This window comes from Orcinus orca, chromosome 11 (genome assembly GCF_937001465.1).
Source record: "Orcinus orca chromosome 11, mOrcOrc1.1, whole genome shotgun sequence".
NCBI lineage: Eukaryota > Metazoa > Chordata > Mammalia > Artiodactyla > Delphinidae > Orcinus > Orcinus orca.
In genome coordinates, this window is record NC_064569.1 from 97,869,847 (window position 1) to 98,011,380 (window position 141,534).

Here is a 141,534-nt window from a genome sequence, read left to right on the forward strand (position 1 = left end):
CGATGTTTTGTTAGTTTCTGCTGTACAGCAAAGTAAATCAGCTATACATATACATATATTCCCTCTTTTCTGGATTTCTTTCCCATTTAGGTCACCACAGAGCATTGAGTAGAGTTCCTTGTGCTATACAGTAGGTTCTCATTAGTTATCTATTTTATATATAGTAGTGTAAATATGTCCATCCCAATCTCCCAATTCATCCCACGTCCCCCTTTCCCCCTTGGTATCCATACGTTTGTTCTCTACGTCTGTGTCTCTATTTCTCCTTCGCAAATAAGTTCATGTATACCATTTTTCTACATGATTCCACATATATGCGTTCATATACGCTACCCTGAGATACGACCCACTGCAGATAGGAGCCCGGATGCTTCGTTTTGTGGTCGCTTCCTTGCCTGTGTGGAGTGAAGACGGTAATCCCGGCAGGACCCCTTGGCCCGGTCACGGTGTGGAGGCAGGTGGCCCCTGCTTTCTGCAGACCTTTCTCTCTGGGGGGAACTAGTGCTTGTCCAGTGAGAGCCATGGGCTGTGCTTTCTTCCTGTGGAAGCTCCAGTTGGCTGTATCCCGTGGCTCAGGAGCTGAGGAGGGGAGGAAGGATGTAAAGGGAAGCTGTGGAGGTCCTTGAACAAGCAGGGTGGGAGCCAGCCATGCTCAGCTCATCCGCCGCTGCTGACGGCCACCAGCTTACGAAGTCCTGCCCAGAAGTGCATCCTTTCCACGCTCAGATGCTGCTGTTCCACGGGTGGTGTCTCTCCTTTGCCCCCAGCCTGCCCATGGCTCCCCACTGCCCATACGCTCAAGTCTGAGACATTCGGCTGGGTGCCCAAGACCCTGAGGCATCTGGAGCCCTTCTCATGTTGTCACTCCTGCCAGCTGGGGCCAGAAATGACCCTGCTCTAGGGTAAGGGACAACTGGGAGAGAGAAGGCAGCTTTCTAGCACAATCTTTACTCAGAAGGTTATCCTGTCCGCTCCCCAGTGCCAAGGCAGGGAGGTGTGTAAGTGTGTGTATGTGTGTGTGTGCATGTGGCTGTGTCCTGGCCCGGTCCTCCTTGCCTGGAAACGGGGTCATGGAAGACCTCCACGGGGCTCTCCAAAAAGCCTCAACGTGCCCCCAGAACGTGCCCGCAACAAAGCAGTGGTGTCAACCCTGGCCTCTTCCCGGTCCTTTTCCTCTGCTCCAGCCATGAGGCTGGTGGTGTTGGCCGGGAGGAGGGTGTGTGCCGAGAGTCTGCGCCATCCCATGGGACGCAAGTCCATTGGGGTGGCAGGAAGAGTTGACTAGCACTTAAGACAGAAATTCTGAACTGAGCTGGGCCCGGAGGGACACTGCTCTGGTCTAATTGGGAATGAGGTTGAGGAGGGGGTGGAGAGGCTCCAACGTGGCCCCCTTGGGCGACAGTTGTTGGAGGTGCAAAACCCCTATTTGCCCAATAAGTGTGTCTGTCCCTGCTGGAGCAGGGGGTCTAGTCTTCCTCCGTGGACCCACCGGCTGGAGGTGGACTCAGCCACTGGGGGCTGTCTTCTGAGCCAGGCTGGAAACACACTGACCCACAGAGCTGCTCTCACGCTGCCCCAGCCTCGGGCGCAGGGGAAGGGGGTGCTGCTGGGGGTGGGGGTTGCGAGGGGACGGCGCTGCATCCCCAGCAATCGTCGCTGATGGCCCGCAGCTTGCAGCCCCTCCTGCCGCCCTCCAGTGCCCCTTTGGAGGCTCTGTCTCCTTTCCGACCTCAATCTTGCCCTCTGGGAGGTGGTGTCCATCAGGCCTCCCCGTCTGCCCTTGGGCTGGACCCTCTGAGGCTTCCCGGAGGGACCCACGTGATCAGCTGCCCCTAACAGCACCCCAGCAGCTTCTTAGCTGAGACCCCAGGCCCTGACCCTCCACCCTCCCGACAGAGTGACCACAATTGTGAACGCGGCTTCCCCCGAGCACGTTTTTGAAACATTAAAGCAAATTTTAATACAGGGAAGAGTTGACGTGACACTCCTTTATTAAAACCTAAGGACATCTTTATAAAAACTACTGTGTATAAAGACAAAAGCAGTGCAACAGCGGTCCGTGTAAAACACATCATTATTATCATTATTATTACATTATATTCTTATTAGGAATATTATTGGTTTTTGGTTTTCCCTGTTATCAGCTCTCAGAGAGACCCCACGCCTGCTCACGTGAAGTAGGGGTTTGCAGGAGAGAGACAAGTCTGTCCCATGGTGTCTGCGCCCTTGTCCGGCTGATCCTGGGGAGGACACACTGACCTTGGGTGGGGGGGTCCTACCTTGTCAGGGTGACAAAGCCCCCCACTCTCGCAGTCCCCACTTAGTTATTGCCCATCACCCAGACCCTGACTGTTTGGTTATTTGACAGTGACGTATCCCACTAGCTTTAACCTAGAAGATGGGGAAGAGACAGGAAGGAACCGAGGTGAGAACTTGAGGTGAGTTTCCAAGAAGAGATTCTCTTGGGGACACCAGTTTGGCTCCAGTTGTGACCACACTGGATGCCCACAGAGGCCGTGTAATCTGTAAGTTTTGGTCATGTGCACGGTGACCCTTCCTGGGGTTCGCTGACTTTGATGGGATCCTGCACATTTCGGAGAGCAGTTTAGGGCAATTCACAGGGCGCCTTACTGCACTATCCCTGGGGTCACTGTTCACAGCACAGTCTATAGAAACGGTGCCCTCTGGAGGTGGGCACTGCAGCAGCCCTGAATTTCAGTCCGTCAAGGGCAAACAGGTCAGGGCTTTGACGTGAAGATAGGAGTTTTAGGTAGAGTGTAACTAATAGTAAAAGCTGCTTACTCATCAAGCATCTATCTAGCACCAACTGTCTGGCAGCATCTTGGACTGAAAACTTGGGGGTGGGGAGAGGGGGGAGACAATGCCACCTCCAAGGTCACTTATTCTCTTTATGAATTTGAACATTCCTAACCGTTAGGCACAACAAGTCATTTCACAGGTGATCCCAGCCTCTCCCTCAGACACTGCATGTTCCCTGACATCTCCGTCTACAGCAGGAATAGCTCCCAGAGGGGCACTGGGTAAATATTTGTTGAATAGATGAATGAATGCATGCATGAACAAATGGAATCTCTAGAATCTTCTACCTCACCTGACTGCTCAACTCAACATTCAAGTTTTCAGGCCACGGGCTCCAAAGCTGCATACATTCACTTAATCACCATCTGGTGCTGCATTTGTGCTGTAAGGAGGGGCTGGGGAGCCTGGCGTGGCATCGGTCAGACGGAGGGTGTGCCGTGTTTGTTTTCTGGAGGGGACAGGACATCACCCCAGCCTGGTGGTGAGTTCTGGGGCTGCAGGTGGCAGTGGCCAGAGTGTCACCCACTCACTGGGTGGGTGGCTGCCCCGCTGACCCTTCAGATGGCCAGTGGGGACAGGTAGACACTGTCTATGCTCGCCAGGTGAGCGGTAAGATAAGAATCCCCCAAGGTTGCCGCAGAGGGGGGCCACCCAGACGTGTCTGCGGTGACGTGGCTGCCCCTCCACATGGGCAAGAAGTGCCCCCAGCGACTCCTCTCGGGGCTGTCCTGTCAACTCGGCCCGCTGCGGAATCTGTAAACTCACCTCTGAGGGCCACCTAAGGCATGGCTCCTGCCGTCGGTGGGGACCAATCAGCAAAGCTGAAAAAATGAAAATCAATCAACAACTTTCAAAAAGTCTGTGACTCTGGGAAACTAATCTTCTTTTACGGCACGACCTCTAGGAGACACAGTAAATGGGGTGTCAGAGGAGCCAGGAGCCAGGGCCTGGGCAGGGACCGTGGTCCGGAGGGACAGCAGAGGGCTGGGACACCGGCCTGGTGTGGACAGGGGTCTGGGGGTCTGCTGGGCGCATGGGAGATGGTGCCAGGCTCGATGTGATGGGAATGGCCTAAAGGGAGCTTTTGATCTGACGGTGAGCTGAGAAGCATCTCTTGGTAGAAGCCTGTTAACCCCATTCCTGGCTGTGTTTCCCCTGACGCCCCCAAGCCCTCCTTTCTAGCCCTGGGGATGAATTTGCCGGAAGGGTTTTTTGGATGAAGAGGAGAAAGGCCCCCACTCCAGGAATGCTAGCTGCCTACCTGCTCTTCCTCTAAAGCATCAGAGACGGGCTCATCAGAGAGACGGGATCTACCTGCAGAATCACACGTGTGCATGTGTGCATGTGTGTGTGTGCGTGTGCGTGTGCTTTCAGTTAAGGCCTGTTTCCTATAGGTCCCGGTCAGCGTCAGATGTCGGGCTGGCAGCTGGCGGTCCCAGGCCCTTCTGAGCTAGCGGGCTGCTCCTTGAGGTGCAGGGGGATCTCAGAGGTTCAGGTGGGGGCAGAGAGGCCCATGGGTGCTACCAGGTATTGGTTCTGCGTAGAGATTCCCAAACGCACAATTACGCTATACACAGATGAGAAGGAAAGCATAAAACTGCTCGTTATAACACACAGTTCCCAGTGGGAAAAAGTCCTTACAAATACAGGGAGTCAAAGACAAGCTCCTCAGCGGATATATTGCCATCTTCTCTCTCTTCTTTTTGTTTTGCTTTTCGTAGTATTATTATTATTTTTACAAATTATGTGGTTATAGCCAGAAGCTCACAGTAAAAAGTAAAACTAGGCAGCTCGAAAAATCAGGTTAGGGAGTCACTAAAAAACACTAACTCTGTAAATCTCTACTTGAACCTGTCACTACCCTGCATCTTATTCTCAGGGACACTCTACTCATTGGCGCGTCTGCCTGCCATGGTAGGATGGGGCAGGTTTTTGTCAGGATGGCCCGTGTCCCAGGGGCTTTGAGGAGCCCTTGACATTAAGAGGGAATGAACCGCACACGTGTGCCTTTCAGATGGGCATTCACACCCACGCACGCTGCCCTCTCCCCTCAGCCACTCCGTCCCACGCCAACACCCCACACACTTGACAGGTGAGGCTCAGAGAGGTGAAGCGATTTGCCCAACACCACCCAGCGGGGAAGGGGCAGCGAGTGCTGTGGGTCCCTGCACTCCACCCCCTGCATCCCAGGCTGCCCTGTGTCCGTTTGCTAAGTCTGTGGTGTCTGCTGAGCTTCACGATGAGGGGCCGCCTGCACACAACAGAGGGTTCTGATCCCCAGCCCGGCTGCAACAGTAAACCTCCACGGGGTCATCATTCGTTCCTGGAAAGACCTCTGGTGGAGTCGGGAGCAGCGCCTTGCAAGTTCTCAAGCCCAGGGTTGCAGATCAGGGGAACCCTAGCCCTTGCTGGTCTCTGTGACAGTGACCTCTGGCTCTAGTGTTCGCGGCAGAGAGGCAAGGCCAGCTCCTTCTTGGAGGGGAAGCATCTCCGTATGAACAGACGCACGAGCAGCCCCAGAACCGCAGGAAGCCAGAGAAGCAAGCCCCCTAAAAGTCCCTGCAGAGCTGACGTCGGCTCTGTGGACAGATGTTACGAGCATCCAAGTTTTCGTGGAAGTCCCGCCTTAAGTGGGAAGGGCTTCGACAGCCCTTTCTTTTAGTCAAGGCAGAGAAGGCACAGAACTTGCCTGGGGTCACACTGCGCTCAGCGCAGAGCTGACGTCAGAATCTGGGTCTGCGCCCACACCGCTCTCCCCAAGGCTCAGGTCTCTCTGATTCCTGAGGCCATGCACATGGGATGCAGGTGTTTGCTGATCCAGCTGGGCTGAATGACTACTGAGCTCCCCTCCATGGCGACTACTGCTCCGCATGGACAAGGCCCAGGGGCAGGTCCTGGCATGTCTCAGCGTCCAGGGTAAAGGAAACCACGCCTATCCCTAATCAAGACCCCAAGCGGAGGTTCTCTGACATTGCCTCTGCCAAAGCTGTACACCCGGGCCCTGGCGGCACCGTCTGGAGAAGGCGGGACTCAAGCCACAGGTCTGGGTCTTCCTTAGCTTGCCTGTGTGACCTTGGGCAAGCCACCTGACCCATCTGAGGCTCAGCATTGCAGTCCACGAAATGGGGAGAGTCCCTTCTTTATGGGCTTTGAGAGGACGAAAAGCCAGGCTGGATGGAAAACGCTTGACACCCTGGAAACTTCTTTCTGCTTTATCAAAGGACAGGTGTTATGTTTTTCCAGGCTAAGGTGACTCACAGCGGACCACGGCATCTGGGCTCTCACCCACCTCTCTTTCCACCCTTCCTCTGTGTCCCAGCCAACCTGGATTTCTTTTGGTTCCTTGAAAGCATCAGGCTAGTTGCTGCCTCAGGGCCTTTGCACTAGCTGTTCCTTCTGCCTGGAATATCTTTAATGTCCATGGCTGGCTCTTGCTTATCATTCAGAGCTGGGCTTAGCCCGCTCAGAAAGCCCTTCCCAGACCACCCAAGCTCAAGAGGACCCCCGTGAACATTGTTTTGACCAAATTCTCAGCTTAGGGCTCACTGCTATTGCTACCTTCCTTATTCACTGCTTATTTCTTCCCTGTCCGCTCCCCCAGCTAGGACACCAGCACCACGAGCAGGGGCCTGCCTGCTCACTGCCACGTCTGATGGGCAGAGGGTCTGTGGAAGACACTGGGTCCTGCTAGGTAAGGGTACGCGAGCAGAGGAGCCGGGCCCACCCAGCTGGGCGCTGGGGGAGATTTTGGCTTCACTGACACCAGGGGAATGAGGGTGTCTACACTGCCACCCTGGCCCTCGGGGATTTATGTGATCGTTTCCTAGGTCAGGCCCTTCCGTGTGTGTGCCCCCGGGCTGGCGGGGTGGGTGGTGGCAGTGGTGAGCTCTGTGGACAGATGTTATGGGCATCCAAGTTTTTGTGGAAGTCCCTCCTTAAATGGGAAGGGCTTCTAGAACCTTCCCCTCTGCATTTCCACAGTGCTCATCACTCTGTCCAGCAAAGATCTGTGTGTCTGTCTCTCCCACCAGATGCGGCTCCTCCAGGGCAGGGACGAGGCCAGCCTGACTCATCTCCCTTCCCGATCGCTGCCCAGCAGAGGGCTGGCAGACAGTAGGTGTTTAACCAGAATGTGCTGTGTGTAGGAGGGTCCTGCGGAAGCGACGGTGGAGAGCTTGGGTGATGGCCCATCCACTGAGAAGCCATTGGGGGGATGCTCCAGGGACTGTGTTGGGGGTACCCTGGGCTGGGGAGCTTGGACTTCGGGTTCTTATACCTCTGAGGTCAAACCGAGGACTGGTCTCCTCCTGGCTGTGAGACATGGGCCATTTCTGCAGGGAGTTCATCCCACCCACCTCCCAGGTGATGAGAGAGGGCGTACGTGAAGATAATCTAGTGCCTGCCCCGAGGATGGCCTGAGACGTGTCTCTCATTATCACTGTCATTATGGGAACAAATTCCATAAGAACGAAACCCCGCCGGCATTTTGCATCCCCAACACCCCCTGAGACAAAGCGTGGCTGTGCCCTGTGCTTGCCAACTCCATCTGGCTCACAGCTGCAGCAAGAAGCTGGAGCCCGGACGCTGGGCCAGACCCCCAGCACAAGGTGACTCAGGCCCGTCAGAGAACTTGGGGGGACCCCAATAAAACCAATCAAACAAACAAAAAGGATACCCCTGATCACACGCACACGCACGCACACACACTCACATTCAATATTCTGACACAGAGAGGCCCACAGGCCACTACTGGAGGGAGCAGAGGCAAGGGAACCACGCACGGGTACGACACATGGCCTGAATCCTCCCGGCTTCACTTGGCCGGAGCAGCTGTGTCGGTCATCCTGAGTCCACCATGGCGCCATCTCTCAGAAACCACTGGCCCAAAATGGGACTATTGCTTGCGGACGGGTAGCTCAGAAGCCCCCCCCTGCACCCGGCCCCCACCCCTGAGTTTGCTCGTAGTGTTAGAAGTCCGAGGAAGGGTTCGGGCACAGGCGGCGTTTTCTCCTCTGCCGCCACCGCGGCCGTCTTGGCTCTCCCTGGCGTCTTGAAGTGGTACTTCTCGGAGGCTGAGCCAGGTGCTTTGGGTCTCACCTCCCCCATCCTGAGGCACGGCAAAAGGGTTTTCTAGGGAAGCAGAAAGGAACAAAGTATCACATGGTGTCTCCTCCATGGTGATGCACTGGGGACATTTCTCTCTGGCCTCAGTTCCAGGAGAACCCAGGTTTTTCTCTGAGCACATGACATGTTTTTGTCTTCTAGTTATTGAGACCTGTTTGACTTTAAAGCTGGAAGCAAGACAAGCAGGTCTGCTATCACTATGGTTTCATACAGCACTAGTGCCCCTGGCCCAAGCAATAAGACAAGAAAAGAGCATAGAGTGTCAGGAGTGGGCTAGAAGAACCCTAATTACCATTATTGGCAGATCACATAATAGAAAACCCAAGAGAATCAACAGGCTAATTATTAGAACAGAGAGTGCAGATACAAAGATACAATTTTCAATCTGTAAGACAAAACCAGATCAACTTATAAAACCTATTACTCAGCCATAAAAAGAAACGAAATTGAGCTATTTGTAATGAGGTGGATAGACCTAGAGTCTGCCATACAGAGTGAAGCAAGTCAGAAAGAGAAAGACAAATACCGTATGCTAACACATATATATGGAATTTAAGGGAAAAAATGTCATGAAGAACCTAGGGAGAAGACAGGAATAAAGACACAGACCTCCTGGGGAACAGACTTGAGGATATTGGGAGCGGGAAGGGTGAGCTGTGACAGGGTGAGAGAGAGGCACGGACATATATACACTACCAAACGTAAGGTAGATAGCTAGTGGGAAGAAGCCGCATGGCACAGGGATATAAGCTCGGTGCTTTGTGACCGCCTGGAGGGGTGGGATAGGGAGGGTGGGAGGGAGGGAGACGCAAGAGGGAGGAGATATGGGGATATATGTATATGTATAACTGATTCACTTTGTTATAAAGCAGAAACTAATACAGCATTGTAAAGAAATTATACCCCAATAAAGATGTTAAAAAAAAAACAAAAAAACTTATAAAACCAACAGTGTTTTTTTACCTCAACGGTTACCAGGGTGATTATATGTCTTAGCTTAGGATAGTCCCAGTTAATACTTATTGTTCTGACAAAATTTTTAATATTGTTCCCTTTTCAGCCTCAAAAGTATTCGACTTTGGATGATAAACCAGATGGTCACCCTTGTTATAACAAACTAGAAAATATTAAGAACAGACACAGATAACACTCATAATAATAAAAAGAACCATTGTAAACCTTGGTGGTACACCAGTGGATAGGACCATATCGTACAAAGCCATGGAGAGGAAACCAGGACACTCCGGGCACATGGACAGGTCACAAGATCACTGGGATAAGGTCAAGAGTGTAAACGCCAGCCCACGGGGCACTTACAGCTTTGATTGGCAGAGTTGAGTTGCCTTTGTTCTTTCTCCTCTTGAGATCACCTCCAAACAAGGATAATGAGGAACAGAAATACAAACTCCATCTCTGGCAGACACAGTGAATCCCCTGTCCTATAGCCATTTATAGGGGTAATTACCCAGTCACAAATATTCACCTTCCCATACTCCCTTGCAGACCGGAGTGGTCACATACCCACTCTGGCCAATGCTATGCAAGTGGAAGTCTACTGGGAAGGGGACATGGATCCAGAGGAAGAGCATGAGAACAAAGGACATTCACTAATGTGGCTGGAGTGGGAAGCAGGGAGAAACCTGGTTCTGGTGGCAGCCCCAGATTGCCCACCTCCACACCATTGTAGTTGGGTTTCTGCAACTTGTATCTGATTACAGCTACCAGCAGATAAACCATCTTCCACCAAACTCCAGTGTGTCCCAGGGGCAAGGGGGGAAGATAATGGAGGGGTTAAGCCAACAAAGTCCATCTTTCCAGAGGGCTTGATACTCCAAATGGCAGAGTCAACACCCCATTCTGCATCACTGCACTCTGGGTGACAGATTCTGTGGTTCCCCATCACCTGCTTTATCATTCTCCATCTAGTACACCAAATATTTTACTTACTGGTCTAGCATTTTTTTTTTTTTTTTGCAGTACACGGGCCTCTCACTGTTGTGGCCTCTCCTGTTGTGGAGCACAGGCTCTGGACGTGCAGGCACAGCGGCCATGGCTCACGGGCCTAGCCACTCCGCAGCATGTGGGATCTTCCCGACCGGGGCACGAACCTGCATCCCTTGCATCGGCAGGCGGATTCTCAACCACTGCGCCACAAGGGAAGTCCTGGTCTAGCTTATTGTTTGTCTCTCCCAACTAGAAAATTAGCTACATGAGGGTCAAGGTATTTGTGTGTTGTGTTCATTTTTGCATTGCAGGGTCTGGAGCAGTAACTGGTACACATAATAAGTCTTTGTTGAATGAATGAATGAAGCAAGAATTTGAAGCCCAGATGAACCCGATTTTAAGTATAAAGTCAACAGAAAAACTTCTAAAAACACATTTTTGAATTATAGCTCCCATGAGCCCTTCTTGCATAAATTAACAGAGGATACATAGAGGATAATAAAGGATAACATCCTATACCTTAGGATAACAAAGGGTAAATAGAGCAACTCTGGCAAGAGTACTAGCAATGAGAATCTATTTAACTGTAGGTCTATGTCTGAAACTAATGTATTGTGACTGTTACAGAAAAGAACAAAAAAGGAAACAGAGAACCAATATAAACTATAGTAGGGAAGGTGGAGGTCAGAAAGAGGGAGGTAACATATGCAAACTATGTCTTATTTGCTTATAGTTGGGAGTCCAAAAGGATCAGTTAGAGATGGAAATAACATTAGAGGTGCAAAGGTAAATGGAAAAATTAATATAATATAATCAACTAAAATCATTTGATGGAAGTGAGAGAAGGGGAGGGAGAGTAGATATGTTCTAATTTGGGCATCATTCATAGTAGGGAGAAAATAAACAGTGTCTAAAGAAATAGAGGATTAAGTGTATCATATGACAGTATAATTATGAAGATAACTATGGGATGAAAAACACAGCTTTCCAAATTGTCAGAAGATATATAAACAAAAAAGAAAACAAAGAAAACAGAGGCCATATGGTGAAAATTGACAACCCCCACAAAAGCTATAAAAGCATAAAGCATGTCATAAACTATGATGACAGAACTAAGACTAAATGTAGCTGCCGTATTAGTAAATGTTAATGAGACACACACACTTGCTGAAAAAAAAAAAAAAAGACTCAGAATGGTTTACAAGCAAAATCCACTGAAGGTAGAATAATTCAGAAAGGTTTCATATAATAAGATGAGTAGTTGATGAAAAAGTTTTGGAGATGGACGGTAGTGATGGTTGTACAACAGTGTGAATGTACTTAATGCCACTGAACGGTACAGTGGTTAAAATGCTAAATTTTGTTATGTGTTTTGCCACAATTACACAAGAAAGAATGGGCAGAAACAAAACAAGTGCAAACCAAGAGAAAGCAGGGGTCTTGATCTGAATGTTAGACAGAGCTGAAGTCAGGGCAAGAAATAGAGAATGAGAAAAAGACAGCATTGTGTGGGGATCAAGGATGAGAGTCACCATGAGGACTTAAAGTAATGAGTGTCTTTGTACCAAGTAACATAGCCTCAACGTTCATAGAGCAAGAAATCTGAAAATGTAGGAAGAAAAAGACAGAGTATGTTAATATTGGTGCATTTTAATTCACCTCTCTCAGTCCCTCACAGATTAAGTTGACAAAAACATAAATAAGGTATAGAGAGCCAAATAACCTAATTAATAACATAGTATGTGTGGTTTTTTAAAATTAATTAATTTATTTATTTTTGGCTGCATTGGGTCTTCATTGCTGTGCATGGGCTTTCTCTAGTTGTGGCAAGCAGAGGCTACTCTTCGTTGCAGTGCGTGGGCTTCTCATTGCGGTGGCTTCTCTTTGTTGTGGAGCACGGGCTGTAGGCACATGGGCTTCAGTAGTTGTGGCATGTGGGTTCAGTAGTTGTGGCTTGTGGGCTCTAGAGTGCAGGCCCAATAGTTGTGGCACATGGGCTTGGTTGCTCTGCGGCATGTGGGATCTTCCCGGACCAGGGCTTGAACCTGTGTCCTTTGCATTGGCAGGCAGATTCTTAACCACTGCACCACCAGGGAAGCCCTATGTGTGTGTATTAAACAGAATCTTCCTTCTGTTCAAATGCTCTTGAAAATGCACACACAAAAAGCAATTATCAGGCCACAAAGAAATTAAATTCCAAAAAGTAGATGTAAGGCAACATTCTCTGATCACAATACACTAGAATTTGAAAATGTTAATAAAAAAACCACAAAACAAAACCCAAGAAGTTTTAAAATGCTTTAAAATAACTCTTGTGTCAAAGATAGAGCAAAAATTCAAAGTTGCAGAATATCTAGACAATAATGAAAATAAAAAGATTACATTTCAGAACTTGTGAGATGCAGCCAAGACAATGCTCAGAGGAAAATTTATAGCTTTACATATTTATATTAATAAATAAGAGAACATGAATTAGCTATCCAGCTCAAAAATTAGAAAAAAAGGCAAAATACTGAAGGAAGGCATAGGAAAGCACTTGATAAATTAAAACTGAGATGAAGTTAAACACATAAAAGGAAGAAATGAATAAATAAATACAATTTCTTACTCTTTTTGAAAAACAGGACACATTAACTGTTGGTGACTTTAATAAAGCAGAAGGAGAAAGTGACCACTTAAAAGTTATCTGTACTTTTCCTTTCCAATTCCGCTTCTCCACTATCTCTTAACCCCTCTAGATAGGCTTTTGACCCAACTATTCTGCAGGGTTTACACTTGTTAAGGTCACCAAAGACCTCCATGTTGCTAAATCCAGTGGTCAATTCTCGGTCCTCCTTTTACTTATCCCCTTGGCAGCACTGATACAGGTGATCACTTCTCCTGCTTCCAGGACACTCCAGGCCCGTCTCTTGGTTCTCCTCCTAATTTTCATGCTGCTTCTTCTCAGGCTCCCCCGTGGGTCCCTCCCCATCTTCTCGGTCTCCTCTTCTCCTTTCCATCTCTACTCACTCCTGAGGAAATCATCTCCTCTCAAGGAATTAACTACTCTACATACATTAATGTCTCTTTCAGCCTCAAGCTCACACCGTAGCTTCAAACTGTCTACTTGACATCACCAACTGTATATTTAATAGACATCTCAAACTTAATATGCTCAAAACTAAAATCCTGATCCTCTGCCCCAAATCAGCTTTCCCCACAATTTTCCTGACTTCAGTAAAAACAACTCCAACAGAGTCCCAGAGCATCTTTGGCCCCTCTCTTTCTCTCATCCCCAAATCCAGTCCACTAGTAAATCCTTCAGATGTATCCATGAACCTTGCCCTTCTGCCACCTCCATTGCTTCTACCTACCATGGCCTCCTCGCTTATCAAGCTCTTCTGTCTACTCTCCATACAGCAGCCAGAGGGATCCTGTGAAAATCCATGTCATGTCATGTCCCTCCTCTGCTCAAAACCCTCACTGGCTCCCGTCTCACTCAGAGTAGAAGCCAAAGACCTTCCTCTCCATCCTCTCTGGTCACATCCCTTATCTTCTCTCTTTTGCTCACTCCACTCCAGCCACGAAGGCTCATTTTACGTGTCAACTTGACTGGGCCACAGGGGTGGTGCCCGGATATTGGATCATACGTGGTCCTGGGTGTGTCTGTGAGGGTGTTTCTGGATGAGATCCGCCTTTGAATCTGTAGACTGAGTCAAGTGGATCACCTACCCAACGCAGGTAAGCCTTCTCCAGTCCACTGAGGGCCTGGATAGAAGAAACAGGCAGAGGAAGGGAGAATTCCCTCTCTGCCTTCCTGTCTTTGAGCTGGGTCATCAGTCTTTTCCTGCCTTCAGACTTGGATTTGGACTGAAATTTACACCATTGGCTCTCTTGGTTCTCAGGCCTTCAGACTTGGAGTGGTCCTGGGCCATCAGCCCTGCGAGATCTCCAGCTTGCCAAGTACAGATCTTGGGACTTCTCAGCCTTCAAATCTGCACGAGGCAGTTCCTTGGAATAAGTCTCTTTATATATATAGCTATCTCTATGTAGATTTCACATATTTTATCTGTATTATATATAGACATATATTTATATATAGATATCTATCTATAATCTAGATTTATATATAGATATCTACATCTGTGTCTATACTATATCTATATCTGTATCGATATCTATCCTACTGGTTGTGTTTCTCCAAGAACCTAGACCAAGACAGCACCTGCACCAGCATGCTTCCCTCTCTTTTCCCAGATAAACACGTGTCTATTCCCTTTCGTCCTTCAAGTCACCTCTTACTGAGACCTTCTCTGACCACCTTATTGAAAGTTGGACTCCATCATCAACTCCCTCCCTGCTCTCATAGTGTTTTTCTCGCTAGCACGTATCACCATCTAACAGTCCACATATTTTATTTTATTTGTTATTTGGCCGTGCCGCCCTGCAGGTGGGATCTTAGCTCCCTGACCAGGGATGGAATCCACATCCACTGCAGTGGAAGTGCAGAGTCTTAACCACTGGACCACCAGGGAATTCCACACGTATTTTAAATTGTCTGTAGCCTCCATATAAATGGGAGCTGGCCCACTACTCTACCCCCAGGACCAATAACGACACCTGGCACAGAGCTGGCGCTCAGGAAAGATCGGGGGAACACACAACCTACCCAGTCAACCCTGTGCAACAAAAATCAGAAACTTGGATGAGATGGGTGAATTTCCAAGACAATAGAAACCGCCCAGAGAATCCAGGAAAAGTGAATCTAAACAAAGCAATGCCAGAAAGAAACTGTCCAACGGCAAATCCAAAGGCTATAAAATAATAGAAACGCAAATGAAAGCCATAATGAGAAGGCGTTCCAGAGCACAGCGCAAAGGAAGCTTCTGCATTCCTCCACTCATCACGTCTGCAGAGATCAAAAAGGTTGAGCGCACCATGTGTTTGCTGGGTTTGGGGGGGAAACCTCTGCTTCGTGCTGGTGGGAGGGACGTCAGGTCACTCCTGGAAGGCAGCTTGGCGCGCACCCAAGTTATAGATGCGCGCGCCCTCTGACCCAGTAATTCCACTTAACCACTATCCTACAATACGCTCACAAGGGCAAAATTCTTACAAGCTCATTTATTGCAGGAATGTGGGTAAAGTGGAGGATTAGGATCAAAGAAATGTCCATCACTGGGGAACTGGTTCAGAAACAATGGCTCCCCACGCAGTGGAGACCAAAGCAGAATGATGCCTCTGGAAGCCCCTGCTGGTAGCATCTTCTGCCAGGCCTGGGCTGGGGGCTGAGACACAGACCTGGAAGGAGTGGGCCCATCCCTCCAGTGCTCTGAGCTGGGGGGAGCCACACTGGGACCCTAAAACGAGAGCGACAGATCCGCACTGTGTCAGTGCTGAGTGGCTGGGGGCGTGGCTTGGATGGGGGCGGGGACCCAGGGAAAACTCATGTCAAGAAGTGGGGGAAGGCACACCAGGAGGAGGGGGCAGCCTGAGCCCAGGCCAGTCAGAGGGTCACAGCAGGTGACGCAGGATCTTACTGGTGGGCTGAGGCTAGACAGGCAGCCACGGAGCACTTCAACTGCCAGGTGAAGGCCCTACACGAGATCCCAGGGCTCTGGGACGTAGACGTGGAAGATCCTTCCTAATCCCAAGAAAGGTCAGAGTTAGGGCTGCTGTGATGGGGTATCTCTTCTGGGCTGGGCACTGTCCAAGCACTTTCTTTTTTTTTTTTTTTGCAGTACGCGGGCCTCTCACTGTTGTGGCCTCTCCCGCTGCGGAGCACAGGCTCCGGACGCACAGGCTCAGCGGCCATGGCTCACAGGCCCAGCCGCTCCGCGGCATGTGGGATCCTCCCGGACCGGGGCACGAACCCGCGTCCCCTGCATCGGCGGGCGGACTCTCAACCACTGCGCCACCAGGGAAGCCTCAAGCTCTTTCTATGCCTAGTCTCACTTCGCTCTCCCAACAGCCGTAGCCCTATTTCCCCTATTTACAGGTGAGGAAACCGAGCCTCAGGAAGGTAGTGTGACTTGCGCAGAGTCACGTATCTGGCTAGCGGTGGAGCCAGGAGTCCAGCCTGTGCTGCCGGCCACTGGGCTGCACTGCTACCCCTCAGGTGCCGGGTGGTGGCCTGGCTAGGCTGGCTGTGGGGAGGCCAGTCGAGCAGCAGGCACCGCTGCCCTGGAGAGAGGATGCAGGGCTGGGACCCGGATGGGGCCCAGCAGGATAAGGAGGGTCTCCGGCTGGCTTCTGCAACCTAACTGGGGAGATAAGACAGAGCTCCTGGCAATTTGCATAACAATGGACGCTTCCAGAAGGCGGAGAATCTGTCACAGTCACTGCTCAGGATGAAAGCAGAGGCCTCACGAGGCACAGCGTGACTACATTGCCAGGTGAGCTGCAGATACTGTGCCCACGGCACTGATAAGAGCTCAGCCTGGATCTAGTGGGGACGATAAGCGGGGAGTGGGGACAGGAGCCTTCAGTTCAATTTCTATTGCGTCCTCACAGCAACCTGAGAGGTGGAGACGCTTTGACCACTCCTCACAAAGGGGCGAACAATGTGGGATCACCAGGGTGGTAGGAGGGCACTGCCACGGAGGGGAGAGCAGAGTCCCCCGGCACAGATGGTGGCCTCTTAGTGGCAGAAGGTGTGGTCATGGGGGGTGGCATGGAGGAGGTGTGCTCGGTAATGATGATAGAAAGTGAAACGTGAGCGTGGAGAAGATGCAACGTAAAACGACTACAGGGAGCTGCCCTACAAGCCCCCTGAAACAAAGGGCTAAGATGAGAAAGACTGGTGAGGTGGGGGAGGAACTCTCACCCACGACCTGGGGAGTGCACAATGGCTCACCTGCTTTGGGAAACTGGGGAGCTGCACGTGCTGAAGTTGAATATGCCTGTCCCCTGATGGTACACATACACCTGTGTGGGTAGAACCCAGGCCCTCAGAGAGGTCTCCATCCTCATCCCCAGATGTGAATGTGGCCTCACGTGGTGAAAGGGATTCTGCCGGTGTGAATGGGTCAAGGGCCTTGTGACGGGGAGACTGGTTACCGGGTGGGCCTGGGGTCATCACAAGGGTCCTTAAAGGAGGGGGGCAGGAGGGTCAGAGTCAGAGAAAGAGATGTGAGGATGGAAGCAGAGGTCGAAGTGATGCCATCGCAGGAAGGGCCCACACGCCATGGAACACAGGTCACCTCCAGAAACTGGCAAAGCCCAGGGAATAGATTCTCCCCGGAACCTCCAAGGAACCAGCTCTGCCAGCACCTGAATATTAGGGGTTCACAAGGCTCACGTTGAACTTCTGCCCATCAGCACTATAAGAGGATAATTTGTGCTGTTCTAAGCCACTGAGTTCGTGGTCACTGGTTGCAGCAGCCCCAGGACACTTGTACGACACCCAAGAGAAACGTGGTCACCCGTTCACCAGAGTACTTGGCTGTGAAGGTTCAGAGCAGCTTTACGGATAATAGAAACGACCCAAATGTCCTCAACAGGCAAAGGGATAAGCAGAGCGTGCTACATCCATACGATGGAGTACTACACAGCACTGAAAAAGAACAGGCTCTTGATATGCCCAACAACACGGAGGAATTCACCTCATAGATGAAATGTTGCGTGAGAGACACTGACCCCAGGCCCCACACCAGCCAATGCCAGCCTAGGAACAGCCCACGGTTGTGCAAAACCACTCAGGGGCTGGATGTCAGAGGAGTGGTGCCGAGGGGACGCGAGGAAGCCTTCTGGGTGTTGGGATGTTTCAATTTCGGATTGAAATTCACCAAGCTGTGGCATCGAGATGGGCACTTCCTGTGCTTCAACTCGGAAACCGTGAACAACCTCAGGAAATGAGCCTCTGGTCTCACCTTGCATGCCCCAGTGATGGGGAGCTCACTACCTAGTGAGGAAAGCTGCTGGGCTGTGAAGGGAGGCTTCCTGGCAGGAGGCTCTTCCTCTCCTGAGCCCGTAACCTGCTTCTGGCCTCCTCCTCCCCCTGCTGCCAGCTCGGCCTCGGGGTCCCTCACTCTAGTCCTGCAGACACGGTCAGGCTCCACGACCCTCAGAGCGATCAGGCTTCTCTGGATCAGGGCTTCCTTCCGTCCTCCCCTGCTTCAGGTGAGAGGTGCCTGGAGCGAGGCAGGGCCCAGGCCCCTGGGGTCCCCGCAGACATTCGGCCCGTGTCCTCGCTCACTGCCGTCACCCGCTGTCCGTCACCTACTCCGGGAGTTTGGGTTCACGCTCCTGCTAAGCGGGGACTTCGTGAGGCTCCCAGGAAGCAGAGCGTGTGACAGCCCCTCGCCCGCAGAAGGCGCTCAGGGCACGGATGTCCTGTGAAGTGGGCGGGGCAAGCATTTCACAAAGGGGACGTTAGAGACCCTCTAGGAAATTTTTATTTTGCCTTTAGCAAGACAGCTTGTTGGTCCTCTAGACGGATGAAGAGGGGCAGTGATCCCGGTGCAGAAGGAGGGGCTGAGCAAGGGAAGGTGCGTGCGTGTGTGTGTGTGTGTGTGTGTGTGTGCATGTGTGTGTGTATGTGTGTGTGGTGCATGTGTATGTGTGTGTATGTGTGGTGTGTGTGTGTGTGGTGTGTGTGTGTATGTGTGTGTGGTGTGTGTGTATGTGTGGGGTGTGTGTGTGTGTGTGTGTGTCGGTGTGGGATGTCTGGGTGTGTGATGTCAGCAGTGTCTCTGTGTGTGGCGCGTGTGTATGTGTGGTGTGTGTATGTGTGTGTATGTGTGGTGTGTGTGTATGTGTGTGTGGTGTGTGTGTATATGTGGTGTGTGTGTATGTGTGTGCGCGCATGTGTGTGTGCGTGTGTGTGTGTCGGTGTGGGATGTCTGGGTGTGTGATGTCAACAGTGTCTCTGTGTGTGGCGCGTGTGTATGTGTGGTGTGTGTGTATGTGTGTGTGTGCATGTGTGTGGCGCGTGTGTATGTGTGTGCGCTGGGGAGGCTTTGGGCTAACTGATTCCCCCTTGAGACCTGGCACCGTGGAGGTGCTCCCAGCAGAGTGTAAAGAACCCAACCGTGGAATCAGGTTGCTTCTCACTGGCTGCTTGACTTTGAATGTGCCAGTGACCTCTCAGAACCTTAGTTTCCACATCCGTAAAATGGCCAGAAGACACCTGTCCTGAGAGGCCGTGGTGCAGGTGAGACGGGCAGCGCTCTCCCAAGTGCCCCTCGCACCCCAGCTGTGGGTCACCGGGTCTCCAGGAGAAACGAGAGACCATCAAAACAAAGGTCTTGTTTGTGGACAAATTAGAATGATTTGGGGTCATAAGGCACTGCTTCATTTTAAAGAATCCAACGTGAAACCTCACTTTCTTCCTGAAGAGAGAAGCCAGCTGCGTAAAAGGCCAGGCGGATGGGAAGGAGAGATGATGCCTTTGGGAGTCAGACAAGCCGTCGCCTCCGTGTGTTTGCAGGAGCTGCTGACTGTGTTGCGGGACGGACACGGGCATCGTGGGAGCGGCGGGCAGAGGGCAGGGCATTCGGTCCTGGCATCTGAGGCCGACCCCGCCGCTCCAGGATCACCCCGTCTTCAGGCCTTCTGGGTTCCATCTGCCTCAGGGGCTGCTCCTACCCAGACTCCTTTGCCGGCGTCCCCTGGTCCCTTCCCACACACGTCATCCTCTCCCCAGGTGACTTCCTGGCCCCTGCACGACATGATTCTGTGACAAGCCCCCTTGGCCAAATCCAAGCTGGGATTCAACCCAGGTTTTCCTCCGAGCTCCTCCCCGACTTGTGTGCGGCACCAACATCACCCCATCCACGCTCACAGGCACCTCAGGCTGCAGACACTCCACAAGGCTGATCCCCAAAGCCACGCCTGCCCCTGGGTCCCCACCTTGGAAAAATCCCACCAGCATCTCCCCAGTGGCTCAGGCCAGAGTCCGGGACACGGTCTTTGGAGCCCCTCACCCCCACCCAATCCACCAGCTGGTCCTGTGGGCTGTCTGCTTCCTTCTCTGCTCCTGCCACAACCCAGCCTGCAAGACAGTGCCCGCCTCTGCTGGACGGCCAGCTCCCTTCCCCACTCATTGCCAGGGGGAGCTTTGAAAAAGGCACCTGTCCCTCCCCTGGAGGGCTTCCCTGGTCCCAGGATCAGGAAGCCCACCCCTCACCATGGCCCTGCACATCAGACACCCCCTGCAACTCCCATCCCTCCCCTCCTGTGCTCCCCTTTTCTCCCCACACTCCTGCACCTCGACTTTCCTTCTGGTGCATGAATGCACTGGCTCTCTCTGCCTCAGTGCCTTTGCACATGCCACTCCGGGGCCTGGAATGTTCCCCGATCCCACCTCAATCTCCTCCAACCTCGGCAGCTCACTCTTTTCCATCCTAAAGGTCTCAGCTGCCCAGAGAGGCAGGAGCAAAATACAGAGGGCCATGAATGCCGAGCCGAGGGCCTGTCCTTATCCTGCAGACCACGGGAGCCTCAGAAAGGCTTACGGCTGAGGAGGGCTGCCCAGGTGCCTCTGCAGATGCAGGGCTGAAGGCTGCTGTGGCGGGTGGCGGGAAATAGAGGAGGGGTCCGTGGGGAGCTGTGCCTGGCTCTGGGGGCATCATTGTTCAAGCCCAGCATGTACCCTTCCTGCCCGTACCCTTTACTCTTCTGCCTGGTGGCATTTCTCATGGAGCTCTGGGTCTTTAAACCTCTGCATCCTAAAGGTTAATCTTTAATGTTGCTTTGGTAAATATTTGACGCTGTTGCTTCCACAGGCGCTCTGCATTCTACATTAATGCCATAAGGTGCTCCAGAGTTTGTCCTTTTCATCTGCAGCTTCTGTCCATAACTCCCCCCTCCTCCTGCTCTACAGAAAGACTCTCTCTTTGCTTCCTGCTACGAACTTTTCAAAGCACTTTCCACATCCGTTCTTGTCCCCTATCGGCGTCTCCATCAGCCAGGTAGAAGGTCAGAAAGGTTCTAAGTTGAAAGGCACCATAGAAGCATTCTGTCCCTTCCCTCGACTTACACGAGGGGACAGTAAAGCTTGGGGAGGCACAAGGCTGCCCAAGGTTAAACAGCAAGCCAGTGGTAGAGAGGGTTGAACGAGCAGCTGTGACTCCCAGCCCAGGCTCTGCTCTGGGCCCTGGGATCCCCAGTAGGACTCAGATCGTCCTTGTTCTTGCTTGGTGCAGTGGGGACAGACGTGACAACAGACCACGTGGTCCTGGCTGTGATGGGAGCGTGGAGCAGGGGAAGAAATCCTCCAGAGGATGGAGGGAGGCGAGTGACCTGAGCAAGGCTTTGAGGGGTGAGTAGGAGCTCGTGGGGAGCTGGGGTAGGGAACCCAGTGAGGCCAGGCTTGCGTGAGCGTCTCATGGGCAGAGATGGAGTCTGATCCATTCTGTGTCCTCAGCCCTGGCCCGCGGCCCAGGCTTTGGTCCAAAATCTCTGGGAAATTAACGTGCCTCCTTGCTCTGGGGCGCTTGCACCTTGCCCGTGGCCATCCGTGGCTCCTGGTCCCCTGGCCCTGGCACCATCCATGCCTCTATGCTCCCTCAGTCTGGGCGCTGACCTGGCCCCCTTCCTACTTTACTGCACCCCTGGCGGCCTCAGGTGCCCTGGCCCCTCCCCGCCGCCCTTCCCGCTGCCCTAGGGTCAGGACAGAGGTGGCAGGAGGGGGCTGAGGCTCGGGCCAGGGCCACACCCAAGCATATGAACGTGCACACAACACACACATCCACACACACATGATACACACGTGCGCACACACTATGCCCAAACTACACACCTGCACTTCACACGCACACACACACCCTCAACACACACTATATGCTACACACGTACACTACACCCACACTGCGTCACAAGCCACACACGCAGACTGCACCCGCCTACCCACGTTGTACACACACACACCCCTGGTCTTGGCCTTTCCAGGCAGGCTTCACAGCCAGGGAGGAGGTCGTCTCTCAAGGGCAGCATGTCGTGAGTCCGCCAGCCCTCCTGGGGCCTCCCTCTGCCCACCTGGCTCACACCTGGCCCTCCTGGTGCCTGCATCTCTGCATCCCTCACGATGCATGTTCCCCCTTTACACGCCCCTCCCCCCCACAGCCCCCGCCCCGCCTCTCCTCTCGTGTGTCCTTCTGGGCTGTGGCCACACGCGTGTCACCCACGTCAGACCCCACAGTGGTCCTTGGCGCTCCCCCTCCCCCGCCTCCCCACATCCACTCACTCTGTAGGTCCCACCTAGTCCACCTCCAAGATACTTCCGAATCGGTCCATTGCTCTCCGTCACCACCCCCCAGCCTCTACCATCCTGGCCTCTTCCCTGGGGCACAGCGGCGGCCTACCCTCGGCCTCCCTGCCTCCACTCCCGCCTCCTACGGTAAGCCCTGCCCGGGCCACGGATGGGGGAGCTCCCACCAAACTCCCATCAGACCAAGTCGCCTAATGCTGAAAGCCCCGCCCACCCCACGTTTTCCTTAAACTCACAGACACGCTCCCTCCCGTCACGAGGCCGCCAGCTGTGAGTCCCGTCATCAGCCGGAACAGTGGCTTTTCATGATGAAGTGGGCAAGTCTCCATCAATGCACACAGCCACGGGGGCACAGCTGGAGGCGAGAGACGTGACCCCTGGAGTCGTGTAAGTGATGGTGCCGGTCAGGGTCACAGGGACACAGTCACTGGGGTGCTATTGTAGCGACTGGTGTGTCCACACTTGGGGGCAGGGAAGGTCCAGAAAGGGGCGTCAAAGGCTCGGAGGAGGGTCACTCAGAGGTGCTGGACGGGAGAAGGGGGCCCATTTGCAGGGGGGCTGGGAGCCAAGTGACAGCCGAGGGGCCTGGATGCATAGAAGGCTCTGGCATTCCACCCGCTCCCCAGGACGTGTCTGCGGCATCTGCCGGCCTGGGGGCAGCGGTCGGGAAGGAGGGCTGGACACAGACGGCAAAGCTGAAGACAGATGGGGGCCCCGGGACGCCTCAGCAGCCGTGTCTCCCTGGCTCTGAGACCACCAGGGCCGGGGATGGCTGTCTCCAGCCTCCCAAATTTCAGACAACTCTAGCCGGCCTCACCAGGGAATGGGCTCTGGGGTGTGAAGACCCCAGGGTGACCAGGCCACAGCAGGACAAGCCAGCACCACATCCCCCTGTCTCGTCTGTTTGGACGAGTTGTGACGTAAACCCTCGGCAAACTCCAGCTGAGCAGGGGGCATTTGGCAGGGAGCTCTTTTCCCACCCACAAAGTGAGCAGAGACAAGGAAAGGGGGTACTTTGGGGGTCTTTCCTATGAGTGGGGTGCTGGATTAGGTCCTCTGCACACCCTCTCAGATTCCGTCTTCACTATCCACCCCCCGCCAGGTGGGGGTTATTTGCTCCCCCACCAATGTCTACGCTGCAGCTCAGAGAGGTAAAGCAATTTGCCCAAGGATGCACAGCTGGGCAGCCCAGAACCTGGTGCCAGCCCAGCCCAGGGGACTCCCGGGATGCAGCACCCAGAGATTCCCCAAGCCATGCTCCCAGAACCCAGGGCAGGATGGAACCACTCCCAGATCTCGCGGCCAAAGTGATCTGGCAGCGGGCTCTCCCCAGCACCCTGTGGGTGCCTTAGAAACAACCAGAAGACCATCCCGGAAGGCGCTGAGGAGGAGGGGGGAGGGGGTGCCCTCTTGGCCCACAGGCAAGTGCAGGCTTCCGTCGTTCCGACGGGGCTGGAATACTCACATCGGGAGACATTTGCTGCACCAACGAGCATCTATTCTCGGAAGCAAATATTTTAGCAGCTAAAGCCAGAGTGTTAATGGCGGGGATGGGGGAGCAGGATAAAGAAGGAAAGCTTCCGTGGTCCCCCCCGACCCACATGGAGATAAATTCCTTCTTCCCCTGCCCTGATCTGGGAGCTGGGCCTGGGAAGAACCCTTGAAATAAAGGGTCTGGGGGAACATAACAGTCGTAAGCCCAAACCCGACTTCCCTCCCTGGTGACCCCGCTTTCTCTGGTTACACCTGCTGCAGCCCAGAGGGCGATTCTATGGGATTCCTGTCAGATTGCCATAAAGGAGCATCCTCCTTTCTTGGGTGTAATGATCCCCGAGATTCGCCCAGGCCTTCATGGAAACATCTCTTTGTTAATTGCTCAGGCGAGCTGGCATCTTTGTTTGCACAGTAGCTACCGCAGTTACTGGGTTACGGAATTTTAATTGATTTCAAACTTGGGAGCTGGGTGGGCCGTGTGGGTCTCCTCCAGGCTGGGTGGCCAGGTGCAAGGGCAGGATCGCAGGAGCCCCTCCCAGGGTTTGAGCGGCCGCCTGGCAGTGTGCCCCCGGGAGTGGGAGCGCCACGGGGCTGATCTCCTGCTCTGTGCCAGGCTCCTAGTGGGCACCATCTCCGTCCTCCTGATGCCCCCGTTTTCACAGACAAGCAAACAGGCTTGGCAGGAGCGAGTGACTGGCCCAAGGTCACAGGGCCTGTGGATCTGGTTGGCTGGACCCAAGGCCCTCACTCCCCACCTCCCCACCCCTGCCCTGGCTGAGCTGCATCCTGGGCCCAGAGACAGTGGGTCTAGTTCGTTCTGGAAATGCCTTTTCGGTGATTTTCCCAAAACCTTCCCTGAGGTCTATTCTCCCTGTGGCTGAATACCTTGATTTTCCAGGCAAGCCAGTGGAGGGCCACGATCGATTTCTTGCCCATCGCCGGCCAGCGCTCCTCGCGGGCAGCGCTGATCCTGTCTCACCTTTCTACCCCCAGCACTTAGCACAGCCGTGACCTAGTGCCGACCTCGGATAAAGTACCGGTTGAATAAATGAGGGAGGTAAGTGTGCCCGGGCTGCAGCTGCACAGCAATGCGGACTGTTTCAGGGAAGGAGGAGCTGGAGGGTTTGCAAAGGGACGTCCGAGCTGTTTCCTCGGGGTCTGAGACCCAGACGTGTGACAGGGAGGGCTGACCAGGCCCTCTGCCTTCTCACGCCCCCTGCTTTCTCCGTGCCCAGAAGAACCAGGACCTGGAAAGGGTGGATGCATCTCCCTCCAGCTTGCTTCTTGTCCCAGCTACTGCTGCCCGGGACGCCTGCCTACGGGTGTCCCAGGGAATGCCGGGACCCTGCTTTCACAAGCACCTAAGAACATGTTTGCTTCTCCACAGTACGGGGCAGACCACTGGGGCAGGCAGATCTGAGCCATGTATAGCGATGAGCTGGTGAACATTTAATGACCTGTTCTCCAGCGGGGAGCCCTGATTTGTAGCATTTGCTGCCCATGTCCATGGTGTAAATACTGCCAATATGACGTAGCTGACTGCAGAGCTGGGGAGAGATGGGTGGTAGCCACCATCATGCGCGTTTGCATCACACAGATACAACAGACCTCAAACCTCAAGAGCATAGAAAGTAGCCGATGTAGCCATGCAATTAGGAAGTGAAGAGTTTCAAGTATCTGTTACCTTTGTGTTTAATAAAATTTATTTAATTGGAAGTTTATAACAGTGAATTTTTATAGTGGTTTAACTACGAGCTCTGAAAATTTCTCAGAATTTAACTATCAGTGCTGCTGCGGCGGCCCCAGCAACCCTTGGATACGTTTACGGATTTGTTTTATGTGTATTAGGAAAAATGTAACTTGTTTTTAAATGGAAGTATAGTTGATTTACAATGTTGTGTTAATTTCTGCTGTACAGCAAAGTGATTCAGTTATACATATATATTCTTTTTCATATTCTTTTCCATCATGGTTTATCACAGGATATTGGATAGAGTTCCCTGTGCTCTACAGTAGGACCTTACTGTTTATTTTATATATAGTAGTGGTATCTGCTAATCCCAGACTCCTAACTTACCCCTCCCCACCCCTTTCCCTTTTGGTAACCAGAAGTTTGTTTTCTATGTCTGTGAGTCTGTTTCTGTTTCATAAATAAGTCCATTTGTGTTGTATTTTAGATTCCACATATAAGTGATATCATATGGTATTTGTCTTTCTCTTTCTGACTTACTACACTTAGTGTGATAATCTCTAGGTCCAACCATGTTGCTGCAAATGGCATTATTTCATTCTTTTTTATGGCTGAGTAGTATTGCATTGCATACATATACCACATCTTCTTTATCCATTCCTCTGACTGTGGACACTTAGGTGGCTTCCATGTCTTGGCTGTTGTAATTAGTGTTGCCATGAACATTGGGGTGCATGTATTTTTTGAATTAGAGTTTTAGTCTTTTCCGGGTATATGCCCAGGAGTGGGATTGCTGGATCGTATGGTAGGTCTATTTTTAGTTTTCTAAGGAACCTCTATACTGTTCTCCATAGTGGCTGCACCAATTTACATTCCCACCAATAGTGTAGGAGGGTTCCCCGGAAATATGTAAAGATATGATTGTTTAGAGCAAGTCTGAGTTTTCTAACAAAAAAAAATGGCTTGATTTAAGATCAATTAAAAATGTGGTAAGTAAATAGTACAGGGAGAGAGATGCACAGTCAAGACGAACACCTAGCAGCTGAAGTTTGGGAAAGAAATGTTGTTGATGGAAATGGCTTCAATTATCACCTGTCTTGGGGGCACAGTAAAATAAGTGGGCAACCCACAGGAGAGGAAATACAACTAATTAACAGATGAAAGGAAAGGTGTTCAACCTCACTAATAATCAAAGAAAATGCAAACCCCTGTGCTGGAGAGGGGGCTGTGAAATGAGCAACCTCAGAAGATGCTGGTGGGTGACAGTCCCTTTGGGAGTGAGGCTGGCACCTATATAAAGAACCGTAACACTGTCACATCCTTAGACTCAATAATTTGCTGGCCTGGAATCTATCCAGAGGAAATAATTCAGAAAAGGGAAAACCATAAACACTTAAAGGTGTTTGTTGCCACCCCTGATTTTCTAGAGTATGTGCCTCCCCTGCAATGTTTTTTGTCACAGTAAAAAAAACTGTAAGCTGTATAAATGCCTTGTTGTAGGGGAATGGCTAAATTAACGCCAGCATATGGAACCTGGACTACTTGGGAGCTGCTAAAACGATATTTAGAAAAATTAAGTCAAAACCACAGGACAATGGCTAATTTAATGTTAGGTGAATAAAATTAGAATGCAGAATGATGTGTACAGTCATTCCCCGGCCATAACCATGCGGGATACATCCCAAGACCCCCAGTGGGTACTTGAAACTTCAGAGAGAACCAAACCCTACGTATATTATGTTTTCTTCTATACGTACATACCTGTGATAAAGTTTAATTTAGAAATTAGGCACAGTAAGTATAATAAGGCACATTTAACAACAATGACTACTAATAAAATGGAACAATTATAACAATACACTGTAATAAAAGTTATGTGAGAGTGGTCTCTCTCTCTCTCTCTCTCTCAAAATACCTTACTGTACAAATTTAATGCCTTTTCCATCTTAATGAAGCACTTATGAGGCACTGTGGCCGTTACTTTTGCAGTTTGAGGTGTGACAGCAAAACTATCAAATTTCTTTTTCCTTTTTCACGGCGTCACGGGTAGAAGATTCGTTCTTGCCGTAGATCTTAGCAAGATCTTGGCTATTTTTCTTTCCACCCTGAGAACTTTCATCCTTTCACTTAAAGGATCCACTTTGTGGCTTCCCTTCGGCACAACTGACTTGTCAGCATCACTGCACTTGCTCCGAGAGGCCGTTATTAAGTAGATAAGGGTCACTTGAACACAAGCTCTGTGACACCACAACTGCCCATCTGATAACCAAGAGGGTTACTAAGTGACTGATGGACGGGACACCCTGGACGATGGGATGTTTCACATCTGGGGCAAGATGGATTGAGATTTCATCACGCTACTCAGAACGGTGTGCAATTTAAAACCTATGAATTCTTTATTTCTGGAATCTTCCATTTAATATTTTCAGATCGAGGTTGACCTCAGGCAACTGAAACCCGGTAAAGTGAAACTTTGGATAAGGGGGAAACACGGTACGTCATTATTGGAAGAGTGGAAAAGCACGTGCATAAGAAAGCAGAAAACGCAAAACACCTGTGCGTGTTGGGGGGTTCTGTGGCTTCTCTTGTCTACTTCTACTCTTTGCACTAATAACACACCAATAATTACGACGAGCATTGACGGAGGCCCCTATCACATGCCGGGCCCTGTTCTAATCCTCGCAGTCGCCCCGCAGGGTTGGTCTACTGGTCCATCTTACAGATGGGAAAACTGAGGCTCAGAGAAGTGAAATAATTTGCCTGAGGTTCCCCACTAGCAAGTGGAGGCACCCTCTGAACCCCAGGTCGATACTGCGTCCAGATCAGAGAGGGCTTGGTCTGCCGGTGCCTGGAGCCCCAGACCTCATGCTCTTTCGGAGGACCCTCAGGGTCCTGCCCCAGGGATGGGTAAGGCCTGACTTGCACAGAGAGCCTGTCCTCAGGTCCAGCATGGGGCTGGGTGCTTTGTGAGCACCATCTCAGGGTGTAGCTCTCACAGCAGGAGAATTACCGGGGGAGACCCTGCTTCCCGTTCCAAGAATGTGGGCTTCGGAGTCAGCTAGACCTGGGTGTGAATTCTGCCTCAGCAGCTGTGCAGCTCTGGGAAAGTTGCTGACTCTCGCCGAGGCTCCGTTTCCTCCTCCATGCACGGAGTTCAGGGTGGCCAAGCTAGGGACGTGAACTGTCTGCTGCAGCCGCTTAGCTCACCAGTTCCTCAGTAAATGGGAGCTCCTTTTATGAACAATAATGATGCAATCCACTCATCGGTCTGACATTTACTAGGTGCCTAATACGAGCCAGGCTCCGGGCAGAAGAAGATGCATTCACTCAACACTTATTTATTGAGCGCCTACTTCTAGGTGCTGGGGGCACGGCTGGGCACAAGACAGACCAATCCCAGCTCTCCCGGGATTCCTTACAGCAGAGGAGACAGCAGACAAGAAAGCAAACACAACAGAGGTGGTGAGCTCCATGTAGAAACCGAAAGAGAAATAGGGGGAGTAGAGGGGGATGGTGGGGTGGGAAAGCTGTTGCTATCATATAAACCTTGGCCAGGGAGGGCCTCTTGGAGGAGGTGACATCTGGGCAGGAACCTGGTGGAAGAGAGAGAGAGCAAGCCATGCAAATATCTGGGAGGAGAGCTTTTCAGGCAGGGGGAGTGGCAGGTGCAAAGGCCCTGAGGTAGGGGTGAGCTTGGCAAGCTCCGGGAGCCGCAGGGAGGCCAGTGTGGCTGATCACGTGGGGGAGAGGAGGACAGAGGGGCTGGGGAGGGGCGTCAGGTCAAGCTGTGAGCCAGTGAGAGAATTTTCTCCCGCAGTGAGAAAGGCATCGGTGGGTTCTGATTCACATTTGAAAGGGATCGTTCTGCTGCTGCATGTGGTTGGGGGGCGGGGGGGGGGGGGTTGGGAGGCAGAGGATAGAAGCAGGGAGAGAATTAGGAGGTGTTGTCTCGACCCTGGTGGGAAGATGGACTGGAATGGTTGGTCTTGGGAGAGGGGTGCGGAGGGAGGGTTCTGGGCTTGTTCAGGTATCGCTCACAGGACGTGTGAAACGGGAAAGAGAGGGTGGGGTCAGCTTGGCTCCGGCGGGAGGGGGCGGGGGTCCCAGGATGTGCTGGTCTGTTGGCCGTGTCTACTGAACATCCGGGTGAGTCTGGAGTCGGGGGAGACGTGGGTGGAGACAGACCCGGGGTCAGGTACAGGGGGAGAAGACTGTAACTGTGGGCTGGGTGGGGTTCCCGGGGCGGGGGGGTGGAGATGGGAAAAAGAGGCTCAAGGAAGGGCCCTCCAGTGTCTAAGGCTGCAGACACGAGGAGGGAGCAGTGAAGAGGACTGAGGTGGGGCCAGTGAGAGGCCGGGAGCTATGATGGGGTAGTGCCCAGGACCCGGGGCTCCCCAGGGCTCCTCACTTTTCCTCAGCCTTTTCCCTCCTCTGGGACGTTGCCAAGCTGCTCTCTCTGCCCTTTCTCCACTTCCAGAAAACTCCTACTCATCCAGTGAAACCCTTCCTTGTGTTGATCGCTGTCTGGTACTCAGCCGAAAGGGCTGTGGACCCTGGGGACAGCCGACTGCCATCTTCAACACTGCAGAAAGCCTGCCACACCTCGATGTGATGCCGGGGAGAGATGAAAAGCATTTGTACAGCAGTTTCTATATGTCAGGCTCTTCCCACGTCTCATTTAGCCAGACAGCACCTTGTGAGGCTGATTTAATCACCCTGCTTTCCAGGTGAGGGCAGTTCGGCTAAATCATGTGCTGGAGGTCCTCTGGCCACCAAGAAACAGGGGAGCAAGATTTGAACCCAGGTCTGCCAGCCTCCAAGAGCCTCTGCCCCTCACCACTCTGCTTCCTGCCTGTAAAGAAATAGAGTTTCGTAGCAGGTGGAGTTGTTCAGACACAGGCAGCTGGCTTCGGAGGAGTGAGCCCTCCATCACTGGGTAGCACACGCCTGGGCAGGGATGGGCAGGGGGTTTCAGCGCCAACACCAGAAACCCTCTCGTCCTGGAGGCCGAGGGACCGGGGCACGAGAAGAGCGATGCTCTGAGAGGTGGGAGGTCAGAAGCTCCCAGGTAGCCAGAGACAAGGAAGTGGGTCATGGAGTGACGGACCACCTCTCAAGGCACAATGAATGCAGCCATTAAAGCACTGCTCATGAAAAGTTCTCAATAACGCGGGCAGCTCGCCATGACATAATGTTGAATTAAAAACCCAAGACACACAATTTTCTGGGCAAAGGCAACAGCTATAAAGCGAAATGATGTGCTGACGACAAGAGAGGGCTGGAGGGGAGAAGGGGCCGCGTTTGGTGGTGTGGCCATTTGGTCCCTTGCTCGCGTGCTCTCCACTGAGCATGGGCAATTTTATGGTGGAAAATTTGGCATGAAAAGAAAGGAAACTGTCACGGCTACTTGGTGGAGGGCTGAGGTGGAGGAAATAATAATCAAGACCAGAGATAAGGGGCCCCGTGCTCTGGCTCCAGGCGGCCCTGCCTCTCCACGCATCTCATCATCCCTTCCCAAAGAAGACCCTAAGCCTTGAGAGACAGGGAGGGGGCAGGGAGGGGGCGAGATGTTGCAGGAATTGCCCAGGTCACATGACTCAGGAGGGCAGCCGTGGGATTTGAACTCAGGACTGCCCCTCCAACCTGCTTCATCCACCCCCTTCCCTTCTGCTCCAATATCACAATTTACTCCTTGGTATGAGTGGGAAAATCCACCAGCATAGCCCCAGGTCCCTTTGAACGTGGACTGTTTGGTTCTTTTTTCTGGACCCTGGAGGCTGGCGCTTTCGAGGGCTGGGTTGGGGTCTCTGTTGGGGTTTCTCGCCCTCGAGGAAGGGAGAGAGCAGAAAAAGAGAAGGCCTTGAGCGCCGGAAGACTTTCTGGAGGGCGTTTCTGGCCTCTTGTGGAATATTATTAGCAAAGGGGGGTTCACTAGAAGAAGAATCTATCTGATAATTCTATCAGAGAAAAGAACCCTGAGTCGCACTCTGTTCCTGGACAGCTGCTCCCTTCGGAGACCTCGTGGGCCTGACCCCTCACCTGGGCCTTTGCACGTGCTGTTTTTCCTACCAGCAACACACTCCCGGCTTTTTCTTTTTTTTGCCTAACTCTTACTCATCCTTAAAGATCATTCCAGCCGCCACTTCCTCCAGGGAACTCTCCCTGATGCCCAGGATGGGCAGGTGTCTCCTCTGGGCTCCCTTTGATAGATCTGATCACTCATTTCCTCTGTCTGCACCTGAGTCAGTCTGACTGTGTGTCCAGTTGCCCAACTCAGAGACTGGCGCAGGATAGGAGTGGGGGAGATCGGCTCCCATCCCTGCCCCTCTCTGGACCAGAACTGGACGCTATACCCCGTCTTCCTCCTGGCCCCTCCCCCTGCCCTTGGCCCTGCCCTGGCTGGAGCCTGCAGCAGGGAGCTGCCCCCTCAGGGGCATGCAGAGGCCCTCAAGCTCTATCTCCTGACTCCTGCCTTCTCTCATCCGGCTCTCTGACCAAGGGCACCAGGCTGAAGACCCGGGCCTGACAGCCTGGGGTGGAGCACACTGCCTGGGTTCAAGTACTGAGTCTGCAGGTGACCAGCTGGGTGACCTTGGACCAGTAACCTAACCTCTCTCTGCCTTCGTTGTCTTGTCTGTAAAATGAGGATTTGTCAAATAAGTGTTGGGGAGCTGGGAGGGAGGCATTGAATCAAGCAAACGAAACCCTCATTCTTATGTTCTAGCGGGGCTGGGGCAGGAACATAGCACCCGATCCGAGTGCTGGAATGACACCGGCTGCACCCCTGCTCCAGGGTTGCTGTGATTTTAAATTCACTCCCCAGCACCAAACCCAAGCGCTCCCTCTTGGGCTAACTGCCCCGCCCCCGTATCCCCCATCCCGCTGCCGGCTCTTCTCCACTGAGAAGTCTGGCTTTCTGCCCTCTCCAGGGTAAGGAGGGACAGGCCAGCTGGTGAGGGGCGAGGGGACACTCCCCAGGAATAGCATCAACGCTCCCTGCAGCTCTACTGTGTGCTCAGCCCTGGGCTGGGCCTTTCTGTGTGCCCTCCTTCACCTCTCATCACCATTGTCCAGAGTAGATACTGAGACTCAGAGAGGGCCAGCGGCTCACCTGAGGACACACAGCACGTGAGGCCTCTGGTCTGGACTTTCTGTCACCCCTCATCCCTCATGGTACCCCCTGGTCGTGGAGCATCACTAATGAACAAACACGCTCCTGGGTTTTCACCAAAGCCGTGTGAACAAGGTGAAAACAGGGAGAGCTGGCAGAGGGTGCCTTCCTGTGTCAACTAGGCTGGGTGGGAGGAAGCCAGGGCCCAGCCGGGAAGGACAGGGGTCGGAGGGGACAGGGCCAGATTGTCCTGATCCAGCTGGAAGCCCTAAGCATTTGAAACTCCAGCCCCACTTGGGACAGTCACTGTTTTCTGAATTCCGATCACGGAGGCCTCCTTGGTATTTGATGTGATGCCAAGGAAAGAAGATACCTGGTCCTCTCCCTTTGTCTCCTAATTTTCTGGAATTTCTCGCTGTTGGCTGGTGTCCCTGCAGAACCCGTACACCAGAAACTCTGGCCGCAGAGCCAGCAAAAAAGTGACGCCTGGGCTCTGCCAGGGGGGGAGGCTCTGGGGTTGGGTGAACTCCAGGGACCCCACGGGGAGGCACAGATGAGTTCTGCAATGAGCTGTGAGGGTTCTAGGTGGGGGAGGGAGGAGGTGGGAGAGTGATGGGCTGAGAGGGGAGCCCCCGAACGAACATCAGGAAAGAATGTCTGGTTCTCCCACACGAAATCTGCAAAAGTCACGTGATTTAAAGGGTCACCGGGGCCGTTTTTCAAGCTGCTCCCTCTGTCCGAGGTGACTTTTCCACTGTGCGCCAACCAGGTGACCTTCCCTTACCTCCTCAGGTGAGGCACAACATCGCCTCCTCTTCCAGGAAGCATGCCCTGACTCCTCCCTCCCCCGCAGTTCATCGTGGGCTCTTCTGGGTCCTCTGCGCACTTCATGTTACTGTGGCTGTTGTCTCAAGTGATGGGACACTTCCTTGCAAACAAGCCCCTCCCTGGCTGGAGGCTTTCTTGGCTGGCCAGGTGGACCAGGGGGAGCTGCTCCTCTACTGCCCAGGGGGCCAGGTAATTCAGCATCCCCCCTGGGCTCCAGAGCCAGCCCCCCAGGCCTCCAGGGCTCCTTCTGCCAATCTGGGCCTTGAAGTCAGGCAGCCTGCCCTAGAGAAGCTCCCAGCTCTAACGGTCGCGGCTCTGTCCTCTAGTCAAGGGCTGGTCCCCAGACTGGCAGCATCAGCATCTCCCAGGAGCTTGTCTACAAATGCAGAATCCCAGGCCCACCCCAGACCATGCACATCAGAATTTGCAAGTTTAACAGGACCCTGGGGGATTGAATACCCATTAAAGTTTGAGGTACACAAACAACCCCCTTCCCAGGCCCAGTCAGGAATTTTCTCTTGGGAAGGCTTGGGGGCTGGGCAGCCTCCTGTCTCTCCTCCAGTCACCACCCCATCTCAGCCCTCTAGGCCTGACCAGGGACCCTGACCTCAGGGAAGGTTTTGAAGGATGAATAGGAGTTCCTCAGGGAGATGCAGAAGAAGAGCATTCTGGGAAGAGAATTGTGTGCAAAAGCAGGGAGGTGTGAATCAGCAAGAGCTGGAGGGGAACCAGGCCTCGAATGGAAGGTGTGAGGCAGGGATGAGGGATGAGGTGGGAGGGGAAGACTGCACAGCTTTCCTTGGTGGGGAAGATAGAAGCCCCTGTAGTCCTACCTTGCTGTGGGGTGTGAGGCTCTGAGGTTGGCAGGGGCTGTGGCAGTTGGCTCAGGGTCGTACTTAGTTTCGAGAGACTGTGGACTAGGGAGACCCTGGCTTAAGTCCATGGACTTACTGTGTGGCCGTGGGCAAGTCACTTAGCCTCTCTGGGCCTGTGTTTGCTCATCTGTAAAAGGGGATGGTAAAGCTGGGCAGCTCAGTTCCCAGGGTGGGAGTTACAAGGACCAAGGGAAAAAATGATTGGCGGGGGGGAGGGCGTCTAAACTGTAAGTGTAACCGTGGTTCCCAGTGCTCGACCTGCTCCCGTGCACGCATCTTAGAGGGAGGTGAGCAGCAGCCCGAGGCTTCAGAGAGAGTGAGATAGGCTGCGGAGGGCCTTGGGGGCCAGGTTAGGAGCGGAGACCCTCTCGGGGGGTGGGGAGGTGGGACACACCAGAGGGAGTGAGGCAGGGACAACGGGGTCCTGAGAGGGCAGCCAGAACCTCCTCTGGTCCTGAGACCCCTGTGAGGTGAGGCTGTGATTGTCCCCATTTTACAGATGAGGAAACCGAGGCTCAGACAGGTCTTGAGGAGTCAAGCTGCGATTCAAAGCCAGATGTGTCTGACCTGGAGCCCCTGCTTGCTCCCCTGGGCCCGTAATAGTGACAACGACGCACACAAGCGTCGAGGCAGCTGGGATGACACCGTGCCTCGGGGACCCCTCTCCCTGAAGCTGCAGTGAGGATCCTGGGGAGTACCTGCAGCACCTCGGCCACCTCCCTTTTCTCCTTTAGCTCCACTGCACGCCTAGGGGGGTTCTAGCAATAAAGCACGCAGCCTGAGGGTTAGGGTGATGTGTCAGGGCTGACTCCAGCTCTGTTGCTGCTGTGTCCATCAGACAGCATTAGCTGAGCACCTACTATGTGCCCTGAACACCAGAGACAAGATGCCTGCGGTGGGCGTAGGTTCCAGCCCGGGGGAACCGTAGCACAATAATAGAGATGTGATTCACCAGGAGGTAGACCCGGAGCTGGGGCAAAAAGAAAGTCAGGTGGAGGGAGAGGCAGGGGAGGGCGGCAGGAAGGGGGAGCACAGCCCGGAGTTGCCCTCCTGCCGCCTGGGAGCCGGCAGGGGTGCGACGAGGGCCGAGGTGAAACGTTCCCTAAGCTCGGGAGAAAACCAGAGCGTGTCAAGTGAGCAAGGGAGACATTATGAGCAGAAAAGCAGGGCACCTTGTCACCACTTTCCGGGAGGCAATGAGCCACGGAGGTGCGGGCGCCAGGGGAGGCCGAGTCCGTGGGATTTTAGCAGAAAACTTTGCAGTCCGAGGTCATTGTGCTCTAAACGAAGGGAAAGCCAGCTTCTCCGTGAAATTAACTGAAAGCGGCTGCGCTTCATCCCCTCGGACCGCACCTCCCCACCCCCGGATCCAGGCCGGGTCCATAACTCAGTGACTGTGGGCTCCGAGGCAGGGGCACCACCATGCCATCCCGAGTGGTGATGCAGTTTGGGCCTGGCCCTGCCAGGCAGCAAGGAGATGGCGTTTCCGGGGATGGGGATGGATGGAGTGTGGGTCTGCAGGGACCACGGAGGCAGGCACTGCTCTGAGATGCAGCGCCCCTGATGCGCGACCTCCGATACTGCTCTTGAAGTGGCAGCTTGGGGGCTGCCTCAGTCCGCGTGTCACCAGAGAAGCTTCTGACGAAGACGTTCCTTCCCCCTCCCGTGGATGAGGCCGCCTCGCCAGAGGCTCTGCGAGTCTCAGCAGAGAGGCCATGGCCCTGGGGTGGGACCCTGCCTCAGTCTCCCCTTCTCTGGCTGACCTGGGCAAGTCAATGAACTCCTCCGAGCCCCCCAGGTTCCACATCTGAAAATGGGGCTCAACAGCCCTACAGAACAGGCGGCATGTGGCTGGCCTGTGTGGGGCACGGGGTGAATGCTGTTCCCGCCCCCCCCAACCCTGGCAGGGCAGGACCCCCACCACCTTTATTTACCCAAACGTGAAATGATCTCAAGAATCGCCGGCACGTGAGGACCAGGTGCCAGGCCTGTACGAGGATCAGCCCGTTTAATTCTCAGGATGATTATGACCCCTGGTGCTTACATGGGGAAACTGAGGCAGGGGCCGGTGGAACGGGCTGCCCAAGGTCGCAGAGCCTCCGAGTGGCACAGGTGGGCCTTGAACCTGGGCCGTCTGACTCCCGGCCCAGGCACACGTGCTGCTTCTGATAATACCGACGGTGATGATAGCGCTAAAAACATCCCCTAAGAAGGCCGACGGCTTTATGGCTGAGCGGTGCCCACCTGGCTGACGGAGCCGGTGTGGGTGCCTGGCACATGGTCGGCACGGAGCAACGGCTACTGCCGTCCGCTTCCAGTCCTCCCATCTTGTTTCTTTGTCTCTGTGCCCTGAACACCTGACACTGAGTAGATCAATGCCAGCTGCCTGGAGGAGGGTGCAGGGAGCAGCGCCCACAGCCTCCTTCGTGGGTTTCTGAGTGTTTGCTGAGCCCTGCTAGGTGCCTGGCCCCTCACAGGGCTCAGCTGGGGGTGCCGAGGTCAGCCCAGTCCACTGCCAGGCGTCCAGGTCTAGTACCTGCTCCCAGCCGCCGGACCGGGCAGCTGCAGCATCCTTGGGTCTCCCCTCCGGGGTGCCTATGATAAGCCTCCTGCCTCAGTCTCCCCTGGAGTCGTTCAGGGCTGGATCTTGGCTCCAGAATTCCCCATCGCCAAATAAGGGCTCATAACAGGCATATGGAGACCCCAGAAGAGGAAGGCACCTCGGGATGGGGACTCCAGGGACCAAGGTGCCGAGTGTGCATTTGCAGCCCTCTTCCTCCCCGGCCCCTCCTCCAAGAGGAAGAACTCTGGTCCTTCTCCCCAGGGAAGAAGCTGGGCCCTGGGCCAGGAATGGAGAAGCCTCCAGGAGCTGGAGAAGCCGAGATCATTCCCCTAATATGGCAATATGGCGAAAGAGAGAGAGAGAGAGAGAGAGAGAGAGAGAGAGAGAGAGAGAGGGAGGGAGGGAGGGAGGGAGGGAGGGAGGGAGAGAGAGAGAGGAGGGAGGGAGGGAGGGAGGGGGAGAGAGAGAGAGGCCCTTGGGGAGCGGCTGAGGGGATCCGTGCTCAAGGAGACGCATCTCAGCGACGTGGGGGTGGGGAGATCCAGGTGACAATTGGTAGTAAAGCAGCGCAGACGCTATAGCTCTTGTTCCGGGAGAAACACTGACTACAACCCTGCTGTCCCGACTCTCCACCCTCCCCCCACCCCCAGCTTGACATCACGCATGACCACACCCACCACCGCACCTGGTCTCAGACCTCCACCTGCCTGAGAAGCCCCACCTCCGCTCCTGTCCACAAGGCAAGGCTTGTTTAACCTCAGACTGCTGGGGCCCACCGCCTGGCTGTGCCCCTCATCCCGCCTGCGCCCCCCCCCAGCCTGTACCCCATCATCCTGTGACGGTTACCCAGGTTTCACTTGCCCCGCTTGCTTCTGTGTCCCCAGCACCCGGCACAGAGCCAGGGTGGGGTAGTGGCTGCTTGGGAAACTTCAGCCAAACCAAACAACGTCAGGGAAGACGGGTACACACTCGGGAAGGGGAGAGATTCCTGCCGCCACAGAGGGCGGCGAGCTGGAAGCAAGGGGCAGCGGGGCAGGAGCTGGAGCCAGCTGTTCACCCCCCTCCACCCCCATCACGTACTGACCCTACTGGCTGGGCTCCTCCAGAAAGCTCCGTGCTTCCAGCACTTAGCCCCTGGGGTCGTAGTGAGAACGAAGGCGTGCCAACAGGGCCCGGAACACAGCAAGTGCTCCGCAGATGTTGCTGGAACCATGGGCGCCCACCAGGAGGCCCAGCGAGTGAAGGTCTGCTCTGGTCTCAAAGTCCATCCCCTCTCCCTTCGGCTGGTAAAAGGAAGCCCAAGCAGGAAGTCCCCGGCCCAAGGTCACACAGAGCGTGGAGGGCAGGATGGGAGCTGGGCGGCACCTGGGGATCCCCTAACCCCCATCGCGTCCTGGCACGTTCCTGATGCTTGTTCTTGTACGGAGACTCATATGGTGATGGAAACCCCATTCTGAGTCTGCCTCTATGAGAACCAGGACACAAAGAGGCTCTGAGCTCAGAAATGAAACCATCTGTACAGAGGGCAGAGCCCGTGGGCTGGGAGCCCAGCCTCTCATGAAGATGCCATGAACCCAGACTTCACATGCAATGCCAACGAGCTTGCATGCCCCCTTCCCCTCCATAGCTGACGTCCTTAAACCCCATCTGGATCGCACAGCACAGGGCCTGGTACACAGGAGGTGCACGACGTGTGCAATATGGAAAGGGGGAGACCTCAGAGACAGGCAACGGTTAACAGCAAGGGACACTGAGAACTGTTGGGACCAGAGGCAGCGACTCAGAAATGGACCAGCGCGGTCCCTTTCCGTGCAAGCAAACCACCCCGGGTTCTGCAGGCAGGACGGCAACAGCCCCTAAGGGCTGGCTCACATCACCGTCTTGTCAGGAGCATGGCAGGGGCTGGGGAGCACCTTCGTTTACATGGTAGAGTCTCAGCTCTCAAAACACTTGGGTCCTGGTAATGAAGTTTTCCAATGGTTCTCAAACTGTAGTGCCTACAGGCATCACCCCCAGAGAGTCCTGGTTAGGAGGCTGTGGCTGAGGAATTAATTTTGACAAGCACCCCAGGTGTGTCTGCTGCGCGAGACTCACATCTCAGGAGACCACGCCTTTGGGGCAGAGCCAACAGCTGTTTCATGGTCTGTAGCTTTGGGTGGGCTTGTGTGTCCCCTCCCCCCTCCTCAAGGGGAAGAGCAGCCTCTCCTCCACCCATCACCTCCACACCAGCAGAAGCCCGGCTCGGGGGCCCCACCCAGAGGACCGGCTCAGTCCACATTTGTCCAGCCGAGCTGAGCAAGGCTGCGTCTTTGCCTCCTGCATGACCGTTGTGGCAAAGTGTATCTTATTAATTATTTAAGTCATTCATTATTGAAAAGGTCACTATCTGTTAGCTACTTAAATGATCATGAACAAGCTTGGTTGCATCTCCTGCAAGGAAGGAGCAACGGTTAGCTGAGCACCTACTATGTGCCAGGCATTTTGTTTGATCCTCAAGACAATCCCAGGGTGGCGGGGGTGGGGGGGTGCGTTCTCACTCTCCCCTGCTTCACCAGGATTGGAAGGTTAAGAGGGTGAAGGAGCTTGCCCGAAGTTACAAAGCTGGTAACTGGCAGAGCTGGGACTTGAACCTGGGTTGGGTTGCCTGTAAAACTCATGGCTTGGCAGGGATCACCGTGTGGTAGGTTTCTGCACTGGATCTTGCAGGCTGGGCTCAGTATTGTGATGTCCTGGGATGATGTGCCCCGTGCCCTGTGTGCCCGTGGCTGCAGCTCAGCCCCTGCAGAGCAGCTGAACCCTACACCCGAGCCCTGGACTTGAGCGTCTACACTCAGCCTGGCTCCTGCCAGGGGCTGACGCCTGTTCTTGGTGCTGGCCAGTCACACAGTAGGTTCCTGCTTCAAAATGCACAGACCCCTCCTCTCTCCCTCCAGCTCTGCACTGCCCAGGGACGCCCAGGTTAGGTTATTCTCTGCCTCCACCAGACTGGAGATGGATAGACATGAGAGTGGCAGTCTGTCCCTTTCCAGGAAATCATGAACTCGCCCCTGGGGCAGGGTAACCAGGCTCTGCTGGGGTGGCCACCCTATAAGGCCAGCCGAGATCCCACCTCCCTGGCCGGCTTCCTTCCCTTCCCCTGAGCCATCGTTGAGCAGCCTGCCTGCATCACCCTCAGATGCCTTTCTGCGACTCAACATATATGCACGATGGAGTCCAGTAATAAATATGCTTATTTTCAAATTTCATGCCAAGAAAAGCTTCTCCCTCAGCCCCTGACAGATCGACTTGCTTCCTTTGACCAGACTGTGAAAACTTGGGAAGCCATCCAATTTCCCTTTTTGCCTTGGCAGCTAGGAAACTCACAACTCCACTTCACGCTCAGTGGCAACAGCTCTCACGCCAGAATCTAAGCAAAACAAACTTGCAAGCTTTGTTTCTAAGCTCTGTTTCAACCTTTCATTTCGACTTTTCTATCCAGGCACGCGTTGTTACCACGAGCCACTTCACATCTTTCTTGGCAAATAATATAAGCAAATCATCCGGTAATTGACAAGCCAAACACAGCAGCAATAATGATCTGGTATTTTCCAAGCTCGTCAAAGACAAGAGATCGCAGCCACTCACCAGGCAGACGAACCCTGGAAGCTCATCAGCGGTGGGCTGTGGCTGTCTCTCTGCAGCGTGTGGACGGCCTGGGGGGCTTGAGGCAGGGGACCCGGGGGAGGCTGGGACTGCAGGGCCGGCTGCTCTGGCCGGGGTGCCCGGGCAGGGTTCCCCCACCGCCTGGGGTCCTGTTTCATCCACCGTCCATGGATGCCCCACCGTGCCAGGTAAACCTTGCAAACGTCGTAGTTCATTGCCGAGTAATACAAAAGATCCAGGACGAGTAGCATCAACACAAAGAAGCCATAGATCCACACTCCCAACAAGGCGGTGTAGTTGCTGCGGGAAAACAGAGAGAGGCTGAGAGAGGCCGGGACAGCAGCCTCATCGAGGCTGGAGGTAATCAGGGGGGTGATTAGAAAATGTGGCACGGAGGCTACTTCGGGGTCTCCGAGAGGAAGGTGAACCCCTCTGGGGGGCAGGGGATCTTAGTTCCCACTTCTCATGCCCACTCCCCACTTTCCTCTCCCCCACCTGTTTGCCCCTCCCAGATGCCTGCAATCCACTGCTCTGGGCCTGTCCCTCGAGCATCCCCTCCAAGGCCCCAAGTCCTTGGGCCGGGAGCCCAGGGGGCCTCACCCTGTTAGGCCCCCTGGAAGAAAATTTCCGCTGGGCATCTGGGGCTCTTGCGTTGTGGTGGCCCTTACTTTCACCTTCCTGCGCCCCCAGCATGGGCGCTACTCCCGGACCTGCCAGCTCTCTCCCGCAGGTACCTCCCGTTTGCCCCCCCCTCCTGGCCTTGGCTTTCGCCATCCCCCCCACCCCCCACCCTCCCCCCCGCCTTCTAGGAGGCTCTCTTGCATCCCTCATCATCCCCTCCCCTCCCCATCTTTCTGGACCCAGGGCAAATGCAGGAAGTCTGTTGTCTGAGGACAAACTGACCCAAGTTTCTGCCCCTTGGCATCTACACTGGGCCACCTCACACCCCCAAGTTCTGCGTGGAACTCAGCCAGGGCGTCTCCCACCTGGGGCCCGCTCCCTTCCAGTCTGCGCCATCATGCTCCCTCCCTCGGAAGCCCAGGAGTCAGGGCATCAGCTCAGCTGCCCTCCCCACACTCCACGAACCAGACACTGGTGCATCTGCTCCACCAGCCACATGCCTTTCACACCCACCCTCAGGCCGCTCCCCGACAGCGCTCTCCACCAGGCACCCCCAGACTGCACGGCTGGGGGGTCTCAGGGCCCCCTGACGTCAGTTCTTTTATTCCTTCACCCAGCATTTCCACGCTGAGGGCCAGTTTGCCCTTCAGAAGCAGAGATGATGGGGTTGGTTTTGAGCTGCAAATGCCCCTTAGTGGAGGGAAGCTGGCTGCCCCCTGAGGAGCTCACTGGGACACTGCGCCTTCTGCCTAGCCACTGCTTTCTGTCCCCCCACCGCCTTCCTTCCTCCCCAGCCTGACTCCCACTGCCTCTTGGAAACTGCTGGGCCCTTCCTCTGACCTGAGTGCCCCTCAAACCCTCCCCCCACCAGCCGGGGCCACGCTGGCAGGGTCCGGGTATATCCTCCCGCCCAGGCCAGGGTCTGAGTCTCTCCCGGGTGCCCGGGGAGAGCCATTTCTGGCCTCACCACTGCAGCGGGGCCAGCGGAGCTCCACACGGGGCTCGCCCGGGACTGCGGCTGTTTAAGGGACGGATTTATTAGTCACTCAAATGCCCCCTCCACCGGCTCCCTGCTGCGGCCATCTGTTCAGGTGGGTGTGAGCTGGCAGGCGGCAAAGACGAGGCAAAGCCAGTGTCCAGCCTCGCTGCCCCCTGGGGGGACCCGCCCTGGCTCTCAGCAGACAGGCTCCCGGGTGTCCGGGGTCCCCTCGAGAGGTACCTCTGGATGCTGTCTGAAGCTGCGGCACACGAGTCTGGAGCCAGGAGGCCCTGCCTCTGGTTTCTCCTTGGCCTCACTTTGCCGTGTGGCCTGGGAGGATGCCCGCGTGTCTCTGGGTCTGGAGGAGATGATGTGAAGCCCCTCCCGGTCTCGGTTTCCAGACTCTGCATCTTCCCAGCTGGGTTCACCTGCTCAGCCTTGGCCACTGCAGTGAGATGGGCGTCCCTCCCCTCTGGGTCCTCCAGCCCCCTACCAGGGCTGGGCCCAGGCTGGGTGGGGAGGCTGACTTTTGCCCACACGTGCCCCCTGCCTGGAACGCCCTCCTTCCCCACACCGGCTGGGGGCTCCTCGAGGGGAGGTTCTGTGTGTCCCGCGAGCAGGCGCACACTGGCAGGTGCTTAGGACTTAGTATCCGCTTGAGGAACGAGTAACCCAACAATTCCGCATCACGGCACCTTGGATCCCTCTGCGGCTTCATCTCCAGCCACCACCTCCATGAGGCCCGCGGCTGTCCCAGGGGCTTGTTCATGCTAAGGTGTGAATGACTGCCTGCCAGCTCCCCCCACCGACCCAGCCCCCTGAGCTGCCTCATTTCAAGGGGAAGCTAGCTTCACCTGGAGATATCCAGGTGTGAATGCCTGCCAGGGAACAGGGGCCAGCAGCCCTGTCTGGCATGCCGAGGCAGGAGTCCACGTGGACGGGGAGGAGGGCCTGGCTTCGGCCCCTGGCGTCCCTGCTTTCCCCAGCACCCCCTCTCCAACCTCCTCTGTTGCCCCCACAGAGTTGCTCTAAGCGTCAGGCTTTGCCTTGGTGGTTCCCATGGCGGCAGCCGCGGGCGCTGAGGGAGCCGGCGGGGCGGGAGAGGCAGGGGCTGCCACACTGAGAGAGGGAGTCCACGACGCCAGCTGGGGGTGGGAGCTGGACACGCCTGGGCCTAAACCATCAGGACTAAGAAATAATAACAGCTAGCAAAGCAGCAGCCGGTGGGCATTGCTCTAAGTGCTTTACACATATTAGCTCATCCAACGACACTCAAAACACACGTGGAAGGAAGCATTACCGCTATCGTCCCCATCCCCGAGATGGAAACTGAGGCTCAGAGGAATTCAGAGACTGTCTAAGAGCTCACAGCCATTAAGTGGCAGAGCCAGGATTTGAACCCAGCAATCCAGCTCCACGGTACACATTCCTAACCGCTGCACCATACCGCCTAAGGCAGGTGCCACCCATGTTTTCTGGGCAGACAAGCCGCCTCCAGGCTTTTGCCTGTGCTGCTCCCCTGACTGGAACTTGCTCCCTACCTCCTGTGCAGGCAGCTGGCCCCGCCCCCATGTCTGAGCGCAGCTATCACCTCCTCCAGGAAGCCTTCCCTGATGTCCTATGTTAAGTCCAATCCCTCTCCTGGGCTCCCAAAGCCACCGGGCTTCCCAGAACACATTGTGTTGTCTTTGCTGTCTTGTAGGACTGTCTGCACCTCGAGATCAGAGCTCCTTGGGGCCAGGGTCAGAGTTCAATGCTCGGCCTGGGGCTGCTGTCAATGTTCCTTAAGCTAATATATATTGAGTGCTTATAGCGAGCTGGTGTCAGTGGCAGCCTTGATAGGAATAACTTCTTCACCAGACTTTGCCTTCTCTATGCATATTCTCTAGTAGTTAATAGCGATACTAGCAATCACAACGTGCCCGTGCCTCGTGTTTCCGAATCTTTGCAACAATACTGTGAGTTAGGAGCCAGTATCCCTCATTTACAGATGAGGAAATGGGGCCCAGAGAGGCAAAGTCAGTGGCCAGAGGCTACACAGCTGGGGAGTGGCCGCACTGGGATTCACAAGCAGGTCTCTCTGACCTCAGAGTATGCTGAGTTTTGGGGAATCCCAAGGTCAGGTCTAAGATAGATGTCCAGGCAGGAATTCCCCACATCTGCTTGGCCCACCTGTCCTGGCTCATCCTCTACCAGGAATTGCGGACAGGCCCCAACCTCCCCAGCAACAGCGTCCTGCATCTCAGTGTGTCATCGTCACGGGGTGCATGGGCACTGCTGAGCCTGCAGGCCTCCGCAGCCAGCTTGCTCTAACTGGCATGGGGTTTGGGGGGTGGTAGCACCCCCCGTGATCTCACCGCCATGATCTCACCACACCCCGCCCCCCCCAGCTCAGAGAAGGGAGGGGTACACCTGCAGGAGGTGCCACCTTTGCTGACTCCCTCTGCCTCGCAAGGGAGGCCACCCTGGAGGCGGCAGCCGGCTGGGAAGTCTGGGCCGTGGACGCCGTCTCCAGGCAGCTCCCTGCCTTCCAGGGCCTGCCCTCTCCATGGTTGCCTGGCTGGAAGCATTCTGGTCTTTTTAATCTAATTTAAAAATGTGATCTGGAAATTAATTTCATCCAGATGCAGGGGTCTTTGTTGAGTATGTGTGTGGGTGTTTTATAAAGGGCAGGAGAGAAAATAGAGGCTGTTTTATGGGACAAGATGTGAAGCCAGCCAAAGCCACAGATAGCAATTTTTCAGTATCTTTTGGAAGATTTAATGATTCAGATTCTTTTGCTGCTTCCCAAGCAGTAAACAAAATCTTCTCTGACGGAGGAATGTCACTGAATACCTCCCGGGGACAGGAGCAGGTATGTCAGCCGGCGGAGGCCAGATGGAGGTCCCATCGCCACCCATGGGCAGTCCCAGTTGAGGACGGAGGACAGAGTTCCTGAGGCCATCATGTCAGAAAGGAGCATCAGCTGCAGAGCTCACAGCTGGGCCCAGGCTGGCTGGGAGATGGTTCATGGCCCCTCAGCCGACTTCACCTAAAATAACTGAACCCGCTCACAGGGGGGCCTGTCAGTCAGTGTGACAAGTTGATAACCCTGGTGACTGAATTCTGGGCCCAGGAGATTAGGCCTGTGTGGATTCAAATCCCAGCTCGGCAAAATTCTTTCTCCGTGATCTGGGGAAAACAATCTTTACTTTCCTCATCTGTAAAATGGGGATAACAATATGCCCTACTTGGTGGTGCAATTGTGAGGCTTAATGAGATAACACGGGCCTGAAGGAGAAAGGACCCAGTGAGTGCTGGCTCCTGTGATTAAGGCACAGAGGGAATGCTCAATAGATCTAGGCCCAGAGAGGCAAAGTGACTTGCCCAAGGTCACACAGCCGGATTGAGGTTGTCCAGTGCCGTGGAGGAGCATGGGCTTGGGGCTAATGAAGTAGCGTCCAGTAATACCAAAATATTCACTGTTCTCCCTGCAGGCCTGCTTACAGGGCCCGGCCCTGCTGGTAACAGCCTTGGCCAAGGGATGTGCTTTGGCCAAAAAAAACGTCAGCAGAAGTATCAGGCTGATTCTGGGTGGAAGCTTAGGAGTTACCTTGTAATTTCACCATCGCTCTTTTCCCTCTGCCATGGAGACATCCTGCTCTGGATCAGGACTGCTTGATCAGCTCGGGTCACAGAACGCTCCCTGCCCAGAGCCCCAGGTGACCCAAGAAAGACATGGAGTGCGAGTCAAAAATAAGCCTTTGGGGCTTCCCTGGTGGCGCAGTGGTTGAGAGTCCGCCTGCCGATGAGGGGACGCGGGTTCGTGCCCCGGTCCGGGAAGATCCCACATGCCGCGGAGCGGCTGGGCCCGAGAGCCGTGGCCGCTGAGCCTGCGCGTCCGGAGCCTGTGCTCCGCAACGGGAGAGGCCACAACAGTGAGAGGCCCGCGTACCGCAAAACAAACAAACAAACAAAAATAAGCCTTTGTGTCTCGACTCCCAGGGGCTCTGGGGCTGCTCCTTAACTGAGCCCAGATGACCCACACACCGGTCCCAAACCCTGCTGGGCCACTTGTGTGCTGTGTGACTACAGGAAAGCTCTCACCTTCTCTGAGCCTCAGTCCTGGTGCAGTGAGGCCAGCGGGACCTTCTTCATAAATACCTCTACTCGGATTAAAGGAGTCAGGGCAAGTAAGGCCCCTTGCCTTCCACTAGATGCTCGCAAACGTTCGTATACGTCCCTTCCCCTGGCTTGGAGGGGTGTATTCAGACTAGGAAGCCTCGCGGATTCTAGAACCTCTGGAGCGTCACGAGGCTGACAGTGTGTCGGTATGTTTTACGCCTAAAGGGGCTTGATAGGGCTGAGAACTGACAAGAACATCCAGGAACTTCCGACCCAACTCAGGAGCTGGATTCCGAGCTTGAAGCATGTCTGACGGTGATGTAAGCCTGCAGGACAGGGCCCAGGTAGAGGAGACCCAGGGTGCTGGGATTCTCAGGTCCTCAGGCCTGGCCCACCGCCACATGGCAGCTCTCGGTGTGGCTGGAGCACCTCTGGGTACTGGGAAAGGAAAGCTACTGGAGGAAAGAGGTTTCAGTGCAGCCGAGGGAAGAATGACAACCCATCACTTCCCACTTTGAGGCCTTGAAGACCCTTCTGTCTTCTGAGCATTCCTGCCCCAGGTTCCCACCCCTGGCAGCCCATCTGCCTGGTGGAGAACACCCACGCACTGCACCAGCCTCTAGTCCATACCACCTCTGACCCCAGAGAGAGCTGACCGCTGACCCCGTATACCCCGTGCCACCCTGTGCCCTGGATAGAGGCTGCCACCGCTTGCTCAGGGCCCTGGGTGGTCACTGCTGCTGGCGTCCCAGCCGGAAGCTGGCATGGGAGGGTGTGCAGTACACTCCTGAACACCAGGGACTCTGCCCAAGTGGCTAGAAGTGGCATCTCACTGTGGCGGCAGGCTTGGCGAGGTTGCTTCCCTAGCTCTGTCCGCCTTTCTGCCAGGCAGCTAGAGCCAAAACAGACCATTCTGTTCCTCCGGAGACACAAATAAACAAGTCATCAGGAGCGCTCTCCTCTTCCCTGCCACCAGCCCCGCCTCCCAGCTGATTCACTGGCGGGGCAGGCGAATGTCAGGCAGCCTTGCTGTTGACAGGCCCCATGCATCTTCGCAAAGCCCCAACGGGGGTCACAGCTGTGCTGATCCCTCTAGAGGGGCTGCCAGTGGGCGCTAACCTCCTGGGATATTGGAACACCTGGCCTCTCGGCTGAGGTCTGGCACACTCCCCAGCATCACACAGGTCCTGGCTTTCCAGATGCACCTGGGAGTGGCAGAGCCCACTGGCCGGAACAAGGGCCCTGGTGTCCCTTGGCCTTGACTGGGTGGAACAGGTGACTTCACCTGCCTGGGCCCAGCCCCTTCTTCCTTCCTCTCAGAGTAGCTGTGAGGACTAATGAGACAACAAAGGCATCCTGCCCAGAAGGGTCAGAGCCTTCAAAGGGCAGGACGGTCCCAGAGGTGGACTTTACCTGGCTCTCCTCACACACCCGGAGCACTCAGGACCTCTTGGCCAGGCAGGCCTGTCCCAACCCATTCACTAACCTATCTTCCCACACCCAGTGGCCCATCCTCCAGTTGTCCCCTCTCTGCCGCAAGCTCTGGCCGGACGCAAGGCCCTGGCCCCACTCCCTGGGCTCAGGCCTTCTCCCCAAGATGCCCCAGCTCAGGCAGCTAAACGGGGGCCTCCAGGGCTTCTTATCTGAGCTCTGGATTGGCTGTCTCCTGGGTGACCCCAGCCTCTCCTCTCCACAGGGCCCCGGTCTTGGCCAAGTCATCCTCATGACTTCTGCAGCGTCCTAGGTCCTTGTACCAGGCACCATCCGTGAGCACAAGCCCAGCTTAAAGCTCTCGGGACCCCTCACCACCCTCAAGAGGAAGCCCAAGCCCCTCCCCCTCTGCCCCCTGGTCCACGAGGCCCCACCCCGTCCCGCCAGCCCCCGCCGCCTTGCCCCATGGTTCCCCTGGCATTTCACACTCAGGCTGCAGGGAACTGTGTCTGGAAACGTTCATTCCTCTGGACTGTGTGGCTCCCACCCTCTTCAACACTTTCGGATACAGGACACCAAGAACCACGCCTCCCTCGTGAAGCCCAGGAGAGCAGAACAGCCTGGGAGGGGAGCTCAGCCCAGCTCTTCTGGGCCTCCGTCCACGTCTGCGGGAAGGGCGATGGCAGGAAGCTCGGTGGAGAATAATCAGGAGGGATCCCTCCAGAGCAGTGCTCTCAACCGGGAGAGTCCCGCGCCCCACGCTTGGCAGCGTCAGGAGACACGGTTGGTTGTCACAGCCAGTCAGTGGGGAGGGGGCACGATCAGCGTCTAGTGGATGGTGGCCAGGGTCTCACAGTGCACAGAGCAGCCCCCAGAAAGGAGGATCAGGCTCCAGGTGTCCACCGGGCCGCAGGGGGGGTCCCGGCTCTAGGCTCTCCATCAGTGGACGTCCCGGATTTATCAAAGCAGCTCTGGACCCAGGCTGGCTCTTGGCTCCACCCCGACTGGCTGCCTCAGTCAGGCAAGTTGTCAACCTCTCCACGCCTCACCTTCCTGTGTGGAAAGGGGGCCAAGGGTGGGCTGCTAAGTGGCTTCAGAGGGTTGGGCACAGAGCTGGCCCCGTGCCGCTAGCTCCATAAATGCTTGCCGAGGTGCCAGGAGAAGAGCCAAGCTAAACTTCCTCAATGCGTCCATGCCTCCCCAGGGAAGGGCTCTGTTCTGTGGTCCAACTCTTCATTATCTGCAGCCGGGACCCACTGTGCCTAAACGCTGGAGAATTCCGTGTGAATCCCGTGTAAATGTGCAGATCACAGAAACCTGTGGGCTTCGAAATGAGGATCCCAGACACCATCGCCAGAGCCTCGGAGAAGTCTGGCCGTCTTGCCAAGCCTCTGTCTTCTGTCTGGCTTTCAGCTGGCAATGACAACACTTCAGGGTCCTAACCCCAGTCCTGGCACCGCCCTCCTCCCTCAGGGAATTAGTCTTTGGTCTTATAAAAGGCTTGGGTCAAGTTCCAGGCTTGATTCCAGTCCTCGTGACAGAAAAGACTTGCTGAACTACTTCACACAGAATTATTCTGAGGTCTGAGCAGATGGCAAGATATTCAGGGGAAGCACCCGTGCATTTGAGGAAGGAAGGCTGGGGAGCTGGCCTTGGTGGGAGGAGGAGAGATTCAGAAGATAGTCAAGGGATTTGCATCTCCTGCCTGATCAAAGGGAAGAGGCAACTTCCCCCCAGTGAGCATGGCATGGTGGCAAAACATCCAAGCCCCAATATCAGACAGAGAGATGGAGGCTCAGACCCCCACCCCACCACTCCCAGCGGTGCCACTAATCGCTTCAACAGTCACTCAACAAACACTCCTTCCAAGTGGATTTTTCCTTACCATGAAAAAAATACATCTACCCCAAGAGTCAGCTTCAGGCTTACTGGGAAAATATCTGAAGCATCCCCATTAAAGTCAGGAAGAAGACAAGATTGCCTGACAAGTTTAAAGATGGTTTTAGAGGTACTAGCCAACACGATTGGACAAGAAAAAGAAGTGAGCCACAAAAATTGGAAAGAAAGAGATGAGATTATCATTGTTTGCAAATGGCATCATCGGACACCTAAGAGAATCAGCTGAAAAAAGTATTACAAAGATAAGAAATTTCAGTAAGGTGGCTGAGTAAAAAAATACGTATTTAGAAATCATTAGGTTTTATCATTTAAACAACAGTTGGTTAGAACAGTGGTGTCCGACATTTTTGGCACCAGGGACCGGTTTTGTGGAAGACAATTTTTCCAGGGACTGGGTGGGGGGATAGTTCAGGCGGTAATGTGAGCGATGGGAAGCAATGGGGAGCGGCAGATGAAGCTTTGCTCGCTCACCCGCTGCTCACCTCCTGCTGTGCGGCCCCATTCCTAACAGGCTGTGGACCGGTACTGATCCGCGGCCTGGGGGTTGGGGACCCCTGGGTTAGAAGATATAGTAGAAGAAAAACCCCATTATAAAATAGCAGCTTGAAAAGAAATAAATATGAACAAACACAAAAGATACGTGCAATATCTATATGAAGAAAACTCCAAAACATTATAAAAGAAAATGTGAACAAATGGAAAGACACATTGTATTCTTGGATAGGAATATTCAACGTCATGAAAAGTCCATTGTCCTTGAATTAATCTATGAATTTAACACAATCTCAGTAAAAAGTACTAACTAGATTTTTTTTTTTTTGGGGCAGGGAGACTACAAAAGCCAATTCTAAAGTTTGTATGACAAAAGACCTGGGGGAATAGACTAAGAAGACATTAAAACACATCAAAAGCAACAGTAGTTAACACAATGAGGTACTAGCAAATGTATAAATAGACCAATGAAAGCCATCACAATCTACCCAGATACTCAAATTTAGTATACTATAGTATACAATAAGTTTGCATTTCGCATCAGTGAGGAAAAGATGGACAATTCAATGATTGCTGTTAGGATAACTGTCTACCCATGTGGGAAAAAAATAAATGTGGATTCCTACTTTACATCCAAAAAAATTACTTACATCCAAATTTTTAAAAAAATCTTACATCCAAATAAATTCCTCACAGATCAAAGATTTGAAGGCAAAAAATTAAAACATAAAAGACGTAAAAGACAACACGAGGGGATTTTTAACAATTTCAGAGTAGTGAAAGACTTCCTCTGTATGATACAAACCCCACCAGACATAAAAGAAAAAAAATGGGTACAATTTGATTACATAACAATTAAAAATTAAGCATGAGGAAAAAAGCATCACAAATTCAAAGACAAACTGAGAAAATATTTGCAATGCATCCTATTTCCTTCATATGTAAAGAGTTCCTGTGAATAAATAAGAAAAAGGCCAAAAATTCAATAGGAAATGGCAGAGGACATAAACAGTTAGCTCACAGTAAAAGAAATACAAGTGACTCTCAAGCATGTGAAATATGCTCAGTTTCACTCATAGTAAGAGAAATCAGTGGATGCTATTTCGATCCTATGTGCCTTTACTTAGCATATTCTCACTGCTTTTCTACCAGCAAACTCCTCCTCCTTCTTTACACTCATATCCCCTCCATCAGGGCCCTGGTCTCATGTGTTTTAATCACCTTAGGGAAAGGGGCTGCATGGGATTAATCTCTGGGTCAGGAATGTCAACAAATATGTGTTGAACAAATAATGAATGAAAAAGGAACTCAGGCCCCGTGGATTCCAGGTCCAAGCACCTTTCATGCCTGAAAGTCTTCCACATCCTTGACCTCATTTAACTGCTGCAGCAGCCCTGAGAGGCAGGTATCACATGCCCATTTCTCAGATAAGAAGGCTAAAGTCCAGAGGGCAGAACAGGTCAGAAAACCTGTCACCTGAAGACTTTCCCACACTCCTTCCAGGTCCACCCATCCTTGCACTGGTTGCCCAACAGCTGGCCTGGAGGCTGGGGTGTTTTGGCGGCACCCGGACTTGACTGGGGCCCAAGGCAGTGGGGCTGTGGCCCCAGCGCAGTACTTACTTGTGCATGTAGCCCTCGGAGCCGGTCGTGAGGTTTGCCTGCATCACCGCCTGGAACTCTGTCTCATTGCAGCAGTATTTGAAAACCGTGTTGTTATGGTGACAGCAGAGGATGAAGGTTTTGTTGTCCGAGAGCCGGGGGCAGTGGAAGCCAAAGTGATAGCGGCCTTTGTGGTCCGTGTATGGCTCACAGACACGGAAATGCGCGGACAAGACTGGAAAAGACAGTCACCAGGCTTGGTGGGGTCCCTCCTCAGGCCCAGCTGGCCCGAGACCCCCACCAGTCCATGAGGACCACGGGCAGAGCCTGGTTGGCCTATTCTAGGGTTGCGCCCACCTCTTCCTTTGCCAGGAAGACTTTGTGGTCCAGTGTGAGCCTCCCCTCTGCCAGGAAGACTGCTCTGGCTCCTGTCACCTCCCAGGCCCCCCTCGGCTACCATCCTGCTTATACTGTGCTGCTCAGACTGGAAGCTTCTTGCAGGCAAGGCTGATCTTAGGCCTCACGTGGATCCCCTCCAAGGGCTCTGCACACAGCTGGCACTCAATTAGGAAACAACACTAACTGAGCACTTACTATGTGATTTGCAGGCTCCAGCAGATTTAATCCACTTGGCCATCCCAGCAGGCAGGTCTGGGATCCCACTTTACAGAGGGAGGAACCCGAGGCTCAGAGGTGTACAGTGACCTACCTGAGCCGGTTAGAGGTGGTGGAGCAGGAATCCAACTCAGGCCTGCCTGGATCCAAGGTCCAGGAGCCTCTGCACTCCTCCATCACTGTGCGGACTGATGGTGGACTCACCGACAAGTCCAGGCTGGCCTGGGTGGTGAGTGGCATGGGTACAAGAACCAGGTCCCACTTGTCGAGAAAGCGGTGTCCCCTCGCACCTCGGTTTCTACTAAACTGATGCCCTATACCCGGAGGTCCCCAAGGGCCCGCCTTGGTGGCCCCAGCTCATGGCGACAAAGCTGCCCTGGCCTTGGACCCTCATTCTCCTGGCTCAAGGCCAGAGGCCCCTCTTCAGCCACTGATGACGCTGAACACCCAGGACAGTATTTACTAGTTGTGCTGCTGATGATAAAGGTGAGTGAAAGCCTGAACAAACATAACAATGGAGAACATCTTGGAGCCCGCTGTCTCTAGCTTAATTAGTGTCTTCATGAAAGGGACCGCTGTATCTAATTTGTATCGCTCAAAAGGGGCTTCCAAGGCTGAATGCATTTCTCCAACCACCAAGGCTCTAGTTCTGCAGAAGCGCCTCAGTTAATTGAGAGCTCTGTCTCTGCTGAGAGGTTATTAGACTCCAGCCCACACAGCTCCCAGCGCCAGGGGCTGCCGAGGGGATCGCAGCTGGGCTGTGCTGGCCGGTGGGCGGGTGGGCCTCATGTGCTGGAGCGCCGAGGCTGGCTTGGGTGGCTTCGTGAAATCCTGGGCCCCTTCCTCAAAGTACAGCACCCTCTTTCGTGGGGACGGGTAGGATCACTGCGGGAAAAGGGTCTCAGCCTTTCAGGAGTCAGGGGAGCTCTCAGCCTCGACCCTGGGAAACAGAAGACCCTCTTATGGATGCCGTGGTCACTAAGGAAGCCCCAGGGGGATGCACCGTCTCATTTGATCTCATGTATTCCCATTGTACAGAGGAGAAAACTAAGGTTGAGAGCACCAGGCTCAAAGTGTGGTCCCTGACCTGCTGCGTCTGCGTCCCCCACAGCAGACGTTCTGAATCAGAAACTCTGGGGGTGGGGGGCGCAGCCTGAGTCTTAGAAAGCCCTGCAGGGGATGCCAATAGACTTGGTTTGGGACCCACTGGCCTGGAGGCACAACGTACCAGAGGCTAAAGGTGAGAGGCAGAGGCAGGAAGTGAATTCCAGCCACTGACCAGCCCCCGTCCAGATTGATGAGAAAGCCCTGATTGGGGTGGGGGGGTCAGCTCACACTCGCTTGCAGGAGGCTCGATGTGTCAGCAACACCCAGTGGCTGGTCAAGAAGACAAGCTGGGGCCCTGAGGCCACAGGACCCAGGGAGGGAAGGAGTAGAGTGGTGGGGGGAGCCTTTGAGCTGGGCTTCAGAGGAGCCAGATGCGCAGAGATGGAAGTGGGAGGGAGGCCCAGCCAGGGAAGGGATGAGGAGAAGTCCCCAGTGGCTCACCCCGGCCACCCCTGGACAGCCGGTACCATCTGCTTTGACCATGTGCGAAGACAAGGCCACTGCTGCTTCCTGAGGAAGAATGTGCCGGAGCCCGAGGAGTCCTGGCCCGGAGCCAGGACAGCTGGTCTGAATCCTGGAGCGCACAGGATCACCTGGGCCATCGCAGCCTCTCTGTGCCTCGTTGCCCTCAAGGATGGAAGACCAGTGGGCTCCCGGGGGCTGGGGGCTCCGAGAAGCATTTGTGAACAGCGAAGCGCAGGGCCCGCTTGGAGCAGGGAGGGTGTAAGCAAAAGAGTGGACGATAAAGGACAGCACTTCCGGCCTCCAGGCACGGGTGCACCGTGGCTCTGGGGCTGTGCCTGGGGCCCGAGGGCAGGGGGATGGTCGTTAGGAGGCCAGCGTGTCCTGAGTCACCAGGAAAACCGGCCCACGTGGAGAGGGAACACCGGGGGGAGAGCCACTCTTGGGTCCCGGGGTCTTGGCGTCCAAGATAGGACCCCGATCACCCCCTCCACACACACACACACACACACCTGCGAGGCTCAGGGTCTGCATGGCCATCATTTAACAGCCAGGTGACAGTGTCCGCTGATCATGTGACCTCAGGCAGGTCTCTTTCCTGGTCTGACCCTCAGGTTCCTCATTTGTAAATGGGTGGGGAGCTCCTCTCTCCCAGGGGACAAGATGACCTACTGCATGAGAAAGCAGCGGGGAAGGAGTTCTGTGCACAGGGGCCCCCAGACCCATGGCCTTGGCCTGGCTTTTTCTCTGCCATCCCAGGGCCCTTCATGGCCTCCTCCTGAACCACGACCCCCAGCAAAGGGGCAAAAGGGGCCCAAAAGTGCAGGCTGGTGTCCACAGCCCCGCCAGAGCAGGAGGGCGCGAGGGCATAGGTGCACACACGCACGAGAGAGACAGAGACAGGGACAGAGACACAGAGATACAGAGAGAGAGACAGAGGGAGAGACACAGCGAGAGCAGGCACCTCGCTGAGACCAGGGCTCGCGCGGGGCCAGCCCTGCTGGCAGGAGGCAGGGTGCACTTCTCCAGTCGGCCAGCTTCGCTTTGGAGCAGCCGAAGGACTTGGTTCATGTTCATCTTTGCGAACAGGAGCGTGAAAGCCCCCCTGCTGGGATCAGGGGGCCCGCCTAGGGGACTGGTCGGCTGCTGGGAGACGGGGCCCCAGCACCACTCTGTCTGGGTTGGAATCCAGCCCCTACACTAGCTGTGTTGCCTCTGGCTGTCAGTTCCCTCTCCAAGCCTCAGTTTCCTCCTCTGGACAATGGGATGACTACAACACCGCCTGACTTTGACTTGCTGGGGTCAGGAGAGAATTCACTGCACGTAAGGGCTTCTCCCAGGACTTACCGGCAGCCACCATTAACCCCACAGTGTCCGCGAGAATCTTCCAGCTGAGCTCCCCGAGGCAGGCACGTGGGGCACAGCACACAGTAGGTTCTCACCAAACATGAGCCCCTCACGAGGCTGATGCCACTAGGGCAGGCAGCCCCTCAGCACCCAGAAGCCCGGCTGAGCTATAGCCCTGACACCAGGAAGGGACCACCTCCCCCTCCCGCCTCCCGCCAAGCATCGCGGAGGCTCTACCTGCGGAAATCAGCAACGAGAGGACGGCGAGCACGTTCAAGGGCTGCTGGCCACAACTGGTCATCGTTTGGCTTGCATCGGTTCGTCGAGCGCTGCCTGTCGAACGAGAGCCGGGAGAGGCCGGGTGTGGGCCGTTTTGTCTGCGGTGCAGACACTGGCTTTGCTGCCCATGGCCGGGCCGGACGGGCACGGGCAGGGAAGCGGGTCTGCCGGGAGCAGGGGCCGGGCCGCGGATGATGGAAACTCCGCCATCCAATTTCCTTTCCGGGATGAATGACCTTCCCCCACCAGTCAGCTGTCATCTCCCTTTCTTTTCACAGCAAAATGAGACTTAATCAAAGGAGGACGGATGGCTCAGGTGGTGGAAATAACCAGCGGGCTGAGGCCGGTGGGCACGGGAATGAGAACGGCGGTGAGAGAGGGGATTAGAGGCGAGCTCATGAACCTGCAGGGGGCTGGCGGGACCCACGTCTCCCTGCTGTGTCGCTCACGGTGACTTCCATTAACCCCACCCCACCCCCACCAGCATGCATCCAGCTGGCACCTTCCAGGCATTAGGGACACGGCAGTGAACTAAACAGACTCGAGATGGAACTCAATAGAAGCTGTCCCTGCCCTGGCTTGCATTCTAGTGACCAGGGCTGACAGCTCACAGATGAGTAGTTCAGAGGCTATGAGGTCCCTGGGGTTGCACCCCAAAGACTGAAGGCAGAGACTCAAGCAGATACTTGTACAGCCATGTCCATAGCAGCACGATTCACGATCGCAAAAGGAAGAGACGACACGAATGTCCATTGACGGATGACGGATAAACACTACATGGCACGTACTACAGTGGAACATGACTCCGCCTTCAAAAGAAAGGAGATTCTGTCCCAGGCAGCAGCACAGATGAGCCTTGAGGACATCACGCTCCATGAAATAAGCCAGACACGAAAAGACAAACACTGTGCGATCTACTCCTCCGAGGTCCCTAAAGCAGTCAAGGCCATAGAGACAGGAAGTAGGATGGGGGGTGCCGGGGGCTGGGGGAGGGGGAGTGGGAGTGAGTGTTTCATGGGGACACTCTCAGTGTGGAAAGATGACAAAGTTCTGGAGATGGATGGTGGTGATCGGAAGAAGCGTTGCATACTGAGGGAGCAGCAGGTGCAAAGGCCCTGAGGTGGGAGCAGCAGGGAGGCCAGTGGAGGATGGGGGGAGGGGTGGGTAGCAACAGGCCGCCTAAGGCAGGGCCTTGGCCCTCAGTGGCCACTTTCTATCAGGTTGTTGAAACCTCAGGACAAACCTGAGGGACGGGTTCCCTCACTATCATCACCACCCCCACACCCCGCCCCCGGGCTCTGGGAATGGAGGCTGCAGAGGAGGACCAAGTGTCCTCTGTGTGGCCTGCTAGAGCCCCACCAGGGTTGTAGCTGCATGTGGCTGGGGAGTAGTTTGCTGAGCACCTACTATGTGCCAGGCTCCAGGCCAAACAAGGTCCTGCACACTACCCTCTACCCTCACGGCACCCCTGATCAGGGAGAGCTCCGGGACCCCAGCTTGGGTCCAAAGCAGCTCTGAATCCTGCTGACTAGCAGGCAGGCAGGGCAGGAAGCCAAGGGGGCAACCCAGAGGCCAGAGCTTCGGACCGAGGAGACAGTGCCAGATTCACGGCCAAACACAGGCTGCTCACAGCCAGGCCCTGCCCCTGCTGTGGGGCCTGGGGCTTCGCACCTGCAGCACGGGCGGCATGGAGGCACCCAGGGCGTCAGTGCTGCTTGGAAGGTTGGTGAACCAGAATAAGAAAAGGGGGTGGCAGGGCTGTTGGACGAAGGCTGAACGCCTTAATACGACGCTTACTCGTGGTGATGTTGGTGTCAGTCCCTGCCAGTCCCTGGGGGGACCCGCCCACCTCTCTGTGGAGGCCTCTCTGCTCCCCCAGGAGCAGCCCTGCCCCCAAGGGCTGTGAGCTTCTTAATCGCTCTGAGCCTGGGCCTCCTCCCTGCCTCCCTCAGGGCCCTCCTGGGAGGATGAAGGAGATTAAAGCATTTGAAAGTGCTTAGGAAAGGGTTTCATACTGGGGAAACCTAAAGATCGATCCTGGAAAATGCACTGTGGGGGTGGGGAGTGACAGGTCCTCTGAGATGAGTCCTCCCTGCCATGTGGCCCCATTCCGCAGATGGGGAAGCCGAGGGCCAAGACGGGTGTCCAGATTCCAAGCCCTTCTAGCCCCTGAAAAGTGGCTTTCACTTTTCACTTTTTAAGCCGGGGCTCCAGTCTGAGAGCTGGTGGGTTCATGGAACAAATGCTTGGGTGGGGGTGGGGGTCCACGTCTGCCGGGTGCCCAGCCCTCCTTCCTGCTGCTCCCACTCGCTACAAAGTCCTGCGTATACTGAGGGGGGCTATCACTCACACCTGGGGTGCCCTCCTCTCTTTCCTGTGAGTCCAAATCCTGCACCACCTTAGAAGCTGTTACAATGCCACCTCCTCCAGGAAGCCTGCCTTGATTCCATCAGCTTGAAGAAGTTTGTCTCTCCATTGAGGCGTATCATATTCTATCTCTTCTCTCCTTAATGTGTTAATTCATTTATTCATTCATGTATTCTCTCAACATCCACTTGCTGACCCCCACTTATCCGCTTGCTGACGCCCGGAAAGGGACTGGGCTGGGTTCTAGGGACTCAGGGTGTCCTGGGTGAGGGCGCCCAGCAGCTCTACCTTATGGGACCGGTCCTCATGCCCTCCTCTCTCCGACTGTGAGAGTCCTGGGCCAGGGCCTGGCCAACTGGGGGTCACGAAGACTGGGTGAGACTCCCAGCACGACTGGCACCGGCCTCAAGCCCTTGGCCTGTTGGGGGTGCTGAAGCAACAGGGCCTGTTGTGGATGTGTGGGTCCCGCACAGCACAGGTGTACCCCGTCACAGTGATGCACTGTGACTCGTCTGTCCCCTGTCCAGCAGGGTCCTCCCTGCGATCTGCTCAGTCCCCTCTGCCTGGCCATGCGCCCTCCGCCCTGCCTGGTCACCCACGGCTGCCTCAGGATGAGTCAACGGGTGACAAAAGCCACAGCCCTGTTGGTGGGACAAAGGTGGAGGTGGGGGCTGCCCCACCTCCTCAGACCCCCGGGGAAGCTTAGGTGCTGGCACTGAAGGCTGAACCCGTGGTGGAAAGAAAACCCCACCATGTGTCACTGGGAAGTTACATAAAAATTCCATTTCTAATGACCGAAGACAGGAAAGCTATAAGCCAGCATCTCTATTCCTGGCTCGGTGGGAGAGCTGCTTTGGAAACTCCGCGGCTGCCATCCCTGTGAGGTTTCCATGAGAGGGCCAGCTTCTGAGGGCACACCATCAACAGCCCCCATATTCACCTTAGCCCCCCTGTGGGGTCTGCAGAGGGGGACCTGGGCGTGTCACGCTGTCAGGTGCCACCACCTGGGACCCTCCCCCACTGGTGACATTTGGGGGAAGCCCCTCCAGCAGAGGTAGGAGCTGGGGCTGAAAGAGTGAGCATCCCTCATCCTGCCCCCTGGGCCCAGCCCTGGTTCTGGGGTCTGCGGCCATGGGGCTGCGCCCTGGGACTGGCTTAGACCAGCCGGGCTCTTCACAGGTGCCGGACGCTGGCTTTTCACCATGTTATCTCAGATAGTCCCCGACAGCCTGATGAGGCAGATATCAAACTCCCATCTGGTAAAGTAGGACACTGAGGCTCAGAGAGGTGAAGTGACTTGCCCAAGGTCACACAGCCACTCAGTGTCTCAGACAGGAAGCAAGCCCAGCCTCGAAACTCACTCTCCCTCCTGGCACTATAGGAGTTTCCAGAGCCTCCGGAGCCCCCGACCCTCGCTCCTCAGAAAACACATTTACCGCAGACAGATTCGATTTATTGACCCGGGTTCTATTTCTTTGAACACTGGTAAACCACCCACAATGGTAGCTCGTGGCCAATGATATAAATCTCAAATAACAGGGGGAACATTCGGGATGAGCAGGACCCCCCAGGCTGACTGCCTCTAGAACCACAAGTCAAGCACGCATCTCTGCATCCACTCCTTGGGTCAGCCGGGGACTGCTGTTCCCAGATCTGAGGATTATTTTTAAACACCGAATTTGGCGAGGGCTGAGTGGAGAGGATGGAGGGCATGTGAAGAGAAACAGAGCCGGCGAAGATGAATTAAACCCCACTGGCAACAACAGCAGATCTGTTCTCCATCAGCCGGGCTAGGCAGGGCTCGGGGGGGAGGGAGGGGAGGCGGGCCCTTGGTGGGGGGCAGGGGGCACTGCCACGGACCCCCCAGGACCCCCCACGCCTGGCGGCCCCTGGCTCAATGCCTGGAGGTTCCTCATCCTCTCTCGGCTTACCCCAGACCCCTGCTTAGCCCACCGTGACCTTCCCTGGGCGTGGCCAAGAGCATCCCCTCTTGCCTGGACCAGGTCGAGGGCCGGGTGGCCTGGAGGGTGGGCCTTGGGTTTGGGCCACACTGCCTGGCTCCACCTTTTGTAGCCACACCCTGTGTGACCTGGGACAAGTGTCCTCAGTCTCCTCGTTCCTAAAAGGGGGATGAAAATAGTATCTAATTCACAGAGTCCTTGTGAGGATTGAATGAAGTGATGCCTCAAAGTGCTTGGAATGGGGCTGGAGCTCAAAATATCCGTGGGGACTGCTGCGTGCCGCTAGATACCTCTGCCCCAGCCTTGCCCACCAATCCAGGTCCTACTGACTTCCTGAAATGCCCATCTGACCACCCACGCACCTCCTTAGGGGTCCTGGCAGCTCCAGGTTCAAGTCCATGCTCACTTCCCAGGCCCCAGGTGGTCTGGCTTGCTGCCTCCTCTGTCTCTCTCTACTCCTCAAGGTTCAGCCCTCCAGGATGTGCCTCTCCTCCGGGCCTTTGCACACGCTGTCCCCACACTGGGGACCCCCTTCCCCTGTCCTGCAGGCGGGCAGCCTGGACCCAGCTTTTGAGGTTCAGCTGCGGCACCCATCTCTCAGCAAAGCTTTTCTCCCTCCGATTCTCTCACTCCCCTGGGTGGGCTCCCGAGGCTGGCATGGGCGGGACCATGCTGCCTGATTAGTTTGTGTCCCAGCTTGAGAGCAAATGGGTTAGAGAAAACGGGTGGCAGGCGGGGGCGTTGAGAACCCAGACCCCTGCCGTAGGGGCCTGACCTCTTTAGACCCGGCCACCTGAGCCCCGCATGTCCCAGCAGCAAGAACAAAGAAGGGCACGTGACTAGTTACACACCTGTCACCCAGACACATCCCACCTTGCCCCACCCCTGCTGGGGTGCAGATCTGCAGTCAGCCCCATGGCGGGCGGGCTGAGGATGGGTCCCGACCCAGCCTCCTGGGCATTGGGTGCTGGTGGTAGAGCACAGGAGTCGGGCCCTTTGCTCGGGCTGGCCCTTCCCCGGGCATCTCTTCCTCCAACTCAGATGTCCAGATCAGACCTACCACGAGGTCCGGCTCAAATGCCACCTGGTCCATGAAGCTGCCCCGGCTACTTGTCCTCCCCACCCCCAACGTCCAGGGAGTGGGTCCTCTTCCGCATGCCCACCGGTGAATGCCTAACGGGCCTCTGCAGGGGGCCAAACCCAGCGCTGGGTGGCGGTCGGATTCAGCCACAAACGAGATTGACCAGGTCTGGTCGCCATGGGACGACGGCCTGGGGGCAACAGTCAGGAAGCCATTGATTCCATGATGAATTAGTAATTAAGCTTGGGCATTCTTCTTCTTATTAATAGTAGTATGAGCATTATGCATTAGTAATTAAACAAGGATAGAGCCCTTTGGGGCCTCACAAACAGTCCTGTGGGCAGAGCAGGTGCCCGATAGACAGGTATTGGAAATAACCCTGGAGACAGCCACTGGGCGCCCACCCTGGGCCGGGAGGCCCGCAGAGCACTTGACTATGATGTGCTCACTGACTTCTTGACACCCTTAGGCTGTACCACTGCCCTCCCCGGGGTGTGGATGGAGGGACGGGCGGGCTAGAGCCAGGATGCCAAGCCCGCACTTTGCTCCTGTGCCCTGTCTCCATGGGCAGATGGGTGTGTTCACTCACCAGGCAGCACACGCCTGCACACATATGTCTGCAACAACACGCGCGTGCACATGCATGCACAACCCCCTGCTGCCCACACATACATGTGACGGGCACACACGTTATCCGCGGCGACCTTATCCTCCAGCAAGTCCCCAAGTTTCCAGGGCCTTTCTTTGGCGATGCAGACCTATTCCTGAGTTTGTGAACTTTTATTTTTAGGGCAACACACACTTGGAGGTTATGAAATCTCAGTCTGAAACGTGAATTCCAGGAATAGACACCGGTGTGAAGCAGGATCAAAGTGTGTCCTCCTGACCCCTGGGGCCTGCGGAGGGAGTGGCGGGCGGGTGGGGAAGCAGGAAACAAGATGGAACCGGGCCAGACTGCGACAGGTTTGCCTGCAGCCCGGCTCTGGGCTGCATGGCCAGCAGGCACGGCCACCGTGAAGCGCACCCCAGCTGGGGCCCAGCCTGTGTCGGTCAGCCCCTTTCCCTTCCCACATCTTCTCAACCTCACGCCGGCCCTGAGGTCCACGCTGCTCCCATCTCGGTGGCCTGCACCCCACCCCATGAATCAGTCAAGCACATGGGGCCCCCCCTACACTTCTGTCCCCGAAACCTACCCTCACCTCGGAGCCAGAGAGCTGCCTTTCAAAATGCAAATCCCATCGCATCACTCCTTGATTAAAACCCTCCGAGGGCACGGGGTGGGGGGACGGGCAGGGGGAAGGCCAGACTCCTGCCAGGGTCCTGGCACCTCCCCGGCCAGGGAGGCCCACCCTCCAGCCACACTGGCCATCCTGCAGCCCCTTCACCATGCCCCACACCCCACCCTGTGGCTTCCCTTCACCCGGTAGATTCAGAGGAATCCCCCAGTGCCTGTGTCCTCCAAGAGGCGTCCCCTGACCCCAACACGAGGTCGGGGACCCTGCCGTGCGTGCTCACGGCCTGTCCACCTCTCCTTCACACACAGATAGTGGTTTATAGTCGCACGCTTGCACAGTGGCTCTCTCTGAGCTGCGTTTCCCGCTCCCCTAGACTGTAAGCTGGACAAGGGCTGTGACCCGGGACCGGCGGCATAATTTGCAGGGCCCGGTGCAAAATGAAAAATGCAGAGAACCATTTTTGTTCAAAAAATCAATAAGCATTTCTAGACAGCGACGGCGGAGCATGAAACCAAGCACGGGCCCTTCTGAGCGTGGCTCGCACGCCGCGAAGCGGGCCTGGCTGCCTCGCTTTTGGATTCCCACAATGCAGCATGGGCCCTGGCACACAGTAGGCACTTTATAAACACGTGTTGGCTTGGTTGAGCGAGTGCAGGCTTTACCATCTCCATTTTTCAGATAAAAAAATCGCAGCTCAGAGAGCCTAAGTGATTGGCTCAGAACTGGAGGCTGGCAGGGCTGGGACCTGAACTCAGGTCTGTCTGACTCCAAGCAGGGGCTCAAAGTGGGTGCTGGGGTGATGGCACAGGTTTTGGAGTCAGTCTCCCCCGGCCTGGAATCTGAGCCCTGCTGCTAAGTAGCTGAGTGTTCTAGGCAAGTTATTTCACTGGCCTCAGCTTACTCGTCTGTAAAATGGGAACCATGACCCCCACCCCTTGCTGGGGTCCTAAAGAAAGGTGAAAAGGTCCAGGAGCGCTAGCGGGGCACCCGGCACATCGAGCAAGTGCTCCGTAAATGGCTTTTATCTGGTGTTGCCCACTGTTGTTTCCAAAGCCGGTGGTTTAGGTCCGTGGGAAGTTGCTGCGCAAAGGAAGATGTGTTTGAACTCTTCCTTTCATGCAGGGCTTATGCCGTTAGTTAGCACTGACTTCCTTCAGCCCCGCCTGCTTGTTCATTGCTTCCCTGCAGGGCACAAGGCCTTCTGTGTCTCTGTCACCCACAGAGGAGGCTTTTCACACAGTAGGTGCTGCTGTTCAAAGAGTGGGAACTGTGTCAACGCTCATTGGCCTGGATGCGGGGTCCACTTTATTGCAAAGAGCAAACATTCTGATGGGAACAGCAGAGATGCAGGCAGAGGCCCGAGTGCAACTCGCACTGAGACGGGGTGTCAACTTTCACAGCCAACACCACGAGGGAACTTGGGCGTCAGCCTGTGGTGGATGCCACTCCTCTAAGCCAGGAAACCCCAACTCCGGAGTCCAGGGGAGCCCAGGTGGGACAGCGCAGGGTCCTGGATCTACACCCCTTGACCCCCACCCAGTGTCCCCCGCTCCATGGGGCTACTGTAGGGTCAACTCAGGAGGGCAGAGGTGAGCTCTGCAAAGTGCGGTGTGGGGTGTCGGCGTGGGTGTGACCACGGGATGGCGTGCAGGTCACCACCAACTTGGAAACCACTCCTGCCCCCCAAGTCCCTCCTTCAAGAGGACATGCTAGTTGATTCCCAAAAGGGCTCTCCTTCCTCAGTGACATCTCCACCCCAACCTCTGCCAACTGGGCTCTGGGTTCAAGTTCCAAACCTGGCTTGTTTCCATCATCCCTTCTTGGGAATCTCACCGGGTCCTCCGTGCATGTCTCTTTCCTGAATGTTTGAGGTAGGCACTGCTGCTCTCCCATTTCACAGGTGAGGAAACCGAGGCCCAGGGAGGGGAGAGATCTGCCCGAGGGCGCGCAGCTAAGAGAGGCTGGGCTGGAAACTCCAGTCCTGCTGAAGGCCCGGACGCTCTGCTCCCTGCTCAGAGCCACACCAGATCACCAGGCGCATGGCTCCCCCAGTTAAGGGGAGGGCTTAGCTGAGAGCTCGTGAGGCCCTCTGCCCCTATGTGTTCTCCCGAATTATTTGGCTACACCATTCAGATAAAACAACCCCTGGAAATCCCAGCGGCATTTTCTTCCTACTGGAGAAGCATGAAAATATCACATGAAGAATGGATCACTTGAAGTGTCAGGGCAGGAAGAGGAAAGACAGGCCCACAGACTGTCGGAGGGCAGCGCTGGATTTCTCTCCCCACTCTGGGAGCCTCTATTCCAGCCTCCCTCCGTGGGAGGGGGCTCTGGCCCCAGGAACCTTCCCTCACTGGGGAGAACAGAAACCAAAGGCCAGCCTCAGTTTCCCATCTGTAAGTGGGGATAACACGCCCCCCTTGAAGGCGTGTTGGGAGGGGCCGTGGAGGTGATGGAGGCATTCATTCATTCATTCCCTGCCGAGTGTGATGTTGGGCAGCCCTGAGCTAAGGACTGCAGACACAGTGGTGGGCTAAACAGACCCCTCCTGCCCCTGTGGAGCCAACCACACGTGGCGACTCCGGGCACCCGAGCACAGAAGAGGGCCCTGACCTGGTCTGGGTCGTGGGTGTCCCCAGGGAACACGAGATTTGACAGGTCAGATCTCAGGCAGGCTCAGCTGGACCAGGCGAGGCGGGCCTGGGGAGGGAGCGCGCCAGCAGTGAGGCCAGCAGGTGCAAAGGCCAAGGGGTGGGGCCGAGCTCAGGGAGGGCAAGGGAAGGAGGCGCTGCTGGCACGGAGTGGGTGCTGATGGTCTCTTTGGCGCCCACCCCCACCGGTCACGAGGGCCACCAGAAACCGGCGGCTTGGCCCTCTCAGGTGAGGAAGGGGCGGGGAGCAGAGCCGAGGAGAAGTAGAGCCCTTTGAGCACCTACTGCGCACCAGGACAGCTGTGCAGTCTCACGCCCGAACCTGCCGGGTGAGGGGAGGAGGGAGGCGCTGGCCCGTGCTCACACAGGGGCCAGCCATGACCCTCAGGGCGTCCCCGGGCTCTGCCCACCCTGTCCTCTGCCTGGCCACGCCGGGCCAGCCGGCTGGGTGCGCGCACAGGAAGAGACCTTCGGGGCAGCTGGGTGCAAAGGGGAGGTGGGAAAGGGCACCAGGTCACCAGGGCAGGGCCCCAAGGGCAGCTGACTTTGGGAAAGAGCTTGAAGGGAGAATGGAGTGGGGGTGAGGGAGGAGGCTGGAGGTGGTCCAGGTCGGACCCTCACGCCTCCCCCGCACTCCGTTTTCCCTCCCATCCCAGCTTCCTCGCTAGACCACAAAGCACGGAGCTTGTCGGAGCCGTTGCCCCTCTATTCACCCACCCTGTGTGCTCAGCTCCTGATACAAAGACACTAAGGCACAGAGATGGTCGGCAACTTGCCCGAGATCACACAGCCTGCAGGCAGAGGAGCCGGAACTTGAGCAGGTGGTCCGGGGCCAGCATCTGCGCTCCTTACACAGGGCTCCCAGTCTCTGTGTCCAGAGCCTGCTCTCCCCACACCTGCCCGTCACAGCCTCCCCTGGGGCCCCTCACATCCTTCTGGGACTGAGGGTCACTTTTTGGCCCCGCCTGGCTCCTTCCCCAGGCTGTGCGCTCGTCCAGGGCAGGGACACGGGCTCGCGGCTGGGCTCAGTGAGGGTGAGCCCCTCACCCTTATTGCTCCCAAAGGAAGTCGTGCCTCTGCACGCCGTGGATCTGGGAACATCCTGATCTGCCCAGCTCTGGATGGCAGAGACCAGAAACCCTGTCCCTCACAGCTGCTGGCCTTCCACTCCCCACCACGATCAACCCTGCACCCCAATAAAATGAGAGTGACTCAGTCGGGCCTTGTATAGGCAAAGGAGCATGGCTGCCGGCCTGTGTGGACAGGAACTCAGCTGGTTCTTCCGGGGCCACGAGGAGGCTAGCAGCTGGAGAGAGCCTCAGGCCTACGCCACCGCTGGGGACCCAGCTCAAGCCCGAGGCCTGGGGCCGCCACCTGGGGACTGTCCCCGGGGCCAGGCTCAGGTCCCCCTGCCTTGGTGTCTTCACAGCGCCTCACCAAAAGTCCCATTTTACAGGTGAGCAAACTGAGGCTGTTCTCTGGGAGGTCTCACAGCTCGGAAGCGGCTGAGCTGGGGTTGCAGGGGCGCATCTGGGCTAACACTTCACAGGATGAGAGACCATGCGTGTGGATTCCCCCCGAGGCCCTCAACATCCGTCCTTGGTCAGATGCGGGTCAGTGACGCCACTGCTGGAGACCGTCCTCCATCCCGGGCACTGCCCAGGTGAAGTGCGTTCGTGAGTGCGTTCAGCCCCCTGCCCTCTGAGGAAGGAAACCGAGGCACACGGAGAGGGTGTTGTCCACCTGCCTCCAAAGCTGGGCTGCCTTCCTGGCTGCCCCCTCCCACGCACCCCCAGCCCATCTCCAGCCGGCAGCAGACCTGTCCACCACGGAGGGCTGTCCGCTCCAGCTGCTGTTGGCAACACATCATGTGACCATCTGGACACAGTCAAAGGGCCCTAGGCCTCTACAGCCAGGTCTCCCCTGCCCCCAGGCACTGCCCCGCCCACCACCATCTCCACACTCAGGGCCCCCTGTGCCCCCATAGCTGGCATTTCTGTCGTGGCCAGTGCCACGGGGGCATTTAAAGCCAGGCCACAAAGGAGGATGGCTCCTTCTCCCTCCCTCCCATCGCTGGATCCTGCCTTGGGCCAGACATAAACCTCTTTTCTCATCCCCTGAAGTCACAGGTGCTCTGCTTACGGCAGACAGAGTGCAGGTCCAGACAGGCCTGGGTGCCCCTTATCTAGTCACCATCCAGGTGGACAGTGGCAGCCCAGGATGACTGGGGCTGTGATGCGGAAACCAGGGCGCCATGAGAGCCCAGGAGAAGTGCCCGACCGTCTGGTGGGATGGGGGGGATGGGGATTTAGTTAATCCTCATGAGATCAGGAGGTGCTGTGATTATCCTCAATTTACAAATGAGGAAACTGAGGCATGGAGAGTTTAAGTAACTTGCCCTGGGTCACCCAGCTAGCTGTGGTAAAGCTGGGATTCAACTCACCAGAGGGTCTGGCAGTAACTCCTGATGGACCAGTAAGTGTGGGAGGGCATTCCCGGCAGAGAGACTAAGACACACGCGGCAAAGTGAGGGTTCATTCAGTGCAATAAATATGGGACCAGTTTGGGGGCAGTGCTCACCCAGGTAACGGGGCTTCCCGTCTTGCCTGTGGTCTGAGGGTCAGCACAGCAGCAGAGAAAAAGAAGGAAGGGCTCTGACCTGGGGTCCTAATGCTTGGGCTCTGCCACTTCTCAGCTGTGTGACCCTGGGCAAGTGCCTTCCCCTCTCTGAGCTGGGCTGCCTTAGCCAGATCCCGGGCCCCTACGTCATATGAAAGTGCAGCTGTATCGCTGCCTTTACTCCTGGTGATGACCCCATGCAGTAGGAATTCCTCTATTCCTCTCTAATAGAGCCTGTGATCACAGCACAGACCAGCCTGCCTGGCGGGCTGGTGGGGGGCGGGGGAAGGGGGGCCGGGGCCGGGCTGGAGAGAGCACAACCCCACAGCAAGCTCGCGGAGGCTAATTTCATGGCATCCTCTTGCGCACGGTGGGTCCTCAGTGACTGTGGGATGAGTGGCACTAACACCCCTCCTGGGCTCAGCAAAGGCCCTGCTGACCCCCGCGGGCGCGAGGTACGAGAACGTTCTCAGAGGCCATTTTTGAGAGGAAAACCCTGGAGGTGGCCCAGCTGGATAGGCGGGAGGACGCATGGCAGGATGTCCAAACACTGAATGCTCTACAGCAGCCAAACTGAACCGTCGCCACACCAAACGTCACAGGGCATTTTAGCAACCAGGGCTCAGGGAGAAACTTCGGTCCCCAGATCAAACGCTGCATGATCCACTTTAGGAAGCTAAAAAGAGCTTAAAAATGTAGAAGGCGTGTAGCCGTGATAAGGGCACAGAGAGGAGCGGGGGTAACGGTGTGGCCCCAAGAGGACGGGGCGGGGGGTGTTCCAGCTGTTAACGCTGGCTGGCAGGTTCAAGGATGTTTATCCCTGTGCTGGGGTCTTCTGATTCCAGCAAGGATTGATCTCCTCCTTCCGGGGAGCCCCAGACACTCTGCCCCGTCAAGTACTTCCTGGTCATGAGCTGTCGATGACTCGGTTTCCTCGCCTATAAATTGGGGACGCTGGCCCTGAAAGGTCCTCCTGTGCCCGGCAGCGCGCCCCAACCAGGTGGGCCCCTGTGAGGTAACCCAGGCATGGAATCCCACCGCCACCTCGCAGCTGCCCGGGCAGGTCACCTGGCCTCGGGGAGGCTCAGCTTCTCCTCTGTAAGTGGGTGTCCTGCCCCTTCCCACCCCTCCCAGGTCACGGGAAGATGAGAGATGAAGAGGGCGCCGTGTGGGAGGTACCCTCGATCATTCACAAAGTGACGTTAGATGATTCGGGGGTGGCAGCCCGGGTCTCTGCCTGAGCCAGGGGATGAAACCAAACAGACGTTGGTAACTGAATGCACCGCAAAGTGCAGATGCCAGGGGTGGGGGAGGCAGCAGAGCCCCTGATAGGGGCCAAGCGCTCTCAGCTGTGCCCCTGACACCCTGCCTTCCCGCCATCATGCTCCCCCAACCCAAGGAAGGCAACACACTCTGACTTGCCGAAGAGTCGTCACTGTCCCCGACGGCGGAGCCCGGTGTGGACCCCAGACATGGAACCGACCAGGCCAGGTAACCGAGCTGGGCCTGTTGTGCCCCGGCACGTGGTGCGCCCGGGGTGAGGTACCTGGGTCGAGGGTGTAGCACGTGCTGGGGAAGAAGAGTGCATCAGCTCAGGCCCTCGGAGAAGCGAGGGACCTCTCAGAGCCTTGGCTTTCTCTTCCGTCTAAGGAGTATGGAAACTGTTGTGAGGGACCCTGGAGGTGGCTGGAACGGGGCTGCCTGGAGTGTGGCCCCGCGCTCCGCTTGGGAGTTCATTAGCAGCGCGGGGTCTGGGGCCCCCCGGGACCCGTCGGATTAGAACAAGGGTGGATGAGGCAAGGAATATGCGTTTTACCAGCTTTCCAGGGGAGTCTGACGCACGCTCACGTATGAGAACCACTGGGCTAGGTCGGAGGCGGGGACGTTTACCTGTGAAGGGCCACACACTAGATATCACGGGCTTCGTGGGCCAGGAGGGCTCATCACAGTGACTCAGCTCTGCCGTTACAGCAAGAAAGCAGCCCTAGACAATACAGGCTGCACGGCAGCGGCTGTGTGCTAATAAAACTTTACTAACAGAGCCAGGCAGCCCCGTTTTCTAACCCCAGTGCCTTGGTACCCAAAGTACAGTCCGCAGCCCATCGCGGCAGCATCTCCAGGGAGCTGGCAGGGCCTCCACCTGCTGCATCCCAGGCTGTGTGCTAACCTGTCCACACTCAGTTCTGCAGGCAGCTACGGGCCCTGCGGGTTCCTTCTGGGTCTAAGGGGGGCCGGGCGGCGGGGGAGCTGGGAGAGGGGCTGCCTAGCCAGTCTAACAAACCATGGTACCAACGCGGCTAATTGGAAGCAGCTGCTGTTGCAACCAGAGACTTAGCTGTGATTAAGCGAAGTTGCCTTTAGGCCAATCAACTTCAAAATTATGCAAATAGGGCCGCAGCAGAGACCACAGGGATGGTGCGAGTAGGCTCCCCGACCCAGCCCGGCACTCTCAACCCCCCACAGCCGGCCTGGAGGGCCCGCGGCCACGTTCCCATGGACCAGCTCCACTTCTGGGGATTAACAAGCCTGCCACCCACATTCTCTGTAAACTGGCACCAGGGCGGCTGAGCCAAGAGGGAGGTGAACCAGCAGCCACCCGGAGACAGTGGGTCCGCCCCCCAGCCCCCCGTTGGAAAGCGGTGGCTCGCCAGGCCTGGGTCGCCAGCCCGGCCCTCAGTGAGCCGGCCAGGGGGTGCTGCACACCAAGAGGGCTCCCTGGCGGCAACGGCTGAACATGGAGGAACACAGGACACTCCCAAAGGGGGCAGGAGGCGGCTCTCAGCCAGCCTCCCCGAGCGCTTGCAAACTCTGGCTCACCGCCACCAGCTCTCCCGGGCCCCAACCTGGACAGACAGTGGCCTCCTCCTGCCCAGCTCCACTCCTGGGAGCCCCGGCACCCCACATTTGTTGCACCCCAAACTGAACTCCTCAGCCATCCTAGCCCATTGGGCTTTGCTGCCTCCCTCTGCCGGCCCCACCCTTAGCTGATGTCCCAGGAAGCGTGAGTGGCCGCCACCAGAGTGGAGTGAGGGGCAGGGGCGGGGCGCGCTCCCTGAGTCCTCATCCTGGTCTCGGAGGACAGCAGTGTCATATGTCCTAGGAGACGGGAGGGAAGCCCAGCTCTCAGGCCCGAGGTCATCATGTCCAGGGCCTGTCAGGTGTCTGGTTAGAGGCTGGATTCTGGAATCAGACCAAACTGCCCTGAGCCATTTCACTGACATTTTTCTCTTCCTGTCTGCTGGCCCCTCTTCCCAGCCTGGGGCACCTCCCCAGCAAAGCCGGTAGCAGCCAGCACTCCCTCTGCTTTTGCTCTCTCCTCCCCAAATGGGTGACCCATTCCAATTCTGAGTTTACACTCTGGAAACAAAAGAATTGCTAAGAAATGTGCCTTCGGTGGGCGTTCAGAGAGGCCAGAGCCCTCTGACCGTCCCCCAGGTGGGCTCTGACACCTAAGACACTTAAGAAGGAGCAGGGAGCAAGGGGCTGAACACAGGCCCCTGATGGAGGGAAGTCCCCGCCCTCCGGCTGACGGCGCCCCTCCCAGCAGGGCTGGTCCCTGCTACTGGGGCAGAGGCTGGTGCCGGGATAAGCCTTTGTCACATGGGTCCTACAGGGGCCAAACGCAACTCCCGGGCCCATCACGGCAGGCTTCCTCCTTTTCAAAACTGAACATTGCTTATCATGCAGAGAAAATTGATAAATTTTATAGTGTAAGTTGACGTCTAGGTAAACAGTATTATGGAGGTCTAATTTGTGTGCCACTGTGGGGAATGCTGGCTCTAAAATTTCTGGGGAACGGAGAGGTAACATCAAAAAGCATTTACGGGAGAGCCCTGCCGACAGGAAACCGGATCAGAACTGGGGTGCGAGGGCGGGACTTCAAGGGGAGGTGGGTGCTAGGCCGGTGCCAGGCAGAGGGCGGCCAGAGAGAGGACAGAGTGCAGGCAGGCTTGCAGGAGGGGACACGGTTGCCCTGTGACCCTGGGCACGCCACTTAGCCTCTCTGGGCCTCTCCCCAGAAAGTGGGGTGCTAACCCCAGCCTCACGTGGGTGGTGTGAGATTAAATGAGACAGTAGAAGTGAAACCTGGCCCCCCGAGCTGGGAGCTCAGTAGGTGGTCAGTAAACAGGGCTTCCATTCCCATCCCCTGACTGGCTGGGGGTTGGCTTAGAGCTGTCACATATGCTGTCACATCCGTTCTCTTAGGTGAGTTGCACGTGATCCTGAGCAGTGGCCGGGGGAGGTTATTAGCCTCAGTTGAAGACGCGGAGGCTCAGAGAGGCTGTCGTTGCTGAGGGTCACACAGCTCAGACAGAGTAGACCTGGGACTAGCACCGGGGGCCCTAGAATCTCAGCACAGGTTCCCCCCACTATGTCAAGCTGGCCTCGCCCAGCACAGTCTGCACATCCCCGGCATGGTTAAGGGTGGGCGCGAAGACATTTGGGGCTCGCAGGGCCCTCTGTGCTGTGGCATAACCCCCCTTCTCAGCTGGGGGCGACTTGCCCTGGACTGGGCTCCAGGGTGCAGACACAGAACCCAAACGAGAGTTAAGCAGTGTCTAATGACTGGGCTTCCACACAGTGGAAACGGGAGAATGAGACCATTCTTGAGCACTTACTATGTGCTGTCCAGCCCCATGACAGGCATTTGACAAATATGGTCTCCTTTAATTTTCAAAAAAAGGGGGACGACCACTCAGTTTGCAGATGAGACAACTAAGACTCAGAGAGGTTGTGTCACCTGCCCAAAGTCACACAGCTGCTGAGATACTGGGACTTGGGCCCGAGCTGGTCTGGTTTCTAAGTCAAGGTTCTTTCTGGGCCTTAGGCTCTTGGCCTTGAGTATCTGGGGAAGGAGGGAGCTGCCACTGCCCCAAACTAAACCACTGGGAATTTCCCCCTCTCCCAATGCCTGGAGGAAAACAGAAGAGACCATTCTCTGGGGATGGGAATCTGTTGGTCTCATTTCCCACCAGCACTGGAGCCCTCCCCTTCCCCCCCCCGCCCCCGCACTCAGGACTTCCCCAAATGTCCAGCCCCTGGTTGAACTCCCTCTGGAACTCAATGCACCACAGCCCCCGGGGAGTCTGTTCCCTCTGGGGGACAATTCAGACTGGAAAGCGGAGAGCGGGGATCTGCACTGCTGTCCCCCTACCCTCCTCCCCAGTCCCCCTTGCTCAGGCCCCACACTGAACAAGCTTATTTTTTTATTTGTTTTGAACAAGCTTACTTTAAAACAATCAGCATTTGGCCCCAGTGGTGAAAGACCCCTTCAGGAGTTGTGTCGGCAGGAAAAGAAAGCATCCTTGGAGGGGAAGCCCTGCTTCCTGGCTCTCAGACCTGGTTCCTGGCCCCAGGGATGGTGGGGGGCTACATCCAGGTCTTGGGGTCGCAGCTCTGGTTCCAATCCCACCTCCACCACTAACAAACTGGTGGTCGCTTCATTCAAAGCCTCTGTTCCTCCCTCCCTCTCTTCCATCCATCATTCAGGCAGGAAACCTACTAGGTGCCAGTCCCAGCTCTAGGCCCTGAGGATACAGGAGTGAACCAGACACACCCGGTCCTTGGCATGGAGACGCCTTGGTCTGCCTTTTTGGTACGTCCATGTCTGAGGCCCCTGCAGACTGCTGGCTCCCCGAGGCTGCAGCTGGGGAGAACGTCCCTCCGAGACCCCTGGCTGCCCAGCCCAGCACTGGGCAGGGGTAGGAGGGGGCCAGGGCAGCGGCGGAGCGGGCGGTGAGGGGGTGAAAGGCCCCGGCCACGGCCTCGGACAGTCTACGAATAAACTCCAGCTCATCGCTCTTCCCAACTGAGATAGAAAATAGCTTTCACACTATATTTTCTGATTTTTTTTTTCACTTCACTGCTTCTAAATTGATCCAGAACAGATTGTCCAATTGTTTAAATTTCAGGAGAAAAGTCTCCTAATCTTTCCCTAGTCCTGCCCAGAATTCTGCCTGGCCCCAGCCCTCCCCCAGAGACCCCACTCCTCGGCCAGCCCCCAGCTGGATGTCCGGGGCTGACCTGGACTTGCCCGCTGGCCTATGGACTTGTAGGTGATGGACAGGGGCTCACCCGGGATAGGCGGGTCTGCATTCCCAGATGGTGCTCATGCCTGGACCCACTGGAAAGAAAGGCTTTGTTTTCCCAGGAAGGACCAAACTTGCCCAACACTGTAAGGCATTGGAGCCACACAGGAGCCTGGTGGCCCAGGTGGAATGAGAGGCTGCCACCTGCCTCCTCTCCTATCAGGAAAGTACTCTGGGTGCCTGGATGAGCCACACAATATAAGCAACTGTGAAGTGCTGTCATTATTCCTATTGACTATGGCAGCAGGGCAAACAGGTGTCATCTTGGGTGCCACAGGATCGACTGGTTGGGACTGCCTGGGGGGCTGCGCCGAGGCACATCCTGACTCCATGCTGTGATGGATTGATTAGCAATGTCTGCCCTAGGCACAGCAGTGGCTGGTGGTGGTACACAAGCCACATAGCTGCCATCCTGCATCTACAGAGTAAAGTCCAAACTCCTTAACTAGCCAGAGTCCTTGGAGACCAAGCCACTGCCGACTTCTACAGCCTCACCTCCACAGCTTTCCACAAATACCATGGGACAGCCATGCTATCCAGAAGTTTCTCAAACCTCTTCCTCTGGGCTCCATATGCATTGCTTCCTCTACCTCAAGATCACCCCACCCCTTGCCTATCGGCCTGGTCGACTCATCCTCCATTTCCTTGGGTGCCACCTCCTCTGGCAAGCCCTCCTTGATGTCTGGCCCCTTTTCCCCAGGGAGAGTCCCTGCCCTGTCCTCCTGTTCTCACCCACATCAGTGCGATCCCTTACGTGGGACTTGGACCCGGGCAGAAGAGCCTTCCTGCGGACTTGGAGCCCCACCAGGGCAAGCCCTGGGTGCAGTCTTTGGAGGGAATGATCACATGACACATACCCAGGCTAATGGCTTGCCCACTCCTGTCTGACAGCCAGCCCCTTTGGAGGAGGCCACAGGCGGCAGCAGAAACCAGACTCCAGATGTTAAGGACCCCACTGCCCTCAAGCTGCAGGCCCAGACGACGCTGGGGCAGCCTCAGTGCAGACCCTCACTGGCTCCTGCCAGGCCCCGCCCATCCTTAGGGGCTCGCTACCCCATGTCTCTCTCCGCCAAAGAGAAGGAATTCAAATAACAGTGACAAATGAGTGGGGACGCGTGGAGGGCTCCCTCCTGGAGCGCTTTGCCTCCGTGACCCTCACCTGGACGCGTTGCAGGAGGGCCTGCGGTGGACCCACGTTGCAGAGGAGGAAACTGAGGCAGAGAGGACGGAGGTGGCTGGGCAACGCCACCCACATGTGAAGGGGTGGGCACAGGAGTGTGGTGACCCGTACCCCCACGCATGCGCCCTCCTGGCCACTGAGGGCGCTCTGCCTTCCGCCCACCCCACGTGAGAAGATCCAAGTCCTGGCTTTGCTACTTAGCAGCTGTGTGCCCCTGGGGAAGCCATAGCCCTTCTCTGAGCCTTGGGTGGGACAGCAAACCATCCTTGCTCAGGTATGTTCTGAGAATTAAACCAGGCAGTGTTTGTAAAGCACCCAGGAAAGGGCTCGGTGTAGACGGGAGGAACTCTCAGCAGCTCAGGGCTCTGGGGACCCTTGGGCCCAGCACCCCATCCCTGGGGCCGTTCCGTGGCCTCAGCAGATTGGAGGTGCCCTCCGCCCTCACTCCTTCCCCGACTCCGTGCCTGGAGCCCCCTTGGGAAGGAATCAGATGGCCCACAGGCTGGTGGTCCACACTGCCTGCACCATGCCCATCCCCAGCTCCAGAACCTCCCTGCAACCTGCCGTCTGCCGTGTGGAGCCCAAACACCTCCTCTGACTTCCCGTGCACCTTTACAGATCACAAACCACGCTCAGTGCGTGGTCTTTGCACATCACCGTCCCCCCAAAGGAAGACAGCATTCTCCCGTATTATGGAGGAAGAAAGAGAGGTTCAGATAAGCACTGGAACTTCCCTGCCCTGAAGGGGAGGAGGTCACAGTCTGAATGCAGCTCCTTCTTGCACCAAAACCACACTGTCAGGGACACCAAGCAACCTGGGGCTCCAGACTCGGGTCACCATCCCTGGTGCCTGGAAGTGGGGGAAAGTCTCATGCAGAGAAGAGAGATCATACCTGGCTAGAAACTCACTCCAACTCATGGCTCATGGCCCTCGAAGAGAAGCCTCTGCCCCAGTCCTTGGGCGCCTTCCAGAGCTTCCCCGAACTTAGGCTTTTGAAGTTTCCTGACAGCCATCACTCACTCACTCATTCATTTACTTACCCATCCATCCATCCACCCATCCATCCATCCACCCATCTATCCATCAGTCCATCCCTTCATTCACAGACCTGTCCGAAGCATGCCTGAGCTAGAAGCTGGCTACAGAGCTAAACCAGGAACAAGGTGGTCTCTACCCTTTGAGGACAGAGAGAAACTCCACTGCTTCTGTGCCCACTGGGTGTTTCTGTTATTAAATGTGGTGATAATGCTAACAGTATTATTTACTGAGCACTTACTATGTGCCAGGCTCTACACCAAACACGTTCCTTGAATCAACTCTTTTAATTCCTGCAAGAACCCTGCGAGGTAAGTGCTATCCCCATTTTTAGAGGAAGAAACTGAGGCTCAGAGAGGTCACATAACTTGCCTAAGGTCACACAGCTATTAGCGGTGGAAACTGGGATTCAAATCCTGACAGCCCCTTTCAGAACTCAGGGATAAGATAATAAATAATGGTTATCACTGTAATTGATCCAGGGGCCTGGAATGTCACAGTCCTTACCTTTAATCCTCAAAATCACCCTTGTAAGTTATTATTATTATTATCAGCTTTCTCAAGCGGATTTAAAAAATTAAGATACTGAGGCTCAGAGAGTGAGATAAGCAGCCCAGCACCGGCCACAGGTAGGGGGCGGAGCTGGTGTGTGAAAACAGGCAGGTGAGATCCAGAGCTGGCTCCCTTGCCGCCCTGCTCTGTGGTTGCCATGGCACTGGGCAGGCACCAGAGCGGTCTAACGGTTCACTTGATTCATGTCCTCACTCAGTCCACAGGCAGTCTTGGAATCCCCTGCGCGGGGGATTCCCAGATGATCAGGTCTGGTTCCTGCCGGGCTGCTTCCCCGAAGGGCTGGGGCAATGCTGGCAGAGTAACAGTTAATAAGGTGAGACTACAAAGAGCTGACCTGTCTTTGAATAGACACGATGCACTGACGAAGCTGCAAATTCCTCTTACCCGGTTCGTGCAATAAGCCGTTTCCCAGATGAGGAAACTGAGGCTCACAGGTTATGTAACTCGACCAGGGTCACAGAGTTAGGAACAAGCAGAGGGGAGACTTGTCCAGGGTGGATCCGAGGCTGCTCCCCCACGATCTGCGCCAGGAGCTTCCCTGCAGCTCTGCTTCTCGCCCTGACAATGGGCCTCAGCTCAGAGGCTCTGCTCATTCCCCAAAGGCCTCATGGTCCCAGGGATCAGATTCCGGGCAGTGACACCCAGGTGATGCCATATTCCCGATCTGCTCCCGGAAAAATCTAAACAGAGCCCTTCAGAAGCAAGCCCATGGGAGGGCGTGCCGTACTCCCACTGAGCTGAAGGCTGGACTCTGCTGGCCGGGCCTCCGGGGCTCGGTGAGGATGCCAGGCTTCCGCAAATGGGTAGAGAGAGGCTCCATTCCCCGATTTTCTGGATGCAGAGACCGAGCCCGGCAGCTCTGGCACGGACATTCTGGGACCCCTGTCCGGAAACCCAGCCTGGGCTGTAGCCGAGAAGGAGAAGCAGGGCTCAGGTGGAGGGAGAAAGGGGATCTTCCAGACTTTGGTATTACTGTCTGTAATTCTTTGATTTAATTTTTAGAATTTCCCTTTAGCAGCTTACGATACTGATACTTGCTCTGCTGTCCCCATAGAGCCCATCTGACCCAGAGCCTTGGGCTTCAGAGCTCTGGCTGGGACCCCGGCCACCTGCTTCCCCTCTCTGGGCTGTTCTCCTTAGGGAAAGGGAGACTTGGAGGTTGGCCTTGGGGTTGCCTGAGGGTGCTGGAAGATAATGGACAAGAAAGGGCTTTGTAATAAAGGAACTGCAAACTTTAAAATCTGAAGATGCCCTTGGGAGGCCATGCCTGTCTGAGACCCACTGAAGACTTTCCTCAGGCTGCTCCTCTGCCTGAATGCCCTCTGTCCACTTCTGCCTGGCACACTCCTATCTACCCTTCAAGACTCAAATCCAAAGTTACCTCCTCCAGGAAGCCCTCCCTGACCTGACCTCAGGCAGGGTGGGACCTTGCAGATGACTGTTTTTCTTCTGTTCTCCTGCCCCCAACAAATACACCGCAAAACCCACCAGGGCAGGGTCCTGTTTTAATTGTCTCTTGTCCCCGGAGCCTGGCACTATGTCTGGCACAGGGTAGGTGCCCCGGAAATGTGGAATGAGCCAACGCTTAAATGCGTTTTCTGTTGGTCTATAAATCCAGCTGCACATGGACGATTCTCCCGACAAAGGCAAGGAACTCAAAGTGAAAGCCAATCACCATCGGTTCGGTAACCTGCTCAGGGAGCCGCGGAGGAAATTATGGCGCCGGATTACGGAAGGAATTGGCCTTTATTTTTCATTTGTGCCAATATCTAAGAAAGCGGCACTTTATTTTCAGCCCATCGTGTGCCGAGGAGCTTCAGACCTGGCACAGGAGACAAACTTTCCCAGCCCCACTTCCCAATGCAAATCTCGCAGCCTCAGCGAAGCGGACGTCTCCGCCCTCCGCCGGGCATTTCTCAGACGCTTGCCAGGAAGGAATAATCAGATTATGTAGCTGGGTTTTAAAAGATCACGGTTTGTCTCATTTTCCAGGGAAGTGTGAACCAAAAAAAAAAAAAAAAACAGAAAAAAAAATGTTTGCCCCTCCCAGGGTTCTGTTAAGAGATTCCAGAACTTAATGCAGTGTTAAATTGGTGTAATTCGGGAAACTCATGCATTATTTCTTAATTTCTTAAAGGCGAGTTTGCACGCATCTGCTGGGGTAGGTGTGCATGCAGACAGATGGGTGGTGACGGGAGTGTGTGCCCCAGACAGGGGAGGAAGGGGGCAGCCTGTCCAAAATACGTCAAAAGGGAACGCTCCATTCATGTCTGATGGCCAGAAATACGGGACAGGAGGCATTTGCACTTCATCCCTCGACTTGTGCTTTTCCGCTTGGATGGTCAGGGAGGGAGAGATTCCGAAGCCTCTTCCTGATGGGGGAGCCTTGGGGTTTTCAGGGCAAATTTCACCATCCAAGGAGCTGTTTACAGCCCTCCCCCACCCTGGGCAGCCTCTTCAGAGGCTCTGGCTGACACCCACCGGGTCTGCATCGTGTCATGAACATCCTTGGCCTTCGAGGACGCCCAGTTCACTGTGACCTTGAGCATATGCCACCAGCCCGCTCTGGGCCTCTGTGTCCCCAACCGTACATGGGTAAGCGGACAAGCTTCTAGCTCCCTATCAGGCCCCGAAGCAGCAGCTCTTCGGGCTTCCCACCATCACGGCACAGCACAGCACAGGGGCCTCGGAGATGCTGGGGTCCTTGACTCTATCTGCCCCTCCCCACAGCTACAGGATGTGGAGGGTGGAGGCCCTCACACCGAAGATTCTGCCAGCCCCTTTCCCACCACCACCTTCATGAAACCCACTAGACAGGCACCAAGTCTCTGCATTGCTGAACGGGAAAACCCAGGCTCGGAGGGCAAGGGCTTTGCTGGTGAGTGGTAACACCGGGATGCCCAGAGGAGGCCCTCCAGAAGATTCCCAACCCGCTCACAGCTAAGGGGGAAAAGGAAGGAGCAGCCCGTCACAAGTGGGCCAAGCTGGCGTGTGGGAGGGGGTACGCCAGCAGAGCCAGGGGTGCCGGGACAGCCACGGTCTCAGCTCAGAGTTATTTACTCACATAGTCAGTTGTCAAACAGATCCTGAGCCTTGGTCACGTCTAGGGGCAGGTTTGAGGGGTCTTGGGCTGTTCTTTACCTTTCTAGGGGGTCAACCATGGGGGTGTGTCAAGGAATGTGTGTGCTGGAAGAGGGAAGGCAGGGAAGGAAAAAAAGGGAGGGGGGAGGAGGGAGGAGGAGACAGGACCTCTTCCCTGCCAGTCCCTGTGCAGGGCGAGACCGACACCAACAGAGTAGGTGACATCCGGCATTCCCAGGAGAGCGTGGCCCAGGGTGGGCAGGGCCCCTGGTCACCCTTCTCACTTTCACTGGCTCCAGACGTTCAGGACCCCACCTTACAGAAGACTGTTTAGGAAACAAGGCCCCACAGTTCTTAGGGCTTGACTACTGCTTCAGTAACTTCTAGAAAGAGTGGCTGGGCTGGGAAAAGCCACTCTCGGAGAGCCGGAGATGGGCTCTGAGTTCATTCTAAGATCAATGTGAATCTGTCGTGTGACTCAGCTGGGTCAAAGCTCAAGCAAGAGGCTGAATTTATAGAGGTAGAGCATCCCCAAGAAGGGAGGTGATATCTTTCATCTGAGCCTAACACGGGCCACGCTCTGGATCCGTCCAAAAGAGAAAAGACAGAACAATGAGTAGGATGTGGGATTCAGCAGACCCTGACCTGCAGCGGCTCACTGCACGGCGTCTGAAGAGCTACCATGGCTGCCGTCAGGCACGGGCTGGGCTCCAGGTGGTGGAGTGCAGCGGTTAGGAGCGTGAGAGTAGCTGGCTCATTTCTAGCCTCTCTGAGCCTGTTTTCTCAGCAGTACAACAGGATCGGTAATGGCCAGCTCACAGGGTTGGTGTGAGGACTAAATGGGATGATGGGGTTCGGTGCCTGCCCCGCACGGCGCCTGGCACATAGCAGGCCTCTGGGCCTTTGTGGTCGAGCGCAATCCTATTGCCGTGCAGGTCGTCCTTAGGCTCATGGCAGTGAAGCCGTTTATCACAGACTCGGATGGTTAAAGCAGCCTGATCTGATGTCCACTCGCTACTTTCCCCTCCTAGCAGCCAAGGGCCTGGCGGGGAGGCAGTCCTCTCCCCCCATGTGGCCGGAAGTGGGGAGCATCTGGCAAGGGCTGGGCCGATTGCCCCAGAGAGCTGGAAACCAGACTCTTCTTCTCCTTCTCGCAAACCTCCCTCTTTTCACCCCAATCACAGGCTCCACCCACGGGTCATGGACGTGTCCAAGTGCTGAACTTGACCATCCGCCCCTCCTCCCTGCCCCACCCCCACTATCTAACCCACACCCAGGCTGGGTGGTGGTGGTGCCCAGATCTCCTGCCCTAGCCCTGCTCCAGCTGCACCACCTTCCCCTGCTCACTCCGGCTGCAGCCCCTCCCTGCCCCACCACGCCCCCCTCCAAGCCCCGCCCACCGGTCCACAAGATGCCTCCCTCCCTGCCCCCTGTGGGCCCCCATCTTTGCCCGTGGAGGGTCTCTGCCCGGAACACTGCTGCTCCTCTCTTCTTCTGGCTGCTTCAGGCCTGCCTTCCGGACCAGGCTCCCCCAGCCCCGAACCCACCTCAGGCTGTCTGGGAAGATGCTCCCCACCTGCACCCCTGCCACTCAGCTTCCCCCAGGCAGGGCTCCAGCCGCACTGGCTTGTCGGGGGCTGTTTCCTTAAAAGCTTTCAAGAGCAGAGCTGATGCCCTTCCGCAGCAGGCAGGGGGCTCGCCGAGTTGGCTGAAGAAGGGGAGTGAGTGAAAGAATGAATAAATGGAGGGATGGATGGGTGACTGGGACCGAGGGAGTGGCTCTCTTCCGGTCTCCTGATCTCCCGATCTCCCTCGGGACAGGCCTCACTCCCTTTCTCTTTCACTCACAAAGGTCTAAGCAGCACTCGCCCTGCCCCCACCCATCCTGTCCAATCCAGCTGCCCCGATAAGTTCCAGGCTGGGGGCCTGGGAGAGTGGGGGTGGGGCGCGCGCGCGCGCGCGCGCGCGCGCACACACACACACACACACACACACACCCCCCACATGGCTCCAAGCCAATCTGCTCCCCCAGCTTCCCCATCATACCTCCCAGATGCCTGAGACAGAGTCAAGAATTCAGTGTGATTGGTGACAGTAAAGAAACAGGCAGAAACCCCTCCCTGGGGCTTTCAGCTGGAGCCATGAGGCGCTGGGGCTGCCTAGCTGCAGCGAACTTTCTGGCCACCTCTTGCTTCTGCTCCACATTCAACCCGCAGCCAGGACAGGCACAGCCAACAGCCTCTCTGGGGAGATGGATTCGCGCAGGGAGGTGTCCCACCCTGAGCAGTCACAGGTCTAGGGGATGGTGGGGGACTGACCCCCAATCCCGGGCCACCCTGACCAGCATGGGTATTGTCCTGGCTGACATCAAGGACCAAGGCTGGGCTGCCTGTTTCCCCACCACCTTCAGACCACCTGACAGGTGAGGGAACAGGGGGTGACGGAGGAGCTCCCCTAAGCCTGGTCTGAACGCAACTTGCGGGCTCAACAGTATTTCAATCTCAGCCCGGAGTGAAATTCACAGGACGACCGTGACTCAAGACACCCTGGGGTCCAGGCCCTCATTCCACAGACTTGGAAACAGGCCCAGAGAAGGACAGGCATCTGCCTAGGGTCACACCGTCAGAACTCACAGAGCTTTCTTGGTGTGACCTCGCAGCAACCTTCAGAGGTGGGAATGGCGCCCATGCTACTTTACAGATGGGGAAACAGAGGCTCAGAGGGGTCAAGCGCCTTGCTCAAGGTCACACAGCTGGGGGAGAGAGGGCTGGAGGCCGCCGGCTGTGATTCCTGGTGCAAGGCACTTTCTGCTCTTCCCATCCCGGCCTGGGCTCCCTGGGCTCCCTTGGGCGGGAGGAGCCTTCACTAAGGCAAGGGATCGGAGAGGCCGAGAGAGGCAGGGGAGACACAAGAGGCCCACAGACACACTCGCACGGCAGATTATATAACTCCCCTTCCCAGCCCCACCGGCCCAGGGGTGCCACCCCGGCAACTGCACAGGGCACCAGACCCAGACGGACGGCCCTGACCCACCAGCCGGCATCAGTTCTCTCTAAAGAGATGACAGTTGGAGGCGCCGGGACGCGCTGGCTTTTTTTCCTCCTTTCTGGTTTCCTCTGGCTGAGTAACAAATACTAATACTAACAATGATAATAATAATTAGAATAAATATAACCTGAAGACGCTTGGGGTCTCGTTGCCATGGCAACCGCTGGAGCTAAGGCACTTCGGAGGCCGCCGCCAGGCCACCCGGCCCCAGGCGCGGGATCAATATTGATTCGGCCCCGGGAGGCGTCGGCGGCTCCCCTGGGGCCCCGCGGCGGGTGGGGAGCGAGGGGCAAGCACTTGGAGGGGTCTTCCTGGTAGCCCGCGCCGCCCAGCTGGGACCCCCGGAACCGGTCGGGTCCCCAGCGTGGCTCCGGAACCCTGCCCGGCGCGCGCGGAGCTCCCGGTTCGCTCAGCTCCAGGACTGGTCCTCGGACGCCGGTCCCCACCTCGGACGCGGATGCCGGTCCCAGCTGCCGCGTCCCTGCACGGTGCGCCCTGGACTGGTCCTCGGACCCGGGCCCGGTCCTCTCCAAGGTCCAGAGACCCCGACCTTGGCGAGCCCTGGCGCGGACGGCAATGCCAGGGCACCGGCTGCCCGACAAGGCTCCTGCCCCCAGAATCTTCCCCGGGCGTACCCCGTCCCTTTCCACAGCACCCCGGACCCCCGATGCACCGAACTCACCTCTCCCAGGGGGCCCACCCCTCCCCGCCCCGGGCGCCCGCACACCTTCTCGGAAGCCGGGGCGCCGAAGACCCGCCCCCCACTGGCCGGGACCCTCCTCCGCCAGGAGCTCCGCCCCGACCCCTTTCCCCAACCCCCGCGCCCGGACCCTGGCCCGGCGCTCCCCTCCCCCGCGCGGTCCCCGCCCGGCCCGCCCGGGGAGCCGCTCACCTTGTGCCCGCCGCCCGCTCGCTCCTTGCTCCGCCGCCGGGAGCCGGCGCCCGCGGGGCTGAGCCGCCTACCGGGGCGCGGGGCCGCTCACGCCCCCGCGGTGCCCCAGCCGCCGCCGCAACAGTTGTCCCAGCTCCGGGGGCTGCGGGGCCGCGGGGACTCGGGGCTCCGGGGCCGGCGCCGGGAGAGCGCCCGCTCTTAGGCGCGCGGGGCGCGGGCTCGGGCTGGCGCTCCGGCTCGCGGACCGGCCGCCGGCCGCATGCCCCGCCGGCCGCCCCGCCAAGCGCCCGCCGCTACTGGGCGGCCCGCGCCGCCCGCCAGCCCGCCGGCCCCGAGCCCCGCGCCGCGCCCGCCGCCGCCGCCGCGCTCATGCTCGCCGGCCCCGCGCTCGCCGCCGCAGCCGCGGTGCCCACTTCACTCTTTGCCGCTCGCCGCTCGCCCTCTGCTGCCCCCTCTCCCGGCTCGCGGCGCCCGGCCGTCCTGCCCTCGCCGCCGCCGCGCCGCGCTCCCTCCCCAGCGCCCGCGGCGCCCTCCTCCCTCTCTCCCTCCCTCCCTCTCTCTTTCTCTTCTCTCCCTCTCCCTCTCTCTCTCGCCCTCCTCTTCTCATTTTTTTCTTTCGCAATCTCTTTCTCCCCTCTCGCGCGCTCTCTCCCCGTGTGTGTTGTCTTCGTTTTTTCCCTTTTGCAATCTCTTCCTTCCTTTCTTTTGTGCTCCACTCTCTTCTCACTTTCTTTCCTCCTCCCCCCACTCCTTTCCTTCCTTTCTACTTTTCCTTTCCTTTTCCCCTCTCCTCCCTCTTTTCCTCCTGTTCCTTCCCTTTCTGCTTTCTCTCCTCCTCCCGGCACCCCATCTCTGATTCTCTGTCTCCCCAGCCCCACCGCACGAGCTCACCTGCCTCCTCTCTGGCGGCTCCCCAGCCTTCGGCCAGGCCCGGCTGCTGGGAGGCGGGCTCCCCCAGCCCCTCCCTGCGGGAACACCAGACCCGCTCCAGCCAGGTGGCCGCTGTCCTGCCAGCCCCTCCTGCCGCCCCTCCCGCAGCCTGCCACTGGAGGGCCCCACCTGCAGTGCCCCTCCCCCTGCAGTGCTAAGCAAGACATTCCTTCCAGCCAGCACCCCCCCCACCCCGCCACCGCGGGAGGTGGTCAAAGTCAGGGTCAGGCGGAGGTGGTCCATGGCAGGGTCAGACTTGGGCAGGAGAATCCTTCACATCAGACAAGGTCTTCTGTGCAGTTTTCAATGAGAAAACCCGACTTCCCCAGGCGGTGGTACCCCTCTCCTGCTCCGGGCCCCCTTCTCTCCACCTCTCCTCCCCAGCAGCCCACCCCCACCCCCATTTCACCCCTCACCTGCAGGACAACCCCGTGCTAGACTCACTGTGTGGCCTGGGGCCAGTGAGCCAACCTCACTAAGCCTCAGTTTCCCCACCTTCACCCCCACCTGTCCCTGGCCCAGTGACCTCTGGTGGTAAAGAAGTACATGTGGGGGGACATTGCAGCCTCTTCAAAGGCCCCGCAGAGGGAGGGGACGGCAATGAGGATGGTTTCTGTTGTTCAGGGTTAGGGGGCGTGGTCCTGAGTGCTCCGGAAGGCAGGTTGATCCCAGCAGGGCAAACTCTGTGTCTCCCACGTCATTGGATCTGGCGCCATTTTTACAGATGTTGATTGAACCTTCCCGGAAACTAGGCTGAGCCCTTCATACACCTTATTTTACTTAGATCTCGCCACAGTGCTGGGGAGTGTCTTCCCTGTTTTACAGGTAAGGCAACTGAGGCTCAGAGAGGTTAGAGCACCTGCCCTGAGCCACACAGCCGCCAAAGGACAGAACCAGGGCTCCAGCCCAGATGCCCCTGACCTCCAAGCCCAGGCTCCCCACCTGGACAGTTTTCTTCCCTAAAGAGGTCTCAGCAGCGTCTCCCTCACAAGACGTTTCGCAGATTAAATGAGGCAGGATATCTGAAGCACTTCACCCAGCTTCTGCAAGCCCTCCCAAGAGTGGGGAACCTGATCATCCCACGGGATGATAGAAACCAAGGACCAAGGAGGTTAAGAAACAGACCGAAGGGCCCAGTGCTGGAGGCGGGTGGGACTGGGTTGAGAGCTGACCATCCTCTGCGCTAGGCTGGGCTGCGCTCAGTGCGCTCCCAGGGCCCTGTACCTTCCCTTCCCTACAGTCAGGCTCCCCAACCTCGGACAAAGCCACTTTGCCTCGCTGTGCCTCAGTTTCCTCATCTGCAAAATTGAAATGATTCCACTCACCCCAGAGTCAGCATGAAGATTAAACAAGAGGCTGTATCAAACAGAAGACGGTCCTGTTGATTTTCCCAAATAAATGAGGGCCTTGATCTGCAGGAGTGGCCCTTCCGTCCTTCCAGGAGGTGGTAGAGTGGGCAGAAAAATGCGCAGGCTTTGGAACTGGTCGGACTTAGGGTTGAATCTCAGCCTGGCCATTCACCAGCTGTGTAACCTTGGGCAAGTTCGCTTCTCCCAACCCCTGTGCACTGGTTTACTGGGGCTGCCATAACCAATATTCGCAAACTTGTGGCTTAAAACAGCATATGTTTATTCTCTTACAGTTCTGGAGGCCAGAAATCCCCAAATCATTTTCACTGGGCTGAAGGTGTGGACAGGGCCGCCTCCCTGGGAGGTGCTCGGGGAGAATTCTTCCAGCTCCTGGTGGCTGCCGCCATCCTTGGCTTGTGGCCGCGTCACGCCAGCCTTCAAGGCCAGCATCTTCCCACCTCTGTCTGCCCCGTCTTCACGTGGCTGCGCCCCTGTGTGTGTCAGAGCCCCTCTGCTCCCTCTCAGGACACTTGTGATGGCATTTAAGGCCCACGGATAATCCAGGATAATGTCTCATCTCAAGATCCTGACCTTAATCAAATCTACAAAGCTCCTTTCTTGTTGCCACATACGATAAGGTCCCCAGATTCCGGGGACTAGGACGGGGGTCTCTTTTGGGGTGGGGGGCATCTTCAGCCTCCCACACTCTGTGCATCTGCGATCAGGGCAGCTTGGGCTGGTAGGGCTGCTGGGAGAATCAGCAGAGACTAGCATGAAGACTAGCCTACGTGGACCCATTCAACAAACATGTGTGTCTCCACTCTGGTCGGGGCTGGGGGAGAGGTGAAGGGGGTCGGGCTGTGCAGGTAATTACCCAGACCGCGTGGGAAACGTTGCCCCCATTTCTGAGCACCTACTGTGAGTCGAGGTGGCGGGGTGCTCTGCGCTCTGTCGCCTTTAATCCCTTCCCTATTTACTATGTCTCTGCCTTCGGGAGGCCTGCTCCCCCGCAAATGCTTCCCCCCCCCCCGCACCCCCCCCCCCCCCCCCGGGGCGGGCTGGCGGCCTGGAGGATGACTCACGCTCTCTCCCTCACTGCGGAGAGCAGCCTTTTCAAAGAGCTGGCTGGGGAGGGAGCTAAATTTAAAGCCAGGCTTCCCGAGAAGATCACCTGCCACGTCAAAGTTGCTGCCGTTTAATTAGAAGTTGGGGGCAGCGAGGTCCACGCCCGTGAGCCCCTTTGGGAAGGGGGGAGGGAGGCTCTGGGATGGGCAGGGGGAGGGGCCACGACCAGCTGGCACCCTGCCTCTGCATCAGCATCCCCCACCTCCCTCTGGGGAGCAGCCCTCCCCCTCCCAGGAGCCCCCCAAGTCCCTCCTTCTCCAACCCAAGACCTCAGGGTTCCAAGCCCCCATTTCCCCAATTCAAGACATAAGGAACTGGGGCTCCCCCGCCACCAAGTCACCCGTGGAGGATGTGGCCGAGCTGGAGTGTGAAGTGCTGGCCTGGCCTGGGGGCTCGTGTTCCGGGCCAGCTGGCCACTCGAGGAGGAAGTGGCTGAAGGTGGTGGGCAGGAGGCCTGGCTCTTTGAGCCTGTTTCCCTCTCAGTCCAAAGAGGCTGAGGTCCCCAGGCTGCGGCCTGCCGCCGCTGGGAGGCATTAGCTACACCCCGTTTACCTGGGAGGAGACAGGCCCCTGGAGGAGCCCGACCCCAGCTGGGCCCCTGCTGCCCAACCCTGCCCCTCTGAAGCTCGAGGCTTAGGTCACAGCCATCCTTATGCCCTTGCTGCTCCGGCTCTCCCAACTGGCCGTGGGAGCTACGTGTGGCAGCAGAGCCGCAGCCTCCCCGCGGCTGCAGGGCTGGGTCACGTGGGTGGCAGGGCATGCCAGTGGTTAGAACACTGGCTCTGGAGCCGGGCACTGAGCTGGCAGCCCACAGTGGCCTGGGCCGTTTGCTCTTCTGTGAGATGCTGTGGCTTTTGACTCTTCCAGTCCAGACACATAGGAGGTGCTCCGTGTGTGGAACCCGCTGCTACGGCTGCCTGTTGTCCTGGAGATCTGGGAGACCAGTAGGTCATCTGGTCCAGAAGCCTCCTTGACCAGACACACCCCGTTGACTCCAACCTGCGCTGGTCCAGGGGCTGTAAACTCACCGGGGGGGCCTCCTCCCGACTCCTGCCTGCCTCCCACCTGGCCCTGGGTGTGAACTACCTACAGCCCTCCCCAGCTGGGAGGAAACGGGGCTTCCGTCTGTGCCCCGTCTGCATCAGAAAGACGCGTGGCAGACCCAGATTCCAGGAGGGCCTCATCACCTTCCCCCTGCTGTTACTCCACTGTGGCAAAAGGGGTTTTGCAGATGTAATTAAGGTTATTCATCTGTTGATTAATAAGATCAGGAGATACGGAGATTATCTGGTGTACCTAAGCCAATCACGGGAGGCCTTTGAAAGTAGAGACTTTTCTCCGCTGTCAGCAGAAAAGGAAGTCAAAGAGATGGCGGCCAAAGGAAGGATTTGACATCAGGGAGGCTGGCGCTGAGATGGAGGGGTCTCAGGGCAGGGAGGTGAGAGCAGCCCCCAACCAACACCCAGGAAGAGACCAGGGGCCTCAGTCCTGCAACCACAGGAATTGCATTCTGCCAGCACCCTGAAGGAGCCTGGAGTCTCCCCAGATCCTCCCCTAAGAGCCCCGCTTGGCTGACGCCTTGATTTCCACCTCGTGAGACCCTAAGCAGAGACTCGCGGAGCCCGCCCTGACTCTGCCCCACGGAACGGTGAGATAATACATGGGCGCGGTTTTAAGCTGCTGAATTAGCTACAAGCCATAGAGAAACCAATATACCCAGCGACCGCTGGTGCCAATTCCTTTATTTTTAGGGGGCGAAGGTCTTTACGGCCCATCCCTCCCCCTGCAGACCCCTGGGCTGGTCTTTGTACTGTACAACCTGACTTACCACCCCTCCGCCTGCAGACCTTCCATGGCTACACCTTCTCAGGGTGATGTCTGAGCCCCTGGTTTGGCATTCAAGGCCCCCTGTGTTCTGAACCCTGTTCCCCCACGTCCCCACGAGTGGCCCCGCCCGACGTGTGCTGTTCAGAGAGCAGCCTGGGTCTCTCGTCAGGCACATGTCAGGGATCATCACGGTTCCCCGTACTCAAGTTCAGCACCTACATGTTCCCAAGTGTTTCCGTTTCTTTAAATACACCCCCGATAGCTGCTTATGTGGATACTGGGGAGACATCAGCCAATGTTCTACGCACAGTTGCAAATTCCACGTTTTAGAACATTCAAGATGGGGAAGAAAAGACACCGTTCTCATCAGTCTGGAGAGAGTCGGCAGCAAGGGCCCTGCTACTTGCTTGGGGCAGCTGATTAGGGCAACAGAAATCAATCCCAGGGAAACGGCAAAACTCGGAAGACCCCACCCCCACCCCCTTTGCAGACCTGCCTGCCTCTGGACCCTAAGACTCAGAGCCTGCTGTGTGGACCAGGGTTCCTGGGAGCATGTCTGATGCAAAAGGGCAGCAGGAACTAGGAAGGCTTGGAGTGGAGGGGGTAGGGGGATGGGCACCCAATCACCCTTCCCAAGGCTGGAAAACAAGAAACCCCAGCGGACTCAGTGTGCCCTTGGCCTCCTGGAGCCTCAGTTTCCTCATCTGTACACCGTCACTGATAATAACCTCCACTCAGGTGGCACCAGGCTCTGGTCTCAGTCATAACAAGCCTATGGAGTAGGAGCCGGTATCCTATCTGTCACTGTAACAGTTTCGCAGGTGGTGATGCGCTGTGACCCCAGCGCCCGGGTTGCAGGGGGAGCTGGTGACTGAGAGAGCCCTGGCTTCACAGCCCCCGGGCTTGAGTCCTGGCTCCCTGTGTGCCAGCTGGTGGCCTTGGGCAGATCGGTTCACCTCTCGAAGACCATTTCCTCATCTGAATTGGGATGACGCCGGCCTCAGCCTCCTGGCTTAGGGAGGCACAGCGCGAGGCTGATGGCAGAAGGCAGAGGAGTGCTTTTGGGGTGGAGTGAGAGACCCCCACCCTTACTTCCGGGGCACTCGCCCCCGCTCCAAACCTTCGAGGCATCAGCTTATAGGAACGGCGACAGCTCCATCCCCTGTGTCTATCCCGGGTTTGGACTCTGCCACAGTTGGCGGGCGGCTCTCATGGCCTCCCTGCGTCTCCCCAGCCTCTCAAACCCAGCACACAGATGATGAGAATTAATATGGTGCAAATTGGTAGGTTGAGCCAAGCACCCCGAGATGGAGGCCTAATTTCCACACAGCCCAGCCCTCCCCACGGGCAGCCGGGGAATAATAACAACAATGGTAATCAGGATAATTGGCGTAAGCAGAGCCTTTCAGTCACATGCCCTCCACACCCATGTACACCTTGAAAAGAATGCGGGGAGTCAGGGCAGGGATCTACCCTCATCTCAGAGCTGTAGGGCGGGGGCCCAGAGAGGTTGTGTGATGGACCTGAGGTCACACAGCTCGCGAGAGGCAGAAATCTGAGGACTCCAATGCCAGTGCTCTTTCTACTGCTCTGGAAGCCCCTTCTCAGAAGCCTCTGTCTAGGGGACTTGAGTGGGGGCTTTGCTCCAAAGATCAGTCATTTTAAATCCCCAAGGGCAGGGCAACCTAGACTACGGTAGGATTCGCAGCTTTGTAGCAATAAGGCCTTGGACAAGTTGCCTAACTTCTCTGGGATGAGGATCTACCTTTTCTCTCGAAAAAGATCAACCTTTTCTCCCACTCACTGGGTGCTCTGTGGCCCCCAGTGTCACTTGGGTGGTCTCCTTGAATCCCCACCACCGTCCCAGAAGCTGCTTCTATTTATTCCTGTTGACAGATGACAAACAGGCCCAGAGAGGTTAAGTGACTTGCCCAGGGTCACACAGCCAGGAGGTGGCAGAGCTAAGATTTGAACCTGGGTCTGTCCCTCCCCTGCCCGTGCTCCAGGCCCGTGCTCTTGACCTTGATGCAAGGAGGAACAGAGTTGAGGGCCCTGGAATGGGAGCACGTCCTGGCTGTGCTTCCCCATTTCTGTTTCCCCAGCTGCTCCGTTCTCACTGCCGGTCAGGCCCCTCTGGCTCAGAGAGCGTGAGGCCCTGGCAGACTCAGCCCAGCTCTGGCTCCTTGCAGGTTTAGCCCAGCCGTAGGGAGGCAGGTTGTACGGGGTTTGACAGATCAGGCTCCCGTGGCTAGGGTCCCAGCTCCAAGCTTCTTTGATTTTGCTGAGCAGCCTCTCCCGATGCTGTAAACGGTTTGGCTCGGTCTCACAGAGCGACCTTTGTTATTGCAAAATCTCATGTTTCCACAGAACCCAGGGAAAAAGGAGCCTTTGGTGGTGGGTTCCGGCATCTGTCTGAATTCTATTCTGGTGAGGTTCCCAGCTGTGGGGAAGCCAGCCCCGGCCTGGGCCGCAGGGTGGAGCCCGTGGCCTTGGCCAGGTAGCCCCCGCCTGTCTGGCTGCCTGCCAGCTACAGCCTGTTCACCGGTCAACATCTGTGATGAATCAGAACCTCCAAAGGGCTACTCAGGGGCCTGACGGGAAGCGGCTGGAATAAGAATGAAGTGGGGGTGCCTTCGGCCCTGTCTGAGGTCTCCTCTGGCTGACCGGGGCCAGCCAAGCCCTGGTTCCATTGGAAGAGGGGAAAGGGAAAGGAAATTCCAGCTTTCAGAGCCTGGATTCAGGTACCTCGTGCCAGGCCTGGGGCTTTGCAAACATTTTCTCCTGAGCCCCACTGGCCCACCAAAAGCAAGGCACTATTATTTTTGCCCCATTTCAGCTGAAGATAGGGAGGACCAGAGAGGTTAAGTACCTTGCCCAGGGTCACACAGTGGGTAAGTGGAAGCTGCTGCCTGCCGTATGTTAGATTTCCAAGTTCAGAACCCTTTATACCATTTACATCACTTTCTTTTTTTTTTTTTTTTTTGTGGTACGCGGGCCTCTCACTGTCGTGGCCTCTCCCGTTGCGGAGCACAGGCTCCGGACGCACAGGCTCAGCGGCCATGGCTCACGGGCCTAGCCACTCCGCGGCATGCGGGATCTTCACGGACCGGGGCACGAACCCGTGTCCCCTGCATCGGCAGGCGGACTCTCAACCACTGCACCACCAGGGAAGCCCTACATCACTTTCTTGATCAGAGAAAATGTGGCCCCACTTTGGTGTCCAGGAGATGACTTTGTCTCAGCCCTCCCCATCTGAGACCCAGACCACGTGAGGGGCCAGGCCCTCTGCAGTCAGTTTTCCTCACATATTGCTCTAAGGCCTCCTCAGAGCACCATGCCTGGTACTGGAGCCTAGCCGAAGAGAGGATGGGCTGCTTTCTGCCCCCAGGGCATCATGGGAATATCCTGGCATACCACCTGCAGAGAGAGAACCCCAGAATCATGGCCTGCTGGAGCAACCTTCCAAGGTCAGCAGCGTGAGCCCTAACTGCAGATGAGGAAACTGAGGCTCAGAGAGGTCCAGTGACCGGGCCAAGGTCACCTCGCACATTAAGCCTTCTCGCCACCTTAATGTCCTATTTTAATGTGAAAATTACAAAATAAGCCCCAGCTTCAGGGTCAGACTCTTGGGTCTGCCTCGCATCAGAAGAAGTCACTTTCCCTCTCTGAGCCTCGATTTCCTCATCTTTGAAATGGGGGCAACAGTTCCTACCTTTCAGGGGCCCTGTGATACGTGGTCAGTTGAGGCCATATTAGTAAGTGCCTTAGCACAAAGGCTGGCACACAGTAGGGCCGCTACTTGGCTATCCCCACCACTACCCCGCTGGTAGCTAGTGCCTAGAGTCTGGTATTTACTGGTCATAATAACAGTTACTAGGTCTTAACCACCTAGTATGTGTGACTCACTACACTGCGCGCTTTGCATATTCAGCGTCGTGGAAATAACCACAACCAACGTCTTTGAGCCTCGTGTTGGGCACTGCTCTATGCATCTGACAAGCATCATATGGGCTAACGTGATGTGGGCTGTGGCCACGCCCATCTCACAGACAAAGAAACTGAGGCTGGAAGTAACTTACCTGAGACTCCTAAAACCCAGGTCTGCCTGACCCCCGAGCCCAGCTCTCAAACCTGGGCCAGAACCTCTGTCTGAAAAGCTGAGGTCTCGTCCTCCACCCAAAAGGGGACACCTGAGCTGGCTTGGGGAGGAAGGAGGAAGGAGGGTCATCGCCAAACCCAGTGGGAAGTGTGTGGGGCTGGATGTAGGTGGGCAACAGCTGCAGGTTGCAGGCTGCTGGGCACCACCCCAGAGGGAGAGTCCACGGGGCTGATGGTCCACAAATGCCCTTGGCCAAGGCCCCGCCCTGGTGGCATTCAGAGCAGGATGGGGTCGGTGCCGTGGACACAGGGACCAATCTGTGTGGGCACTCTGCCCTTGATCATGCAGGCTCACACCTTTACCAGCCACCAGGTGTCTTGGTTTCGTCGGGCAGAGCCCCCCGAACCCTCCACCGGCAGCCCCTGAGCCGCTCCTCCCAGTATTCACTGGAGCTGCTGGTTCAAGCCTCACTGTCTCCTGCCTGGACGCGTGCAGTAGCCAGCAGTCTCCCTGACTCTCTTCTCCCACCCAGTGGGCCATCCTCCAATGCGAGCCAAAGGGATCCACGTGGAACCCAAATCTGACAGCATTGCTCTCCTGTGCAAAGCCCTTCTACGGCTCCCTACTTGCCTCCAGATAAAGTCTGCCTTCCACCTGCCACTGAGCTCCATCTCCTGCCACAAGGGCACCCTAGGCTTGCTCTGCCTCCCTACTTTCCTGATCAGACCGTGCTCTCAGGTCAGCAGACCCCAGCTCTCTCTGTTTTCTCTTCCTGGACTGCCTGTCTTACTTCTTTTTATCTTTGAGGACCCAGGTCATTTGTCTCCTCCTCTTGGAAGCCTTCTCTGAGCCAGGCTGGATCTCTGCTTCCTCTGGGCTTCTCCACCCATCACAGCCCTGGCCACACTGAGTGACACTGTCTGTGCTCCTGTCACCACCAGGAGCTCCCTCAGGGCTGGCCTGGGTCTGACCCAGCTCCGTGTTGCCGACGCTGTCCACCACAGGGCCCAGCCCCGAGCGGGCCTCGGGGTGAGAAGTTGCATAAGTGGTTCTAACAGGCTCAGCCCAGGAGGCCAAGAGCGACTGACATCTGTCTCCGCTCCTGCCAGGACACCCAGTGCCCAGTCTGGCCGCGTCGGCAACTTGGCACCGATATTTTATTAATAAGCACATTTGGCCTTACGCCTTTCCTTCTTAGCTCTCTGAGCACCTCCCCACCCTTAATTAATTCTCCCCACACCCCATATAAGCTGCTCTTCCCACAGCAGATAATGATGTGTGAAGTCCTTTCCTTAAAGGTGCCTGGGATTCATTGCACAGTGTAATTAGAATCCTCTCTTCCGCACCTCCTGGGCCCTTCCCACTTCTACTCCTCCCTCCCCTGGGCCAGCAGGTGGTCTCAGAACCTTTGGGATGGAGTGTTAATTTATTATTGTTATTATAAAGCCATGCACGAGCTTGCTGTCTTAACAGCTTAGTTTTGTCATCAGAAAAAATAACAAGATAATTTTTGAAGAGGCGAGAGGCAAGCGGAGGGGCAGGGAGTGGAGTGGAGTAGCACCGCAGCCTGGTTTGTGCAAAGCTAGCTGGATGGACTGGTGTTGCCGAGGGCCCTGGCAAATCACAGTTTCAGGCAACTTCCCTTCCTCCAGGAAGACTCCCCTGATTAGTCCACTCACATTGGGTTTTTCTGCTTCCCTCTGGCCTTTAGAGCAGAGACCCTTGTTCTGATAGGTGATTGCTCTGTGTGGGCCTGCCCCTCCCAATGACACTGAGAGTCCTCGTGTAGGATTCAAGTTTCCGTGTCTTTGCATCCTGGGAAGTGAGCAGAGGACTGGGCATTCGGTGACCAGTACTTGTGATGCATTAAGGAATGTGGGAATGAGTGAAAAGATGGTGGGTGGGTGGATGGATGAATGGATAGATCAATAGATGGGTAGATAACGGGTAGGTGGGTGGGTAGATGGATAGATAATGGATGGATGGATGGATGAGTGGGTAGGTGGGCGGGTGGATGGATGGATGAGTGGGTAGGTGGGTGGGTGGATGGATGGATGAGTGGGTAGGTGGGCGGGTGGATGGATGGATGAGTGGGTAGGTGGGTGGGTGGGTGGATGGATGAGTGGGTAGGTGAGTGGATGGATGGATGGATGGATGGATGGACGAATGGGTAGGTGGGTGGATGATGGGTGAGCGGGTTCATGGAAAGATGAATATGCAAGAAGATGGTGGGCTAGATGGAGAGCTTCACAGAGAGATGAATGAAGGGAGGGCTGGATGGATAGATGGATAAGTGAATGATGGGTGGATGGGTGATAGATATGTGGCTAGATGGGTTAACAGGTGAATGAAGGGTGGGTGAGTCTTTGGATAGACAATAACAACAATAATAATATTCTGCCCAGAGCTAATATTTTTTGCGGTTCCAGGAACTGTTCCAAGTATTTGTTCCAGGTATATTCATTAGCTCATTTAATGCTTGTAACTATCACTAGAGGGGAACGTGTGCTGGATTGGGAGATGAGGGATGCTTGAATGGGTGTTTTGGTGGGTAGACAGGCAGGCAGGTGCCCGGCTGGTGTGTGTTTGTGATGAGAGGTGGGCAGGAGCTCAGTCAAGCAGATGCGATGCCGGGCGGGCTGGGAGGTGAGGTGGAGGGAGGAGTGGACGAGAGGTCAAAGCGATGGGCAACAGCCTGGATATTTTCTCTCTGTTTCCACCCCAGGGAAGGGCGTGCCATTTCCTAGACACCCACCTCAGGAGCCTGGCATCAACCTTGGCCACTGTCTCACCCTCCATCTCACCAACCCTCGGAGCTCCAACTGTCTACACCCACGACAACTGTGGCTGGATTTGGCCCCCAGCTCCCCTTAGCCGTCCTGGGCCCTCCTGTGTGCCCTCCACATGGCAGCCAAGGGGATCTCACTAAAACAGCCCCAAATCCTCCTCTGACCCCGAACGCCCATGGGCCCCCAGCCTTCTTGGTGTGCCCAGCCTTCCATAGCCAGTGCCTGTGGACACACTAAAGGGCCCTGGTTTCCTCCCATGACAGGTGCCTTCAGGTTCCTGGGTCATTGTTTATGCAGTACTCCTTCTGGAAAGCCAGTCCCCCCCGTCCACTGGAGGCCCAGTGAAATCTCTTCTTCCCTGGGGTTCCCATCACTGCCCACCATCTTCAAGTCACCACAGCGGTTTCCAGCTGGGCTCTGGGGTCCCTGCAGGAAGCGACCCCTGGCTTCCCCGTGGCCGGCCTTCTCATGTGTAAAACAAGGATCTCAGCAAGACTTCTCGCCTGGGTGGTTGTCACCAGGATGGATGAGGCGGCCACGCTCACTATAGCACCTGACCATGGGGTGCTTGCGAATGGCTGCTATGATCATTACTAATAAAGCGTCTGCCTCCCCCCACCTGACAGTACATTTCTCAAAAATAAGACTGGGCCTGGTGCACAGACTAGTCAGTTCATTCAACAGGTATTGACGGAGCCTTTCTTGTGTGCCAGGCACTGTCCTGGGTGCTGGGATACATCAGTGACTCCAGGCGTCCCCGGGGGTCAGGGCTGTGGCACCTACAGGAGGAAGGTGATCCGCGGTCGAATCACTAAACGACAGCGACCAAGACCAGCAAAAGGGTCTCGCGGCCGGGTTCACACCAGCTGCTCACCCCGGTCGGTTCTTGGAACCAGGAACAGGCCTCGCCTTCCAGAGCAGGGCAGGCCCTCTGTCAGGGTGTCTGAATCTGAGTCACTTCTGTCTCGCGGACAACAGGGTGACCTTGCTTGTGGGTCCCGAGGAGCTAAGAATAGCCTGGGAAGCCAAGCGTGCTGCCGCCCTCCCTCCCCTGCGTGTGTGCGAGGTGGCAGAGGGGGGTGCGTGGCCAGCTGCTGCTGGCATCTTTGGGGCATGGCTGAGCCTTGCCAGCTCTCCGGGAGGAGAAGAGCCAGAGGGAGGGAGGGTTTCCATCAACCGAAGTGCTGAGCCAGCCGTTGGCTGCGGTCCTGGAGGTCCTGCCTGGAGCAGGGGAAGGTCCCAGATCGGCCACTTACTAGGGGGAGACCTTCAGCCAGCCGCCTGTCCTCTGGTCTCTGTTTTCCAGGTGAGGAAACTCACATGCCTTTTTTCAGGGTGTGGAGCTGGCCTGGGGACCCCCACCCGATCCTGGCCCCCGCCAGTGCACTTGGAGGGCAGAGACCCTCGCCCCAGGCCTCTGCCCGCCACCGTCTAGCTTTGCCGAGAGGGCGCCCCGTGTGGCCACCCCTGCGTCCATGGGAACAGGCAGGAGCGTCCAGCAGCTCAGAGCGTTGCTCTGAAGCCTGATAGCCTGGGGCAAACCCCAGACAAACCACACACAGACTATGTGACCTCGGACCAGTCACTTGACCTCTCCCAGCCCATTTCCCCGGCTATGAAATGGGGGATATGGCCCATCTCAGGGGCACAGTGCTGTGGCGGGAGATACGCGCGCAAAAATGGCACATGGTAGGTGCTTCGGAAGCACATAGTAGGTGCTTGGTGTTGGCGTCATGCTTCCTGTGGGAAGTGCTGGGCGTGGTGACTGGCACAGGGAATGACGTTTTAGGCCAGTCTGGGGAGGAGAGGAAATGGAAGTGCTCTTTGTGACTCTGAGGGAGAGGCCTGGGACCGGCAGGGAGACCGTGTGAGCAGATTTGGATGGAGGAATAGCCCCAACTATCAGAGATGAGAGAGACAGGATGGGCTGTCCCCTCAGATAGAGAGCTCCCCGTTCCTAGGGGCAATCAAGAATAATCTGGTCCCCTGCTTCCTGGGGAGGTTGCAACAGCGATTCACACATACGTGGATCGGTGTCTACCCCGGGGTTTCATGACGCTCGGGTTTATCTGTATCTGGGTCTGGCAGAGACAGACTGTGTAGCTCCGGGAGGGGAAGGTGTGGCTGCCCTGCAGCTTCCGGCGGTAGCTCTCCGGCCCATCCACCTCCCGGCCCTGGGGCTGCACAGTCCTGAGCTGCTGGCAAATGCACGAACGGTTTCCTCCTCCTGTGGACCAGCTGCAGGAGAGGGCACAGCTGTCTGCCCGCCCCCACGGGGTCCTTGCCCTGCAGGTCGCTGTGCTTTCCCAAGGCAGCCAACCTGTGTGCTCCTCCAGCCTTCTGACAATCTCCGTACCCAGCGCTCTCGGGGGCATTTTACACAATCAATGTAATGAGGGCCAGTTTCTGCATTTAGGTCTCAGCTTAAAACCCTCCCACCGTGGCCTGGAATAAGAATTCATTCATTCAACAGGGTTTAGCGGTAAATACTACAGATCAGGAATTGCTCCACCTGGAGAGAAGTTGGTAGGGAGGGATTGATTCTTGGTTATATTTATAACCTTGCCACTTCTTCTTCCTCCCTCTCTTGTCCATCTGTGGATCGCCAAGTACCAAATCTCTGGGTCTAAATCTCTCCTGAGTGCAAAACCACATCACCAGGTCCTCAGGCCCCCGGGTCTGCAGGGAAGTCTGTGGTGGAACTCTGCGTCCTCCTGCCCCGAGCCCGTCCCCTTCCACTGCGCCTGCTGCATCCTGCCCTCCAATCAGATGCCTCTCCCTGGTTCTCCCAGACTCTGTGGGCCCCACCTCCTAACCATTGCTGGAGTCTGTCCACTTCCATCCACTACCACCGCACCGTCACTCTCACCTGGATAACTGACAATTGCAGCAGCTGCCTGGGGTCATCCTCTCCCCTCTCCCCCCGCCACCAAGTGCAGGGTCCATCCAGCACCAGCATTGGACAAATAAGGCTGAAGTTCTAACCGACATGTCAGTGAGGTATCAGTGGTGCAGCTTCCCCGGACGCAGAAAGTGAGCAGGGACCCTTCCCCGAACCTCAGGGTCCCCAACCATAACAGGACAGAGAGAGGCTGGAGGGACTTACTGTCCTACTGTGAGTCCCCGAGGGGAGGGGGCTGCCGCCTCCTTCACCTCCAGCCCGGCGGGGGCCAGTTGGAGAGTCTGTCCTGTGTTGCTGGAGCCGGGGTGCCCGGGGATCCCCTCCAGGAGAGGCCAGGAGAGACAGCAGGGATGGACATGGAGACGCCCCCACAGTTGTCCCTGCGAAGGTGCCTACCTGAGTCCTGTGGACCAGGCATGGCGCCCAGAGCCCACCTGGGAGAACAAGGGACCCCAACAGTGAGTCTTCCAGGGGTGGATGACAGAGCATCAGGGCCCGGGGGTGGGGATCCGCATTTGAGAAGCCACCACGATGGAGGCGACGGAGGCTGGGGGATGCAAGACAGGCGGCAGCTGGGCTGGGGTTTGCGTTAGGAGCCCAGGGGGCTGCGGTTCTGCTGACTTACTTCCTCGCTCCGGGGGAAACACAGCAGGGTCCTGCCTCTGTCCGGGGCTCGCAATCCCTCTCTCCCTCCACAGGCTGAGCGGCCCTGTCCCTGGCCCAGACCATGGAGCCCTGTGGCCAGGCCGGTGGCACTCGCTGCCCATCGGAGTGGGATGTGCGGGGCCCTGGGCCTTCTCCTGCCTGGGCCTGGGTCTTAGGGACCTGGAGATGCCTGTGTTGACATGGAGACTCATGAGCTGGCCGTGGAGATTTCCAGACCGTGGGCAGGGCCAGGGCAGGGTCCCTTTCCAGCCCAGAGTCTGGCCCCAGGTGTCTAAGGCAGGGGATTGAGGCAGGGGGTGGGCGGGGGGAGATTTGAGCTTCATGAAGGACACGTTGCTGGCAGCTCAATCCCTGTTCGTGGAGACCAGGTGGTCCCCCACCTCCACTCCCTCTGCCTCCCAACAGGTGTGTGGCAGGTGCTTTGTGGGTGGATGCCCGTCTGTCCCTCTGAGAACTCACCAGGGCCAGTCAATGATAGCCATGGGACTCACACCCTCCAGGGCCCCACGGCACCCAGAGCAAAGCCTCCTCACAGCACCCTTCCCCGCAGGGCACTGGTCCTGGGACCCATACAGAAACTCGGCTCACTTCTGTCAAATCCTGTATGAAATATCAGCTCTTCAATAAGGCCTCAGGGGGTCTCACTGCCGGTCCCCCATCAAGATTCCTTTTCTCAGTTCGGTTTCTGTTTCTCCCGCTACGGGCAAAGTGCCTTCTGATCGTCTGGACGCTTTGGTCCTTTGTTCTGTTGTTACAAATCCCCTTCGATCTGGAAATTCCACCAGCCAAGGGCTGGGCTCTGTATCTGCTGTGCCCCTGGGGCCTGGCACACAGTAGGCCCTCAGCAAAAATTTGCCAAATGAACGAACCAACCAGGATTCTGCAGAAACACCGGGCAGGACGTGGGCAGGGATCTGGGCACGCCGCTCTCAACTGTGCAAGTGTTTTTAAAATATTTTTGTTTCAGTTATCAGAAATCAAGGCGGAGTCGAGCGCAGTAATACATCTAAACTGGTTGATCAAACCATAAGGAAGAAAACAGCACTTCGTAGCAGTTAGACAGAAGCTACCGGAAGATTTAGAAATACTGTGATCCCTTGAGCGGTTTTTGCAAATGGGGTTTCTATTCATAGTGAGGCCTTCGTCGTCTTTATTTCATTATTTCTGGGGGTTTTCTTCACTGCTCTTCCCCAGGGTTTCATGATATTGTTATATAAAGTGATTTCAATAATGAAAATCATGCACTGTTTGCTCTTGCCATTTTGGGAGCCAGGAGTGCTGTGCAGAGAGGGCTGGCCTGGGGGCCTTGATGTGACAGGACTGGGATTCGAAAGTTGAGGCTTTTCTTGCCACCTGACAGGGAGAACCAGGTCGGGTCAGAGGCTGAGTCCTGGGTCAGGGGCGCACGAGGTAACCCTTCCCCCACCCTTCCCACCAACTCTTCCTCTGCTCCAGCAAGCCCACTCCTGCCTCAGGGCCTTTGCACTGGCTGGTCCTGCTTCCCAGATAGTTCTGCTGTCCCCAGATATGCCCGGAGCTGGCGTTCTCCTTCCTGCCTGCCTTGGCTGAAATGTCATTTTCAAGAAGAGCCTTCTCTAGAGCACCCCTCACCTCCTGAAGCTTGCCACCTGCCTTCTCAGCGTTTTTTCCCTGAGACATTTATTGCTGTCTGCTCTATTATATATGCACTTGCTTATTTGTGAAGAGCAAACAGACTCAAGAGTTCTTTATGTGGGTGGGGGGTCAGATCTGGGGGCCGAGGGAGGGGGAGGGGCGGAGACCACCCCAGGTTTCTGGTTTGAGGAGCGGGGTAGGAGGGGAACTTCCATGACCAGCTGCTGGTTCCTCATGCACACTGGTGCCTGCAGAGCTCCCATCGGGCCCCTCCTCCAGCTGGCCTGTCCCCAGGGCCCACGGGGCACGCAGCCTGGCCTCCTTGAGCCTGTGGCTGGCCCGAATTACCAGCAGCAACCCTTTGGGTGCCCTTGGATTGCTGTTATGGGTTGAACTGTGTCCCCCCCCCCCAGATTTACACGTTGAAGTCCTAACCTCCAGCACCTTAGGATGTGGCCCTTTATCAGGAAATAGGATTGTTGCAGATATAATTAAGATGAGGTCATAGTGGAGTCGGGTGAGCCCTGGTCCAACATGATTGGTGTCCTTATATAAAGGGGACATTTGGACACAGACATGTACACGGGGAGAAGGCCATGTACAGATGGGGGCAGAGATGGGGGTGACGGGTCTACAAGCCAGTGAACGCTAAAGGTGGCCAGAAACCCCCAGAACATGGGGTAGGGGCCTGGCCCAAATCTCCCCTCAGAGCCTCAGAAGGAACCAGACACCCTGATCTCAGATCCTGGCCTCCAGACTGTGTCCGCACACATGTCTGTGGTTTTGAGCCCCCCAGTCCGCGGTGCCTTGTCACAGCAGCCCCAGGACACTAACGCCGTTGCCAAGCTCGAACTGGCCGGCCCCCGGCCCTCCCCCGGCGGCTCCGCTTGCAGCCCCACCGAATCTGGAACTGTCTGTCTGGGAGGGACACCCTCGCTCATCAAACAAAGAGGCAGCTCTCCAGTCCCTGGTTCCTAGTTTGAAAAATTAGGATAATAATACCCACCTCCCACGGCTGTCACAAGCCTTCAATTAAATACAGTGGCAACGCACCTGGTTCGTGGTAAGGCTTGGTAATTGGTGGCGGCAGTGCTGTGGTTATGTTTATTATTGTTGTTATTAATAGCATGATTGTAATTAGCTGTCAGTTGGCAGGTCTGAGCTGGCTGTCGTGGAGATCAGAAAGCCTCGTGGTGGGGCCTCTGCTCACCGCTGTGTGCAGGAGAGGAGAAGGCCTGTAGGAGAGGGCCAGATGTGCGCACTGTTTTCCATTCACCGTCACTGTTGCCACCTCTGTGCCTGGACGCATCTGCCCCCAAGGAGGGAGGTGCACCAATGGTGATCGCAGTGCAGCACGATCTGGGCTCTGATGACAGGACGCTGATGGGCTGCGGCGGCCCAGAGGGCACCAGATCCGGCCTATCTGGATAGGGTGATGGGTGCAGGGAAGGCTTCACAGAGTAGGTGACTTTTGAAAAGGGCATAAAAGGAAGGGAATCTGGGCATCCAGGTTCCCAGCTCCCACAGCACAGTGTGACCTTGGGTTGGTCCTTGACCTTCTCTGGGCCTCTGCCTCCCTGCATGAAAAACGCAGGCCACCAAGGGCCTATCCCCCAGAAGAGCTTGGAGTAGTCACCCTGCTAAGCATCTCCAGTACCCAGGCCCCATCCTCAAAGCCAACCAAGGTAAGGACCCAGATGTCCCATGAGGCACTTGAGCAGGGCAGGCTCGTGGCCGACATTTCGGCCGGTTCTGAGAGCTGCATGCCTGAGGATAAGAAAAGAAACTCTGGACAAACATCTAAACCCTTTCATGACCCCCTGCCCTGCTGTTCCAGTCGAGGAGAAAACGAATAGACAAAGCAATCTCTCTGAAGACGCACACCCAGCCGGGCCGAGCCTGGACCATCCAGTAGCTTCCCGGTTCTTTTATTCAGTTTCAGCTCTGCGGCTGGCCACCTGCCTGTCCTTTTTGAGCGCCGAAATAGAGCGATAAATGGGGACGCTGGAGCTGGACAGATGTCGCCATTTCGGAGAGTCGCCCCTCGCCTGCCACCTGGGATTTTGTTCTCCCCATTGGAAGACAACATCCCAGCAACGTGGAATCTTTCTCTGCTGCCAGATTGAAGGCATCTTGTAAACAGGAGCCAGAGGAGGGGAAAGAAACGCCCATTTGCTGAACACATGTTCTGCTCGGAGGGCTGCCTTGTACGCGGTGAGTGCGGTTTCTCCTCTCCCCGGTTCCTATTTTACAGACGTGAACTACGGTGCCGGGAGCTTAGAGATGAGACAGCCCCCCCCCCGGGAGGGCAGCAGGAAGTGAAGTCAGGGCTCTGATTGTCAAGTTTGCTGTGGACCAAGACCCAGAGTAAGATTTCAGAGCTGAGCAGCTTTGGGAGGATGGCCAGATCGGTGGGGGCCAAAGGGTGCGTGATAAGGAGAAAAACTGCACCGGGCTTCTGCTAAAAATGGCAAGGAATACTTTATTCAAGGCTACTGCGATAGGGGCAAGAGATTGAACTCAATTTCCGAATACAGCAAGGACAGCTGGGGACGTACAGCCAAGGAGCAGAGTGAGGGGATCAGCGGGTGGAAAATTACTAAGAGAGACTTGATTAGATTTCCCGGGTAGGGGAATTCTTGCTAAATTGGCCCCAAAGGATTCTGGCTAAAGGGTCAAGGACTTCGATACCAAGGGTCGGGAGAATGAAGATATGGGGGAGGGCATCCTTGATAACCTGGCTTAGCAGGATTCCTGGCTGAAACTGGGCTTGGCAGGTCAGGGTCAAGGAGGAAAGGGCTCCGGAAGCCTGATGGAAGTTTGGTCCAGGAGGGAGTCTGTCAGGTGGAGGGGAGACCCTTAGGAGAAAGAGGTCGAGTGCCATAGTGTGAATATCCAGCTCTCTCTGGGGACTGGGCAGGCTCGGAGATGTCCCGGGACGTGGCGATGGGAAGTCCAATGTCTGGGACCAGGACGAAGGCGATCGGGGCTGTGCTTTGACCCCCTGACTCAGTTTCTCCGTCTGTTAGGTGGGGCCCCTGGTGCTGACTGAGAACACACAGGAGCAGCGACTGCACATACGAGGGGTTTGACAGTTATGAACCCTCCCCCGATCCGCTGCCCCGGAGCCTGGGGGTTTGTAAGCTGAGCTGCCACATATAGGCCCACTGCATCCAATGTAATTTGGGGAGAAAATTCCAACTGGGACAAAGACACATGTTCTCTGCTACTGCAGCTCCCGGCCCTACGGGGCCGTCTTGTTAGGCTGTTCACAGCTGGCAGCAGGCTGGGACCACAAGTGGCGAGGACTTCAGAGCTGGGGCCAGCGGGGCCTTTCATTCCAAGAGGATGCGTCCTCTCTGGGTATTTCTGGGTGGTGTAGCAAAGAGCTGAGCCACTGGCACCGCTGGGGACCGGCAAAAACACATGGGGGCCAGATTGCTGCCGAGGAATCCCACGAACCTCCGTCGTGACTCAGTTCCGGGACAGCTGAGCACTTCGGAATCAGCTTGAGCCCCGCCAGCAGATGCGCAGAGGCCATTGCATGGAGGGTGGCGGGGCCCAAACCAGAGGGGAGAAGCGCCTGGCTCTTGGCTGCATGTCCCCGTTGCTGGGACGTGCGGCTGGCTCGCCGCCCTCTTGCGGGGTGAGTGCATTCCCCCAGGGCAGCGACCGCGCCTGCGTCATCTTCAGGTCCGTCCAGCAATCCCCAAGCAGCTGCTGTGTGCCGGGCAGGGGTGGGGCACCGCGGTGCCGAGATACATAGGTCTGAAGTTCTGTCTCCTCAAGCGCCTTCCAGGACTGGGCCCCCGGCTGGAACAGACAACCTGATATAAAGCAACTCGCCGTGTCCCAGCCCCTGAAGGCGGCTTGTCGGAAGTCCAGAACTTTCCCTGACCATTTTACGAAGCTGTTGTAGCACGTGGAAAGCTGACGGACTCGGGGATGAACCAGGCCTTGGCCCAAGTCCTTCTCAGCCCCCGGCTGGCTGTGTGACCATAGACAAGTGACAGTCTCTCCAGCCACGGTTTCCCGTCGGAGGCGGAAGTCTTGGCGTTGGGGGACTGTTTTTATAGGAGTTACCGGGGTAGTGATCCCTAAATTCTAGAATTATGATGAATCACCAGTGTCCTGGGCTGAATCGTGTCCCCTCCCAAATCCATATGTTGAAGTACCACAGCGGATGACTATTTGGAGAGAAGGCCTTTGAAGAGGGGATTAAGCTTACGCGAGGTCATTAGGGTGGCCCCAATCCAGTAGGACTGCTGTCCTTATTAGGAGAGGAGATGAGGACATAGACACGCACAGAGGGACGAGCACACGAGGACACGGGGAGAGAAAGAAGCTCAGAAGAAACCAATCTGCGGAAACCTCGAGCTTGAACTTCAGGCCTCCGGGACCGTGGGAAAATAAATGTCTGTTGCTTAGGCCGCCCGGTCGACAGGGGCCCCAGCAAACGATCACAACCAGTATTGATGTTAGAAGAGTCAAATGGCCATCAGAGCCTCTTGGGCTTGAATTCACCTGCAACCTACCAGTACACGCCGTGGGACACTCCATGACATCCGTGGAGCCCCCGGGCCCCTCAGGGCCAACCTGAGCCGGCCCCAACCGTTCTCACTCAGAGCATCCCAGATGCTTTTCTCAAAGGAAATGCCTTCCACCATTCCCGACAGGCGCGAAGCTGGAGCTTGTCGCACCCAGGCCCCGGCATCCGCCTCCAGGGACGGTCCATGGGGAAGCCCTGGGCACAGAGATGTTTGCTGTGGTCTTCATGGTAGCAAATCGTTCAGAGAAGCAGTTAAGTGAGCCACGCGGGTCCACCCAACAGACTCTAAAGTTGCTTGAGCTCAGTGCGTCTGAAAATTACAGAGGGAAACGGGAGGAGGGAACTAATGGATTCTGAACGGCTGTATGAGGCCTGGCTCTGATAAACGCTTTTGATAGTTATCTTGTTTATTTTTCTTAGCATCCTACGTAAGATAGATATTTTTATCCCTATTTTATGAGGCTAAAAATCATGCCCAGGGCCACGTGAGAAAGGAAGACAAGTTTTAAAAGGAACACGGGAAGTGAAGCGAGCCGGTGATGAGGGAGGCATCTGGAGGGCATCTCTGCTGGCTCAGGGACTAGAGATCAGAGAGCAGTTCTCTCTCATCCGCTCCTGCAGCACTCCTTTTCTATCTGCCATAGAGAGGGAGGAAAGGTCTTGGGGTCTGATCGCCGAGGCCTGATCCACGTCCCCTCCTGGAGGAGGCCTCTCCTCTGGCACCTGCTGGTTTGTGTCCTGGTGTCTTGAAGGCAGACTCCGTCCCTCTCTCTGTCTCCCTCCCAGCACCTAACACAGGCTCTGCACGGCAGGTGACTGTGACAGCAAATGCTGACGTCACTGGCAGTGTGCCAGCTCCACTCTGCACTCCCACCTCATGCCCAAAACCTGTGGCAAGGGCTGTGATCGGGCCCATTTCACAGACAAAGAGACTGAGGCCCAGGGAGCCTAAGTGACTTGCCCAAGGTGAACGCCTGGACGTGGGGACACCAGGATCCACCCATGGTACTTTGGCCCCCGCGGCAGAGTGTGTGACCATTGGGCAACCCTGTCTCTCAGCACACGTGTTGAGTGACTGCTGGAGCGAGCAGCTGTGGGGTCTGGAGCGAGTCCCTACGCCTGGCCGGGCTCGCTTCCTCAGCTGGAAAATGGGCTCCCTCTGAGGCAGGAGATAGATGGGCTCCAGGCCAGACATTCATTACCAGCCCCTGTTTATATATCCTGAGGCAAGAGACCAACGGGCCCCAGACTACATATTTATGACCAGGCTCCTGTCTGTATTTCAAGATCTGCGCTTCGATATAAGAAACAACAACAGGAATAGGGTAGATAACTGGACATTGGACACTTTTGTGGCAGGGACAGAGCGGGGCTAAACCCTGTTAAAAGATCAAGTGGTCACATATCTCCCATCCTTAGGGCAAGGGAAACATTGCACGTGCGCAGGAAGGCTCCTTGGGGGTCAGAAAGGAGGGGGCACCACCCCATAATAGGTGATGCTAAGGCCGTCCCACAGGCCTGTGGGCTGTAACCCACCTTGGAAAAAATTTGCGCACGCGTGTTGGGGAGGGTCCTAGGGCAGGTCACGTGTGGAAAAAGAAGCCAGGTAATTGGCCAAAGGTAAACAAACCCGGAAGAACTGCCCTATATGAATGACGTCACCACCTCTTTACTGGGCCCCTCCTCATTAGGGGGGACGCCCACACCCTTTCTCTCCCCGTGTGCATCTCTGCCCTGCTTCTGTCCTAACTAAGCAAACTGCTTCTCTGTGTGCTCTCCCACTTGTTGTGCTGTGTCTCTAATAATAAACTTTGTACCTGTTTTTACAGTTTTGCCTCCGTGAGAAATGCATTTTTCACTGGAGGCAAGAGCCGGGGGTGTGGTGGCTGGGATTCCTGCTTTTCATCCAGGCTCCCCAGGTTCAATTCCTGGGCAGGGAATCAAGATCTCGCTTCAGGCCACCGCTCCCTGCTGCGTCTCCGAGTTCACCTCCCCACCGCGAGCCCCCTGCGCGGCTGCGGGAGAGGCAGGGAGGACCAGCCTGAACTGGTCAGTACTGGACACTGTTTCTAGTGGTGTGGACTTCTGGGAGGGCGGGGACGACTCCACCTGGAGCCCGGCTCAGAGAGGGCGTCCTGTGAGCGGCTGATGAGTGGCCACAGGACCGGCAGCCTCCAGGCGTGGCCACTCTCCCTGGGCCTCCCGTCCCTCCTTGGCCAAGCAGCTGCCTTAGGGAGCCTCGTCAGCAAGCCCAGGGCTCAGAGAAGGAGCCGGCGCAGGCCCACATCCTGAGGCCCCTCTGCCCATGACGGCCCCAGCCCTGTGCAAGGGCCGGCCGCGGGATCAGGACACAGCTGAGCGGTAACGAGGGCTCCCTGTGGAGCGGGTTGGCGGCGCCTGGACGCCACCCAGCGTTCTTCCAGGGCGTTCCTGATCCCCGCTGAGCTCCCTGTCTGACGCAGTTGGAACCAGTGCTTGCGCCAGCCGCCTGCTCTGGGCTGGTCCACAGATAGAGCCACCAAGCATCACAGGAGGGACAGAGTGTGTGGGGGCCCCCGGAGCACCCGGAAACCTCCTTAGTTAGATGGGCCTGACTCACCGCTCCATTTCACAGATGAGGAGACTGAGCCCAGCGGGGGATGCTGCCTGTCAGTCACCAGGGTGGCTGTGCTCCTTCAGGGCCCTGCCCCCACCCTGGCCTCCCCTCCAGCAGCTGCTGCCGTCTTCCTGCCCTTGTTCATGATGGCAGCAGTGGGGTCAGCCGTATCCCACCTCCTGCGGGGGCACTGGCTGGCCTAAGGAAGGAGGAATTGGGTAGGGCCCCTCTACCTTAGGTGCGGGGAAGAGGGTCATGTGACTCCCCCCAAGGCAGCAGGATGGGTAGGGACGGTGGCTTCCCATGGGGAAACCAATCCCCGGAGATGCAGCAGCTGCTCCCATCCCCCCAGGGTTATGACTTCCTGGCCCAAGATGGGCCTGGGCCCCATTTCATGGAACGTTGTCTGCTCACCAAGTCACTCTGATATTCTGGGGGTCCCACCGTGCGCCAGGCCTTCCTGTCCAGGAAGCAGTGTCTGCCTTTAAGACCTTGTGTGGGAGCTGTGGTCTCCAGGCCAGGTGGTCAGTGTTGAGATGGGGGGGCACAAGGTGACAAGAGAGCCCAGGGTGGAGGCGTTGGAGGCGGTGCACACCCAAGCCAGCCCGGACCCTGGCACAGGCCCCAAAGGCAGCCATCGCTGTGCCTGGGGATGCAAATGGGGTTGGACTCCAGCCACGCCTCGAAGCCAAGCCACGCCAGGGGGTGAGCCTGGAGGAAGGGGCCTGGCTGTAATTTGCACAAAGGCACGGCTTGTAGCAGTAGCTGCTGGAGGAAGATGGGTGGGGCTAGCAAGCAAACCACTCCCAGACTTGACCAGTGACCCCTGGGGTCCTCTGGGAATCCAGGCCTGGGGACAAGAGGCTGCTGGAGGGGAGACAAGAGGCAGGACCGCATGAGGAGCAGTGGGACGACGGGGCTCATTCTTGGGACCAAGTTAGACCCTGAAGAAAGCGTGGATCCTGGAAGCTGGGGCAGAGGGCAGGGCATTCCCAGGGAGCCGCAGGCTGAGGGGCCCTTGGGGAGGGTCTCTGAAGACGGCCACGCCCATCAGGAGACCCTCCCTGCCCCTCCTCTGGCCCTGCCATGAGCCCAGCTCCGAGGGGTAAGAAGCACCCCAGCAATGGACCTCCCTGGTGGCGCAGTGGTTGAGAGTCCGCCTGCCGATGCAGGGGACACGGGTTCGTGCCCCGGTCCGGGAAGATCCCACATGCTGCGGAGCGGCTGGGCCCGTGAGCCATGGCCGCTGAGCCTGTGCGTCCGGAGCCTGTGCTCCGCAACGGGAGAGGCCACAACAGTGAGAGGCCCGTGTACCACAGAAAAAAAAAAAAAAAAGATGCACCCCAGCAATGGGGGAGAAGCGGGGGACAGAGGAGAAACTGACCACGTCCCAGGCCCCTAAACCACGCTGAGCTGAGCTGGGCCAGGCAGGAGCTTTAAATTCCACGAGGCTCTGAAGTTTTATTATTAGACTTGCCTGGACTTCGTATTACCCAAAAGTGCCTGGAAAAACTATAGGAAATACCCTCGCTGTTCATGCGAGGGAGGGAAGAGTCTGCCGGGTGGGAGCGAGGGCTCAGAATGGAGAATGAAGCTGGTCCCACCCCCAAGCCCCCAACCCACGCTGAGTGCGTGGTGGGCGTGTCTGTGAGGGGGGCTGTGGTGGTGATGAAGAGCCATCAGCCAGGTGATTGGGGCTTGGGGAGCAGACCTGCGGGAAGGGGACGGGGTTCCCCTGGGCGGGGGGTGAAGAGGGAATGGAGCCCTGTGCAGGGGGCACGTGGGCTTGTGGGCTGAGCCTGGGCAAAAGGCTGCAGGCATCAAAGACCCAGCCCCGCAGCAGGGTCCCTGACTGTGCACTGGTTAAAAACACCCCTCCCAGAGGTCAGCGCCCACGTGCATCCTTCCTGCTCCCACCCGGCTCCGGGGCACCCGCTTCCATGTCCAGAGATCCCGGAAGCTGGGCCGCTGTAATGAGGCCTTTGAAGCCGAGTCAGCACACATCTGGAAGGGCTCTTTTGCCATCAGAAAACTTGAGACAGATTTTGAAATAACGACGTGGCCTCCTGATGTTTGAAGAAGGGAGGCTTTGGGCTTCAATCTGCACTTTTGTTGCTTAGCCTGTGGACCAACACACCAGCTATCGACTGACACACACACTTGACACATTCACAGATGCATGCCCACACAGGCACACACAGACGCACACGCACACGCACACTGCCCGCGTTGCCACAGCTGTCCTGAGGAGGGCGTGGCCGTGCCCCGTGCTGCCTGGGGCGGGGGCGGGGCACACTGGGAACCGGAGTTCCCTCACTGTTCTAAGCCGTTTCAGAAATTCAGCAGTTTGGCCCAAGTGGATCCAAAAACAGCATGGTTTCTGGTGGAAATTAAGTAAAGCGAGAGAGAAGTGTTCCTGCCTCAAGCCCTGGCTCACGCAGACGGCGGCCAGGGGTGCCCTCCCGGGGCCTCGGCGGGCAGGCATCCACACCTCCCAGCCTTCCCAGTGGGTCATAGGTCGGCAGGAAGGGACTTTGGGTCTCCTCATGTCTGTGGATCCAGCTCGAACGACTCCAGCCCGGCTGAGCTTTCTCCAACCGCCTCCCTGCACCTCCCAGCTCCCCTGCACCTGATTCCCGCCACGGTCCCTTGTCCTCAGCACGAGGTGCCGGAGGGTCAGGTAAAGGGATGCATTGTTCCTGCCTGATGTCCACCTGAGGCCTCAAGAGGAGACACTGCTCAGGGTCACACACGGGGCTGCTCTGCGTTTCTGAGACTCCTCGGCCCCTGGGAGGCCTTTGCTGCTTTAGGAGGGGAGAGGGTGGGCCTCGTCCGGCTCCCCTCCCAGCCCCGGGCTCCCCGTGTCTCGGCCCTGGCACTGCGGCTGGGGGCTCTTTCAGGGCAGGCACTGGTCTGAGTCAGCTTGAAGGACGTACACCAAACTGAGGAGGGAATGAACCAGCAGGTGCTTTCTGAAGAGCAGTGAGAATAACGCAGTGATAAAGCTGGCTCCTTCTAGCACCTGCACAATGGGCGGGGTTCTCCTCCAAGCGCCCAGGTAGCCACTCGTTTATCCTCGCCAGGGCCCTTTCAGTGGAGCCTAGCACCAGGCCCACTTTCCAGAGAGGGCCACGGAAGCACAGAGAAGCTGAAGGAGTCCCCAGGGTCACACAGCAGAGTGAGGGCTGGCCACAGAGAGTGGAAGGCAGCCAGACAGACGGCAGAGCCCCCTCCCCCTCCCCTCGGCTGCCTGGCGGGGCCACAGCCGCTCCCATCTGTGCATCTGTGACAGCTTCCCTACTGCAAAGGGCCCCGCGCTCTCTCACCCCTCTTAGCCCCCAGCTCCTTCCTGTTTTGGCTTCACTCTCTGTTCACCAGCACTGCCCAGCACTGCCTTCACCTCACACTGGATGTCCTCTGGAAGTGGAGTTGGCTGTTTGGTTTTTTATTTAATAGATTCACTTGCCCCCGTGCACAGCCACCCCCATTATCAGCATCCCCCCTCAGGTGGTACATTTGTTACAACTGATGAACCTGCCCTGACACGTCACTGTCACCCAGAGCCCATAGCGGACATTAGGGTTCACTCTTGGTGTTGGACATTCTATGGGTTTGGGCAAATGTATAACGACATGCATCCACCTTCACAGCATCATAAGAGGAGCTTCACTGCCCTGAAAATCCTCTGTGCTCCCCCTCTTTGTCCTCCCCTCCCCCCTCCCCCTGGCAACCACTGATCTTTCACTGCCTCCATAGTATTGCCTTTTCCAGAATGTCATCGACTTGGAGTCCTACAGTTGGTAACCTTTGCACATTGGCTGTGGCTTCTTTCACTTAGTAACACTGGCTGGCTTTTAATGGCACCTTGGCTGGGGGGTTGCTAGCATGTGTCCCTGCCCCCAGCACCACCAACCAACCAAGACGGTGCGCATGGCCACAGGGAGAACTGCTCACCACCCGCTGTATGAATCCTGTCTTCCTTATACAAATAACAATGATCTTAAATTGCAAAACTGGCCGCATTCTTCCCCTCCTTCTTGCCTTGATCTGTGTAGTCCCTCCCGCATCGACTCTGGACTTGCCCATGGGACTCGCTTTGGGCAAGGGGACGTTCACATGATGCAAGCAGAGGCTTTGGGATTTGCCCTGGTGATGCCCTTGGGAGGCTGAGAGCAACAGGTGAATGAGCCGGAGCCAGCCTGCTGGAGACGCCACATTGAGGAGACCAAGGTGCCCCAACCAGCAGCCTGCCAACTACCAAACATGTGAGTTGGCCATCCTAGGTCATTCCATCACCAACCTACCTGCCAGCTGACCACAAACGCAAGGCGTAGATTGCCCAGCAGAAGTGAGCTAAGCCAACCCAGACCCAGAACTTCTCAGGCAACCCATGGAATCATGAGCTAAATAAACAGTTGTTAAAGCCACAAAGAGTCGGGATGGTTTGTTACACAGCAGAAGCTGACTGATGCAGGCATTAATATTTGATTTGGACGCTGGGTATTTGGTGTGAGTGTTCAAGACTTCTGTGCATTGGGGTAGTTGCTTTCAGGGCAGACTGGTGTGGAAATTACTCTGTACGCACCAAAAGTTTAAGTTGCCACAACCCCCTCTGCCCAGCACAGGCCTCAAAGAGCAGCTGACTGACCCGCAAAGTTGCCCAGATGCAGAGAGCCCACGTCCTTCCTGAAGACTTGGATTGGGAGGCAGGCACTTTGCAGACTCCGCGAGGGAAGACAAGTCTTAGAAATGTGGTTGGTGATGACCTCAGGGACAACCAAAGGAAAACTGACCAAGAGCCTGAACATTCTCTGCAACAAGAAGGGTCCTGCTGGAGGAAGCAACGAGTCTCACAGGAAATAACTCAGGACAAAGGACACTGTGGCCTCTCTTTTGACCCAGAGTTAATTCTCTTAGTTAAGGGGTTTCTCCAAGCCCTAAATGGGGAAGGGATACAGAACCCCATGATCTATCCTTATATCTTACTGTATGACTTTACATATGGCATATGATAAGATACAGTATATATTTATATAGATAGTTCAGTTATGATCTAATACACCAGACACATGTTTCTTATTCTAGAGCAAGGATCTGCAGCACACTTTTCATTTTCTCCCTAAAGTCCTGAGTTGAAAAACACACCTAGACACTGTTGCAGACAGGTATCTGGCGTGAGGACCCACCCCGTGCCCTGAAGTCAGGTTCCCTGAGTGGGGAAGAACGATCGGGAGGCCCTGCCCCAGAGGAAGTCATTGAATCTCATCTGACTCTTCCGGGAGACACAGGGAGGCAAGTGGGAGCCCATTTTACAGAGGAAGCCTCAGAAGGACAAGACGGGCCGTTTAAAGTCCTGGCTGGTCCGTGTCAGGGCTGGGACTCCAACCAGCCAGCACGTCGGATCGCACACCAAAGTGAGCCTTTCCCAGTGTCACACGTACCAGAGTCGACGCCACTCCCCTCCCCGCACCGGCAGAGAGACAGACCCCACTCCGCTGCACAGCCAGCCCCCAGGGCTCCTCCCCTGCAGCCCCTCCCAGAGAACGATCAGTAGCTGGGGCGAGGGAGCCGGGAACCCTTCCGGGCCGGGGCAGTTGTCAGCGGGAGCCTGGCCTCCCACCGCTCCTTGGGCTGATGGCTTGAGGTAATTGATGCAGGCTGGGCTGCCTCTGGCAATGGCACAGCGTGGGAGCGGCTCAGGGCCCTCACCTGCCCAGGGCGGGGAGTTGGGGTGGTTTGTGCAATGGGTCTGGGCCTCTTCAGCCCATGGGTACGTTTATCAGCTGCTTCCAACCTGATTAATTCCTCCACGCCTTGGGGGGACCTGGAGGCCCCGGCCACAGCTGGGGCCCTTCTCGATCTGTCTGGGCAGAGTGTGCAAGATGGGCAGGCGTCTAGAAGCGGGTGGGGTGTGTGTCTGCACGCACAGGGGCACAGGGAACACGGCGGTGGGTGGGGGGCGGCGCGAATCCCCTTCCTTCTCCCCAGGAGGGAGCTTTGGGCGCCGGGCGGCGGCTGAGACGGAAGTCTTCCTCAGGCTGTCTTGCACAGAGCTGCTTGCAAGGGACCCCCCGGGCAAAGTTCAGCTGCTCACCTGCGGTGCGGGCAGCGGCCAGCAGGGCATTCAGGCCTCTGGCAGGTTCAGCCAGCCCCGGTGTGCAGCCCAGCACGCGGTGCACCCCACAGCCTGCTGCCCACACTGGCCTCGTCCCCCAGGCCTTTGCCCTCGCTGCTCCCTCTGCCTGGATGCCCTACAGTCAGCCTTTTGATCTTCTTTCCAAAGGCAGTTGTACACCCAGCCACGCCGGCAGCTGGGAAGAGCGCCCCTGCAGGTGTGCACCCATGTGGCACCTTCCCACGAGGCCTCACAGCCCACTCTGCCCGCCCCTCTCCCCCCTGCCACCTCACCTGCTTTACTGTTATTACTTGTCATGTCATCTGTTGCTTGGTTCTTTGTCTGTCCCGCCCCCAAGGATGTTAACTTCACAAGGACAGAGACTTTGTCTGTTTTGTCCTACTGCTCTGTCCCTACTGCCTAGAAGAGTGCCTGGCACATTGCATGTGCTCCATAACATTGGGTAAATTAATGAGTCCTTCATATGACGATTTTTGTGTCCCAAACCATCTTTTCAGCAAGGCAGACAGGCCAGGGTTAATAACCTTATTCTGCCAGTAGGAGAAACTGAGGCTCAAAAAAACCTGAGATCATATAAAAAGTAAAGGGCGGGGGAAGGCTGGAGTGCAGATCCAAGCCTGCCAAGGCCAGAGATCCCTCACAGAGTCATTCAACAAACATTCGTGGAGCACCAATTATGTGGCAGGCACAGGGCTCGTCAGAGGAATATGGCGGCGAACCAGCTCTCTGTGGAAATTGCAGTCCCTTGAGGGGGCATCAAACGGTCATTACCAATAAGCTGTGGCTGCAAACTGAAGAGTGGGGAGTCTGGCCTAAGCAAAGGACATTCAAGCTGAGACCCCAAGGTGGGGAGAAATCAACTGGCCACATGGAGAGGGTGGGGAAGAGCATTCTCAGGCTGGGAAACAGCTTGTGCAAAGGCCCTGAGGCAGGACCTCAAGATGTATTTGAGGTAATGAAGGATTCTCAGGGTGGCCCAAGCTGAGAGAAGGAGGGGTGCTGGGTGGTCAAGGGCTGGGCCAGAACCCACAGGGCCTTATTGGTCCCGCTGAGATGTTTGGTCTTTACCCCAGGGTAACCAGAGTGCTTGGAGGTTTTATGTGGGGTGATGTCATTAGGCCTGACGGCTCTTGGGTTGGATGTTGGAGCCTCTCTCTGGCCACCAGCCCCCGTCACCTGGCACCCCAGGCCCCATCAGCATGAAGGCACTTTGGGCATTTCTCCTGCAATATGCAAACCAGACGCCTCAGGCATGGGCTTTGGTTCTGACCCGTTGATGCCTCGCATGTTGGGGGTCATTTGCCGCCACTCGGTGGCCGGGAACCAGCTGCAGTGGCTCAAGTGAGGAGTGCAGCTTGTACAAGGCCTCGCAGGGTGGCCTTGGGGGACGTGACCGGCTGCTCCACGGCCAGATCTGCCTGGCTCCCCAGCCACCAGGCTGCCTTGGTTCCTGGCCCCTTTCCTGGCCGGGTTCCGGTTTCTGATTCTGAGAAGCCCCAGATGTGCTTCCTAGAAAATAGCTCCACTGCCTGCAAACAAGCCCTGGATGGTCACCATCCAGGTGGCTCTGCCACTCACGGTGGGGACAAAGGCCTTGACGTGCCCTGTGGGTGACCCGTGAGTTAAGGGGAGTGGCTGAGCCTCAGAGAAGCAAGGAGCTGGGAGCTGGGAACACGGGGATGGTTGAGGCAGACTGCTCTCAAGGTGCCCACATCTGGGCAGTGGCCGAGCAGACAGATGCCAGGACAACCCACCCAGCATGAAATCAGATCAGGGAGGCATCCTAGAGAAAGAATGGTTCCTTCTCTGGGACGGAGGGGTGAGGCTGAGGAAGGCTTCCCAGAGGAGGCAGCCTTGCAGCTTTGAGGGGTGAAGAGGAGTCCATCGGGTGGCCAGGGTCGGAAGAGGCAGTGGGCAGGGGTTAGGAGTTTGACCTGGAGCCAGAAGCTGCTGGAGCTTCGGGAAAGAACCGGAATCCAGCACCTGAGACCCTAGCCCAGTACCCTCAGGCCACATGACCTCATATACCCCTCCTCCGACCTCACCTCCCAACCCTGCCCACTCAAACCCATCCACAGCTCCTCAGAAAGTCTCCATCTGAGGCCAAAAGGAGTTTCCCTCACACTGTGCCAGCCCAGCTGGCTCTCCCGTGAGTTTCCTCTGTCCCACGGCCCCTGCCCTGTGGGGACCTTAGCTCCCCTGCACAGAGAAAGCCTGGATTGTCAGAGGCGTGTGGCAACTTGCTGGGCCAGTTCTTCGCTATGTGATCAGCAGAGAGGAATGGGCAGCCAGGGAGGGGCTGGCAAGGTGGGGGGAAGCTCTGGGCATCAAGGGGTGGTCTCTGTTGTTGGTCTAAATCCTACACTGAAAGAGAGGCCAAGGGGGGGAACCAGCAGTGTTCATCTCTTCTATTCCTCCAGGCTGCTGTAAACCCTGACTCCCCCAGCCCTCCCGTTGCCACGGAGAGGCCTGCCTCTGACACACACAACCTCTGGCCTGAGGAAGGAGTGGGGATGATGAGAATGTGGCCTGGCCAGGCAAGGATGAGGGCTGGGCACAGTTGGGAGCCCAGGGGTTTGCTTTGGGAATAGCCTTGGGACTCATCCAGTGACCCAGTCAGCGTGGGGTCCGGGCATGCCAGCTGCCGGGAGGAACAGAAGGGCTGGGGTCTGGGGAGCACTTCCTAGGAAAACCCAGCCTCGCCACACTGCACACCCAGCTGGACCACAGTGGTCGGTGCCAGATGGCTTTGGACCCAGGAGATGCCAGTCTCATCCCAGGTCACTGTTAGACAAATTCGCATTTCTTTAATTCATTCATTCCCTCAGTGACCTGTGACCATCTCAGTGCCGACAACGCTGGGAACACAGAGCTCCCAGCTGTGAAGGAGGTGGACAAGGACACAAAAGATGCCCACGGCGGGGTCAGGGCTGTAATGGGGGAGGTGCATAGGGAAGAGGTTTGTGCATCCAGAGGGGAGCCTGCAGAAGCCTGGTGTTGGTGAGTGTGTGCCCAGCTTCTCAGAGGCACAAACAATCTGCGCTTATCAGCACTCCTCCTCCCCCTGTAACAAATTCCCACAACTGCATCTCTCTCAATTCATCTTCTTCTGCCATCTCCATTGCCACCAGCTGAGTTGAGGCCAGCATTGCCTCTTGCCTACCTTCCTTCCTGATCTCCTAGCAAAGAGAAAAGTGAGATACAATGCAAGACACGTCTGTTTAAAGGCTTGAGAGAGCTACAGAGGCTGCCAGGACTGAAGTGGCCAAATCCCGGAGAGAAGGGAAACTCATTAAGGCAAAGATGATCGTCTCCCCTGATTCTCCCCAGAGACAGCTGACAAGTTGTAGCAGCTGTTCTTAGGGGCCAAGGAGCTAAGCCAAAACAAAACAAAACAAAACAAAACTAGGCAGACAGTGGCAGCTAATCTGAGCTCTTAGAAATCTCACGGGGCTGGGGAGATGAAACTTGGAGTTGAGGGCTGTCAGGGTACCCAGGACCTGAGTATCTAAATTCCAGGAGATGAGAAGCACAGAGAAGTGAGCCCAGTACTCACTCTCCCCATCTCCCCTTCCAGAAACTTGCCGACTCCTAAGCAGAATGAGGCTGGCAGAAAGTGGCTGCTAAGAGACTGAAAATCTAAGCAGAACTTTCAGCAGACTTATGATCGTGAGAAGAAAAAAAATATTGGAGTTCAGGGACCACCAAGGAGGAGTGTCAACACAGTTGGACCCATGAAGGTGGATGTGTCCTAGGATTAAGGGTAAGTCAGAGATACACACAGCCTGAGAAAGTCTAAGCCCCAGCAGAGAATCAGCTCAGGCCTTGAGTGGATTCATATTCTCTCTCCCTACTCTAAATGCCTCCAGAAGCTAACGTCGAGCCTCTTGAGAGGATTATAACATTATACAGAGGCTCTGCGAGTTTGTACAAAATGTTCAATATTCATTTAAAAGTTCCCAGGCATCCCAATAAGTGGAACAAGAGAAAAATAATGACCCACTGATGATGCAAATCCTGAAGTTATCGGACAAAGAGATGAATATTATTGTGATTAATACATTCAAGAAAATTGGTGACAAGCCGGAGAATTTCAGCCAAAAGCCAGGATTAAAAAAAAGAAAAAAAAGAAAGAAAAAGAGGCAAAAGGAAACTCTAGGTCTGAAAAACATAATAACTGAAAATAAGAACTCAGTTGATGGGGTTGAGAGCAAAGTGGACTAGGCGGAATAGAGAATTAATTAACTGGAAAATGAGTGAGTGCGAAAAATCTATATTACAGCACAGAGTGACAAAAGAAGGACCAATACAGAAAAGATGATAAGAGACACAGAAATCAGTTAAAAGATCTGACATACATATAATTGGAATCTCAGAAGGAGGAAGGGGAAATGAATTAGACAGAAACAATGCATGACAAAATAATTTCCAAGAATTTTCCAAATCTGATGAATGACCTTAAGCCAAGATTCAAGAAGCTTAATGAGCCACCACATCACCCCTAACACACTGTCACAAAACCAAAGACAAGGAGAAAGGCTTACAAGCGGCCAGAAAAAAAAGACACATGACCTTCAAAGGAACAACAATAAGACCGACAGGTGACCCTTCAACTAAATGATGCAACCCAGGAGACGATGGAAGAGCATCTTTCATTAAAGTGCTAAAAGAACATAAATGCCAACCGAGAATTATATACCTTATGAAAATATTCAATTCCTTTCAAAAACAAAAGTGAAATAAAGGTCCTTTCAGAAAAAGACAACTTGAAGAATTTATTCTCAGTAGACTTTCGAGAAAAGAAATACCATAAAAGAAGTTCTTCAGGCAGACACATAACAATATAGGCAGAATGAAAAGCTGAAGAAGAGGTAAATGTGTGACTATGTGGGTACAGCGGAACAATAAGAAAAATATACAGAAGGAGCAAATAAAGTTAAAATGCTCTGAGGCCCTTGCATTTTTGCATTTTCTAGGAAGCGGTAAAAATAGTTACTTAAATTAGACTATAACAAGTCCTTTGACTTTGCATGGTATAATCTCTAGAGTAACCACTGACAGAACAATTAAAGAAAGGATAACTAGCAAGCTAATGGAAAGGAGGAAATTGAATAATAAAAAAGTTTTGATTTTTCTAAAATTAAGAAAGTGAGTGAAGAAATATAAAAGAGGTGGGATAAGTAGAAAATAAATACTTTTCTTACAAGACAAATATCATCTCACTTAAACTGGTTTAATTTTAACCCAACCATATGCTGCTTGGAAGAGACATCTTAAACAAAAGGACTTATGTGATAGGCTGAAAGTAAAGGAACAGGAAAAGATCCTGAAAACTCTAACCAAGTGAGTGGGTTTCACTATAATAACATCAGGCAAAGTAGACTTTAGGGCAAAAATCATAAATAGAGGTAAAGAGGGACAATTAACCAAGAAGATAAACTATTGTAAATTTGTATGCACTTTATAACATAATCTCAGAATAAATAAAGCAAAAACTGGACAGGACCAAAAGAGGAAATAGACAAAGCAGCGGTCGTGTGTGGGGGGTGCACAGTGCATTTCTCTCAGTAATTAACAGAATGAGTAGACAAAAACTTAGGATATACAAAATTTAGACAATATGATGAATAAACCTGATCTACTGACATATAAGGAACATTGTAAAAATAAACAGCAGAATTCACATTCTTATCGAGCGCACCTGGTACATATACAAGACTAGATTACATGCAGATCATAAAGCAAGTCTCAACGAATGTCATTTAATTAAAATCAGATGTTCTTTGACTACAGTGGAATTTTACTGAAATCCAAACCAAAAAGGCAACTAGACTATGCCCACCGTTTGTAAACTAGTTAAATATACTTCTAAATTCAGTGAGTTGGACAAGAAATCACAATGAAAATGAGAAAGTAGTTTGAAATGGACAATAATAAAAGTGAATCATCAAAATAAGGGATGAACCTCCAGCAGAACTCAGAGAAAAACTGATAGTCTCAAAACTTATATTTTAGGGGGAAAAGGGCTGAAAAGAAATTGTCTAAATAAACATCTCAAGAAGCAGTAAAACAACAAAAACAAAGTAAACTCAAAGAAATAAGAGGGAAAAATAAGAGAGAGAGAGAGATCTTAAATAGTAAAATAGAAAATGAACATGGAATAGTGAAAATCCACCAAGTATTAAGTTTGTTTCTCAAATGTATAATAAAATTTATAAATCCCTAGCATGACAGATCATCAACATGGAAACCAGTATCAAGAATTAAAAGCTGACATCTCTACAGACCTTTCCAGCATTAAAAAAGGATACTGTGAACACCTCTTTTCGGCAGTAAATTTAAAATTTCAGTTGAGATGGACAAACTCCTAGAAAAACAAAACTAACCAAGAAGAAATAAAAAGTTTGAATAGTCCGATAGCTATTAAAGAATTTGATCTATAATTTAAAACTTTCTCACAAGGAACTCTCCAGGCCCACATGGCTTCAGTGATGAATGCTTCCAACCATTTAAGGGAGAAATAACATGAGTCACGTACAAATCACACAGAATAAAAAAGTGGGAATCTTTTCCTACTTGCTTTAGAGGCAAAGCAGAGCCTTCACACTTAAAACTGAGAAGAACTTTACAAGAAAGGGGGAAGAATGTCTTTTCCAAAGGCAGACACACCAATATGTTTGCCCTGTCTTCTTACAAGGGGGTTGACCCTCTTCTCACTCTCTCTGAACCTGGGAGGAGTCTAGTAACCTCCCTGACCCATGGAGAGCTGCAGACGTGATGTTATGTGAGGTCCCAGGCTAGGTCTACAAAGGAAAAAAGAATAGAGCATATGCCTCACTGCCTCTCTCTCCCTCTTTCTTCCTCTCTCCCTCTTGGGACATTTGCTCTTGGCCTCAGGCCACCATGTTGTGAGGGAGCGCAAGCAAGGTCCCCTGTCAACAGTCAGCCTGTAAGTGACTGAGATTTTATGTGAATCCTGTCCCCAGCCTCCAGGTCTTCCAGCTGAGGGCCCAGACATTGTAGAGCAGAGACCAACTGTCCCTGCTATGCCTCATCTGAATTCCTGACCCGCAGAATCCAGTAGAGATAAGATTAGTGTTTTAACCAATATTCTTCAGTGCAAGTTTTTATTCAACAATATGTAACTAACACAAAAGGAAAACATTAAAGGCCAAAAATTAAAAATGCAAAAATCTTAAACAAAATATTAGCCAAATAGTATCTGGCTATATAGACAAAGAACAATACATGATGATCAAGTTGGGTTTACTGTGGGATGCAAAACTGATTTGACTTTTGACAGTCAATCTGTGAAATTCACCACTTTAGAAGAATATAATACATACATAATCATATGTTTATCTCAGTAGGCGTAGAGATAGCGTTTGACACAATTCAGCAACTATTCATGATTTTTTATTTTTTGCGGTATGTGGCCCTCTCACTGTTGTGGCCTCTCCCGTTGCGGAGCACAGGCTCCGGACGCGCAGGCTCAGCGGCCATGGCTCACGGGCCCAGCCGCTCCGCGGCATGTGGGATCTTCCCGGACCGGGGCACGAACCTGCGTCCCCTGCATCGGCAGGCGGACTCTCAACCACTGCGCCACCAGGCAAGCCCTATTCATGATTTTTTTAAATGTTTAGCAATCTAGGAATAGAAGGAAACTTCTTTAATCTGTTAGAAGGCATCTATAGTGCCTTCAGCAAACATCATTCTTAATGATGAGAGATTAAAAACATACCCCCTGAGGTCAGGAACAGGTCAGGGGTACTCACCGTCACTACATCTGTTCAACGTTAAGCCAGTACAGTAAAACAAGAAAAAGTATAAGGACTTGGAAAAAAACCTGTCAGCATATATATATATTTCTTTTCTTTTCTACTTTTTTGTTTGTTTTGTTATCTGCAAATTTGTACAAATATATAAATGGTTCTACTCTCCAGACACGTGATTTCTGAGGCTACCACTGGGACCTGAGACTGTATTTGAACTGCAATGTTTTCTTAAAACTAGAGTCAACTTTTTTACCCAGGTCTGCTTGTAAGTTTGTGGCATCCCAGATATTTGAGGCAGCTTCCATAATTTTCATTTTGTATTTCTAACTGGACCAGTAATAACTTTGTACGTGCTTAACTGTTTTGTACACCTAGGGACGCTACCTGGTATGTTTCTGACTCAGAAGCACCGTCGTTAGTACTCGCACCCTCAGTGGTTCTGGCCTATTCCAACAGGACAGTCCCGGAGACTTTGCCTTTCACGTTTGGGAGCATCTGATACGTTTTCACGTACATACTCTGAAGCGCTCGCAGCTGCTCCCACCATCCTGTGGACTCCACGCACCCACGGTGCTGTCTTCTGGTGCCTGCGTGCTCGCTGGCTGTCTCAGTTACTCCCAGGGGGCTCAAAACATGTGCCCATCAGAAAGGGAGACGTGTGTCTAAAACTGGAGCTTTGGGGCAATTTAGCCTTTTTGAATTGCGCTTCAGCAGAAGTTTTTCCTCCTAATCCTGCACCTGTTCTGGTCCAGGCAAAGGCTGGTTCTGCAGCTCTGCCTTGAAGGAGTGCGTCCACAGTCACTCCACCCCCTCTCCCTTCTGCCCTGAAGGTCACTCGGCACACCGTGGAAATCCAAGTTTAAAATGGGGCTTCAGTTGTTTGTAGAATACTTTGTGTTCATGCGTGCAGATGGCTACCAAACGGAATAAACTTGGTTACAAACTGGGGCAACTAATTTGAAAACCAACAAACCAAGCTGTAAGTTGTACATTCGAATTTATTTTAAAAGTCTTAGCACAAGTTGGAGAATTTCTTTAGCCTTTAGCAACCTAAACTTTAATTCCCATCATTCTGTTTCAATATTTTCCAATTACCTGTAACAGACCAACCAGGCTAAACTGGCTTTGCGTCCTAGTTAATCCATCAATATTTTCAACTCGTGTGGAATGCCCCAAGTCAGCACAGTGAAAGGAACAGGTGCACTTTATGAAACGCCCCCCTCGCCTTCTTCAGGAGGCTCTGACTGCCGCGGTACCGAGCCCACATCACCTTCGCTTTGTCTTCCAGGGGACCTGCGCCCTGCTGGCTTGGTCTTCCTACAGGCTTCACAAGAACACCAGTGTTCCCGATGGATTCTCCATAGGCGGCCAGCTCTACTGCGAGCCCCACCCCCCGCGCACCCCCCCAACCCCCCCACCCCCCGCCTCCCGCCCCGTGACTTCTACTCCTGAAGATTCCTTAAATTCCCACCTCTCTAACCACGTTCATTGTCGGCCGCTCCCAAACAGGTCGGATTTTAGCAGCCTGAGTTCCTCGGAGGAATACCTCCCGCACACGGGCTAGCACCTGCGGGGGCCGGCCTGCGTGCCCTCACTTCTGTTACCATGTGCCGCCACTGCCCCCCTCCCGCCCCGCACCATCACACAGCAGGCCTCAGAGCGCCCCGTTTGCTCACTAAAGAGGCAACCACGGCTAAAATCATTGTTACAACCTACTACTTCCCAGAGTGACTTTTCAAAAGATGTTTCTTCCTCCTGAGTCTTTGTGAAATAGCGTTTTTCCTTCAAATTCTTCTTTGTGCTGAAATTCTCACGTGAATACGGGGTAGCTCCCTGGGGCACAGTGACACCCAGTGAAAGGCGTCTTCTCCATTTTGAAAACAAACATAGGTGGCCTCTGGTCATTCTTTCTCCGTACAAACACTGGCTTTCTGCAGTACAGGCAGACCTCGTTTTATTGCGCTTTGCAGACGCTGTGTTTTTTTTACAAGTTGAAGGTTTTGGGCAACCCTGGATCAAGCAAGTCTATCGGCAGCATTTTTCCAACAGTATTTGCTCATTTCATGTCTCTGTGTCACATTTTGGTAATTCTCAAAATATTTCAAACTTTTTCATCATTACTGTATTTGCTGTGGTATCTGTAATCAGTGATCTTTGATGTTAGCGCTACAACTTGACCACTGAAGGCTCAGATGATGGTTAGCATTTTTTAGCAATAAAGTATTTTTCAACTAAGGTATGAACACTGTTTTTATAGATATAGTGTTACTGCACACTTAAGAGACTATAGTATAGTGGAAACATAGCTTATCTATGCACTGGGAAACCAAAAGGTTTGTTGACTCGCTTCATTGTAACATGCACTCTACTGCGGTGCCTGGAACCGAACCAGCGGTGTCTCTGAGGTCATCAGTACGTCAGTTATTGCAGGGGATTACTGCGTGAAGTGTGCAAATGACATCATCTACATAGCCTTGTGGGATTATCTCCTCTGGTTCACGCTGTTATTAAAAGCACATTGCATGATAGAGCTATTCAGATATTTTAAATATAAAGATGTGGTATTTCTTTAATCTAGACGTATGGAATACATCAGGTAAAAGATGCATTACTCGGAAAGTTCTGCTTTGACAAACTGACAAAGTCTAAATTAACAAATACTGTATCCCCGCGAGGAGCAAATCAATGAAACATCCCAAGAAGAGGAGAAAGACAAAATGGAAACAGTTCTCCAAAGAGACACAACTCGGACCCGTTCCACGGCAGGGTGTGCGCCACCAGCGCTCCCCACCCCACTTACATGAAATTCTTACATCCAGCTCATGAGAGGTCTTAACTTAAATACAACTGACTTTTAAAACTCCCCTTCTTTTTTTTTTCTTTTTTTGCGGTACGCGGGCCTCTGACTGTTGTGGCCTCTCCCGTTGCGGAGCACAGGCTCCGGACGCGCAGGCTCAGCGGCCATGGCTCACGGGCCCAGCCGCTCCGCGGCATGTAGGATCTTCCCGGACCGGGGCACGAACCCGTGTCCCCTGCATCGGCAGGCGGACTCCCAACCACTGCGCCACCAGGGAAGCCCAATACAGCTCACTTTTAAATGAGAAGTTTCTCTTGTGGTTTTGGTACAGATGCAGCTTCCCGGCCCCCCGAGTCCCATCAGACCGAGATCACGCCCTCCCGGGCGGCGCTGCTCCAGGACTGAGTAACAGTGCGGGTCCCCTGCTCCTGTCCCAGCACCTCTGAGAAGTGCCTGATGATGATGACATACTTACAGACACAAGAACAGTCCTTACTATTATTGTAAAAAGCCATAGATGCATATAAATTAAAAGGAAAAAGAAGTTTCCACTGACCTGGTGCAACTACATTCGCTCTCATTTTCTTTCTTGCTACCTCTTTAGCAAAAGCGCGTGAGAACGCGGCTAGCCCGCCTTTACTGGCGCTGTACACGGACTGGCCAGACTGCCCTTTACACCCGCAGTACTTCCCACATTCACAATGGACCCTGTCTGCTGTTTAATCATTGTTTTCACGGCAGCTCTACAGGTCAGCACGGAGCCCAAGAGGTTAGTATGAAGCTGAGATAGCATATCTTCGGCGTTTGTCCTTACTAAGAGGTTATCCCTGTTAATTCCAGCTGCATTTACCAAGAAATTAACTCGACCTAAATTTTTCTCTATCTCTTCAAAAGTATTTTGAACATCATGTTCTTTGGCAACGTCACAGCTCAATGCCAAGTGATCTCCCACAGCCCACGATCTCATCACTTCGGTGAAGCCATCAGTGACGTTCCTGTAAAGGTGTCCCCCGCCCCCCGACGGTGCAGTAGGTGCCCCTGCTCCCGGCCCGCCTCTAACTCAACAACAGCTGCGAGCTCGGACCCGCACAGCATCCTGTCTCTCTACCATCCAGAAACTGAAATTCGCGGAGCAATTGAGAATCCATTCCTAATAAACGGGGTGGAGGAGGGGATGCAATAACAAGGAATCTGGCAGAACAAATCTCATTGTCCCTTGGTGAAGGTCACCAAAGCAACATAGTGACATCAGTGCTTTGGAAGCAGGAAAGCAGACCGGGTACAACCGGGACTGGCAGGGCTGCGAGCCTCCTGGGCCGGCATTCCCTGTCAGCATATATTAATGACATAGTCGCTTATGATAGAGAATCCAAAAGAATGAATGTACAGATAATCTATTAGAGCTAATAAATTCAGCAAGGTTGCTGTATACAAAGTCAATATGCCCAAATCAATTGTATTTCTCTATAGCATTCACAAATAATTAGAAAATGACAGTTTAAGAAATCATTTACAATAACATCAAAAGCACAGAGCACCCAGGAACACATCTAATGAAAGACACGTAAGACATCTGCATGGAAAAATCAGAACATTATTGAGAGAAATCAAATAAGATCCTTAAAAAGGTGGAGAGATAAGCCACATTCATGGATAAGGAGACTCAATATTGTAGTGATTTGAAATCAACCCAAACTGATCTGTGCACTGAATGCTATCCTAGTCCCAATCCCAGCAGGCTCGTAGGTATGTTTGTGGGGGGCGGGCATTGATAAGCTGATCCTAAAATGTATACGCCAGCAAAAAGGATCTATAACGTTCAAAACAGTCTCAAGAAAGGAGAACAAAATTGGAACTCACAGAACTGGATTCCAGACCCACTATCAAGCCAGACACAAATGTACATCTGAGCACGGTGTGCAAAGGCAAGCAGGCATATGAGGGCATGAAAGGGGGCTGCCTCACGGGGGTGGGGTGTCAGTGTGACCCCTTGAAGAAAATGGGCTCAGAAAGTGGCAGGTGTGAGGGCAGGTCAGGGTAGGATGAAAAGAGTACCTGCCGTTTGCCAGGTGCTGAACTCTGCACCCGCTCTCTCTGAATTCCCAATGCAGCTCGGCGAAGCATGTGCTGCTAACCCATTTTACAGAAAAGTAAACTGAGGCACAGAGGAATGAAGCCTCTTGCCCCAAATCACATAGGGCCGTGATGCGAACATAGATCCGACGCTACGACCTGTGCTTCCAGTAACAGAAAGTGGCCTGGGCCGGAGAAGAGGCCTCAGGAGTGAGCAGGTGGGCCACAGAGGTTCTGTGTCCTGGCAAGGCAGGGCTCCCCGGCATGTCGTGCCTGGCATCTCCAGGGCGGGCCTGTCTCTGTCTTCCTCTTCCTGGCAGGCCTGAGGCTTCTGCAGGCCAGATGTTCTCTGCTTACAAATAACACTGTTTCTGGGGTGGCCTGGAGGGGGAGGGAGACAGGGGGCTAACGGCACAGCAGCGTGTTAAGAGCTGGTGAGTGAATCGACTCTGTACTCTTTAAGCGAAAACTTGGCCAGCGCTCAAAGATGCAAAATAAAAATGATTCTCAGCATACTGGGTGCATTCTGTACTCATCCAGCCAATTCCAGAAGAAAGTGGACCCAAATGTTGGCTCCAATTTTCTCTCCTTCTGTGCCCCGGGGTCACACGGGGCCCTGGGAGGAATACAGCCAGAGAGCCTGGGGAGTAAAAGGATGGCTATTGGTCTGGGAATGAGGGAGGTCTTAACCCCAGAACCCCCACGGCACCGGGGATTAGGGTCAGCAGCACGACAGCTGAACGGACCCCATTCTTGTTCTGCAGGCCTCACTTTTCTCTTCTGTGAAATGGGAATATCACCCACCTCACCGGACTATTGATCAAGAAGGTGAAAGACTGCTCCTGGTGCCTGGCGCACAGCAAGTGTGCAGGAAACAGCGACCCCGCCCTCTCAGGCCGACGGGGCTGACACGGCTGTGCACTGGAAGCTGCTTGCCCAAGTCACCTGCCTGGGGCTGGTGGCAGGGCCCAGCGTGGGACCCTGAGCCCTCCTGTCCCCTAGGACCCATTTGCTGCTGGACTCCGGGGAATAGAGCAAGGGACCTCTGAACTCTGTAAATACTCGGGGATCAAAAGGGTCCCAGCATTGCACAGGCCCTGAGTAGAGCCTCTTTCTAGTAAACATCTGGCCTGGTGACAGGCACGGGGTTGGGGGTGTTCGGCTCTGCAGAGAAAGGAACTGGCATCAGGAGCGCCAGTTATCTGTGTGTTCCAGACCCCGGGAGTAGAGCCAGTGCCGGGGGAGGGGGGACTGCTCCCTAGTCAGAGGCCCCCCTCAGGGACCAAAGGGCCCTGTGGCTTCCTGATCCCAAGAGAGTGAGAGCAATTCTCCCTAGTCCCCCTCACCTACGGAGCTGTGTGGTCTCGGGCAAGTATCTTAACCTCTCTGAGTCTCAATGTCACCAATAGTAAAATGGCATCAATATGGTGTGTTCTGCATAGAATAGTGAGAGGATTCCAGGAGTTTATATCTGTGAACTGCTGAAAACAAGGCCTGGCACCTGCAAATGTGTTAGCTGCTGTTATTATTATCGTGGCTGTGGTGGTCGTTGTTAATCATTGTGACTTCCTGGCAAGGAGTGTGGGGAGGAGGGCAAAGGCTCAGAGGAGACAGGGCTCTAGGACAGAGGAATCCAGTTGCCAGGTGGCACCCTCGTGTTACTCCCTCTGAAACCCCTTGGACTGGTAAGCGGGGGCCCAGGATGACCCTTGTGGGGGAAAAGCACAGGGACGGCTGGTGCAAGAGACATGTGGCCCTTATCCATCCATTCACTCCCCCCAGGGCCTCCTGGGCCAGGCAGGGAGTGATGCTGCTGAGAGAGGAGGGCAGAGACAAAGACAGGGAGAGGCCACGAGCTGTGACATCTTGCACCCACGTGGTACGTGGTCAGAGCAGCTGGATCACAAGGAGGAGTGTGAAGAATGGTGGTGAGCACCCCATCACCAGAGGTGTGCGAGCCTCGGCGCTGGAGGCAGGGGTGGGGCTCCTGGGTCAGGGGTCCCCCCTCCCACTTCCTGAGAAGTGAGGGGTGGCTGGTACAAAGGATGAGCCCACAGGCATCCTGAGAATGTGATGATGGTAGCAGCAAACATCCTGCAGGGCTGCCGTGAGGACTGCATTTGTTCCTGTTTGCAGAGCCTGGGCAGAGTGCTGGCACGGAGGGACACTGGCTAGGATTACTGTCACACACTTGAGGGCCTGGATGGACAGCTCGGACCTCACACCACTGGAAACTTCCTGTCCTCCATCAAGAGAGGCAGCCAGGAGGCTGGAGGTGGGGAGTGGATGCTCTCTCAGCGGCATTAGTCTCAATCATCATTCCGGGATCTCAATCATCATTCCTGCATCACAGAGCGGCTTTGTGGAGTGGAGAAAAAATCCATTAAGGTTTTTCAAGCAAAGCTCAAGACATAATCACCTCATTGTTAGGGACCTTAGTGGTGGCAGCCCTGCTCCCTCCCCCATCGGCCACCGGACTAGCTCAGGTGGGACTGTGCCTCCCAGGGCGGGGGGCAGGTGACAGGTGAGCCCTGGCCACACCCCAAACAGCTCCGATGACCTCCAGGGATGTCCTTTCCGGGGCTTTCAGCGACAGATTGATCTGGTCCCTCCTGGTACGCCCATCCCCCTGCATATTAACCTTGAAAAGTCCGACTCTGACATTCTTCTGCCTAAAGTCTCCAGTGACTCCTGTTGCCTTCCTGATAGCGTCCAGACCTTCCTCGACGTGCATCAGACGCCCACCGGCCGGCGTCTGCCCGACTCCCAGGCTGAGTGCCTGGCTCTCATTGGGCAGCCTTGGGCTGGAGTCCGGCTCTGCCTGTTCCCAGCAGGTCACCTAACTTCCCTGAACTCCAGGGTCCTCATCTGTAAATGGTATAAAGTAACAGGTGCCTGCAGGTGTTGCTGAGAAAATAAGGAGATAATGCAGAGGGGAGAGTCCGGCTCGGTTCCAGGCACAGGCTAAACGCCGGCGGTTATTAACCTCCTCCTGCCCTTCCCACCCCCAACCCCGCCACTGCTCAGCGCTGCGGTGCCCTGGTGTCGTTGTGCCTCATTCATTGTCTGCCTGACTTACACGTCTCCGTTTAGGCCATTCAGGATGTGCTTTGAAGGTGGGGCTGCAGGACCCGCTCATGGTTGGAATGCTGCACGGAGAGGTGCTGGGGAAGATGGGGGAGGGGAAATCAGGGAGCAGTTGATATCTGTTCAGTGTCGCCCCGTCCCGGGAGGAGCCCTCAGCTGAGCCTACTGGGGTCGCTGCAGAGGTCAGAGGTCGGAACCGCACTCAGGGAAGGTCCGTCGACCTCCTGGATCTCAGTGGAGCCCCGGAATTGCTCCGAGCCACATGACAATGGGCCTTCCGACTGGGGGTCTCGTGACAAGGCTTCATGCTTTCCCGGTCGTCAGCTAACCCTCCCTCTCGGGATCTTGCACTGGCCTGTTGGGGGGCCCAACCTCACCCCATTTCTCAGATGAGGGCACTGGGGACCAGCAGGCGATGGGACCAGCCCAAGTCCCATAGCTGTAAGTGGCGGTGACCCTGGCCACCCGTCCCGGTCCTGTGTTTCTGCTCTAGGGCCTGGGGTGTTTGCCCCTGCCCCCCTTTGCCCCTAGCCTTGTGGCAGAGCCCCCAGAAGGTGCTGGCCCTGAGCCCTCTGTCCACGCCCCCCTTGGCTAGCCCCCCAGCCCTGGCTTTATCCCCACTGTATGCAGAAGGTGCCCACCCACAGGTGTCGGCTCTGAGGTCTCCCTGCACGCCAGGCCCACGCTCCCTTCATGGCAGATGTGTGGACCTTCGCGTCTGCAGCAGCCGCCTCTGGTTGTTTCTGGAAGATTCATTCTCTGTGCTTTTCTCTCTTTTCCAAGTTTTCAGATATAATTATTCCAAAGTCGAAACACTGGGAGGACCTGCCCACTGAGGGAGCCTCTTCCCCACCTGGGGACATGAACGCATCTTCCAGCCCCCTGGGCATCCCCTCACGACATCCTCCCCAGAGAGAAGAGGTGCTTTCCTTATGTCACACAGCCAGCAGGTGGCAAAGTCACGTCTCAAAACGGCGCCCTGTCTGCCAGGCCAGGGCCCCTCAGGACATCCCAGAGTGCTGGCTGGGAGGCTGAGTTCTGTGCTCAGGCCACCCCTGTACACCAGCAGGTAGGCGCGTCCCTGCCCTGGTTTCCCCATCTGCCAAGAGACACGTGGCCTCTGTCCCCGTAGCTCCCGCGTACATGCACGTGTCGTGTACATGCACAAACACGCCCTGTCAAGGCCCGAACACTGGCAGCGTTGGGGTTTCTCACGGCTCCTCCGTCCCTGGGCTCAGACCCTGGAGAGCAGCGGGAACGCGGCAGAGCAGGGCTCCCGGCAGACGCCCCAGGAGCGCCTGTGAGCGTGTGCACGTATGTGTGTGTATTATACCTGTGGCGCCCGCTGTCGTCAGGGCCGCTGGGAGACACCCTCATTTGTCTGGAGTCTTGGCCGGCAGGTAACAACTTATGTAGTGATTCCTGGGTGCTGACTCCCGCCTCCCCTCCCCTGGGGAGAGGACCTCGGCTGGCCTGGGAGGGAAGTGGATCTGGAGGAGGTCAGGGCAGGGCTTCCCCAGGCTGGGCCCCTGTTCCAGCTCAGCTGAAGGCTGTATGACCTTGCAACTGTCCTGTGACCTGCGCAGGGCTGCACCCAGGCAGAGCGCACTACGGTCCATGCAGACGTCGTAATCTTGGTGCAGGCGGATGGGCTGCTTGGCCCAGGGGTCACTGAGCTTCGCTGGTGTGGGCGGCTCCTGGCACTGACCTCACCTCCCCGGCGGCCCACCTGCCCTCTGCCTTGGGGGGCAGGGGTGAGTGGGGACGGGGACCCTGGCCCTGCGTGCATGGGTGGCATTGAGTTTGATCCAAGCTAAGTCTCAGTCACTCAGTGAAGGGGACATCTCCAGCCAGTGCCACTCAGCTGGTCCACACGGAGAGTCCATCCCGGGGAGAAATGTGGAAGACAAGCCACAGGCAACCGAGGGGGTGCAGACCACCTGCTCGCCAGTAAGGAACACGCCCTGATGAGTCCAAGGGTAGGTGCATATGCGCCCAGCACGTGTGTGGCGTGTGCATGCACACGTAGGTGCATGCGTAAGGGGGGCGGGCCTGGGGATCCAAGCGGGAGGGGCCGAGTGTGTGCTCATCACCTCCCTCCACCCCATTTGCCACACCTGAGGCTGAGCCGCCACCACTTTCAGCTTGGTCCCCTGGTCCCCCGAATCCCCCTGCACACAGCCAGCGGGCTTCTTCCTGAAACACCTGCCTGATTGTGTCAGCTCCATGATGAGATTGACCATTGCCTTCCTTTAGGATGAACACCCAAATCCCCCACAGATTTATAATGCATCATCCAAACCCGTCTTTACTCTTGAATGTAAAAGAGAGACGTTAACAACGTCAGGATCACGGGTGTAAATGGGACTGTCCTGAGCTGCCCGGAGCCTGTGGTCGCCCTCACGCTAAAGCTCTGTGTAAGGCTTGCTGGGGACTGGCCACTGCCCACCTCTCCAGCCACATCTCACATCCTGCTCCACTCTGTTTTCTGAACTTTTTTTTTTTGCGGTACGCAGGCCTCTCACTGTCGTGGCCTCTCCCGTTGCTGAGCGCAGGTTCAGCAGCCATGGCTCACGGGCCCAGCCGCTCCGTGGCACGTGGGATCCTCCTGGACCGGGGCATGAACCCGTGTCCCCTGCATTGGAAGGCGGACTCTCAACCACTGTGCCACCAAGGAAGCCCTGAACTTTTTTCTTCCTATAAACTTTAGGTTCCTTTCCACCCCAGGGCCTTTGCACATGCTGTTCCTTCTGTCTGGAATGCTCTTCCTCCCTCTTCCCCTCCTCTCCTCCTAGTTAAGTCCTGTCCATCCTTTAGATCCCAGCTCAGGGAAGCCTCCTTCCTTCCCTGGTGGGCTCAGAGCAGTTATCTGCCTTGTAGCTGCTCACCCTCTTGGGTAGCTAATGTCCGCTCCTGCCCTGGGCCACATGCCCATGGGCCCATGGCAGTTTGGGGCATTGACAACTTCCCAGGCGAGGCCTGGTACACACTAGGTGCTTACCTCCCCCCATCCCCACCTAGAAAGGCACAGGACCAGAGCTGGGTCTCCATACACACTTGCTGCCTGCTGTGAACAGCCCTCCAGATGGTACTACCATCCCCTGAAGCTCAGAGAGCTGTGGACACTTCCTGGAGTTCACTTAGTCGGTAAGTGGCAGAGGTGAGAGTCAAACCCACTTCCTCCCGGAGGATAGTTTCCACTGGGGAGCACGAGAAGCCCAGGCTGGGGAGTTGCTAGGCGTGAGGCCCTGCGCGGGGAACCGTCGGCCTGTGCGAAGCCTGCAGCCCTCCCCTCGCCACCGTGAGTGCGGAAGGAGGGTGGTCCTGTTACCCCAGCGCGAGAGGGTCTCCCCCACCAGCGGGCATCTTTCAGAAAGAGAACGATGCTGCAAACTGCGTGCCCATGTATGCCTTCCCATCAGGTGGCCATCCCGGGGAGGTGGGGCCCAGCTGTGCCAGGACGACCATGATGGGCAAGCTCCCCAGGAGTGGCTCCACCTAAGGAGGAACTTTCTAGAAGGCAAAGCTGTCCTCCGTAAGAACAGCCTGCCTGAGTAGATGGTGAGGCGTATGACACCTGCCCTTCGTGCCCTTTGGGTGGTCCCGGTGGGAGGGCAGTGGGGGGGGGGAGGTGAGGGACAGGCTGAGCGCAGAGCTGCCTGCAGCCATGAGACGTCAGGACTGCAGGGGCCCCACGCCAGGCCCACCGTGACTCTACTGTTTTCCTCCCGCCCTGACCTCAGGTGACGGCTGCTGGGCACTTGTGCGTCTATGTGTCTCCACTGGCCAGTGAAGACTTAGGAGCCAGCAGCTCCTTACTGAGCACCCACTGCGAGCTAGACCCTGGGGCTGTGGAAGGGGTGCACGGGGCTCTTTCTTGGGGAACTCGAGTCCCTCGGGGGAGACAGACACATAGCATGAGTCGAAAAGACGAGCTGTAGCTCGGGGGAGATGCGGGAGGCCCAGGGAGCACAGAGGAGCAGACCGATGGCCGTGGAGGTGGCGGGGCACCTGGGGACATGCTTCCCAGGGAGACCAAGGCAGGAGGTGAGTGTCGAAAGATGAGTAGGAGTTGACCAGGGAGACGAAGGAGGGAAGGTGTCTGGGCGGAGGGAACAGCGTGTACAAAGGCACGGAGGGCTGATTCTGGACGTCTGGGTGTGCCGAGCTGAGGGTTGAGGCCCAGACATGGGATAGAGTTTGGGGAGGGGGAGGCAGAGGTCAGTGGAGGGGGCATGGGGGAGGGGAGCGGATCAGACAGGCCCGCGCGGGAGTGTGGGTTTTAGCCCCGGGGACGCCGGGGAGCCAGGGAAGAGTTTTCAGTGGGTGGGAAGGACCTGGGCTGATGTGGGTCTTGGGAAGTTCTGTCCAGCACTGGCGAGGAGGCCTGGACCCCAGCATCCGGCAGGTGCTTTTGTCAGAGACCTTGACCAGCCTTTCCAAGAAAGACAGACAGACGAGGAGACCGGCGGGAGAAAGACCCAGAGGATGTTCACAGAGCATCCGGGAAAAGCAGGCAGGCCCGGCGTCTTCCTCTTCTGCCTGCAATGCCGGGAAGGGCCCGCGTGGGTATGAGAAGCCGGCCTCTCCCCCACAAGGCGTTTGAACGTGTGCCTGATTGACAGCAGAACAGTCAAAGGAGGAATTCAAACACAGTCAGTCCCTCCCTTTGCTGGGATTAGCTGCTAGGAGTGTAATGATTTTCATTAATAGCATCAGCTTTCCTCAACCTTGATTATAATCACTCTCCAGACCACATTCCCCTCGGTGAAGTGACGCTGAGCGGAAGGTACATTAATCAAATCAACATCTGAAGGCTGATGGCCTGAACTCGGAGCCCGTGGCCAATGGGGGGTCAGAGGCGGGTGGCTGGGCACCCTCTCTCCCTGGGGCAGGACATCCATATAGACGGAGAATTGATGAATGCTAATGTGGCCGTGATGAGCTGCCTCCCTGCAGCCGCCTGCCTCCTGTTCACAGGCTCTGTTCTCATTTATCACCTGTTGGGCCCTCACCACATGTCCTGGTGGCAGGAATATTGTTTGTATTTTCAGACAAGAAAGAGCCGTGGCTCAGAGAAGTCCAGTGACTTCCTGAAGGTCACACAGCACGTTGAAAGTCAGTTTTAAACCAGAGTTTGGTGACCTTTGGCCCACCTTCTCTTTCCTCTACAACCTGATTGTTCCCCTGGGAAGCAGGGTGGGTAGACGTGGGCACTGGAAGGAAGAGAGGGGCAGAGAGGAAAGGCAGGAGGAAATGGGAGGCAGGCTTCCCGGTCTGGCCGCCCCAGAGTCCTGAGTACTGGCTGACGCCTGCGTCTCCTCTATAGATGACTCTCCCCTCTGCACTCTGAGTGATTTTTAAGATGCAAACGTGATTGTGTCACTCGGGGCTCTGAAGACCCAGCCCAGCTCCAGCCTCTTCTTCTCCACCTGCCTGCTGCGTTCCAGCTACACCATTTGTTTGCCATTTCCATAAGCCCAGTCCAGGCGGCCCCCTGTCCCTTCTGTGGGTCTCAGGCACTCATAAATAATTCTATGAGACGTCAGTTACGTAGACTTTTTTCTACCGATGGAGCTGAAGGCTGACAGATGGGGCTGGGCCTGGCAGCTCTGCCACCTGCCTGCCGCCTCGGGCGCGGTGTTCACCTCCCTAGGCCTCAGTTTCCTCATATGTAAGGTGGGTGATAAGAACTCGGGGAGTAGCGCGGGCTCTTCTCAGGGTGCTTGCCAGGTATTCCTGCCTCGCCCTCTTGTCTCTCTGGGTGGTTTTCCATGAGGACCCGGTTGTCCCACTGCAGACTCCAGGACGGCGGGAACAGGGCTTTTCCTAACGGCCCTGAAGGCATTTCCTACTTGTCCCGAAGGCATTTTCCAAGCCCAGGTGCTGTAGAGGCTGAGAAGCCGGGCAGGCTGGCCCAAGTCACACGCCCTTTGGGGGCCTCGCCAGTCCTGTGCAGGAGACGCACTCAGGGCCCTGGGAACAGGTGATGAGGTGCAGCACGGGTCCCACCAATAAGGGGCAGCAGGAGGCTCCCCAAACCCTGCCGGGAGCCCGGAGAGCAGAGCGCAAACCAGCAAGGGAGCCAATGTCTCACCCCTGGCTTGGAAAGGCCGGGAGACGGAGTAACGACGCAGCCGCCAGGCCAACACCTGGCCACGGCCCCAGAAGACAAACAAATACATCAAGTTTCCTTCTGCCCGCACCGCCCCAGCCCAGCTTCCCCAGAGCTGCCAGGGAGCGGGTGAACCACGCATGCCTGACAGATGACTGGTGACAGAGGACCCGGTGCCCTGATTGAGCCAGGGAGAAAAGCAATGTCTTAATATTTACTTCAGGGGAAAGAAACAAAAACATGGTAAATCCACTTGGCAGGAAAGAGAGCCAAGGCACCCTGTTCGGGGCTCTGGGGCTCTAGCCTCCCCACCCCGGGCTGCTAAGAGCAGAAAGTGTGTGCTGGAGTGGATGACCACCTAACCCCAGTCGGCTCCCCTGCAGACTGGACAGCATCAGGCTGGAGAGATGGGAGGAGAGTAAACCTCAGAAAGAGGGGTGAGGAAGTATGGGTCTCCCTGGCGGGGCCCAGAGAAACCCAAGTACGAAGGCTGGAACTGGTCAGGGGGCAGTGGTCAGGGGGCAGTAATCAGGGGGCCCATTTGGGATGGGGGCGTTCTCGTCTGGTCTCTCCTCTCTCTTGTTAACCAGAGTTACTGGTGACCATGACCTTTGAGCCTCCCTCCCCCAACCCATGGGCAGAGTCCCTGGGCGGGTCCTGCCTGTGTGTTGAGTGATAAGAAGGAAGAAAGGCAGGAGAGAACAGGTGGGTTTCCGAACCCTGGAGATGGCTGACGTTACCAGGAGCAGTCTATCGGCTGGGTTAAGGACCACACAGGCTCAGCGAGAGATCGGGTTGGGGTTCTGGAAGAACCTCCAGAGAAGGAACCTCCGGACACAGGACAAAACGGTAAGAGATGGGCATGAGCAAAGGGACTCAGGGATGTGGACATCTGATCTCAAGCTTCACGAGCATCTGAGAGCAGCTCCCGGGAGAGTGCGGGGACACGAGGAGGAGAAAGCAGAGTTTAAGAAAGAAGTAATGATGGAAGGAAAGCTCCCCGCGAGCGGCAGCAAGACCCACATTTACAGATCAAATGTGCCCATGAGTGTGGAGCAGGACTGGTGGTGGGAAAATACCCACTCCTGGTGAAATTCAGAATGGCAACAAGAAGAGAACACCCTGCAAGCTCCCTCTGGGAGAAAGTAGCCCAGACTTCGGAACGAGAGCCAGACCCGCATCAGATTTCTCCCGATCAACCAGAAAAGCAGGAAGATGGCGGAGCAAAGTGCTCAAAGGTCGGAAGGCAGAGGTTTGAACAGAGCTCTGCACAAGCTGACCCGTCCGCGGGACGATGGCAAAGCGGAGACTTCTGCGCCTGAGGAGGAAGGCGGCCGGGGTACCCCAAGCCCTGCGCGCACACCTGAGCCTGGGCTGCGCGCACACCTGCGTTCTGGTGAGCAGGCAGCGTGAATGGGCCTGGGACTGCTGAGGCCGTGGGAGCAGCAGAGACCCAAAGGTAGCGCACCAGGTACACGTGGCACTCGGCCTCAGGCAGGTCCTCCTCCCAGGGGCATGTTTTCAAGAGTTGGGATCACACCTCCTGGTGTGCAGGTCCAATCACGCTTCATGGCTCCTCGGGGAGTAGCATTTGCATAGTGCTAGTTTCATAAGCCGTCTTTATTAACCCCCAGCTCTAGACTCGGTCCACTGACAAAGCGCAGATGGGTGCTTGCTGTTTGTTCAACCCTCCCCCGGCCAGTGGAGCAGCCCCAGCAGTGGAGCAGCAGCGGGAGGGGCAGGAGGGTGCGTTTCACCGCTCAATGCCTCCCAGAGTTGACAAATAGAGAAGCTGAGGTTGACGTTTTTTGCTCGTTGGTTCAGCTAGCTCTGCCCGGCTCCCACTGAGGGCCAAGAGCTCTGCAGTCATGAGCAACCTAAGTGTCCATCAACAGATGAATGGATAAAGAAGATGTGGCACATATACACAATGGAGTATTACTCAGCCATAAAAAGAAACGAAACTGAGTTATTTGTAGTGAGGTGGATGGACCTAGAGTCTGTCATACAGAGTGAAGTAAGTCAGAAAGAGAAAGACAAATACCGTATGCTAACACATGTATATGGAATTTAAGGGAAAAAAATGTCATGAAGAACCTAGGGGTAAGACAGGAACAAAGACACAGACCTACTAGAGCATGGACTTGAGGATACGGGGAGGGGCAAGGGTAAGCTGGGACAAAGTGAGAGTGGCATGGACATATATACACTACCAAACGTGAGGTAGATAGCTAGTGGGAAGCAGCCGCTTAGCACAGGGAGATCAGCTCGGTGCTTTGTGACCACCTAGAGGGGTGGGATAGGGAGGGTGGGAGGGAGGGAGACGCAAGAGGGAAGAGATATGGGAACATATGTATATGTATAACTGATTCACTTTGTTATAAAGCAGAAACTAACACACCATTGTAAAGCAATTATACTCCAATAAAGATGTTAAAAAAAAAAAAAAAGAGCAAACTGGTTCCTCCTCCCATGGGGGTTGGAGAGGGGTCAGACAGGAAACACAGCAACACAGAACAGAAACGCCAGGGCGGCCAAGAACTGCCCAGGGTCGCTGGGTGGAGAGCGTCAGCGGGGAGTGCCCCAGAATGCATTTGGGGGGCTCTGGGGGCTGGTTTTAAAGCTAAGAGTGGGTGGCAAAAAGGGCCAGCAGGGGAACCAGCTTCCTGCCTGGGGAGCAGCCGGTGCAGGGCCAGGACTGAGGAATTTAGGGGGGCCAGTGATGCTGGGCTGGGCGTCACAGAGAGTGGGGAGAGGGACACGGAGGGTGAGAGAGACCACAGGGCCAGGTCGTGCTGCTCTGGAGGCCACGGCCAACTCTGGGCTTGCCCGTAGATGCCATCCTGTGTCGGGAGCTTTAAGCAGGGGAGGGTCCTGAGCCAGGAAGCTCTCACTGGCTGCTGGCTTGATGGGGAAGATACAGGCAGAAGACGCCACAGTCCGGAAGCGATGGCAGGGCCAGGACAACGACTGTCTACAGTCTACCTTGTAAATTCCCGGGTCGCTACTGGGGGAGCTGGTACCGAGAAGCAAATCCCCATCGGAGGTGGAGAGGCAGGAGCGGGGAGGTGGGCGAAGGAGGCTGCATTTCAGAGCAGGAGCCACAGATATGGTGTGAAGTCAATAAGAAAGAGGTGGAAGTGTATTATTTAAAGTTATAAAGGGAGGGCTTCCCTGGTGGCGCAGCGGTTGAGGGTCCGCCTGCCGATGCAGGGGACACGGGTTCGTGCCCCGGTCCGGGAAGATCCCACATGCCGCGGAGCAGCTGGGCCCGTGAGCCATGGCCGCTGAGCCTGCGCGTCCGGAGCCTGTGCTCCGCAGCGGGAGAGGCCACAACAGTGAGAGGCCCGCGTACCGCAAAAAAAAAAAAAAAAAAAAAAAGTTATAAAGGGAAATGGAGAACAGCCTTTGGCTCACGGGAGAGGGTCTGTGCAAGGGGGATGGGAGTGGAGGCGGCTTTTACCCTTCCTTTTACACATTTCTATAAGATTTGCATATGCATTATACATAATCACGTTCATAGGTCATTCTTTTAATTAAAAAGGTGAGGGGACAGGGAGAAACGAAAAAGAAGTGGCCGGCCCTGCTTCCAGAGCGAGATGCTAACTTAAGGTTAGAGGAGGAGACGGGGGTCAGAGTGGATCTGGGCAGGGAAGTGTGATGGGGTGGTCAGGGAGCCCTCTAGGAGGCGGCACTGAGGCTGAGCCTGGGGATGAGGGGGTGCCAGCCCTGGGGTGGGGGAGGGGTGGTCAGTCAGGGGTAAGGAACAGAGGGAACAGCAAACGCTGAGGCCTGATGGGACAAGGGACGTGTGAGGACCAGCGAGGAGGCAGTGGGTGGGCAGGTGAGGTGGGTGGGAGAGGGCTCACTCAGGGCCCGGGGCTGTGGGCCCTTTGACGGCGATGAGTTACCCTTGTGATCCCGAATAACATCCCAGCAACAGCTAACACCTAGGGACCCTCTCTCGGTGCCACGCCCCCGTGCTGAGCATTGCACGTGGAGTATTTCATTCATTAAAAAAAAAAAAAAAATTGCATAATTTTGCCCATTTTACAGATGAGAAAACTGAGGCTCAGAGAGGTGAATTAGCTCAGCCAGAGTTGGAGGGCTGGTAAATGGCAGAGCTGGGATCTGCACCCCGGGAGCCCAATGGCCATTTCTCCACCACCACCACTTGCAGGGGACAGGGCCAGTTCCCTGAACCGTGGCTGGCTGTCCCCAGGGTTCACTGCCAGCAGGTGAAGGCAGAGATACAAGCCCTGATCCTACAATGAAGCTCTCTGGTCCTGGACCGGTGCACCCAGAGTTTGAAATTCAATTCGATTATAAGTGCATTAAAAAAATCAACAGAACCCAGAAATGCAGCATCATGGGGTGAGGCAGAAATCGAGCCTGCTGGCTCCTGTGGGGCAGCTGCTTGAGGACATAGTTCCGAAGTGCTCACCAAGGCAAAATGGGCCAGCATGTCGGGACATAATGGACGCTAAACAGTGGGTTCTCAAGACGGCCCACGGGCGCCCCAACCGAGCAAGGAACCTGCAGCCTCCTGAGAAGAGCGGAGCTTCTCCCCTTCTAAGAGCGGAAAACCAAATATTCCCCAGCTCCACACACAAACACCATGCAGGCCGTGCCTTGGGGTGGAAACAACACGGGATGCGGCCCAAGGCCTGTGTCTGTGCCCCCTCTGCCTCTGCTGTGTGACCTTCGACACGTCACTCTGTATCCCCGGCCTCAGTCTCCTCAACTGTATAACAGGATGACATAGAACACCCTCTTCCCAGGGCTCTCGAGCCCCACCTACTGGAGAATCCTGGTTGCAGCAGGTGAGCTGATACCATCCCACCCCCAGCTCCCTGCACCTGCTGTTCCCTCTCCCTGGGGTGCTATTCCCTGAGTTCCCGTGGCCAACTCCAGCAGGTCTCAGCTTAAACGTCACTTCCTCAGCAAGCGTGCTCCTTGCCCTCCAATTCATCCTTTGAGATTGTTGTCCTGTCTTGTGGTGCCCTGTTCTCCGTGGGCATCTGGCCAGGCCTGTGGCCACAGGAACCAGGGGAGGGGCCAGCCCCTAGCCCTGCCTGGGGGACAGCAGGCTGGTGGCAGAGCAGAAGCATTAACATAGAAGTTGAAGAAATTGCTGGGGTCACACATGGAGGGTCAGTTCCTACTGCTGGGCTGTGCCCTTGAGGAAAGAGTGGGATTTTAACAGAAGGAGGAGGGAACAGACGGGGCAAAGCAGCGAGCTGTCGGATGCACAGAGAACTCAGGGACCAGGACATAGTCTCGTGTAACTGCAACTTGTGGAGGCTGATACGCGTGATCAGGGGTGTGGACTTAAGCCTGCGGGTGCTGGGGTCGCCCGTAAGGAATCCTGCCTTGGAATAACTGTACATCCTTGGAATAACTGTAGCTTGCAGTTAGATGGTGGTAAATGGGGAGAGGTGGGGTCTCCGGGGCCTGTCCCTTTGGGATCCAACTGGCACCTGGGACTCGGGTTGGCACTCTCACAAATATTACGGTGCCAGGTCACCCACAGTCCTCAGTCTGGGGACTGCACTCAGCCCCGGGCGCTTGTCCACACTGCCAGGTGGGTCTGGGGTACTGGAAGTGCAGGGAGCAAACTTTTCTACCCCAAAATGTGTCTCTTTGGGAGGATTAACTCAGACTGATTGTTTTTAAGAAATAGAAGACTCAGGGAAGTTTCTTTTTGCTGCCTCTTAGCTGCCTAAAAAATTTAGATAAAGGGCCTGTTCCTGGAATAGAGCCATCACCAGAGATATCTGCAAAGAACATGGGCCAGGTGTGGGGGCTGACTGGGAGGGGCCTAGACATCAGAGTCCACTCCGTGTCCCATTGTCTCTGCGAGGCCCACAAACATTTGTTTTCCAAACATTTGCTTTTCCTCCTTCCTGTGAATTGCCTTCCTCCCCTTTGAAGTCCCAAACCACGACCCCCAACATCCTTTTTTGTCTTTAGCTGAAAATGGCATTTAAGCTAAGGGTTTTGGCCATTTGCGGGCATTAGTTTTCCTGGGTCTCTCCCATCTACATATGTTATTAAACTTTTGTCTGATTTTCTCC

General features: G+C 55.6%; 1 protein-coding gene across 2 annotated transcripts; it reads right to left on the minus strand.

Annotated features, from left to right (window-relative positions):
- Positions 1 to 1,973: 1,973 nt before the first annotated feature.
- Positions 1,974 to 83,184, minus strand: SHISAL1 (shisa like 1). Of its 2 annotated transcripts, XM_004279575.3 has the most exons (5): positions 83,029 to 83,181; positions 55,174 to 55,269; positions 51,427 to 51,640; positions 40,261 to 40,578; positions 1,974 to 7,950 (listed from the first exon to the last, which is right to left on the minus strand). In XM_004279575.3, coding segments are annotated over exons 2-5 (597 nt in total). In that variant the 5' UTR covers positions 55,238 to 55,269; positions 83,029 to 83,181; the 3' UTR covers positions 1,974 to 7,949. The 2 variants fall into 2 exon arrangements, with proteins under 2 accessions (XP_004279623.1, XP_033261112.1); XM_033405221.2 differs by lacking the exon at positions 1,974 to 7,950 and having other exon boundaries at positions 37,120 to 40,578; positions 83,029 to 83,184.
- Positions 83,185 to 141,534: the final 58,350 nt, after the last annotated feature.

Excerpts from the sequence above, each read along its gene's own strand:
- SHISAL1 (XM_033405221.2), bottom strand. The coding sequence starts at position 55,237 with ATGACCAGTTGTGGCCAGCAGCCCTTGAACGTGCTCGCCGTCCTCTCG. Across the intron at positions 51,641-55,173 it reads CTCGTTGCTGATTTCCGCAG|TCTTGTCCGCGCATTTCCGT; the intron begins GTAGAGCCTCCG and ends TGTCTTTTCCAG. Across the intron at positions 40,579-51,426 it reads TCCGAGGGCTACATGCACAA|CAACTACACCGCCTTGTTGG; the intron begins GTAAGTACTGCG and ends GTTTTCCCGCAG.